At 40.1% G+C, this 121896-nt stretch overlaps 12 protein-coding genes across 22 annotated transcripts; 6 read left to right on the top strand and 6 right to left on the bottom strand.

Annotated features, from left to right (window-relative positions):
- Positions 1–3395: 3395 nt before the first annotated feature.
- On the bottom strand, positions 3396–18358 carry LOC119734452 (ubiquitin carboxyl-terminal hydrolase isozyme L5-like). The gene is made up of 11 exons (XM_038207957.1): positions 18185–18358; positions 17203–17269; positions 15598–15703; positions 12690–12815; positions 11807–11868; positions 9812–9942; positions 9563–9626; positions 8889–9003; positions 8341–8463; positions 7411–7509; positions 3396–4262 (listed from the first exon to the last, which is right to left on the bottom strand). The coding sequence occupies exons 1-11, from the start codon at positions 18261–18263 to the stop codon at positions 4191–4193; spliced, it is 1044 nt and encodes a 347-aa protein (XP_038063885.1). The 5' UTR covers positions 18264–18358; the 3' UTR covers positions 3396–4190.
- Positions 18359–20467: 2109 nt separating this feature from the next.
- Positions 20468–30578, top strand: LOC119734370 (flotillin-1-like). Its single transcript, XM_038207863.1, has 11 exons — positions 20468–20632; positions 21251–21417; positions 22434–22577; positions 23158–23277; positions 24224–24319; positions 25337–25489; positions 26221–26402; positions 26574–26619; positions 27477–27614; positions 28162–28326; positions 29704–30578. Exons 1-11 carry the CDS (start codon positions 20584–20586, stop codon positions 29725–29727), a joined length of 1284 nt encoding a protein of 427 aa, XP_038063791.1. The 5' UTR covers positions 20468–20583; the 3' UTR covers positions 29728–30578.
- A 1211-nt stretch (positions 30579–31789) lies between these two features.
- LOC119734442 (iron-sulfur protein NUBPL-like) lies at positions 31790–37981 on the top strand. Of its 2 annotated transcripts, none has more exons than XM_038207945.1 (10): positions 31790–33069; positions 33791–33923; positions 34076–34110; positions 34384–34477; positions 35011–35050; positions 35614–35704; positions 35882–35975; positions 36226–36311; positions 36495–36611; positions 37488–37981. In XM_038207945.1, exons 1-10 carry the CDS (start codon positions 32908–32910, stop codon positions 37668–37670), a joined length of 1035 nt encoding a protein of 344 aa, XP_038063873.1. In that variant the 5' UTR covers positions 31790–32907; the 3' UTR covers positions 37671–37981. The 2 variants fall into 2 exon arrangements, with proteins under 2 accessions (XP_038063873.1, XP_038063874.1); XM_038207946.1 differs by having other exon boundaries at positions 36495–36615.
- A 977-nt stretch (positions 37982–38958) lies between these two features.
- On the bottom strand, positions 38959–44234 carry LOC119734433 (60S ribosomal protein L28-like). Of its 2 annotated transcripts, none has more exons than XM_038207937.1 (6): positions 44127–44234; positions 42592–42697; positions 41693–41752; positions 41274–41340; positions 40764–40882; positions 38959–39257 (listed from the first exon to the last, which is right to left on the bottom strand). In XM_038207937.1, exons 2-6 carry the CDS (start codon positions 42679–42681, stop codon positions 39165–39167), a joined length of 429 nt encoding a protein of 142 aa, XP_038063865.1. In that variant the 5' UTR covers positions 42682–42697; positions 44127–44234; the 3' UTR covers positions 38959–39164. The 2 variants fall into 2 exon arrangements, with proteins under 2 accessions (XP_038063865.1, XP_038063864.1); XM_038207936.1 differs by lacking the exon at positions 44127–44234 and adding an exon at positions 43829–43852.
- Positions 44223–47662, top strand: LOC119734432 (polyadenylate-binding protein-like). 4 transcript variants are annotated; one of them, XM_038207933.1, is made up of 6 exons: positions 44223–44292; positions 44832–45147; positions 45679–45791; positions 45930–46047; positions 46287–46384; positions 47341–47662. In XM_038207933.1, exons 2-6 carry the CDS (start codon positions 44936–44938, stop codon positions 47457–47459), a joined length of 660 nt encoding a protein of 219 aa, XP_038063861.1. In that variant the 5' UTR covers positions 44223–44292; positions 44832–44935; the 3' UTR covers positions 47460–47662. The 4 variants fall into 4 exon arrangements, with proteins under 4 accessions (XP_038063861.1, XP_038063860.1, XP_038063862.1 ...); XM_038207932.1 differs by lacking the exon at positions 44223–44292 and adding an exon at positions 44319–44396; XM_038207934.1 differs by lacking the exon at positions 44223–44292 and adding an exon at positions 44325–44410.
- A 1469-nt stretch (positions 47663–49131) lies between these two features.
- Positions 49132–66049, bottom strand: LOC119734265 (protein odr-4 homolog). Its single transcript, XM_038207657.1, has 12 exons — positions 65861–66049; positions 65394–65525; positions 64544–64743; positions 63645–63681; positions 63122–63262; positions 62136–62237; positions 61215–61292; positions 60803–60922; positions 58477–58582; positions 57556–57738; positions 56828–56935; positions 49132–56082 (listed from the first exon to the last, which is right to left on the bottom strand). The coding sequence occupies exons 1-12, from the start codon at positions 65954–65956 to the stop codon at positions 56012–56014; spliced, it is 1374 nt and encodes a 457-aa protein (XP_038063585.1). The 5' UTR covers positions 65957–66049; the 3' UTR covers positions 49132–56011.
- Positions 66050–66217: 168 nt separating this feature from the next.
- Positions 66218–73222, top strand: LOC119734266 (palmitoyltransferase ZDHHC12-A-like). 2 transcript variants are annotated; one of them, XM_038207659.1, is made up of 6 exons: positions 66218–66434; positions 66895–67090; positions 68270–68403; positions 68731–68904; positions 69662–69828; positions 70816–73222. In XM_038207659.1, exons 2-6 carry the CDS (start codon positions 66946–66948, stop codon positions 71144–71146), a joined length of 951 nt encoding a protein of 316 aa, XP_038063587.1. In that variant the 5' UTR covers positions 66218–66434; positions 66895–66945; the 3' UTR covers positions 71147–73222. The 2 variants fall into 2 exon arrangements, with proteins under 2 accessions (XP_038063587.1, XP_038063586.1); XM_038207658.1 differs by having other exon boundaries at positions 66220–66410.
- A 1140-nt stretch (positions 73223–74362) lies between these two features.
- On the top strand, positions 74363–82619 carry LOC119734239 (probable enoyl-CoA hydratase echA8). 2 transcript variants are annotated; one of them, XM_038207614.1, is made up of 8 exons: positions 74363–74382; positions 75109–75231; positions 76538–76696; positions 77783–77987; positions 78664–78790; positions 79256–79360; positions 80915–81061; positions 82309–82619. In XM_038207614.1, the coding sequence occupies exons 3-8, from the start codon at positions 76552–76554 to the stop codon at positions 82339–82341; spliced, it is 762 nt and encodes a 253-aa protein (XP_038063542.1). In that variant the 5' UTR covers positions 74363–74382; positions 75109–75231; positions 76538–76551; the 3' UTR covers positions 82342–82619. The 2 variants fall into 2 exon arrangements, with proteins under 2 accessions (XP_038063542.1, XP_038063541.1); XM_038207613.1 differs by having other exon boundaries at positions 74369–74429; positions 75109–75271.
- A 727-nt stretch (positions 82620–83346) lies between these two features.
- Positions 83347–89126, bottom strand: LOC119734237. The gene is made up of 2 exons (XM_038207612.1): positions 89019–89126; positions 83347–87713 (listed from the first exon to the last, which is right to left on the bottom strand). Exon 2 carries the CDS (start codon positions 87411–87413, stop codon positions 84450–84452), a length of 2964 nt encoding a protein of 987 aa, XP_038063540.1. The 5' UTR covers positions 87414–87713; positions 89019–89126; the 3' UTR covers positions 83347–84449.
- Positions 89127–90755: 1629 nt separating this feature from the next.
- LOC119734236 (anaphase-promoting complex subunit CDC26-like) lies at positions 90756–91783 on the bottom strand. Its single transcript, XM_038207611.1, has one exon. It carries the CDS (start codon positions 91662–91664, stop codon positions 91350–91352), a length of 315 nt encoding a protein of 104 aa, XP_038063539.1. The 5' UTR covers positions 91665–91783; the 3' UTR covers positions 90756–91349.
- A 153-nt stretch (positions 91784–91936) lies between these two features.
- Positions 91937–106589, top strand: LOC119734235 (U4/U6 small nuclear ribonucleoprotein Prp4-like). Of its 3 annotated transcripts, none has more exons than XM_038207610.1 (16): positions 91937–92059; positions 93392–93545; positions 93867–93943; positions 94333–94405; positions 95043–95167; positions 96970–97052; positions 97329–97422; positions 98473–98567; positions 98778–98836; positions 99651–99774; positions 101118–101207; positions 102829–102951; positions 103756–103863; positions 104144–104262; positions 104736–104785; positions 106291–106589. In XM_038207610.1, exons 2-16 carry the CDS (start codon positions 93407–93409, stop codon positions 106432–106434), a joined length of 1503 nt encoding a protein of 500 aa, XP_038063538.1. In that variant the 5' UTR covers positions 91937–92059; positions 93392–93406; the 3' UTR covers positions 106435–106589. The 3 variants fall into 3 exon arrangements, with proteins under 3 accessions (XP_038063538.1, XP_038063536.1, XP_038063537.1); XM_038207608.1 differs by having other exon boundaries at positions 91937–92092; XM_038207609.1 differs by having other exon boundaries at positions 91937–92092; positions 93389–93545.
- A 1894-nt stretch (positions 106590–108483) lies between these two features.
- On the bottom strand, positions 108484–120204 carry LOC119734358. Of its 2 annotated transcripts, XM_038207845.1 has the most exons (5): positions 120057–120204; positions 112299–112482; positions 111548–111772; positions 111047–111278; positions 108484–110624 (listed from the first exon to the last, which is right to left on the bottom strand). In XM_038207845.1, the coding sequence occupies exons 2-5, from the start codon at positions 112440–112442 to the stop codon at positions 110341–110343; spliced, it is 885 nt and encodes a 294-aa protein (XP_038063773.1). In that variant the 5' UTR covers positions 112443–112482; positions 120057–120204; the 3' UTR covers positions 108484–110340. The 2 variants fall into 2 exon arrangements, with proteins under 2 accessions (XP_038063773.1, XP_038063774.1); XM_038207846.1 differs by lacking the exon at positions 120057–120204 and having other exon boundaries at positions 112299–112494.
- Positions 120205–121896: the final 1692 nt, after the last annotated feature.

Below are 121896 nucleotides of genomic sequence, written 5' to 3'. Positions count from 1 at the left end.
TCCGATTTCCGTCATAACACTACAGTATATACGGGTCGGGTCGTAAACATCCGGGAAACCGGTTCTACAGGGTGAGTAAAAAAAAACGAAACCCAAATGTTTGGACCATTGTTTTAAGGAAGTTCTGCATGTAGCATTGTCAAAATCTAGGATATGAAAGCCCAATTCATAAGCTTTCTTTTATATACAAGAATCATTCGAATCACTCAATGTACTTTTCAAGTTACGGGATTTTAAACACAACCACCGTTTTAAGGTTCTGTCCACGGATCACAAAAAAGTTCAGTGTTCTTTCAGCAAAACGAAAACAAATTTAGGATGTGTGTGAACATGGGCGTCGCCAGGATTTTTTCTAGAGGGGGGCAAAAATTTGTTTTGCCAAAAAATGCTTGTATTTCTCAACACATTCTCGATTTATCAGTTTTAGAGGGGGGCGGGGACATTTTGCCCCCCCCCCCCCAACTCATTAAATTTACACCACTTTGTCTTCGCGCCTCTTTTTCTTTTTTTTTCTTTTCTTTTTTTCTTCCTTTTTTTTTTTTTTTTTTTTTTTTGCTTTTCCAGGGGGGGGGGGCAAGTGCCCCCCCTTGCCCCCCCCTCGCGACGCCCATGTGTGTGAATTGTTTTCGTTTTGCTGAAAGAACGCACACCTATTCTGTGATCCGTGGATAGAACCTTAAAACGGTGGTTGTTTTTAAAATTCCGTAACTTGAAAAGTACATACGTGACTTGAATGATTCTTGTACTAAAAGAAAGCTTATGAATTGGGCTTTCATATCCTATATTTTCACAATGCTACATTCAAAACTTCCCTAAAACAATGGTCCCAACATTTGGGTTTCGGTTTTTTTTACTCACCCTGTAGTACAATATTTTGCGAGTGTAGAACACTCACTATACAGTTTGCTCTGAACACAGTGACACACTGAAGGGGTCACCGTGAATGTTGTCTTCAGGTCTGCTACGGCGCGTCCCAAAATGCCCGCAACATTTACATGTATTTGCAAGGCTCTAGCGTCGCCGCGTAAAGGAAACACGTACCGCCATTATTTTTATATCATTTTAAAGCTTGGAATCTTAACTTTATCCCTGGTAAGTATTGGTTTGATTTTCAAAAGGGTTATGAATTGATTCGTATTCAAATAAAGGCATGTCAAAAACAAACTCAACCGAAAATCAATCATGCGCATTGTTTTGTAATGTGGAAAAGGTTCATCATGTTCATGATGTGACGATCTCGTTGCGTTTTACTTTCTGTGCTTCCTATTCTTTTCGATCCACGTAGACTACACCTTAAATAAATTCACAATAGGCTTCGTTTCAAGTTCAATTTTTAAATTTACGTGCAAGTATGTACCTATTTAAAAAGCGCGCTCAAAGTGTGACTCTAGTTTGCATCTGATGTACCGCATCAGCGATTTTCCTTGAAGTCGGTTGAATTTGTTTTTCACATGCCTTTATTTGAACACGAATAATTTTAAAACTATTTTACATATCAAACCAATACTCGCCAGTGATAAAGTTCAGATTCCAAGCTTTAAAACGGTATAAAAATAATGGCGGTACGTGTTTCCGCACAGACGCTAGAGCCTCACGAATCAAAAGTTGCGGGTATTATCAGCGTTTGAGCGCAGCATGATTTACAGAACGCAAATCTTTGACGGCTAGACATTGTCGAAACACTGGCGCTTTATCAAATATCCGATCAACAAAGATTTGCTTTGGACATCTAAATATTTAGTTGGGAGATTTTTTTATAGGTATGGCAATTGTCCACGTCTTGTTTTGTAAATTACCAGGAACTTACCTTTAAAAAAACCCCAGGAAAACAAGGTCGCCAACGTTTGTCAATTTGAAAATTGTATGCAATCTGTTTCTTTTGAAATGTCATGGAACCAAAAAAACGCGAGGGGAAGCGCATGGTCGGTGACATCAACAAATCCATCACGGGACTTTTCAGAACGCTAAACCCGTACAGCTTGTCGACACGCCCAATTTATTCATGTGTATGATCTGCATGTCTCGACGGCGAACAGCTGGTTTGGTTCAGGCAAATAAAACACCGGACACAATTCTTTTTTTGAATACTGAAATATAATTCTTTTATTTACGCCACTAAACAAAAACAGGCATTTTAGTTCAGGCTGAAAGGCGAGTGCAAGACACGTTCTTATTGATGCCTGAGAAAAACAACTGATTTTACAACTTTTAAAATGTTTTTTGTTTTGTGCAATAGGCCTTTCAGAGCAGAAACTCTTTTATTAAAAAAAAAAAAAAGAAGAAATTCTTGACATCTCGGGAGTACAAAAAGTTTCCAATCGACAAAAATGAATGCACACGCAGAAGCACTTTATCAGTGCCAATCTGCTCACAATGAAACACATATTGTCAAGCTACATAAGGGGTCAAAGGTGGCTGACAAGTCCCTAGTGACCTTCAAGCAGTTATACAAGGGAGTAAGGGTCATAGATAATGTTCCAGGGCACCAATGTACCAGACTATCGGTGGACTAACATAACTTCATCAGCGTCAATCTGTGCACAATATTAATGGGGGGGGGGGCCTACGACCTTCCGTTATGCAAGGAACATCTGGAAAAGGGATCATAGATCATGTTCAAGTGCTTCAAATGCCGGAATACAAGTACACCAACAGGTTCTGCGTGCTTTAAAGGACCCATGCAATGTAAATTTTTTAAGCAATCCTTGAAAATGCACCTTTGTGTCCCATTTAACCTTATTTTCAAAATTTTATTTTGCCATTTTCAAGGGTATTTTCAAGGGTACATTCACGAGCAAAAGTGTGATGTCATTTCAGGCACAAACCTCAATGATACAGTTATTTCATCACCAACAGTTGCCAGAATTGTGAACATTTTGCTGTTGTGAATTTTCCCTTCTTTGGTGATTCATTGTAGCTTCAGTACATGACAGGAAGCCAATGAGCAAACTTCAAACAAGTCTGTGGAACAGTATTAGGTGTAGAACACTAGTAACCCCCCGAATCCATCCATTTCTGAAAATTACAGCAAAAGAAAATGTGACCTGTGGCTGTCCTGTCAAAATCAGACTTTTCTGGGCATAAGGTCGAAAATGATATTTTTACATATTGTTAACATATGTTCTTTTTCCTTTTAATAGGTGGTTTAATTTTTGAAACCGGTCGTTCCTGGGCAGAGTTATGCTATTTTGAAGTTCATTGTGTCGAAAAGTAGAACACGGAGAAAATGGCCACGAACGTCACAAAACAGTTATTTCTTTAACTGATATACCTTATCAAAATCATCAAAAATAGTATATGTAGAGTTCAAATTAGGGTTTCAAACTTTTATAATATATTTTAGACATGTTCAGGATTACAAATATGCAAAAATTTGAAAATCGATAAAAATCACCCCCACAGTGTTTTTTGGCCCTATCTCAATTTCAACCTCTGCCCAGAAGCGTCTGCTTTTGACAGAACAGGTCACAAATGTTGTACATGTATATTCCTTTTAATGTGGGCACACTAAGATGCAGAAGATGCTTATTTCGGTTGCCTGTTGGTAACACTAACATGGTAACTTCCAATATATACAAGCATTTGTTTCTGAAGAGGGACAAATGTACGAGAAAGTCTGTGACTGGTCTTTGCCTCATCTGGACCTGAATACACCACTGGTACCCATCATACCTTTATACCTCAACATATCATGTGATTAATGAACACTGCATATTAACGGTTACCAGCTGACATTAGCTCCACAAGAAAATCCGCTAAACAGTATATTTTTCGCGAGCAACTCCATAAAAGTGGCCCTCAAAGTCGCAATTTCTTGAAGGACTAGGTCAAGGTCAACTCGTAATCCAGTTGGTCGAGTCTCTCTTTTGAAGAAAAAAAAATCTTCATCCAAAAATTGGATTAGGATAAGGAAGTTCAGGGAGCATTTTGGGATTAGTCCGATCAGGTCAGTAGCAGGGGTCCTCCCAAGTCCATCACATCAGTGGGCGGATCTCCAGGATAATCCCTTACTTATCCCATAATCCAATATTAATCCCACCAGGAAATCCCCTGTATACGGATTAAAGCACCCCTCTCCAATAATAAACAAACTTCTGGATTATTAAAGTGTCATGTTGAGCCTAGTCTGAATGGGCACGCTCAGAGCAAAACAAAAAAAGGTAGTCGTGGAAACAGCTCGAAGGATTATCTCACTTTGCAACTTCTGCGTCCTTCTTGTCTTTCTCTTTCTCCTTGGCTTGGGCTGCAGCCTTCTCTTTTGCCTAAGGGTGATTAAGACCAAAAAACATTACTTCCACTTAAAGGTGTAGTCCATCATTTGTAATTTGTGCATTTTGTGTGTTTGAAGCAATTAAAGTGCTCAAGATCTAAAGAAGGTTGCTGAACAACTAACCTGATGAAGTTTCAGCTCAGCTTTAGCTGTATATTTCGAGAAAAACAACATTCTAGGATCTCGATTCAAATCAAAAGATGCTGAATCATGTTTCGAATTGGGTCTGAATTCAGCGCCCAAAACACGTTCTCACTGAGCTGATTGCAGCTACGCAATGTCGCGCACTGATCCGATGAATTATAGCAACCGCGCGAGCGTGTGCGTCGTGCCAACGCTTGCGCGCACTTCGCCTATTGAAAAAAATGAACTACTAACGGAAATTTCCAACGGTGCTTCTTAAGACGCACCATTGGAAAGGCCTTCTTTTGTTGATTTCTACAAAATGACAGCTTGCCAGAAAGAATAATTTCACAGGGAGTTTAGTCCCCTTACTATCTTTCAACCAAGTCTGTTTTTCAACAATAAATATGCCAGTTATTTTTGGATAGCTGCAAATGATGGACTCTGGCTTTAAACAAAACCCACACTGTTGTTTACTTAACAACAACTGATAAGTGCCCAACTACATTGGTTAAAGGTACAGTCCATCATTTGCAGCCATCCAAAAAGTAAATGTGAAATTATTGTTGAAAAGGTGATCTTTGGTTTAAAGATAGTATCCGGCACTAAACTCCCTGTGAAATCATTCTTTCTGGCATGCTGTCATTTTGAAGAAAACAATAAAAGAAGGCCATTTCCAAAGATGCGTCAAGTGACATATATTTGGAAATATCTGCTGGGAGTTGGTTTGTAATTTGGCGAATCCATGAATGGGTTGCTATCATTTATCAGTTCAGTGCGTGACATCGCGTAGCTGCAATCAGCTGAATGAGAACGTGTCACGGACGCTGATTTTGGGCCACAATTCCAAACACGACTGCAACCTTTGAATTGAAATCGCGATCCTAGAATACTATTTTCTCAGAATAACACATCATTCACTGAGCTAAAAGCTCATTAGGTTTAGTTGTTAAGCACCCATCTTTAGATTTTGAGCACTTTTGTTGCTTGAAATGGAAAACAATGTACTAACGATAAATGACAAATCTACCCTACCTTCAAACAATCAGTAACAAGGTACAGTCGAGTGTTGTAATACAAACTCGTTCGGACCAAGCCAAATTGTTTGTTATATCAGAATTTTGTTTTAAGAGGAACATCAGTCCCATTCATTGTGCACATTAATGCACAGTCGGGACCAATGCCTTATGTTTGTTATAACCAGAATTTTGTATTAACAGAGTTTGTACTAACGAGAGTTGACTGTATTATGAAGGTATCAGGTCAGATAAGGAATCCTCACCCATTATTTCATTTGATTGCTTAATTATTAGTGCTATCAAGCATTACATGAAGATATAATCAACGAGGCCTTCATTGTGCAATTGCTACACAGCAATATCCTTCTACCATGGCATTGTATTATTGAGAGTGTCAATACTAACATACTGAGATTGTACATGAAAGCTTTATCCATTGTTCTTGTCAGTTACTAGCGCTGGCAAAGATATAATCCACAAATGTATATGGGTCATTCCACCGGGTTGGGGAACAATGTGTGACATATGACCATATTGAGAAAAGCATGAATGCCTTGCTAGCAGTTGCTCTACATGATGTTTGTTGTTGGGTGTTTCACTACTGCAGAAAGTTTGAAATCATTTCAATGTATTTTGCCAAAAATATGAGCAAAACATGTCATTTTGGACGTAACATTGACACCGTGTCAGTGTTACGTCCAAATATGACATTTGTACCTTTTTTTTTAAATTTCTGCGAAACATTACCCAAATTCACTTTGCGTACTTCTTACTATACATGCAATACAATAAGAAAAGCTTTTGTTATGGTAGTCAGGTATCAAATGGAGCAGAAATGATAGCTTGGTTGTGTGGATGTAACATGTACACGGTGTAAAACCCAAATGTCACACTTCCATTGAGTGATTTTTACACCGTTACATTCACACTTGAGGTATTGTTTCTGCTATATTTGAACCCCGACTATACCAAAACAAAAGCTTTTCTTGGTGCTTAGGTGTCCAGTTGTAAATATGCAATGTCAGTTTGGGTAATATGTTACATACTTGTAAAAAATGGCCAAAAAAAATATTTGGATGTAACATTGACACGGTGTCAATGTTACATCCGACACATTGACACGGTGTCAATGTTACATCCGAATTAATACATTTTTGCTCATATTTTTTAAAAAGTAGTTTCAAATGATTTCAAACTTTCTCAAGTATTGAAAAACCCTAAGACAAATATTATGTTGAGCAATTGTTTAGAATGCATTGATACTTTTAATAATATAACCAAATATATGGATGTAACATGCACTGCTTCCCAACCCGGTGGAATGACCCATATGTGTAATGCAAACACCAGATCTTGGTGTTTTTCCCTTGAATGTCCTTGAGATGTAGTCATTCCCCAGTGTCCTTAGTAGTTTTTGTCGTCGCCTCAGTCGATAAAATTCTAACATAATCTAAAAAACACTCAACATTAAAGGGAAAATATAACATATGCAAACATCGAAAAATAAAAACTACTAAGTTGTTACGAAATACCTTACTAGGATGTTGGTAAATGACAGTCTAAAGCATCCTGTAAAATTAGGGCACCTGGTGTGAGGTCATTTTAAAAAAAAATGGTACTTTTGTATACATTTCGAATGGTGATCAACGGACCACCGTTGGAAAAACCTAACTGTTTTTCAACTACTGATCCAAATTTACCGGTTTTTTTTCCAGTCCAAATTTTGTTTGCTATTGGGGTGCAGGCCAGCTACACTGGTTCCCTTACCTTACAATTTTCCGGCATTTTTTATCCATTTCATCTTTAGTGGAGTCAGGGAACCAGACTATTTGAACATTTTTGTTTTTCTTGGTTTTCCATCATTTTCGAACACAAAACTTCAAACATGTCAGTGTAACAATATTTGATCTATTATACTAACCCCCCAAATAGTTCATTTTCTGAAAATTACAGCAAAAGTCAATGATGTACATTCCCTTTAAAGTTCACATCGCTCACCTTCTGAACGAGGGGCAGCAATTCCCCTTTACTTGCCAGTACTTTCAGTAGCTCCATGATCATTGGTAGGTAGTTGTGCTTCCGTCGGATATTTTCAACCTATTTTGACAAAAAGACCAAAAAGGCCAAAAACAGTTTTGATGTGTTGTCTTCCACCTTTCGCTTGAAATGGCCGAATAACTATACTTTTGAGATTTCTTTTCTCAACTCTTCCATTAAAACTTGTTTGATTTTGCGCTAAACTCGGCCGAGACTTTTCCAACTGGTTAACCGGTTTCCTTATAACTTGGGTCCAATCCCATGGAACTGCTCATTGTATATTAAGCGCAGTAAAGGGGTACCAGCCAAAATACAGTGTGACATATACTGTCACTGACTGCATCTCAGCTATTAAAAGGATGTGACAAAAAACACGTTGAAATGTTTGAATGAAATCAATTTACAAATTTTCCAAACTGTTTTAAACTAAACTCGAATAACCACCAAAAAGGGACATACATTCATGTGATCATCCTTAGAGTTAAATTTACATAGCAAAAATAATTAATCATGTTTTCAAACCAATTTAATTTACAAAACCTTAGAAGCACGGCAGTGCTTGATCACGTTTGGGGTTCAGATACAGTAGTTAAAAAGTTAATTTTTCATTGACTGCCCACTTTTAATCAGTTGATCATTGTCGATTTTTCACATACACTTTCTAACAATATAAAATTGGGCTCAGCAGTAGCTCAGTCTGTCGCCCTCTATTGATCCATTTGGTAACAGTTCATAAAACACTTCACTTGGCTTCTAAACTAGAAGCAACAAGAGCAACAGACAACAAAAGCATCTTTCACAGAAATGCAACACAAACGGAACTAATGAGTTTCATAGATAATTTCAAAGGAAACTAGGTTAAAAAAAAAAAAAAAAAAAAGGAAAAATCACCTTGAATTTTTTGGCTTTGTGATCCTCCTCCTCAAGAAGCATGGTCAATCTGCTGAGCTCTGATTGGATGCTCGCAGCTGTCTGTGGATCACTTGCTGATTGGTCAGTCTCCATAGCCTCACCCTTAAAACAATGAACATTGATGCAGTGGTAACTGGATACCAGGGGCGTAATTTGGGAGCACTTAAAGAAACCTCATTTTTTGTGGGGGGGGGGGATTAGTTGCATACTCAGCCTGGGGCGGGGGGTCACGGGGGAAACAATACGAAACCCTTTCCACCAACCACCAGCCCCCTGCAATATTTGGCCAGTTTTTGTTATTTTGGACACAAAAGCGCGAGCTACAAAATCATCGTCATGTAGGCAAATTCATCAGTCTGTCGGCAAATATGCCACACGAATAGCGGCACCACAAATAGCGCCACCTATAGTCCAATAGTGTCCAAAATTATCTGCTTTTGATAGTACCCCCACATGTCAGAGAGTGTCGTCCATAATAACCCTAAGTCCCAAGGTTTCTTTTCTTTTTTTTAGAACATGTCATTTACCTGTGTCTCTAACGCATCCAGCTGGGCTCTCAACTTGTCAAACTTTCGCTGGAATATCATCCGCCGATCCGAGATGATCGCCATAAGATTGAAGTGAATCTCCCCAGCACTATATCTGTAAACATGTCAGCAAAGTTGCAAGAAATTGTTTAAAAAATGGGCTCTTTCAAACAATCCCATCTACTATTAGGAATAACAAGCACGCTAAGTGTATACACACAGCCCCCTACAATGGAGAAAGCATTGTCAGCTTTTTTTCTAAAGTGATTTCATAGTCCGACTGGTCTATATGTGAAGCAGGAAAAAATCCTTACAACTACTAAACTGATGAATAATTTACTTGCAGTACCCGCTGCTACATGTACATCAGATTTGAACCGGCCAACCAATCCCGTAAGCTCGGTGGTCCAGTGGTAAGACGTCTGCACTAGAAAGCAGAAGGTCGTGGGTTCAAGTCCCACCTGAGAGATTGTTTTCAACTTTCCCTCGGGAGTAACACACACTGAGTATACAATGTTTATACGTCAGTGAAGGGCAAAACCTAATATTGATTTACTAAAATGTTGTAATAAAAAGGTGGTTGGTTCCTCGCCACCTCACCAAAATGATCGGACTGTCTGAGAGAGAAGCAATTGCAATGAAGTATCTTGCTCATGGACAAAGAAGTGACTTACTTTTTTATTCTCTGTTCAATGGCTGGTTTGACTGTCTTCAACCAATCATCAGGATCACATTTCCCTTTAAAAAGTAACCAAAAATAAAATTGAAAAATGAGGAATTTGTTGATGTAATAAAGTAACTGTCCCAGATGAAATAATTTCACACTAAACTTTTTGCTAATGATTTGGTAGCTTTTGGTACAAAATTTTAGTCTCTTCAGAAAATGTAATATCATAGGAAAACTGTGTCATTCCTAAACCTACCGAGATCAACAGGTCCTTCCTTGAGCCCGTCCAGTTCATATAACCTGCCGCTGATTGGGATGTAACCCACAAAATGGTAGGCATCCTCGTCTTTGTTGGCAAGGGAGGAATCAAACTCAAACATCTGCTGTCTGCGGAGAAGCGTCAAGAGATGATGGTCAAAGTAAGTGTGGAAGGTTTGCGGTAACACCATGTGAGTTTTATCTCTCTTGAGTTGTGTGGTTCTGAGAAGAACCAGTTGTTTTTGCTCAACGTTTTGAACAGTGTGCTCTGTTTGTCATCAGGAGACTGTCGGACTCTTGCTGGTGTAGGGTTTACCCTACATCTGGATCAATACTGCAAGCAATCTCCCGTTATGGGATGTATAGGTTGCAGGTGTGGTGGCTGGGGGCACTAATAATAAGGCCAAAAAAAAAAATACTCGGTCTCTGGTCAGCGCGCGCATCAATTTTAATCGCCCAACGCCCTCTATTGCCGCGCCTCCTCAAATTTTTGTACCAAGGAACACCAAGGAATGGGGAAATTGCACCAAGGCAAATGATGAAGGGCACCAAGGCAAATTATGGAGGACACCAATGTATAATGAGGACACAAAAAAGCAAAATAGTACCCACCTTGTCTGTACAATACAAGCTTGAAAAAAAAAAAAGCCACCAAAAAAAAAAAGATTCCGGAACTTCGGTCTGACCAGAGACCGACTATTTTTTTGTTTTGGCCTAAGCTCTGCTTTTTATACTCGACAAGTTTAGTTTCAGTAGATTGTCCTTAAATGCATCAAGTAAAGGGGCCTCTCTAACAAATGCTGGGAGGAGGATCCATTCTGTAGTAGTTCTTGGTAGGAAGGAGTACTTGTGACTGTCCTTGTTTGCGGGTTGTCTTATAAAGGATATTGATCCTGTTGTGCGAGTTTGTACACCCGTCGTGCTTGAGGTATGATAAAGATGGTCAGAATTTATTGCTGCTCTGTGATGTTTGGATTTGTATAGCAAAGACAGGCGTGCAACCATTCTGCGTTCCTCTAGAATTCTCCAACTTAGCCTTGAAATGTATTGGTTTGTCACAAATCTAGCGGCTCTGCGCTGGACTGCCTCGAGTTGAGATGAGTGGTTTTTTTTATGTTCACCCCAACTGAAACCCCCGTCCATCTGACATGCTTCAGTGAGCACACAGTTCACTCCAGCATCCTACCCGGCAACTTAGCATCCTTTTCCAGAATCTTCCGCCTTAATGGTCCACGAAACTAATCTCCCTTGTACTGATTCAAAGCCTCCACTACTTAAACCCCTACACCGGCAAGAGGCCGGCAGTCTCCTGATGATGAACACCGCATACTGATCGAAACGTTAAATTAAAACAACTGGTTCTTCTCAGAACCACACAACTCAAGAGAGAGATATACCATTAACCAATTACATTATGACTTTTGGTCATGTGACCACATTAGCCCAACTTGGTAACAAGCACTGTGAGAAATGTATGCCAATCAGGTGGGCGGGGCTTACGGCCTTATATGGTCACTGGAGTAGTCCATGGGAACATGCAGGGTACTTTAAGGCATATAGAATCATTTGCTTTTCATGCATTTTGTTCGATTCCAATACTAACACCACTCAAAAATCCACAGAATGTTCAAAGCCTAACCTTTGAAATTTCAGTCCAACGGATATTACACTTTTGGATAAAACAGTGGACAACCATGCACAACTTTTTGATCACGAAACATGAATATGTCAATAGCACTCTTTATTCCAAATATCACTAAATTGACTGATCGTTGGAAATCACCTACATTTCTTGATATCTTCTAAATGACAGCAAGCCAGACGGAATAATTTCACGGGTGTTTAGTGCCAGTACAATCTTTAATCCAAGTAAGCTTTTGATAATAATTCGGTATGGTTACTTTTGGGATAAATGCAAATGATCCTATATGCCTTTGACACGTATATGCAAGTTTGAAACGGAAATTTTTCAGATTTGGAATTGCTTTCTTACCTTGAGAATCCATTATGGACTTGTCTGATGACTTCTGAGTTACTGATGCTCAGTCCTTTCATCTGAACAAGAACGGAAACATCGGGGCTCGTGTTATGAGTAGAATAAGCCACACAGATGACAGAAGTTGGAAATTGAAGCTGCACTCTTTTTAAACAAAAGTCAAAATTTCGCGACCTAGAAAATGTCTTACTAAATTACATTTCCAACAGACATTAAAGGAGCAACTGAGAGAAAAGGTTCCATTACAAAGTCACATGTGAAACAAAGTTACTGTAAGAAACAATGTCTATCGAATGACTAAGCTACCACGGCCCAATTTGTTTTTAATAGCTGCCAATCAGAAATTGTTGCTTAACAAGTCTAAGCACAAAAGTAACATTCAGCCAAGAATGCATGGCGTGGAATTTTAGCCGGAGACCCGTTTTTGTCAAGCAAGCATTTTCTGTACTAACCCTCCTGCTATTTAAGCATAGTCAAATTCCACTTCCCCTGCTATACTTTTAACAAAGGCTAGTCACCAGAAGTCAGATCATATGTTAAGCAAGTACATTGTCTAGTCAAACTGGGTCAACAGACACAGCAGGCAAGTTGTGGTTACAACTGTTTTATCACTCACCCAGAGTCAAAGCATAGCTGTATCAAGTTACTTAATCAGTCCAAGGCAGTCGATCCTGCTTTGTGTGGGCTGGGAATTCTTACAGGTTGAAAACAGTCACTTGATTGATTCTGACTGCAAGGACAACTTGGAACAGAATTTATGTTTGCATAGGAGGGTTAATTAAAACCTTCCTACTGATAGAACTGTCGAAAAACCACAAACTGTCAAAAAAATGGGGGGGGGGGGGGGCGAGGGGAGGGGGGCGGGGTGTTATTTACTTACAGTGGGGTCAAAGCTGCTGGTGAACTCCTTGAACTCGCTGAGTTTCTTGCCAAGGTCGACATCCTCATGCTGGCAATTCAGAAGGATACTGAGAATGGCTTGGGTGGCACAAGCATTCGTTATGACCTGAACACAAATCAAAATATTGGATATCTTGAACATTCAGACACATTCCTTGAAAAATAATGAGGGGTACTCACAGGCAGTGTTGGAGCAAAGGCTTTGACCCTCAAGGCCAAGGCCAAGGCTAAGGCTTTGACCCTCAAGGCCAAGGCCAAGGCCAAGGCTTTGACCCTCAAGCCTCGAGGCCAAGGCCAAGGCTTAACCCTCAAGGCCAAGGCCCTGTTTTATGAAATGACCACTGATATAGAACTAATTATAGTCACATGAGTGACACGTCATTACGCAAGGGCGGATCCAGAACACAATTTGGGGGGGGGGGGGGGCAAAGAAATTTGGGTCCCCCCCAAAAAAAAGTGGGTCAAAAAATTACGGCTTGGGCTTAGGGGCCCGCTTAAGGGCCCCGAAAAATTTTTGTCCTCGAGATATGCTCTGTGGTGCGATTTGAGGCAATTTCTGACCATTTTTACCAATGTTTTTTTGAGGAAAAGATGGTGGTGTACTCATTGCCTGCCTTTATTACGACGTCACATTAAAAAAAAAACCGTTTCGAATTTTTTTGGGGGGGGGGGGCATGGCCCCTTTTGGCCCCCCTGGATCCGCCCATATCATCACGAATTGCTCGTTACGAAGAACATTTCTTTAATTGCAATCAACATGCTCGCATAGGCCTACACCGTTTTATGACTGCACTGTATCTATTAAAGTATAAGTTCAGGTCTTCAATATGGTTTAACTAGACAAAATAATGATTTACTTCTATATTGACACACAATTCTCCCAAGTGTATCAAAAGGGGACCCAAGAAACTGATTTGGGAAATGTTTTATTTGCTGGCCCAACATGGTCAGAAATATCAGCATTATCTAAAACAGATACATGCAAATCTTTAGCACTTATCAGGGAGACATAAACAACCAATCTGATCTATTCCATAGTTATATGCGCCTTAGACGGATTTTGGCGCTATATAAATGTTCTCTTTTATTATTATTATATGCAATTAAAGTGATCATCTCATTAGCCCCACCGTAAGTGTACGGAATATTTTTGCAGCAAATCTACTACAATGGTAACAAAATGTGATGCTACAAAAGTGGAAGTGTGCCCAACACACAAATCTATAGGGTGCTTCCCTCCTCCATGGTAATACGATTAAAATGGTAACAGCAAAATTTCGAACAGATTTATCTGGAAAATGCAAAAATCTATGGGCCTTGAAGAGCCTTGACTCAAAATTGCAAGGCCCTGAACCCTCAAGGCCAAGGCCAAGGCCAAGGCTTTTGCCCTCAAGCCTCGAGGCCAAGGCCAAGGCCCTAAAATCCAGCCTTAAGGCAGCCTTAAGGCCAAGGCCCAGCATCAAGGCACTACATCACTGCTCACAGGTGTATACAAAAATCTGCCACAAACAACAATACAAGTGTAAGGAGTTATTTCCATTTGCCTCACAACATGAAAACCAGTTTTAACTTTTTGCTTTACAGAAATTCACAGCCTGTTGTACCTTTTATTTTCCTTTATAAAAATAAAACATGGATAGTATTTTGTTTCCAAATTATTTCTAAACTAATTGCTCCATGATGTGTAGAAGTGATAACAACAAAGATGTGACCTGTGGAGAGCTGTGCCAAATATACTGAATATTCGAATGGCTTTTTGCCAGTTTGAATATTCCAAGAAAAAAATAAAACGTGCGCACATACACACTCCAGCTTACCATAATATCGACACTGCACACAAATTTTAACTGGCGCGCTTTGCGTACAGCTTTTGACCGACGCGGCATGCTGTTGCAGCTGACAAATGTAAAACTTGATCAGCGAGTTTCGAAATGTTAGAATATTCAACAAAATGCAGTTTTAAATAATGAAATACTAATTTATTTGGAAATTGACAGCCCTGGACCTGTGGTTCTTAGCTGAAGTCAAGTCCATCACAAGTCAAACCACAAGTTAGTTCACAAGGTACAGGGGAAGATTATTTTCAGCTATTTTCATTGACTGCAGAATTCTTGTTTGTGATAGACCTGTGATGGACTAGTGATTGACTTGTGATGGACTTATGATAGACTTATGATAGACTTGTGATAGACCTGTGACATGCTTATGATAGTGATAGCCTTGTGATTGACTTGTGATTGACTTGTGATTGACCTGTGACTGACTTGTGATAGACTTGTGATAGACCTATGACATGCTTATGATAGTGATAGCCTTGTGATTGACTTGTGATTGACTTGTGATTGACTTGTGATAGACTTGTGATAGACTTATGATAGCCTTGTGATGGACTTGTGATTGACCAGTGACTGACTTGTGACTGACTTGTGATAGACTTGTGATAGACCTGTGACATGATTATGATAGTGATAGCCTTGTGTTTGACTTGTGATTGACTTGTGATTGACCTGTGAATGACTTGTGATAGACTTGTGATAGACCTGTGACATGCTTATGATAGTGATAGCCTTGTGTTTGACTTGTGATTGACTTGTGATTGACTTGTGATTGACCTGTGACTGACTTGTGATAGACGTGTGATAGACTTGTGATAGACCTGTGATTGACCTGTGACTGACTTGTGATAGCCTTGTGATTGACTTGTGATTGACCAGTGACTGGCTTGTGATAGGCTTATGATGGACTTGTGATTGACCTGTGATTGACTTGTGATAGACTTGTGATAGACTTATGATAGCCTTGTGATGGACTTGTGATTGACTTGCGACTGACTTGTGAGGACCTGACTTTGACTTTAATACTGCTTCACCCAAATGTTTTTGATTTACCTGTTTGGCAAAGAATATTTTGTCCATGCGGCTATCTTGGACCACAGCTCCCGAGGGTTCCTCCCCAGCTTGCCACTTGAACAGGAAAACCAAGCCATGAACGGGTCTACAAACAGATCATCGAGAATAAAACCAAATGTCACAAAAGGACTGACCCTGAAATTGGACTGTTTTTATTACACTGTCAAACACGAAAAAAGGGAAAATATGGTCACATCATTAACCCTTACTCCACTGGTCATGTGGGTATTTCAAGCCATTTTGTGTCGAATGGCCACCAAGTCACTTTCTGAGCAGTGCAGTGAAACGTTGCTTTTACAGGGGTACATTTAATATGGACGGTGTGCATGGACAGTGGATGGTGTTTCTTGACCACTCTTGAGAGCTCCTTGGGCCGAACACACTGCATGTGAAAACACTGGTTCAGGCATGTATTCGCAAAATACAGACGATTGAATGTAATATGAATGCGCATAACTGCCCACTATCTTCCTGTGAGTGGGTAGTCTTGGGGCAAGATATTGTCCCTGTGGATAAGCAATCACCCGCTTAAAGGGACACTAGGTCCTGGAACAGCCCAATTGGGCTACAAAACGCGCTTTGAACGAGATGATGATAATCGGAAATAACTTTTAAAAGTAGAATATAAACATCAACACAACTATCCTTTCAAAACTGGGCGTTTTTGTGTTATTCCTGTATTATGCATGCGAGAACGAATATGCGACCCCATAAATTTGAGCTGTTTGGATGCTAGTTGTGATTTCATTCGTACACGTAAAGTGTTCGCCTTTTGCGGACTTTGAAGAAACCACAATTTTTTGCATTGGTGATTGGTCACTGCGCGCTGTTCCCGAGACACACAACATGTATAGCGTACATGAGAACGACACGGAAAACGTATTTGTACCCCGTCATGTCCGATGTAAACAAGCGGGGTTTTTTCGTCTTTTCTCGGGAACGGTAAGACATTAGGTTGGTTTCCTTTCAACCAGATGTTTGAAATAGGCTAAGTAACCAATGATCCAAAACATAACATTTTCGGGGATTTGAGGACCTAGTGCCCCTTTAAAGAGGGCGTTTAAATGAACCACTACCCACGAACCGCTATCACTTTAACCCTAACCGAACTCAACCCATCAAAGTTCAACAGCAGGTTTTGTTTAAATCTGTCAGTTGGGATAGGTACAGTACCCCTAAACTGATGGTCTTTTACACTGGGGTTGGCGTACCTCCAGAAACTAAGTCCAACAGTGTGTGTGTACAATTTACCATGTGGGTGTTGGAATTTGCCAGAATGGGTATGGTTCCTAGTAAATTAGGCTGGGGAGTTAGGGTTAACGTCTTGGAAATCTTGTAGCAGTTGTGTCATGCGGTCCGTATACAGTGTGCGTTCCACACCTTGCACATTAGTGCCGAACGAAAGTCCCAACTCTTTAAGCCTGTAGTGCTCATACAAGATGCTACCAGACTATTGTGCCACTTCATGGCAATACACGGCAACAGGCGTGCAGCGTCAATGTCATGAATGTGTTTGAGTCCCTCCTTTAATATTCTCTCTGATTGTATCGAGTGTGGGGATACATGTGTATATTACTTCCTTACTTGAGTCTTGAAAGGCTGGCTTCATCATCCAACGTCCATATCTCTTCAACTTGCGCACCTGCGACACCTTCAAGAAATATAGACACAGGGATGAAAATTAGAATGGAGATGAAAGTAAATATACACGTACATTGTATTTGGGGGAAACCAGTACATGGCAGAAAAATTCTGATTTTTGGGATAACATAAGCGGGGAAAACATTTAGTTGGAAGACACTTAGAATTTTTCAGACCAGTCTCGTACAGTTTGTTGTGTACAAGTATGGAATTCTTTCCTCTCAGTCCTCCATTATTCCGAAATGAGGGGCAGAAAAAAGCAATATAAATAAATAACAAATTAACAGCTTTCATTTAATTATGGAGCTATATAAAAAGTTTTTATAGCTCCATGCTTTAATTCAAATTATCGTAGTTAAACGACACTAACGAATACAGAAGCAAGCATAGATCATTTTCTTTTCTCGTTATATGAATTATTTCAGTAACCCCTAACACATTTAATTTAACATAATTATTCATATATTGCGCACAGAATCCAACCCAATCTTAAGAATGAGCGCTCATTATTAAGTTAAGGCCAAAACAAAAAAAAGCTGTGTCGCCGCACCACTTTTGGGGCAAGCTCCATACCAGAAACCGAAGACTTTTTTTTTGGCCTAAGATCGTGCTCATTCTTAAGAATGCGCGCTCGTTTTTAAGAATGCGCGCTCGTTCTTAAGAATGCGTGCTCATTCTTAAGATTGTGCAAATCGCAAGAAAGCGCACTCTATGGCGCACAGCAACAACACCGTACACGCGCGTGATAATGCGCAGACTCAGTGGGGGGGGGGGGGGGCTTTCAGAAGTTCAGGATCAGGAATGTTGATTTCATTTCAACACCATTTCAACCAATGTTCCAACGAATTTTACTCGTCTTTTACCTAATATTCAACGTTATTCAATACTTAAAATATAAGAGATCTGACATAACGTAGTTACTTACCAAATCCCCTGATCAGCTCTGTAAAAACTGCTGGATCGCTTTCGATTAAGCACCAATTTCCAGCCGAACCGCCCGCCATCGTTCAATCACGATGACCTTTGACCGCCATGTGGGTATAACCCTAGTCTCTTTTTCAGTCGCTTTATCTTATCAGGTGGCGCTCAAACTACATGAGTTTGTTGGATGGATTTGTGTTACGCCCCAACTATCGCATCGGTCCCAACTATAGCTGGGCCTGTCCCAACTGTAGTTCCACAGTTGGGCTGGCCCAACTATAGTTGGGCCTGTCCCAACTGTAAGTTCCACTGTTGGGCTGGCCCATCTATAGTTGGGCCACTCCGATCTTTTTATTTTGCGGTGTACCGGCTATAGTTTACATTGATGTACAACTGTAAAACGTTCCCTACAGCTCTGATACACGTCTGACTTTACTGGGGACCACTGAAATTAGTTATTGATGGGGCGAATCTATAGTTGGGCCACTCCAATCTTTTTATTTTGCGGTCCCAACTATAGTGTACATTGTTGTACGATTATAAAACATTCCCTACAACTCTAATACACATCTGACTTTACTTGGGACCAATGAAATTATCTATGGGTGGGGACCATCTGTAGTTGGGCCACGTACCGCAATATTTTTATTTGGCGGTCCCAACTATAGTTTACATTGATGTACGACTATAAAACATTCCCTACAGTGTTACATACTGTCCGACTTTACTTGGGACCTTTGACATTAGCTATGGGTGGGGCCAATCTATAGTCTAGTTGGCCGGCCATGGCAATCTTTGAATTTTGCAAAATGTTGCTGGACAATAAAACCCAGCAGCTGGACAACTCATCCAACCATAGAGCATGTCCTTGCTCTATGATCCAACTAGGCAGTACCACGTGACCGGCCAGCTTGCGGCATGCATGCACGACGAATACACAGTGCCAGCGCCGCGCGGAACATTTAATCCAAAAAGATCTATCAAGCATGAAGCATCCGGCGCAACTCCAGTCCTAACTATAGTTGGGCCGACCCAACTGCCGCACTAGTTGGGGCGTAACAGCTATACAGATTCCGTCTTTAACGGGTAAAAAAAGGGGAATGATGGTCTTATGTATGCACTGTGACTTTCTTGATTTATTTTATTGATTATTATATCACCATCTACACGTTGAAATTTAAAATATTATTCCACTATCTGTCATTTTTGTTTTAATTAATATAAGTTAATCTGAATCTGAATGTATTTGAACGTTTGGAAATATAGTTGTAAAAACAAAGGCTTGGGATTTCTAACGTGTAGATGGTGATATGTTTTCGACGGCTATTTGATTTTTTTTCGAACTTGCAGATGAACATTTGTTTCACTGTGTATAAACTATAAACATAGAGTACCAGGTAGGAAGCATTTTCACCCTAGGTGCAAAATAAAACATCACAATTTACAGGCACAGTGAACAACAAAAATACAATATCATCAACAAGGTAAATCTAATCATATATTGATTGACTCACATTTTTAATACCCCTCAAGATCGCACACAGAAAAAAACAATGTCGCAGATATTGGGAGTTAAGAAAACTTTTCAAAGTCTGTCAAATCATTTTATTATTCAGTCACAAGGCAGTGGCGTTCCATGTTGTATATCTGGGGCCAAATGCATTTTCTGGATGAAGTATCAATACAAAAACAGGGTGTATGTCGTTAAGCTAAAAAAAAATAAAGAAATGCATCAGTTAACTTCCCTTCAGCTGCTGCGTACGTGTGATGATCTGAGTACGTTCTAAATACAGGAAACAGTGCAGGTCTTGAAAGGAGGCTATCGTGACCTATTGTTTGGTGCCCAGTGTACAAATCTGCTTGAGTTGTGCGAAACTAATTTTGGTACCACGCTGTACGCAATCCGATAATCATTGATCTCCATATGGAGATCAATGCCGATAATCGATAATCATCGCGTCGGACCTTTGACCTTTACCATATACCATACCCTGCAACCTCGTCCCCAGGGTGTCGAGCAGTACGCGCCCACCACTACCTGCTCTTGGAAACGCGGTTGGAAATAAAGTAAGCACTGGGGACGAGGTTGCATACCCTGCGCTTTTATTTTCGTCACGAAAGTATATAATTTTTTTTTCACATTTTATTTTTCAAAATTGAAAGGATGGAAATTAAAGATATGATTTATCTCTTTTGTCAAAATTTTAAAGTTTGTATATAATGATTATTTTTCTGTTAATTGCAACACTTTAGATCAAGGTAAGTAAATATGTATTGATTTATCATGTTATTGATCAGTATCGGTTCTGCGCGCTAGGGTTGGGTTGTGGAAAATTCTGTTTACATTTCTCTCTGCGAATTTTTTTCAGCTCTGAGCTTTCTTCGCTCCAAGAAGACATCAAAATGGTATTTTTCGAAGTTTGTGGGCCCAATGAGGCAATGGTAGTATCGGGTAAGCTTACTTGCAGTCTTAGTTTAATTTTGGAATGGATACAGTGCTTTTCAGACTGAAAACATTTGCAGAAAATACCGTGGAAAAAACCTGGAAAATGAGTCATCACTGGAAAACATTGATGTTGCTAATGCTATTCACCAGTTGCGATATTAAGCATAGTATGCAGGGAAAGATTCCCATATCTGGCCATCACTTGTCAACCTGTGCAGGAACCCTATGGGACTGGTCTGAAAAAGTGTTTTCTCAGTAAAAATTACAAATTTGTCCCTGCTAATTGTGACTTTTTAGGAATTACTGACACTAAAAAATACTGTTGGCCAGATATGGGAATCTTTCCGTATGCATTGCAGTTTCACTTTCATCCTGGCGCCACTTTTGTTCACCATATAGGCCTAGCCCTAGCATGCCTAGTGCTGTTTCCTTGCTTTGCGATTGTGATCGTGTAGTGTAGGGCCGGGACCCTGTTTTGTTTGGATCAAATTAGAGTCAAAAATTTGTTTATTGCCCCAAAATCACCTTTACAATCAAACGTTACTGGGCATATGATTATGAATATATGTATAAATATGGAAAAATTCAAACAAATAAACATTCTGATCTTCATGCCTGCCCCAGGTTGCTGCCACTCCAAACCGCTTCTGGTCTCCGGAGGGCGGACTTTTGTCTGGCCATGGATTCAGCAGATCCAGAAGCTGTCACTGAACACCATGACGCTGAAGATTGACACTGATAATGTCTATACCCGCCTCGGTGTGCCCATATCCGTCACAGGAATTGCCCAGGTTTGTGATAAGACATCCCTCCCTTGCCCCCCTCCCCTTCCCCTTCCCTCTCTCCCCCCCCCCCCCCCCCCCCCCCTCAGAAAACTGAGATTTTCCCTGGATTATATTTGGTTTTGAAAAAAATACTCGTCAGGTTCATAACACCTACTGTACCAATGAACCCAGGAATGTCGGTCACTTCGGCACCTAGCCAACTTGGCACCTGCCAACTCGGCACCTTGCCAACTCGGCACCTAGCCAACTCGGCACCTAGTCAACTCGGCACCTAGTCAACTCGGCACCTAGTCGGCACCTAGCCAACTTGGCACCTGCCAACTCGGCACCCTGCCAACTCGGCACCCTGCCAACTCGGCACCTAGTCAACTCGACACCTAGTCAACTCGGCACCTAGCCAACTCGGCACCTGGCCAACTCGGCACCCTGCCAACTCGGCACCTTGCCAACTCGGCACCTAGTCAACTCGACACCTAGTCAACTCGGCACCTAGCCAACTCTGCACCTGACCAACTTGGCACCTGACCTCCCCAAACCATGGTCTGTCCCCAAATAATCAGTTATTCGTCCCTGTTTTCTTTGGAAAAATCCCTGAAATCGTCATAGGTATTACTTTCTGGTCGAGTTGGTGGGTGCTGAGTTGGCAAGGTGCCAAAGTGACCGGTTACCAAACTCAGTCCAGCTATAAAATACCTGTTCTATTTGCTGTCTATGAATTGAACTAGACCAGTGGCCTACATGTAGGTGGTTTATCACAAAACTCACAAGATATCATGTTGAAACAAATGCTGTATTTACATTCCAATTTAACCAAGTCAAATGTTCATTTGTTTAATATATTGATTGGTATTGCCATTTGTGTTCCCAGTGTACCATAAATAACAGTGTTTTTTTTCGTATTTGTGATTTCCCATTTGCATGTACATGGTTGTAAAATGAATTGTCCAACAGCATTCAAATTCCAGCCATTAGGGTGTTCCAAAAAAGTATTTGAATTCTACCCTTTGTTTTGTCTCTCGTAGGTCAAAGTTCAAGGACAGAACAAAGACATGCTCCTGCAGGCCTGCCAGCAATTCCTGGGCAAAACTGAGCACGAAGTTGAAATGGTTGCCATGGAAACACTGGAGGGTCACCAGAGGGCCATCATGGGGACGATGACAGTTGAGGTTAGTCCGCACCCTGTCTTATTATCATATTCACGTGTAGAGTCAGAGGTCAAGCAGTGCATTGTTATCCTTACGACCTGTGTTGTAGGGTCAACTTACGAAAAGAATGTTGCATCCTGACCCACTTTTTTCATGAACCTATCATCTCAATGAAGGTCAGTCATTCCAAAAATGTTGAAAAGACATGAATCCGGGACTGAGAAACATTTCCAATTTTGTTAGAAAATACTTTGAAAATGCACTCGACACTACGTAGACTTTTTACACAACCAAAGAAGTGGCGTCTGGATACTACATTCTTTCCCAACTAAATTTAAACAGCATGCTAATAGGCACTGCTTTCTAAAGCCGGCATACTGGAGAACCAATCACGTGCTTCAAGTTTCATCCCGAAAAAGGAATTTTTTTTCTAAACTGCTATTTTTTCTATCAAAACAGAAGCTATTCACTTTTGAATGAGACATCGGCCATTTTGACAAATTTTGCATAATGCTGCATTTAGCAGGGTTTTCTTGTAAAAAAAATACCCAGGAGCGTTAAGGTTAACACATGGATATATTCTGATTTCTGTCTTGTGTAGGAGATTTATAAGGACCGCAAGAAGTTTGCCAAGAATGTGTTTGAGGTGGCCTCTTCCGACTTGGTGAACATGGGCATCAGCGTGGTCAGCTACACCCTCAAGGACGTCCGAGATGAAAATGTAAGTTCCCATGTAGTAGCATCCAGAAGTCATACAAAAAAGTTATAAGCCTTAGCAGCTAACATGTTATGGGATGATTGTTGCTGGAACAGATGTCCCTGTGTGATCATTCACAAGGGCCCGATTTCATGGCTCTGTTTACAATTAGTGAAAAAACCTTGCTTACTATAACGAACAATTCCATGCTTACGGTAAGCGTATTTCACAAGTAAGCGAGGAATTTTGGCTTCTGTGCATGCATAAATCCTGTAACTTATGATTCTGTGCTGACAGGGTTAGCAAAATTATGTGGTTAGCAGAACCATGAAATTGGGGCAAGACCTCCAACATAAGGGCTACACGGCTTGAGGGCATTTTGCACATGTGGTGCAAAGAAAGTTTAACTAACTCTCATCTGAATAACCAGAATCCTGTAGTGTTTTTGCTTATAGGTACCGACAGCTTGGTGAAAATGGCGTTCAAGTGTCAGTTTTATTCCTTTCTTTATCACCATTCGGGGGGGGGGGGGGGGGGGGCCTATCCAAGGAATCTATATTGCTCATCTTATGCTCAAGGAATCAGCTAGAAAAATAGACCTGAGACATAATGATGTTGCTCTTTGTTTACATGTGTGCTTTCCTATGGGAGCTACAATCCTGGCCAAATCTCGCTGGGCCCCCAACCCCCCGGCCCCCGTTCAATGTTGTCTCTCATTGCGCGGTGTGTGCTCCATCAGCTGGAGAGAACAACATTGACCGGGGGAGCGGGGGAGTGGGTGACCGTGGCAGGCTCAGGAAGTGTCCCAACCATTTTGGCCGGGATTGTAGGTGGCTCCCCTCCCCACCTGGCTCCCAAGACCGTGACGTCATCATGTCTCGGAGCTATTGACTCGAGTGTGTTGTCATGCTAAGTGGATGCGATAAATCGGGTCAGATTAGTGTCATGTGAATATCTTTGTTATCTGCAGGGATACCTGAAAGCGTTGGGCTTGGCTCGTACTGCCGAGGTGCACCGAGATGCCAGGATAGGTGAGGCTGAAGCCAAGAGAGACTCCGGTATCAAGGTTTGTCAAATTGTTATTTTATTTTGCCGTTGAATAACCCTTGCTCTTTGAATGTATTTCATTATCACTCATTATTGTTTATTTCTGGTAATGAAACCAAGGATTCCTCAAAAGCGCCCTAGGTACTGTAGCTGTCTAGCCTGAGAAGCTGTTCAGAGAAAACGATGAGAAGATATTACAGTTTTAGAGTGGGAGGGAAACCCTCAGAAGAATATTCAGGGTAGGAATCGAACCCGGGCCATAGAGGTGGAAGGCGAGGAAAGAACCACCGCGTCAATCGGACTCTCCTTTACTTTCACACTTTCATTATCCTTCCTATGCAAACATACTTTCTGTGCCAAGTTGTCCTTTCAGTCAAAATCAATCAAGTAACTGTTTTCAACAGTTAAGAAATCCCAGCCTACATAAAGCAGGATTGACTGGTCTTGACTCTTTATGTAACTCAATACAGCTTTGCTTTGGCTGTGGGTAATTGATGAGCCAGGTGTGCCCACAACTTGCCTGCTTTGTCTGTTCATGGTCTGTTGATTGAGTTTGACTAGTCACAGTGCTTGCTTGACATTATGATCTGACTGCTGGTGACTAGCCTGTGTTAAAAGTATAACAGGGGAAAGGAATGGAAAGTTTGACTGTCTGTGACTGTTTAAATAGCAGGAGGGTTAAAGGATTCATGAAGTTTTTCTTAGGGTGTTAGTATAACGAGGTTGAGGGAAGACCATGCATCTCCAGTAGGGACTTGACACCGAGTTGGAAAAGTACACCGGGTGGGATTCGAACCTGGTTCAATAGAGGTGGAAGGCAAGAAAAGTATTATTGTGCTGTATACCAAGGCATAAGTACCACGATGTGTCCAGTAATGGACATTGCATTAACATTGAATTAAAATTAAAAAGGTACACCATGTTTATTGAGTTATTACAGCAGTTAATAGTTTGTATTGATAATTAATCGATAACTCAATACACCAGTTTATAATTCTGTATTGATATTTCATTGCTATATTTTTTTTCTTTGCAGGAAGCCCGTGCTGAGGAGGAGAGGATGGCTGCGCGCTATGCCAACGACGTCGAAATCGCTAAAGCCAAGAGGGACTTTGAGCTGAAGAAGGCTGCGTACGACATGGAGGTGCAGACCAAGAAGGCGGACTCGGAACTGGCCTATGACCTGCAGGTAGGACATGTTGATCATTCAGCGGATTAGTGGACCAGCGGATTAGTGGACCAGCAGATTAGTGGATTAACAGATTTGTGGATTGGTGTTGTGGATAAATAAATACCTGGGATTGATTAATGTGGTCATTTGTCAATAATGTGGAGACAAAAATTATGAAATAAAATCTCAGTAAGCTAAGGATTCATTATACAATATGCGCCACAGTTTTTTTGAAACAAATTTCTCACTTATATTGTGTACTGTTTCTGGGTGGCATGGGTGGCTTTTGCGTAAAGCGCTCGCCTCTCACCAAGGTGACCATGGTTCGAATCCTGGCCGCGAATCGCATGTGAGTAGAGTTGTGCGTTGGTTCTCTCCTGTGCCACAAGGGTTTTTCTCCCGGCCCTCCGGAAAAATCAAACACTTTCGATCTCAGGCTGTGCTCCGTGGTCATATATGGGTTGATGTGGCCGGCAGCCATGGGCGCCTTTACGTGCCAGCGTCCCGACCACGTTGTAGCCGCGTCCTTCGCAATTCAGCATACCAGCTGCGAGTAAGGATGATTAGCCTCCCAAATTATTATTATATTTCTACGTCAGGCATTTATGCTCACAAGAGTGTATTGCTTGCAAGATTTGAATGAAGCGAACTCATTTGCATGATCCACACAAAGAGTCCATACTGTCACAAGCTGGCCTTGGCGTAGAATGCAACATAAAAAATGTAAACACCTTTTTGTTTTTTTCTAGGCTGCCAAGACCAAGCAGCGTATCAAGGAAGAGCAGATGCAGATCCGCGTGGTGGAACGCACGCAGCAGATCCAGGTACAGGAGCAGGAGATTTCCCGCAGAGAGAAGGAACTGAAGGCCCAGGTCAAGCAGCCGGCCGAGGCAGAGAGATACAGGCTGGAAACCCTCGCTGATGCTAACATGTAAGTCTTAAGATTCTTGTTGAGGGGAAGGATGATCCAGTAGCTAACCCCCCCCCCCCCCCCCCATGAGGAAAAAAGTGGGAGTTATACATAACCCTCATCCCCCTGGGATTTACACCCCTGCTTCGGTTTGACTTATTGCACGGTTTATGTTTGTTTTCTTGATTGCAGGAAGCGTGTCGTGATGGAGGCAGAAGCAACTGCTGAGGCGATCCAGGTAAGGCCCGGGTTACGTCCTCGTTTATTCAGGGAGTATTTCAAAACTTGAAGAGCTTGTGAATATCAAGTTGGAGTCATGGCCGTTGCTAGACGAGGAATGTAATTGTTGGTGAAATTTTTGTCCTGTTGGCAAAATCGCGTGTTTGTCTGCAAATATGCTGTAACGAATAACGCCACCCATTGTCGAATAGTCTCCAAGGACATCTGCCAGATGGTGTCCGCCATTGTCTCTCTCTCCCCCTTTTTGATTTTGGGGCGGCCTGGTGACTGGAAAAAAATTCCAAGCTACCATCCAGCACGGATGGCCTATCAGCAAACTGTTGTCACCCCCCTTCAAATTGGTCTGGCAACGCCCCTGATTGGAGTAGTACCCCTCGCTTAAGGCCTCGTGGTTGGGAGGAATGAAGTGGGGGAATTCATGTGATGTGCCCTTGGTTAAGGCACTTTGTCACTCATTGCCCCTCTCCACCCAGGAGTAAACGGGTACCTGTGAGGGCAGAGAAGGTGATTGTAGTTGATTTTAGCTGCTGTGCGTCAAAATGGCAGCATCGAGCTGTATACTCCCCAGGGAGCCGAGATGGTATTTGGAATGTTTCATTGGCCCAATGAGCAGGGTAATAATGATGTAGTGCCTTGAGCACCAATACTGGTGGATACGTGCACTGTATAAATACACATACTGTTGTTATTAAACTCTAAATGTTTTCAGTCAGATGAGCAGGTGTTATTTTCCCACAATGCACTGTTGGATTTTTGGCCACCTGCAGTAACTTTCCTTTAATTTAAAACACTCCAAAATCGGCGTATATTGTAAGTGTGCTACATCGTGTACATTTTGTTTTGTGTCTTTCACAGCTGAAGGGTGAGGCTGAGGCCTTTGCCATCGAGGAGAAGGCCAAGGCAGAGGCGGAGCAAATGGCCAAGAAGGCTGATGCTTGGAAGGACTACCAGGATGCTGCCATGGTGGACATGGTGTTGGAAACATTACCAAAGGTTCGTATCGGCTAGTAACCCTGCAGAAGCTTTGTTCGACTTGTGATTGACATATGATGGACTTGTGAGTGACATGTGATCAACATGTAACTGGCTTCAGACTGACATGTGATCACCATGTGATCAACATGTAACTGGCTTCAGACTGACATGTGATCACCATGTAACTGGCTTCAGCCTGACATGTGATCACCATGTGATCAACATGTAACTGGCTTCAGACTGACATGTGATCACCATGTAACTGGCTTCAGCCTGACATGTGATCACCATGTGATCAACATGTAACTGGCTTCAGACTGACATGTGATCACCATGTGATCAACATGTAACTGGCTTCAGACTGACATGTGATCACCATGTGATCAACATGTAACTGGCTTCAGACTGACATGTGATCACCATGTGATCAACATGTAACTGGCTTCAGACTGACATGTGATCACCATGTGATCAACATGTAACTGGCTTCAGACTGACATGTGATCACCATGTGATCAACTTGTAATTCAATTCGCTACAACTCTTTACTCCCAACCCCCCTCAGATTGCTGCCGAGGTCGCCGCTCCGCTGGCCCAGGTCAACAAGATCACTATGGTGTCCAGCGGCAAGGGAGACGTGGGAGCCTCCAAGCTGACCGGCGAGGTCATGGACATCATGAACCGTGTGCCTCAGCTGGTGGAGAATATGACCGGTGTCAACATCTCCGAGGTAAGCATTGTAGATGTTAGGCCCCAAGTATGGTTCTTGGTTCTTGGTTGGTTCTTCTCCTAAATACTCCACGTGGGAGTTTATACAGGAGGCCAGAAACACCGGGGCAAACCCCTTCTCTTAGCGATAAGTGTTTACTGGGTTCTTTTACATGCATTTATACAACACACGGGACCTACGGCTTAACGTCCCATCCGAAGGACGAAGCAATAATGGTTAAGTGCCTTGCTTAAGAGCACAAGTGTCCGCCGGCGGGCTCGAACCCACGTCACTGTTGCCTCTGAAACACCAGAACATGAGTCCGGTGTTCTTAACCGCTATGGCCATGGTCACAACTATAGTTGGGACAGTCCCAACTATTGTTGGGGAATTCCTATTTATAGTTTAGATGATCCTAACTGTGGTTGGGATTGTCCCAACTGTAGTTGGGACGATGCTGTAGTTGGGATGTAACACAAATGTTAGGCCCTCAAGCTTACAGTAGTGTGCTCTCTAAACAAAAAGTTTATTTTTACCATGTGACAGTTGATTTCCATCAGAAAAAAAAAATTCTGAAAAATGTAATTTTTCTTTTCTCTTTTAGTCTTATCAGACATAAGCTATACATAATACTGTACAGGGCGGTGCAAAAAGAAGGAAACCCACTTTTGACAGCAATTTCCACCTACTTGTTGAGCATAGTTCAAAATTCAATTGAATGATATTAAAATATTGATCTTTAAACATAAGTGACGAAAAAAACGATTACAAATGCATATTTTGTCTCTGAGATATGGTAGTTTAAACGTTCATGTGCCAAACTTGTTTCTCCGGAGCTTGATTTGGAGAAGAAAAAAAATACATTAGACTTGTACACGTGTGGAGTACAGTGATTTTGGTGACTTGTATTCAAATTGACAAAACACTTTTCTTGGGGTTTAAAAAAAAATCGCCATGTATGGTTGAAGAGCTACACTTCACTACAGTATAAAAAAAGTTCAAATAGGTTTAGTAAGTATGTAGGTGAACGTTTTTGTCAAAAGTGGGTTTCCTTCTCGTTTTTGCATCACCCTGTAGAGATATTTTCTTCTTCTAATGATAAATCTGGTTTACGATGTGGACTGGGTTTTTCCTCTTTAGGATGTTGTTCTTTGTTATTGTAAACATCCCTTTTATGTTCTTTCTCCAAGTACTGTTGCTGACATTGTTCTTTGATGTAATTTACTTCTCACCACTCATCGCCAGAATTTTAAAAAGCCTTATTCTCCCATTACAAGTTGCTTTCAGGATTTTTTTGAAATTGAAGTCTTCTTTGTATTCAAAAACTTTGTTAAGTTCGTCATTTTCCCCCGTTACGGCATTGAATAATTTCTCAATTTTTTTCTTCACATCTTGCAGGCGATCACTGCCACCAGAGTCTAAGCGGTCAGTCACCGACAAGGCACCAAAGGATCAAGCATAGACTCCCCTACATGGTGAGTGGACCAACCCATCATCAATTATGCATCCCTTGGTTGAAAATGGAGGAGTCCCCTATCTTGAACGTCACAAAGATAAATGTAATATAGCTATTATATCATATTCCATATGTAACCTTGTTGTCTCGTAAACATGTATTTACTTTTTCAGAGGGAGCTGTCGGAGAATAAATGATGTATTTTTAAAAAGTGTAAAATAAAAATGGTTTTAGGGGAAATAAATGAAAAATTGAAACAAGGGAAAAGTGAAAACCCACCTTAGTTCATTGGCTGATATTTGATTGTTCTGAAACTAAAACTTTAGATGGAGATTTTAGTCCTATTCAAAATGACAATCCTGGTAAAATTTGATGCTGAATTTTAAGCTTATTTAAGTTTGCAAAAATACTTTTGCCATGGAAACAGCCTCAACATTTGGCCCTGGTTTTGAATGAATATTGGATTCATGACTTTTGCAACCCAGTTTGTCCCCATATCCCACTGTATTGGCCTTTGACATGAATAGCCTCATTTGAAACCAACAAAATGGTTCAATAAAATCAGCTCAGATTGTACATAAAATCTTGATCAAGTTGATGAAGATTTGTTTACATCAGGCTCCATAGATGATTTGCATATTAACTCTTGTTTCAAACAGCAGCATGATTATAAATTTAACAGAAACCTCGTGTATAAGTGCAGTTATTTCAAAAGGGTGCAATTGTAGTTTTTGGACTTAAAATGATACTTGAGAAATTCACATAGAGTAAACGTGAGAAGAAAAGTAGTATCCATACGCCACTTCTTTGGTTGCGTCATTTGCAAAGTCTATGGAGAGTCAAGTACATTTTCGAAATACTTTCTAACAAAATTAGAAATGTTTCTCAGTCGCAGATTCATGTCTTTTCAACATTGTTGCAATGACTGACCTTAATGGAGATTATGATGAAAAAAAGTGGCGTCAGGATGTTACATTCTTTCCTACATGTGTTTCATTTAATCTAATTCTTCCATATAATAAAAAAAAACACTACCGTTAGGCCAAAAAAAAAAGTCTCCGGTTTTTGGTATGCGCGCGCGTCGCCGTAGCCATGCGCGTCGGCAAAATGAAAAAGTTTTTTTTTCAATGAAAGATGATGTATCAAAACCGCCAAACTCACTGGTTTGACTGGAATCCTGCTGCTGCACAATTTTAACGTGTTTTTAGATTGGGTTATGGTCGAGAATAAGCTTTATGCGGCCTCTCTGGACTCCCATATATTTGCACTAAGTTTTGTCGGGCACCATTTGCAGTCATCAGCCGACATTTGAAGCAAAAAAATCAGGTAAAAAAAAAAAACAAAGCCGCTTCGCCGCACCACTTTTTGGGCAAGCTCCATACCAGAAACCGGAGACTTTTTTTTTTTGGCCTTAGTGAATTGATGTTTACATTTTAAATACAGTTATATACCTTGTATCTGTCTGTGGTACCTGTAAAAGTATTATTCTAGATGTAGTGCCACCGTCAGCTATTCATGTCATACTTTGTGTAAACATGAAAGTGAAGTGAATTCATGACATAAAGTGAACCTCCTTCTTGACGATTTTTGTGTCGATCGTAACCCTGTAATTAATTTGTTTTGCTTTCAAATTCTCACTAAGCCCGAAGTGGGCTGTAGTTTTAAGATGTTTTAATCTAAACTTGTACATACATTGTCGTGTTTATGTTATTGATGAATGTTGTTTATATCTATAAAAAAACTCAGTATATTTTGACCCTCCTAAATCAACTGGGATTAACTGGTTTCACATTAGGCTTAAAAAAATAGTTCTGCTTCCGGTTTCCCTACCAACCCTATTCTGACAGCCCCTACCCTATTCTTTTTATGGGGAACATGAGCAAATAAACCCAAAACCATCAATTTCTACCTTTTACTCTTGACTACACGCAGACGCCTCCATACGATCGTCCACACAAAAAATTGGCAAAAAAAAAAATAAATAATTCCCTACCTACCTACCCTATTTTCAAATGCCATGTAATCGGAAGCAGAACTATTTTTTTTTTTTTTTTTGGCCTTAGATGATGTTTATAAACGCAAAGGTTTTGCGGTATTTGGAACGGATTACAGATTACGAGCGAGGCAGGAAATATCTGTTTGCACCCCGCGCGCAGCGAGCGAGGCCGGAAATATCAGGGCCTGCTACGTGGCGTGAATTGGTTAAGCTATTTTACTCACAAATGTTTCACATTTGAAAATAATTGATAAAATATTTACTCATTCACTAAAAAAAATATGGCGGACTAATCGATTGCATAATTTCCAAAGGTTAGACCGACATCAAATTAACTCTACAAATGAAACCAAACCATGGTCATAATAATACTAAAGTGACAGGGTACTGCAATTAAATACAGTTAATTTGCCTTTGTTTTACAGTACAATATGATATACAATATGGTATTCTTTAAGTTTACTTTACTTTTACTTTATTTCTTACTAGAAAGGACTTTTGTTTACTACTTCTTTATTCCATGTTAGAAATTTGCCCCTAATTGATTAAAAAAAGTATTTAAGATATTGTCATTATCAAAATTATCAACTTTTTACAATCATTTATTGGTAATCGTTCTTCTCATGTAAGAAATCAAAGTCTCTTTTAGCATCCCAATTGTTATATATGCTAATTTAGTATAAGATAGCAATTATCGCTAATGTCTTTTTGTGCATTTCATGTTCGTTGTAGCTGCATTATTATATTGTGGTAGTGGCAGATTTTAAGTATTGTATTAAATGTGTGCATTTATTATGTGTAGAAGTGATTTTGAAATGATTGCTAGTAATAAATTTTGTTACGATGCAAACAAAAGCAAAGTTCTGTCAAATAATTTGAGGTTAATGATGTTTTGAAGAGTGTCGACTCGAGTACCTAAGTGTGCCAAATGTGTGTTGACTCGCAAAAGCCACAACAAACCTTCACAGCTGAGAATTTAAGTTTTCACATTTAGCAATTCAGTTTCATTATTAATCAAGTGGTACAAATGAAGTCAACTTTTCAAAGGGCACATTTTTGGGAAACTTATTTACTGAAAATTGTTCTTTGTTGTTTTTTTAGCCATATCAATTGAAGGTGCTCAGTGGGCGTGCCCTTCAAACGCAAATGCATGAATCTAAGTGTATGTATAGCGCCCTCCATAGTTCAAGATAGTGCATACACAAATATGGCTGCGCCCATGGAATCTTTTTTCAGCTGCCTTGGAAAAGGTCCAATTCAGACATCGTGTATTCAGCTGTTTAGCAGAAAATTCAGCCGAAATGTTATGAAAGTGAGTACCTTCATTTTCTTCTTCGTTTGTCTTTATCCATGGCATGGCATTAGATGATTTTTTAAAGGGAAATAAAGTCTGACTCTTTGTGTTTGGTCAAGTGCATGCAGTGGTGCCGTGTTGTGAACTGGAAAGTGTATTTATATGGAGAGTTGAGTGCATTTTCAAAGTATTTTCTAACAAAATTGGAATTGTTTCCAGTCCCAAATTCATATCTGGCCATCACTAATTTTTCCCTGCAGTAACCTATCAGCCATTAGAGAGTGATAATAATAAATAGGCCTATGGCTATGACTATGACTATGTCATAAAAAGTAAAATTTAGCAGGGAAAATGTTGAAGCATCTACTGAAAAAAACACAGGCATTTTCACCAGTCTCATACTAACGTAATAGGTTTGTGCACAGAGTGACAAGTGATGGCCAGATATGGTATCTTTCCTCATGTCTTATTCAACATGTTTGCAATTATGACTGACCTTCACTGAGATAATAAATGATGAAAAAAGTGGCGTCATGTCAGGATGCAACATTCTCTGCGCCAATGATCCTGACGTAAAATACTACTACTATACTATAGGTCAGGAAACCAGACAGTTTTGTAATGGTAGAAGTTTAAAATCGCGTATACGCATTATGGCTGCCATAATGATAGCCACTGCATATATTTAAGGCACTTTGTGGCTTGTCATTTGCATTCAGCATTGTTTAACTATTGACAGAAGCAGCGAGCTGGGACGAGCCCCGAGACAAACACAGGGAAAGGACTTCCTAAGAAATGGCCCATCCCTGGCGTCAAGCAAGTCGTCCTGGTTGCCTCCGGGAAGGGAGGAGTTGGCAAATCTACCACAGCAGGTACACAGTGTTTAGTCTTCTGTTCTGCTGAAGAAAAGATGTGCAGAAATAGCCTTTTTATTAATGAAAATGATTTCAATCAAATTTGAGCTTAGTTCTTATCCTGTAGAGTAAATTTCAATTCAAATATTCTGCTGTTTTTTTCTTTATAGTAAATCTTGCCTTGGGTATCGGAGCTGTGAAAAAGGTTAGCAGTTTTTTCTTTTCGTTCTTGTTTAAAAAAAAAAATTGTGTATTAAATTGGGCCGACCTTCATAATAATGGTATTTGGTAAACCCCTCTCCTCAAGTAAAACAAAAATCATTCAAAGAAAACCCTTAAACCCCGTCTAAAATTTGAGCAAAACCTGGTCCACTAAAATTATTATCTTCTTGCAGAATTATATAAGCACCCACTAACTTAAAAAAAAATTGTCTGTTTGTGTGAAGCTGCATATTCTTTTCTTTTCATGTACATGAAGTCAGCAGTTGTTGGTCTTCTTGATGCTGATGTTTATGGACCTTCCATTCCACGGATGATGAACCTCAGTGGCCAGGAACCAGAACTCACTAAAAGTATGTACTAAGTATTAGGAGTACAGAAGCCCCTCGAGTCAGCACCTTTGTTTGCCCTTTGGGTTACGCCCGCAGCTACAGCAATGACCCCAACTAAAGTTGGGGCATAACAGATAATCATCATCAACAGTTTTATGATTTTGGGGTTTTAACCCTAACCCCCTAGGCCCTTGTTGCTTACAACCATCCTCAATCCTCCAAAATCCTCTTGTGCTTCAATCGCCATTCATCCTCAATCCTCCAAAATCCTCATGTGCTTCAATCACCATTCATCCTCAATCCTCCAGAATCCTCATTTGATTCAATCACCATTCATCCTCAATCCTCTAGAATCCTCCAAAACCGCCAGGAGGATTTTGGAGGAGTGAGGTGGGTTAGGGTTAAAGAATAGATTTTTTTCAGGATGATTAGAAAATTGTGTTTTTAGGATGGCGGATGAAGCATATGTGCTCAATTTCATTCCAGATAATTTTTGATTCCTGTTCAATTTCATTTCCTGTTCAATTTCATTTCATTGTACAATTTTCTTGCAGATAACTTGATGAAGCCCCTCCAAAACTTTGGCATATCATGGTAAAGTATGATTGTTGTTTTCCAATGAAATGATAAATTTTGTTAATTGTCTTTTCAGCTTGTTAATTGCCAATATCGTGACTTGTGACAAGATCCCAATAAAGACAATAACAAGTGGGTAGACTGCCAATTTTGGGCGGGATACCTCAGCCAGATAGGCACCAGAAATATTTCGGAGGTTGAATTGTTGATTTTCTCTTCAGTCACTCAAAACTGACTGTGAAATCAGCATTATTTGGCGTGATCGTATCGGTCGCGCTGCGCTATCGGTCGAATGTGCCCTCATCGTTTGATTGCGCATCCATCAATTGATCACATTTTCTTTCCAATTCACAGTTCCTGGAGTATTGTTTTGAAAAAGGGTGGGAAAGTCTAAGTTTTCTCACAGGATAGACGGACAGGGCAGATCTACTGATCACGCCCAACACATATATCAGGCATATCAATGTGTCAGATGATACAATAATAATAATAATAATAATTGGCATTTCAAAACATTCTTATTAGTAAACTAAATCACAGCGCTTACGATGGTCTGTTGAAGTATTTTCTTTCCTTTGCAGCATGTCCATGGGCTTCCTTACTGACGAGAAATCCCCCATAGTGTGGAGGGGTCTGATGGTCATGTCTGCCATACAGAGACTCATACGACAGGTACTGAACTATAGAACTGTTATTTATTTGGAGGTGCTGAGTTACAAAAATTGCAAACAACCCACCAGGGGCGTTGCCAGACTATTCTCAGTGGGGGAAGGGGTGACAACAAATTTGCTGACATTTGTGCTTGGAGGCAGTGTGTTTAATTCAGATTAATTCCCCCTCCACCAACAGGTAGCTTGGGGTCCCCTAGACTACTTGATAGTGGACATGCCCCCTGGCACCGGAGATGCACAGCTATCTATGTCCCAGCTCATTCCAATATCAGGTAGGGGTGATCAAAAACCAAATCTAAAAAATGAATAAATTATTGCCACTCAGAGGTTGTCTTAGTCTCAGGATGTCTGAAATGTGGTTGTGTGTAATGATACCAAAAGCCCAAGTTCTCAAGATTGTTTCCAAATTAAAAAAAAAACATCCCATCTTTATGTAGACTTTTCCCGTCTACAATTTGTCCCTTTTAGACTTTTCAACCCCTTCGGATGATCAGATACGTTAGTTTGCCAATCTGTTTTCAGGCGCTGTGATTGTCTCCACTCCTCAAGACATAGCATTGCTGGATGCCAGAAAGGGGGCGGAGATGTTTAGAAAAGTGGGTGTACCTGTAAGTAACGGTTACATCTTGAAAACTGTGAAAGTTCGACTTGAAAATGTGTTTGTTGTTATAAAAGCAGAACGTCAAATTCATTTATTTTCCAAAGATGTAGAAGTGGATTCAGTTGGTTTCAGTTGGGAGAATGTGAAATCAAACAGGTACTAACTTAAGGTTTATATTTGTCTGTTTTAGGTTTTGGGTCTGGTGCAGAACATGAGTGTCTTCCACTGCCCCAACTGCGGACACCAGAGTCATATATTTGGCCAGGACGGGGCACAAGCTGTGGCCAAGGAAATGGGACTTGAAATATTAGGTATGCAGCTGTGAATAGCAAATCGGTTTTAGTTCAACTCAATACTTCAGTAAATAGTAGCAGTTTCGGTTCAAGCTCGGTTGTCTGCTTCCAAGATGTCTGTATTAGTCAAAAAAAATTATAGTGGGTTGGAGTTCCATGTCGATACAAGCTAGTGAGGGTTTTCAGAAAGCACTGAGAACGCAGTGCCAATAAAATATCTGTGAAGGCCGAAGCCTAACATTCAAACACAGTTGCTTTCACCTCAGTTGGTCCAGCGGCACAGATATATTATTTTGCTCATTTTTTAAGCTTTTAATTGATGGAAAATCACAGCTTTGGAAGGGGAGTATTTGTAATACGCATTTTACAAATGGAGTGTGCTGAACCTTATTAATGTCCTGTCTACCTGACAGCGGGGGAGAAAATTTGACAAGCAACTTTGCCATGTCTACATAGCCAAGCTCCGTTCATATCTCTGGACTTTCGAAATTTCTAAAGTACGCGTTCGTGTTGGGCTCCATTTTTCCCTCAAATTTCTTTGAAATCACACATCCTATGCCACTGGAAGTTCTTGGATAACCCTTTATGTAAGTACTGAACATGCAGTGCTCGTTAAATTTTGTGACTGTAAATGGAAGGTCTTCATCTGGGATATTGAACATGGCGAAAGTCCAGAGATATGAACGGAGCTTGGCTATGTAGCCACGTTCACGGGTCTACCTTTAGTGGGACTCGAACCCACAACCTCTTTTTGACTTGTGGAATGTTTTAACAATGTTTAAATCACCCAGCTTGCCAGGGTGACTGACTGCTTTGAATTTGATAATTCAGCAGGTACTACAATCATGACTGAATCCTTGTGTTGTTTCATAATTGATCTCCCACCGCAGGTGATATTCCACTACATATCGGTATCAGGGAGACGTCGGACGAGGGTCGTCCCATCGTGGTGTCTTCCCCTGGGAGTCCTCAGGCAGCAGCCTACAGACAGCTTGCACAGAGCGTCCTGGACAGGTTACCTAGATATGAAGATCCACTCGCACCCAGTTGACATCACCAAACCATCCAAATAACTTGCCTAAAGTGCCATTGGAAGCTGCTGAAGACACTTTCCGTAGACATGGGTGTGTGTGGAATTGACTCTGTGCGCTAGTAGATGGCGCTTTTTGACAACTTTCGAGAACCCAGTTGGAGGGACACACCTCGTGTGAACATGTATGGCGCCAACTACGCGTCACTAATTTCATTCTGAATGTGCACAAACCCTTACCATCTCTGTGTGAGTGTCAGGCGATGTCAGCAATGCGTTTGAATGTCCCTCCTAGTGGTCTCAGCCAACTCTCCCTTTGTGACCATTGAGGGGCAAGGGCGGATCCAGAACACAATTTTTTGGGGGGAGGGGCCAAAAAAAATTTGGTCCCCCCAAAAAGTGGGTCAAATTTTTTGGGGGGATTCTAGATGCTCTGTGGTGCGATCTGAGGCAATTTCTGACCACTTTAACCAATTTTTTTTGAGGTAAAGATGGTGGTGTACTCATTGCCTGCGATGTCACATAAAAAAAAATTTAAAAATTGGTTTTGTTTTGGGGGGGGGGCCATGGCCCTCTTTGCCCCCCCCCCCTGGATCCGCCCTTGTTGAAGGGGTACCTGTGCACCGAGTCTATACCTGGCCAAGTAGTTCAGATGTGCTCTTAGTAAATTATTTGCAGCTATAGTTTAACTTGCGATATTGGATTATTTTGAGAAATTCCCTAAATTTTGTATTTACTTGTGTATACAATTTTTGCAATGTTCAGTGAATTAACGATCAACAGAACTGGGTTCATAAATTTGCTACTTGGTATTCAATGCTGGTGTCGTGTGAAGTGTTTAGGAAATATGGATGCCTCGATTGTATTGCAATCCCATGAGAATTGTAGGCTTGCAGACGTTTCAGAAGGAGATTACATACATGTAGACCACACTCGAGTCCATGAAGTGGAGGTTATAAAAAAAGTATTCAAGTTTTGAGGTTCTGGTATCATTGAATAGAGATGGAAAAAAAACTTGTAAGAGTGTATATTTCTATTGCTTCCTTTGCTAGACCAATCAGTGGTGGGATTCGCTATTCGATTTCGATTCCATGTGGCACCACACTCGTCAGTTTTTGTTGGCATGACTGTGATGGGAACTTCGGTTTATTCAGTTTGTAAAATCTGGTTATGCTAATATTTTTCAATCTCAAATTCTCCTGTCACTAAGAACAATACTCTAATTTTGTGTAGCAGCAGTTTGCAAGTTTGAGATAATGTGTAAATCTCTCTTGCAACTTAGAAAAAACAACAACTGAAGAACAGAATAAAGACAACATTGAAAGCAATTCTTTCTGTTTACATACAGTGTGATTTTTATTGATGCCTCTCTTCCTTGCTCACTCCAGTTGATATAAAACAAAAGATGTTATGATTTTTTTTTCAATTTTTGCATATGAGATTCCAGATGTGCAGTCTTTTATGCAAATTATTAAGTGATTTAAGTCGAATCTGTTGGTTTCAGTGCTTCTTGGGTAGTACCATGATTGAGAGCATTCTAATGGCGCTTGGAGCGTGAGCCTCGCTTCTTCCTGAGTGGCATGACCGGCTTCTGACTGCGGAGGATGGCACTGGCACGTCTCAGTGCAGCCTACGTACACAAGAAAAAAGTTGAGTATTTTTTTGTGTTATAAAAATATTGACCAGACCTGCACATTTTATCCTCGGAAATGGTTGTCCCCGAGTCTGATTTATATTCCTTACTACCCTTAATCTGCCGATCTTCGATCAATTTTATAATAAGGCTTTGGGTCCTAATTGTAAGTACTGAGACTGTACTGTACACCTTTTTATTTTACTTTTTTTTGAAAAGTGTCTAGAGTTATGGTTAAATAAAAGGCAATCTGTATGTCAAATGCAAAATAGATTTGTGTACGATAGCCATATGTGACCCGCTCTGCAAAAATGAGTCTGATGTCGCATAGCTTGAATTCCAGCTTTTACCACTTTTAAATGGAAACAGTGAAAATTTGCTCAAAATTTGGATTTTTTGTTTTTGTTTTATTTTGGTTGTTTGATAGTTTTAGTTCAGATATCTTACACAGAAATTTAAATATTGTAAGAAAAAGACTAACAAATTTATGATTGTTGGTGCTTTTCTTGGTTAGTTACAGTGTATTTGTAATTTTTAAACCCTTTTTTCTTCATTGAGACATTTCTTGCTTTGCAAAAACTTGACAGAATTAAAAAAGGCACAACAGTACAACCAAATGTCCTAGAGAGGCCCATGATATACCAAATGAAAGCTTATTTCATTCCCATTTTATTAATGTAGTTAACTCAAAATGTCAGTTTTGCCACAACAGACTCATTTTTGTGGAGCGGGTCACATATGTGTGAGCAAAGGATTTGATTTTAATTGTTTTGTTGAAAACATGCACAACTGAGGTTGTGTTCAACGGTTTCCATTAATGCTGTAATGGTAGGTAGATCATTTGTCATTTGTGCATTTTTCTTCTTTTGAAGCAACAAAAGTGCTCAAAATCTAATGACATTAACCAGATGAAGTTTTAGCTCAGTCAATGCTGTATATTTGGAGAAAACAATAGTGTAGGATCTCGATTTCAATTAAAAAGTTACACAGTCATGTTTTGAATTGCTCTTGAAATCAGTATCTGGGACACGTTCTCATTCAGCCGATTGCAGCTATACGCGATGTCACGCACTGAACCAACGAATAGCAACCGCGCGCGCGTGTGCATCGTGTCAACGCTTGTGTGCACCCATTCACAGATTCGCCAAATTACAAACCAACTACTAACGAAATTTCCAAAAATATGTTACTTGACGCATCTTTGGAAATGGCCTTCTGCAATTGTTTTCTTCAAAATGACAGCATGCCAGAAGGAATAATTTTACAAGGAGTTTAGTACCATTACTATCTTTAAACCAAGTAAGAGTTTCAACAATACTTTTGACAGTTACATTTTGGAATTGCAGTAATTGTTAACATTTCTTATCAGTGTTTTAATTACAATTCCAAGACCTGTAGCTTGAAACAAAAACAGGCATAGTAAGCCTGCTTTTGGGAAAGATTTGATAGCAAGGTTGTATCTCCTGGCAAATATTTTCCTCCGATTCTAACAAGCCCACTCACGTTCTTGATGTCCCTGCGGTACTTGTTCTTCTTGAGGACATGGCGGATGGAGGTCAGGGTACGACGAGCGTCCTTCTTCAGCTCAATACGGCTGTACTGCTTGGCTGGCTTGTTGGCCACTGCACAAAGGAATATCAACACAACCAAGGTGAGATTGACAAAAGGTGATGCGATCAAGCTAAATGAGTCGTTTATCAACCCTGGTCAATTTTTTTTTTTTTTTTTAGAGATTTGAAAAGAGCACAATCTCAGCATTACTGCTGTGAAAACCGCATGCTGGTACCATCTTTAGTTCAAAAATTATGGAAGTCAGAACACCAAGAGATGTGATGAAGTGATGTGATGAAGTGGCCCTATTTTGGCCTGAATCTCCAAATGAAAGTTCCTGACAAGTAAATAATCAAAGTATGCATTGCATTGTTCTTGAAGAACAGTAAGACATCTCAAGTTGAGTAGTGATGAACAAGCGATAAAGTCCGAGAAAAAAAATGAAGAGAAATTGAGCCTCACCTCCCCTGATTTTCTTGGTGACGAGAACAACACCTTTGCCATCCTTGGCCGCCTCAATACCAACGGTCTGGAGAAAAATGATAAAGAGCCAACAAATATCACTGTAATGATACATCATTAACATCCTGTGTAATGGGTTTTTTTTCTCATTAATACAACAAGAGGAGAAACGGCCTGAAATGTTTACAAAAACAACAAGGTCTCTCTATCAACAAATGAGTCTCGGTCTTAAACCACTGAGCTTCCCTATATCATAAGCATGACATAAATGCTACAATTACTCTTCGTGTAGATTGTTCTTTATTGAGGAAAAATTGCCTTTTTTCAGGGGAAAAAGTGCTTTGCTAATTAAAGAACAAAATCTCACAGAGGAGGGAGTTCTCCGAACTAGCTTAGAATATGGCAATGCAAGTACAAACCTTCCTGTGGATCAGCCCATTGAACTTGAAGGTGTTCTTGTTCTTCAGGTTGTTGGGCTCCTGCGCATGGGACAAATAGTACAATAACCATGATAAAACAAGATTTTAGAAGTATAGAAAAGAGTTAAGATTACAATATAATTTTTTTTTTGGGGGGGGGGTTGCTTAAGTTAGTCATGAAGAAGCAAGGCTAGATTAAATTTAAACCTGACCCTCCTCAATCCTCCAAAGTCCTCCAGGCGGTTTTGGAGGATTGTGGAGGATTAAGGGCACATGGACATTCAGTATCAGTTGATTTTGGAGGATTGTCGATGAATGGTGTTTGAAGAAGAGGAGGATTTTGGAGGATTGAGGATGAATGCATTTTGAGGCAGGGGTGTTGGAGGATTTTGAAGGATTGAGGCAGTGGGTATCCTTCACTTGAACATACATGTACAGTCGACTCTCGTTAGTACAAACTCTGTTAATACAAAATTCTGGTTATAACAAACATAAAGCCTTGGTCCTGACTGTGCATTTATGTGCACAATGAATGGGACTGATGTTCCTTCTTAATACAAAATTCTGATATAACAAACAATTTGGCTAGGTCCGAACGAGTTTGTATTAACGAGACTCGACTGTAAATACAAAATGTTGGAGGAGTTTGGAGGATTGAGGATGGTTGGTAGCAAAAAGGGCCCAGGGGGTTAGGGTACAAGCACAAAATGTTCCTTCATGTACTACCATGTACTACTTCGCAAAATTGGTTGGGCCTACACTGAATAAAGAGAATGAAATGATATATTTATACATTTGTAATAAGGTGAAGATTTATACTGCCAGGTTTTAACCTAAAAGCGGAGGTCCAATTTCTGGTAAAGATTTTTTAAACTCTGAAAAAGCAAAACATTTCTCACAGAGCTGAAGGTCAAGCCATTTCCCTTCTTGAGGAAGCAAGAGTTGTTGCGGATTATCATCCACTGGAGGTCAGGGGCCGCGTTGTTCATGACTGCTGGATAGATTCTGAAAACATAAATGAATTGCCGTTTGGGATACCATGCAGATAATTGGAAATGTCTTGGATTTGGAAAGGTGGTGTCGGGCTCTCCCAACAATTGCCCAAAAGGCAAACATTTCTCACTCCCACATTTAAACATAAGCGCGATGACCCTGCATCATTCTGGGTAATATAAGAGAACGAACACTTTGACTACTCCTAGAACTATGAGGCTCCACGTAGTGGAGCCTCATAGGTTCAGAAGCCCGCAAAATTGTTGTCAGCACAAAACACTAATTAAGTACAAAAACGTCCATCCCAAGCAGGCCGCTTTCCACAGAACCGCTGCACAGTTTGCCCCTAAACTCCATACAATACCTCATGACATACTCACGTTATGTGCACCCAACAAACATCGGTGGATTCTGTCTGTTTTTCGGCAAAAATGATGAAAAATATGCCCTTTCTGCACTGAGCCAACCTAACACTTGAAACGAGCACGCGTGCAGAATGATCGCAGTTATTTTCGGTTCGATCGCTCGGAGCGCGCCGCGGGGGGTATGGTGTAGGAGCGGAACGATAGTATGCACATGCGTACAAGTGCAAGTGCGATCGAACCGAAAATAACTGCGATCATTCTGCACGCGTGCTCGTTTCAAGTGTTAGGTTGGCTCAGTGCGGAAAGGGCATATTTTTCATCATTTTTGCCGAAAAACAGACAGAATCCACCGATGTTTGTTGGGTGCACATAACGTGAGTATGTCATGAGGTATTGTATGGAGTTTAGGGGCAAACTGTGCAGCGGTTCTGTGGAAAACGGCCTGCTTGGGATGGACGTTTTTGTACTTAATTAGTGTTTTGTGCTGACAACAATTTTGCGGGCTTCTGAACCTATGAGGCTCCACTACGTGGAGCCTCATAGTTCTAGGAGTACACTTTGACGCCATCTAAACGAAGGTCATTAATTGCAAAAATGATGATAAGACATGAATCTGGGACTAAGAAACATTTCCAATTTTATTAGGAAATAGGCCTAGGCCTTCTTAAACAAATTTCTTGACTCTCCATAGACTTTGTACACAATTGCGGAAGTGGCGTCATGTTGCAACATTTATTCCCAAATTCTTCCCGGGAGGTGTTCAAAACTACATGATTACCTCATTCTGATTATAGATGGTGAAAACAATGCTACATATTAATTTCTACCAACAGGACAACACTTGTCCGGAAACTGGGCAAGAACATCCACACTGCATGCCATTTCTAATTTACATTGCACACACTGCAAGATGCGAAAAAAAATGGCACTTCTGAAACACCTTACAACATAAATCTCTCTCATAACAATTCTAGAATTTATGATTTTTGACATCAATTAATAATTTGTCATTAAAATGGACGAAAAGCGGGGATTAATAGATACTTTATTGGTCATTTTTAGGCACATGTTCCAACCTTTTCACGTCCCGCAACGAAAAGGACTAGTCTGGTATGCGGAATTGCTTATCATAAGGCCGCGATGCAAAGGTGCGCGGCGGGAGCCGCACCAATTTCATCAAGGATTTTTAAACGCCACGAGAGGGCGTGCTCTATAATTTCTGGTCTGTCTGTCCAGAGGCAGGTAGGGTTGTTGTTGTTGAGAATTAAGGGAGGGGGTTGACACATTTGGATATGAACCAGAAATTGAGTAAAGGAGCTGTTGGAGAGGGATACACTTTTTTTACAGTTAGATATTTACAGTATTGGCCATGTTCTTAGTACTTTTTCATGCATTTCAAATAAGGTCGGGTCTTTAAATATTTCAACTTGCAATCTAGCAACTGGAGTTTTTTGGACATAAAATAGAGCTTAAAAAAAAAGTAACAAAACAGAGTGTGGTCATACTTGGCAGAGTGACTGGTTCCTGAAATTCCAATCTGATCATTGTGAAAGCTGACAATGACATCCAAACTGCTCAACGGACGGACGTGAACAGCTGTTACTGGTGAAGCTACTACAAAATCTCTGGACAACACTAGAGCTGGAAACATACCCTATAAAGAACTACACTGTACACATTATCGGCTGTGTGATATTACCATGGAGGAATAAGAATTCTTATTCCTCCATGGTACCTCCATGATAATAATATTACATAACCTATTTGTAACCTATTTTCAGCATCCAGAAACTGGAAAAGCATGATGACAGTTCGGTCATAAACAAATCCACGCTGGAAGACAGGACCAAGAACCTCTTTTGCACATCGAGAAATAATTGTCACGATGTTGCCGGGAGATTACGACCATCTTCCAGATGCCAAGCAGATCCTAGGCGAGCATTTGTTCACCAAGGTGGAAGAACTGTACCCGCAACAGGCCTCACACATCACCGGTATCCTGCTGGAGGCCGGTAACCAAGAAGTGATGCGGATGCTGCAGGACGAGGGTCTTCTGAGGAGGCGGGTGGAGGGGGCCAAGAGGGTCATTGATGAGGAGTAAGGCTACAGAGCTCCTCTCATTTGCACATTATTATGCCCCAACTGTATAGCAATGGTCCCAACTGCAGTTTTGATCATCTCAACTATAGTTGGGTCGGTACCAAGTTAAAGCCATATTCATACTTTACGTGAAAGCAAGTGAGAAGCGAAATTCATGTCGTCAACAGTGGTGGATGCTTCAAACTTATTATTGTTGACGTCACACATTTTTGCTTCGCTTTCACTTTTGCGTGAAATATGAACCGGGCTATAGTTGGGACAATACTATAGGCCTACATGTAGTTGGGACATAACAGACATATCAACAATCCTAAGGCCACCATTCAGATCCATTTTCATAGTTCTGCTATTGATATAGTTCTATGCTTACGATCATTGTGAACATCAACTGTACATTGTACAGCCACTGATATATAATTAAGTTTAGTGGCTGCGCCGGCTTTCTTTAAGCAAACGCTAGTTTGCTGTAGGAATCAAAGACAACCTGTTAAGATCTCATCCAAAACTATTTGCATATTGTTTTCTTAGATGTGCCAAGACTGAGGGGAATTGTCTCGAAGCCTCAGCTAAAGACAGCTTGGGAGAACAGCTTTACTTCCAAGTACAGCAGCTCGGCTCACACCACTGTGCCAAAGTCACAGGTATAGAAAGCAAAGACTTTGGATTGGATGACCTGACTTTTTGTTGACTAACATTGACGTGACTTTAAACACGGCTGCTTTTCATGCCCTCTCCAAAAGCTGTAACAAATGTGTCTTTGATGTCTGATAACTTTTCAGGAATGCTTCTTGAGCTCAGTCCAGATACCATCAACAGCCTCTTAGCGTCGCCTCAAGAACTGCAGAGGGCAGTGCGGAAGGCAACAGCAACACTGCTGCAAGAGCAACCTGAAGATGGGTACAAATGTATTTTTTGTCTTCAATTTCAACCTGCTCCATCGTTAATAACGCAGACTTTGCAAAACCACTTGAGTTTTCTCACTTCATCACGCACACTCAGAATGATATGGATCATTGGAACTTGAGTTTCTTAGTTGAGAACACCTAAAACCAAAAGCTGATCTTTTGAGAAACAATTGACATCTGATCTGACATCCTTTCTTGTTTTTACTCCTCGATAATTGATTTCATATTAAGATATCGGATTGAGATGGATGAGGAGAAACAAGAACTCGGAGAGGAATTGTACTGCATCATTGAGGAGGCACACCCAGAGCTCGCTTCAAAACTCACCGGTAACAAACTTTGATTGGGGTCCCATTTTTATGGCTCTGCTTCTTAACCCATTTGCGCCGGACATACACGCAAACAGTTTTGCAGTATTCGGAATGGATGAAGAATAAACCCGCAGGGTGCGAGGCCGGAAATATCTGTCAGCGACCTGCTCACAGTGAGCAAGGCCGGAAATATGAGTGTGCTGCCCGAGAGTAATGGCTTCACCCCGCCTGGCTTGAGGTCGAGTGAAAAATAATCCCGCGCTAACTGGTTAAATTAATTTTTTTCTTTACCAGTTAACGTCAGCAGGAAAACCATGTTCCAATTTTAACAGAATTCTTGGTTAAGGATTTTCAGCTTGTGCAAATTCATAAGGATTCTGAGCTGCCACGCTAAGCGGAAATTATTTTATGCTTAAAGGCTGTAAGCGCAGAATTGTGATCATAAACGCTGAATTTGGTTGTAAGCAGAACCATGACATTGGGGAATTCACCCTTTAGTACTTGTATTACATTGCACTGTCACTGTATGTCCTCATTGATAAATCCATAACACCACAGCGTGCTGAGGCCGTTTGAGGCGGTATAAGGAGTAACAGGCACTTGGCGTTGGTACAAGTAATCATGGGTTAATCACAAGTCAATTTTATAATTTTATATTAATTTTCTAGAAAAAAGGCTTTTTAGTGTGTTTGGATATTACATGTACATTTATTACATGTACATGTACAAATTATCAAAATGGAGGAAAAGTTTACTACACTTTTAATCAGGCATGCAACTGGAAATTAAGAGGAAAATTCCAAACCACAGAAAACTTTGTACAGTATTTTTTTCAATTTGTAATGGCATTGATGAGAAGTTAAAAAAAAAATGAGAAGTTTAAAAAAAAAACAAGGACATCAGCAGATATGAGAAAAATTTGCATGCTTGAATTTAATAAAAGGTTTTCAACTACTACTCATTTTCAATTGCAGGTATGCTTCTCGAAATGGATGCAACCCATCTACGACAACTCCTAGATCATCCCGATAAATTGAATGAGAAAGTCCAGCTGGCTCTGGAGACATTGAAAGCGGCTTGTCTTCCGACGTGATCCGCAGAATAAAAAAAAACCGATAAACACAAGCATCTAATAAGCCATTTGCGAGCTAAATTTGAATAAAATCTGGAACGCTGACTTACTCCAATGCTTTGTGCGTTTTAAGTTTGCATTCTCCCGACCAAAATGACGTACTATATCATGTGATTCGGGGCAAGCCTTATGCTAGCAATCCCCAGCTCCAGCATGGCCTGGTGTCTTTGTTCCATTCTCACCCATTGTGAAGAATGTATTGGTGCTGAGCGTCTCTTACGTAACTATGCAAGAGCTTGCCCCGAATCATGTGATTAGCAACAGTGTCTTTGGTCTGGAGAATTCAAAGTTAAAATGTGCCAAGCATTCTGAGCAAGTCGGTGTACCAGATGTTTTTTTCAAATTTAAATAAGAAATGCAAGTGATTTTTCCAAAATAAACATTGCCAGGGACGAAATTGTGTTTTGTGATCAAAGGTTGTGCATGCATGGTTTTCTTGAAAAGTGTAATATCCACCGAGCTGAAATTTCACCAGGTTATGTTTTGAACATTCTTTGGATTTTGAGTGATGTTATTGGAATGAACAAAAAAACATGAAAAGCAAATAATCCTATATGCTTCGAAATGTTAGAAATCCAGATTTTATGTAATGTTGACTGTTGTAGGACTTGCAAGCTTCCCAAACCTTTCAGTAAATTAACAGTAAGTTAAAACGAATACAAACAAAACACTGACAAATGTAAATATGTACTTTTCATTAATATTTATTTTTGATACAACAGGATCTATGTACATATTAATGGAGTAAAATCATTAAGAAACGAAAATTGAGTAATTTTGATAACTGCAAGCAAGTTGGCAAGATAAAACAAATTGCTTTTCTTTTTATATTTTAGAAATGCTATGATCTTAATCATAACTAAATACCATGCGGTTTTCTTATTCTCCCGAATTGGTTATTAAAAAAAGTCAATTAGGACAACAGGAAGATCACAGGGATATGAGTACAGTCAAGTCTCGTTATAACGAGTTTGTCCAAATTGTTTGTTGTATCAGAATTTTGCATTAAAGGGAAAATACATTTGTAAACATCAAAAAATAAAACTACCAAATCATTTTGAAATACCTTGCTGGACTGTTAGTGAATGACAGTGTAAAGCATCCTGTAAAATCATCTGGTATACTGTCATTTTCAAGAAAAGTGGTATTTTTGTATCAATTTCCAACGCTGATCGGCCGATCAGCGTTGGAAAAAAACTGGCTTTTTTTTCAAATACTGGCCCCAATTGACCATCGCACTTGTTTGCAATCGATTACAAACCTATGAACGGGTACGAGCCAGCTAGACTGGTTCCCTGACCTTACAATTCCCCAATGTATGTAAACTGCTCTGTTTCTTCTTATATGGAGTCAGGGAACCAGACTACAGGAAAATGATTGTTTTTCTTGGTTTTTATAGCATTTTCGAACCCAAAACCTCAAAAAAGTCAGTGTAACTATATTTGCTATATATTTCCAACCCCCCAATTCCATCCATTTCTGAAAATTACAGTAAAAGCAAATGATGTATATTCCCTTTAAAAGGAACATCAGTCCCATTCATTGTGCACATAAATGCACAGTCGGGACCAAGGCTTTATGTTTGTTATAACCAGATTTTGTATTAACAGAGTTTGTACTAATGAGAGTCGACTGTAAATGGAACTTTGCGGTTTAGATGGTGAAATGTGTTGATGTACAATTTCTGGAAATATTTTTGTAATACATAAAGTTCTAAAAGATCAAAATGCTTCAGACTTATTTCAAGTACATTGTACAATGTAAAAACTTCAACAATTTGACAATCAAAGCAGTTCTTTTTATTGCAATGAAGCACGATTACTGTTCAATAAAATCAGTTAGAAAATAAACATTATTCCATCATCTTGGTAATCCTTTCAATTCAAATTTACCAACACCAAGATCAACAAAGACTGGTTCTGGTGCATTTCACCCATTTAGAAATAAACATTGTAATATAGCCATTTTATGATTACCGTACATACATGTGTGATGTTTAACCTTCTTAATATATGAACGGGTTTTGAGAAAATTAAGGTCAATAATTGTCAAAAAATTACAAAAGCCCAGACTTTGACAATACATGAACAATCTTGATTTGAAAAAAGAAAAAAAAAAATCTGTCGTCTAGAGTTCCCACTGTTTCACAAAATCAGCCAACTCAGAGAGTGCATCAACGGTTGAGCCAAGGACGATTGTTATAACTACCAAATAGATCCCTCTCAAAGATGGCCATCTCTGTAGGAGAACTGCAACTGTGTAGTTTTGTAAATGTTCCAAACATGTGCTTGTTGCTCGAAATGTGTTCAAAATACGACGCAGCCAATGCGCGTTATGCAAGGTGACGCTCAAAATGTCGATGCATGGGGCTGGTCTGTAGGAAATGACGTCATTTGAGAGAGACCTATACTGTACAAGTAGAGCCATTTAGTGCTTTTAAACATTTTGGCATTATTTTGAAATTAATACGACTACAAATGAACCACTTGGCCAAAACAAACATGCTCATGCACGCACAACATTTTCCTGTACAATAGAGGTTCAACATAATGACCTAATGCATTGTTTACATGAACGTTTCGGTATGGGAACTGAGCGCGAGGGGAGCAACTGATCTTCCTTTGAAAACCCAATAATGTGACATTTATCTGGTATACAATGTCGACCTCTTCATCGACATCTCATAGTAAAATTTCATTCAACCACTGAAATTTACTATTGATAAGATGGAATTTGCGTCGAGGTGATGTAAATCATTATTTAGGTTTTGCTCTTCACTGACGTATAAACACTGTATACTCAGTGTGTTACCTCCCTAGTGAAAGTTGAAAAAAAACTTGATTGGGTGGGACTAGAACCCACGACCTCCTGCTTTCAAGTGCAGACATCTTTAATACCACTCAACCATCAAGATTGCGGGATCAGTTGGCTGATTTGAATCAGTGTTTATACTTCGGTGAAAGGCAAAACCTAAATATTCACTGAAATTTACATGTTGCATAGTCAAGAAATTTACATTAATACTACCACCAAAAAAAGGATGAAAATAAGCGTTTAACACTAGTTTGCATAATTTCCGAAGTAGACAAGGTATGACAGTGCATTTCCTAGTTAAAAACTTGGTATGGCCAACTTAAAATTAATTTTTAGGTTTTCATCACTCAGATAGACAATAATTTCAGTTGGGAGGGGATGGATATGTTTTATATATCCCAATTTTTCACACTTGAGGGGCCGAAGTCCAATGTTATGGTAATAAACCTACAGAAGAGGTGATGCCATGTTAACAGGGTCTAATTTTGAAGATAGGCAGTACTCACTAAAAAAATATGGGGAAGATTTAAGTCTTTTACATCACAACTTGCGAATGGGAAATGCCGTGCCAACACTGTCGGTATCTAAAATATAAAGCCATAATTGTATTTAAAACCTAACACAACCCACTGCCTGAGTAACTTGGCTCCGGTCAAAACTTCCATGATTTCTCTCTTAACTCTACCCATTTTGAGACCCCATTGTCTCAAATGAAGAAATGAACTTCTCAGTGACATACCATAGAATAACTTGTGTGTAATTTGGTTTTATTGTGCATTTCCATTATTGTTTATTGTTATTTTGTTCCTATCTTTCAGAATTATATTTACTAGTTTTTTCCCCACTTTTAAATTTATATGTACATATTTTTAAAGTATTTTTTATTGTGTGTAATTTTTGTCTGCGCGTCTATTTTATCTTTCTTGTTTTTTGGGTTGGTTGTAGATTTTATCATGTTGATTTTACTTTTTCTTTTCTTATAAGTTAAATTTCAAATATCTTTTTTGTTTTACAGTTTACATGATTACTTTAAGTTTTTATCTTTAAATGATTACTTTTAAGTTTTTATAGTATTTTATATGGAAAGTGGTTCAAGACGGGCTGTAAAGTCTTGATTTTGTCAAAAATTTATAATAATAAAATAATAACTTAATGTGTTGTTCTTACAAACAATTTTTATTCACAAGCAAATTTATAAGAGGTGTCTCTGAATGGGATTGAGCATTATTTCACTTATCAAGCTAAGAATCAAGAATCTCCAGTTCTCCGATTCCAAAGTGCCCAGATTATTCCTGACACAAATTTGTCTGATTAAGACTTGTCTGAAAACAGTGTTTCTCTCCTTGATACCCTGGCCCAGAAAGTTCAAAACTTCCCCCAGTCAGATTTCAATAAGAGACTGAAGTTCAAACTCCCATCAGTCAGATTTTGATAAGAGACACAGAAAGTAAAATCAGCCCCCGGAGCAAGAGACAAGCAACCAGTCCAGAAACATCGTCTAGATAATGAGGACTACAGATTTGCCTGAAAACTAGCAGTGTTCCTCCAACACTTGTTTTGTGACGAGTCTCATGGAACAAGCAAATCACCCTATTGGAGAATGCCGTCAAGACCAAGAACCTGCCGAAACACCTACAACCAGGCTGCACTCCCCACTCCACCTAAAGGTCATCATCCAGCTCCACTTCATCCGGTATTCCCTGTGGACAACGGTCTCCTACCAGCATTCCAAGCGACGACGAATCACTCCTTCTATCCTGTGAACTAGACTCTGTGGCCCGTCCACATCAAGATCCACACCAACCACGGTCTCACACAGATTATCCGAGGAAAAATTCAAAATGGTGAAACTCCTGTCAGAAAACGTCAACACATTGACATCTGCCAAGGGTCACATCACCCGCCAAATACAGCTCCTTTCCCGGTCAATCGAGACTAACACCCCACCACCTTTATATATTAGGTTAAACTATGGCCACCACGTCCACACAGATCTCTGAAATATCAGAGCTCATTCCAGGATCGCTGGAGCAATCTCCAGAAGAGAACGTCCTTGCTCTTTACAAGAGTTACACTAGAGGAATACCAGCACCAACTACACTTCACCGAGGCCAAGCTGACCAACACCAGACGCTCAGCACAAGAACAGCTTGCTGCTTTCGAGGGTCAAGATCACATCACCGCTCAACAGTTGCTGAGTTTCTTCACAAGACCCCATCAACCAACAAGAGGCATCAAAATGAAACGACAATATTAGTCGGTCTCTTACTACTAAACCAAACGGTCCTTTTCAGGACCAACACAGCGGTATTATCATGCACTACAGGGTCGCAAGAAGGACAAGAAAATAGGACAATTTGTCTCCAAAACCAAGGTTGGACTGTCCACATCAACTGGCTGTTGCAGAATTACCTTAACAACACTACAAATGTATTGAATTTGTATGAATGAAAACTTCAGCAAGATCGAGTCAAGCAAGAGCAAGAGAAAGTGCAGGAGCAAGAGCAGCTAGCCGCCGTCTCCATGCAGTTCCACCGCATCTAGCATCTCCTGTGGGCAACGTTCTCCCACCGGCACTCTATGCGACGATGAGTCACTTCTCTTGTCTCTGGAATTAGATTCCGGCCTATCCACCAACAATCTCACACTGACTACCCGACGCAAAATTCAAACAGGTGAAGGCTCTAGCAGAAACAACCAGATACAGCTCTTGTCCCGGTCAATCGAGACTACCACACCACCATCATACATCGAAGTTAAGATACGGCCACCATGCCCACATCGGTATCTGAAATTTCAGAAATCGCTCCAGGAATGCTGGAGCAACCTCCAAAAAAGAACATTGTTGCTCTTCACAAGGGTAACGCTGGAGGAGTACCAGCATCAACTACACTTAACCGAGGCCCAGCTCACCAATGCTAGACGCTCAGCCCAAGAACAGCTTGCTCAAGACTCCAGGTTCTAGATCATCTCACCGCTCAACAACTCTTGAGCTTTTTCACAAGACCCTATCAACCAACAAAAGGCATCAAACGAAAGCGACAATACTAGCCGATCTCCAAACCATAAAACCTAACGATCCTTTTCAGGAACACCTGGAACTATTTTTATGTTTGTTTTTGTTTGTAAATTCAAATCAGAGTGCTTGTATTATCATGTTTTTCATTTGATTTAATTTTGTATTGAAGCTGAATGTTGTTTGTCAAATAAATACTTCTTACCATACCATGGACTTCTTCAGACTAGTAAACAGAATCCCGACACTTCTCATTGACAACCCTCAAGATTTGCCTGATGATCTAGTGTGGATGTACGAGAAAATGCAGGAGGACGTATTTCCGTTCCTGTATTTGGAAAAATGTCTGGCAACTTCTCAACACTTCTTGACAATGACAACCTGCAAGATTTGCCTTTTACTGGGATGATCCACGATCTTCTGTGGATGTATGATATATCTTGTTACTAGTTGTATCTATGTATTTAGTATTGTATCTTTTTAGGTGGTATTTTTATAGTATATGTCTAAGAGGTACGTGTATATAATGTTAGTGTGGTATATATTGTGGTATTTTATGTTAAGTATTGTACAGAAGCATACATTGTATGCAAGAAGAAGAGCCAAGATAACCCTATCAACACGAAGAGCTCCACCTGGGCTCAATGTGGCATGATCTTTCATGCGGAGATGACCCCCACTTTCTAGAGAAAGCAGACCAATTATATGTAGTTTGGCAAGATAAAAAAAACCCATGTCATTCTACTGATAACTTTTGGTGATTGCAGCCTTACCACAAAGAAGATTCGCTGTAGCAAGAGCGAAACAGGATTTCGGGACATTAATAAACCCAGCTCGGTCGTGACGTACAATAAGAACATGGGAGGGACTGGTCTGGCTGGTCAATGTTTTCAGTATTACACTCACACACACCGCAGCATGAAATGGTGGAAACGTGTATTCTTCAATATGCTGGACGTAATTGCTGACTGCCATGGTATTGTTCAACACTATAGCTTCAAATCAGAAAATGAGCACTCTAGAATTTCGGGTAAGTGTTGTCGAGGGGTTACTGTTAGGTTGGAATGGCAATACAACACGGCGTGGACAGCGACACTTTAAGATCAACATAGCAGCAGGAGGGATAGACCAAGCACACTATCCTGGTAAAAATCCATCCGGTAAAAAACATGACTGTGTTGTTTGGAGCAACAGACGTTTGCCAAACCGCCGTAAACAAACACGCATGATTTTTAAACAGTGTAATGAACCAATATGTGTCATTCCTTGCTTTGCCTTATGGTCTACCCACAAAAAGGCAGGTTTGAATATTGAAAAAAAAACTCTTTGAGAGTAAAAACTAAAGTTGAGAATTCCGAGCATGTGACAGAAGGAAAAAGTTAAACGATAAGGTTGTAAAAAAGGGCAATGGTAAGCATATATTTGGCTGCAACTGTTGCAGCTTTTGGGGGAAAATTAAACACTGCTTGTTTTTTCAAACTATTTTCTGGTCAGTTTGAGAGTACGTGGTGGACTCATTTTTGTTTTCTTTGAAGGGAATGCACTGTCATACCTTGTCTAAAGATAAACAAGAACAAACTCAAATTTCCAAATTTTTTGTGCAACTATCTATCAATTCGTACAGCAACTTGCATTTTCATAGAGAATGCATCATCACACAGACTAGGTGGATTTGTACTATTTGCTAGATCGCATCTTGGCCAAGTGGTACATACTATCGATGCATATTTGTTTCTTCCTATGATTTATACATTTTCTATTAAGGTGGAGTTTGCAAAAATTCCTATTTTTAAAAAGTGCTTATAATTAAGTTGCTCGCTCAAAATTATTTTCAAGTTTCACCCCGAAAAGGTAGATTTGTTTTGTTTAAATTGCTAGTTTACTAGCAATACCAAAGTAATTTACTTTCCAAATGATACATACACAATCTTCCATGTTAAATTATGGAATAATTACTTTCCAAGGTTTTTGGTATGATGTGCAGCCTGACATGAAATCAGGCATACCTTTTTATGCGTCATGGGCGCAAAAAAAATCCAAAATAAAAGCTTATTTAAAGAGATTTGAAAATGTCCACAACAGAAAAAAGAGTTTTTTTTAATTTAAAAAAAATTACAAATTGGAAAAAAAAAATGGTGAAGAGAAAAAAATGAATATGTCTAGCACAGAGAGAGCAACTTTAGTCTTCAGCAAATAAACAATACACCTTATTCACAAGGCAGCCATTTTTGATCTTATTCCCTGAATGCATTTTATAAATTGTAAACTGTTGAATGGGATGGTACCAGACTATTTATGCATTCCAAGCCTCGCTTTCAATTTTTTTAAATGTTTAATCACAAAATTATTCATCAGAGCAGACAGAAATTAATTTATTAATTAAATTTCTTTCATTGCTTTCAATTCCATTTTGCCCTGCTTTTATTTGAATATGGCCGACTCATGAATAAAGCCTATTGTGAAAGTAAATTTCACAATCTGTATGGCATGTCTGAAGTTGAACCATGACCAAAGAAATTACCGAGACAAAGAAATTGACAATTGCCAAATCAACACTAATTTCCTCATGAACAATAGATTCTTACAGATTTTGTGGACGTGGTCGGCCTTGCTCCATTGCTGGATAGAAACAGCTTCCTCCGTGCTGATTGGTGGAAACGTTACAAGCCGTGTTCTGATTGGTTCATTCTTGTTGGATGACTAGATAGGACAACCCAGCTGCCAGCAGAGCACCTGCAGCTCCTAGTGCTGCACCTATGATGAAACAAAAATCATAATTCACTTCAAATTGGAAAACTAATTGGTGAAACCTTAGTCCCTTTATTAAAAACAACCATTTCTCAGAAAAAAAGTTGGCTTCCGTTGGCTTCCATTGTAATTCCATTGTATTCAAAGTACCTTTTAGTTTTATATAATCCAAAGAAAATCAAGATAACCAACTTTTTTTTTTTTGACGAAATTTTTGAGAATGATTCCGAAAATGTTTTTAACTTTTTGGAGGGGAACTGAGACTAGATATAAGAGCATGGACGCTATTGACGACTATTTACAAATATGCAATTTTGTCGTGCAGCAAAGTCGAAGATGCACGTGTGTCCAAAAATATGCGATATGTCACATGATATTTTTTTTGCCATCATTTACAACCAATTCGTTGAGGCACAGGGTCCAGGTGAAAAACGTACATTACGTTTTGTGTTGCGCAATAATATCACTTCGAATTTAGTTTTGTGATAAGTCGCACAAATGTGACCACGCTCATTGATTTGTGCACATTTATGATGCGCATGTGTAAATAGACCTGTAACTCTTTTGTCGTACAAAAGCTATCTTGGAAATATTTTGTTACTTTACTTCATAAAAGTGACTGCACAAAAGGTCTACGTTTGCACAACCCTTCAAGATGGCTGCCATGCAAAGGGTCAATATCGGACATCACGCACAACAATAACCTACTGGTCTAGCACCCAGACTACTATTGTCAAACTGGAATGCTTACCTATATATTTGACCGGTCTTCTCTTGCGAGCCTCCTGCTGCCCCTCCTCGCTCTCCGCAGCCGACAGCGAGAACGAACTCCGGTCTGATGCTTCCATATCACTATCATCTACGGGAAAAAAATTGAGAGAAAACAAATATGCGAAGACTGATATCCAACAGCTTTTACAAAAACAGACGGTGACAGTTCGCTTTGGGACTAAACTGTGCTCTTTTATTAATTTCTTGAGTTATGATCATCCAGAATGCACATCGACTTCAACCAATCTTTCATTCATTGTAGTTACTCAAGCTTTATAACGGAATGAGATAATAAACGTTCCAGCTATCTTTTATTTCATAACCGTAAAAGTTGTGTGATTTCCCTGTTTGTCAAAAACCAACCTTTTAAAATCAGTCATTTCGCTATGTTACTTTGTGTTACTTTAATTTTCAACAACAGTATGGCATGCAAATTCTGATCAAAACCAATTTGGGCCGCTGACTGTTGAATTTGATCGGCACAGTTTGAATATTGAATTAAGTCTAAATTAGAATGAACAAATACAAAGCCCTACAGTTTTCATCCAATAATCTTCCTCAAAAAATAAACTCCGGTCCTATTTAAAAGAAAACTACTCATCAACTCTATAGACAAGTCCAATAACACAAAACATTTATCTTTAAAAAAGCAGGGTTTCAAAGATCATATTTTCTTACTAAAAATGACTGTTTTCTGACTTAACGTACCTGGTACTTTTTCAGCCTCCAGTTCCAACTGCTCCTCCATGACCTGAAGGTTAAGAAGCTCATTCAGCCTATCCAGTGAGTCCTGTGGCGTCTCATCACGGAAGGCGTAGTCGCAGACGCTGATGTGCGTACCGGGCAAGGTGGCAAAGACACGCTTGGGCGTGGCTATGGAGCAGGGTGGTTCTGCAATGGACAAATTATAAATGATGGAAAAGCATTTGGCGACGAGTAGCTCGTGATAGTGGGTGATTATCCTTTGAAATTTGCAGCCTTTCTTTACAAGTCACAACATTTGTCACTCAAAAAAATCTCTTTTTTTTTAAACAGCATAGCTTTCGTGAAATAAAATTATTCTCTGGCTTGCATGCATTTCAACTTCAAAAAAATTTCAGAAATCATAAAAGTGACAGAAAAAATTTACACTGATCTTCAACAGGATGGATATATTGATTAAAACAAGATTACATGAAACACAACAGTAACATCTAAACCTCTAACAAAATGTGAACAAATTTAGATTTTTTTTATAGTAAACAGAGCACATTCCATCAAAATGAAATCGGGTAAAGAACAGCCGATGAACACCTGTGAAATCTAGATCCATCATCTCCAAAAACAACTTCTTCTTGGTTGGTTCATCTCCTAAATACTCCGCGTGGGAGTTTATACAGGAGACCAGAAACACCGGGGCAAACCCCTTCTCTTAACGATAAGTGTCACTAGGTTCTTTACGTGCATTGGATTACACAACACCTACGACTTTACGTCCCATCCGAAGGATCTACTATCTGATTAAAATCAACATAAAGGAAACATCTACTGTGAATGATTGAATGCCTTCAAATTTGAAACCCTACTTCCAATTAAAACTTTACACAAAACACATTTTTTTCTCAAATAATCGTTCAACCCGGCTCGTACCTGTGTCCACTTCTTTGACTTCTTCCTCCGTGCTGCTCTGCCGTAATTCATCTGATAACAGCTCCAGCCTCGCTTGCAAGCTACGAATCACATCTTCCTTCACTGCCTGTTTCCAAAGTCAAAAGAAAAACATTTCTCTAATAAAGTATTGTACCAGAATAACAGCATAGTCGTGTTAAATTTTTCAACGATGGCTTAAAAAATCTGAGCAATAATTAAAAACGGTAAGACCTGCTCAACACGAGTCAACATGCATGCAATGACTGGGGCAACACCAAGAATTTGTCACCTAATTTTAGTCATTTTTGAAGTGCATCAATGAATGCATATGAAATGCCCTGCAAATCCTCTATCACAGTACAATGTACATGCAGAAGACAGAACAAGTGTAAAACATAGAGAGACCTGCAAGTATCTTACCAAATGAACAAACTTGAAAAGTTAAAGCAGTAACTTCCAAATTCTACCAATTCAGTGGGATTCTCAATTATCCTCAGTACTAACAAGCAGCATGTTATCAAATCATGTCACTCAAAATGTCACTTCCTCAGACTCGTGTTTCAGCCTTACTGCAACATTCTCCCAAAGCAAAATGAAAGCTACTTCTACCAAGACACAATTTACACCATAGCAAGAGCCACAGTGCAAAGGCAGTCAAGTAGAAAGACATTCCCCAAATGCCAACTGTGGAACAAAAGGGAAGAGTCAACATAGAAAAACAGAGACTTGTAGATTGGACATCAAAAAGCCCACTACAGAACAAAAGGGGCTGTCAATCAAGAACATCAGACACAGTTAAGGGGAGCTCAAAAAAAGCCCACTACAGAACAATGGAGGGTGTCAATCAAGAACAGCAGACAAGAGAATAAAAGAATGCTAAAAAAACCCACTACAGAGCAGGGGGGGGCGTCAATCAAGAAAAGCAGACACAGTTACATGTAAAAGAAAGCTCCAAAAAGCCACTACAGAACAATGGAGGATGTCAATCTAGAACAGCAAACGCAAGAATAAAAGAAGAACTAAAAAGCCCACTGCGGAACAAAGGCGGTGTCTATGAAGGTACACCCAGCACTATTTGTAACAGAATGGTACCCCCATGTCACTTTACCCTATACACACGGTAGACTTTTTCTACCTAGCACACCCTAGCTATTTGTGACAGAGTAATACCCCCCCCCATGTCCCTATACCCTATACACACCATAGACTATTGCTACCTAGCAACCCCCCCCCCCCCATATCTCAAAAGAATTCCTAAGACACTGGTCCCACAATTACCACAGGGGGGCCTCTGTCACATATCTTGCTACATATGTCTAAAGATGCATGGCTGCTGTTCCTTCAACTGTCCCTACACCACCCTCTCTGATCCTCCAACAAACCTTTTTTGTGTGACTTTTTCCAATCAGTTCTTTCATTAGAAATATGCCGATGTTAAAATGGGCAGCTGTATGGCTACAATGAAAATTGTCACCAAGCTTGCACAATGCACAGTGACAGCTGAATTCTTAGTTATAGATCAGTTGCATTCAGCAGCAAACTTTGAGGGGTGTTTTGTTATGTTAATTCATTACAATGGATGCACACGTGGTCCACTCATATCCCCGTTAAACAAAAACACACACCTCCAACATGGCTGCAGCGCAAACTATCTATACTTTTACTTATTGTTTATTTAACTGTAATATTTCTTTGAACTGAATATCTTCGGGTAACAGTCATTGCTTTATTTTCAGTTCCGGTTATCAATTAACCATCCTGCTATTTAAACAGCCACAGACGGTCAAAATTTCCATCCACTTCCCCTGCAATACGATAAACACAGGCTGGTCACCAGCAGTCAGATCATATGTCAAGCAAGCACTGTGACGAGTCAAACTCAATCAACAGACCATGAACAGACAAAGCAGGCAAGTTGTGGGCACAGCTGGCTTATCAATTACCCACAGCCAAAGCAAAGTTGTATTGAGTTACATAAACAGTCACGGCCAGTCAATCCTGCTTTATGTAGGCTGGGAATTCTTAACTGTTGAAAACAGTCACTTGATTGATTTTGACTGAAAGGACTACTTTCGCACAGAATGTATGTTTGCATAGGAGGGTTAATGTTAGTATTGTTCAAGATATAATTTCAATGTATTGCTCACGAATTAACGCTTCTCTGGTCTGGTGACCAAAACAAATATAAACACAGATCTGATTCTGGCAAGATGCAATCAACCCCCTCCCCCCCCCCCCTCATCCCCCTGCCCCTCCCCCTCCACACTGGACACATTTGTACCACACGAGGGCTTTGATATGCGCACAGCCAATAGTAACTACTCACCTGTATTGCCTCTTGCACTGTAGCCTTGTTGTGCACATAGGACCTGCTCTCCATCACCCCATGCACCTGTATACGTGCACTGCAGGGACTGTGCTGAACCTTGTTGTCACATTGTTTTATCTACAAAATGCAAAAACACAAGGAGGGGGGGTTACATAACCACTGAAAATATCTTTACGTTCCCACTAATATTTTCATTGATTACTATAAACTCCAGACTCAAGAAAATGTGAAATAGAAATGACCATGCCATTCAAATGATCAAGTGAGAAAGACACACCAGCCGATTTAGCTAAATTCATGATTTGTTTTGCCCCTCCCCCCAAACAACCTGAAAGTAAACTCTGTTCTGTGCTTGGCAATATATACATGTTTTGTTAAAAATTACTGTTTGCAAAAAGTAAGTACTTACATTTTGTGCTAGAAGTTCCACTGAATATTTCAAAGCACTGGCCCCTCCAGAACTGCCAGTCTTCTTGCCAGACTTACGCTGCATGTCAAAAAAAAAAATTGGTTCTCAGTTTTCAGACATTTGTACTTTATAGACTTTAGACATTTGTAATTTTGAAAATTGAAACTTAAGGTTAATACATCGATTCAATGATAAAATGGATAATCATTACAGGGACTTTTTTTTGTTGGTTCAAGATTATTTCAAAGCGTTGCACAAATTTGAAGATTTCACATAGCGAACTATAGGCTCCGTGTTCAAGTACCCCCTCAATGGTCACAAAAAGGAGAATTGGGGGAGACCACTGGGAGAGACATTCAAACGCATTGCCGACATCGCCTGACACGCACACGAAGACGCTACAGGTTTTTGCACATTCAGAATAAAGTTAGTCTTGCACACATCACACCGTATGATCTGTTACACGGTACCCTGTGGAGACATGGGTATAATAGGGAACAAAAGATTGAATACGTCTCCACAGAGCAATTTCTATAGGTGAAAACGTCTCCACAAGGTTATCACAAAATAGATATATGGGTTTTACTCAAAAAGTAGGAATTTCCAAGGTGTGTTGATCGTCGCAAATTGAAGTATTTTATGTAAGGGATATTAAGTCCGAATTTCAGCCACGGAAATTAACTCTGGTTAAAATAGGAGCATTTTGAAACTACACTTTCAAACTCGAAAGCTTTAGTACACGAGAACAAAGAAATGACTCCACAAGGATACAAATTTCAGTATGTCTGTGCATGAACCAGCCCACACACGCTGTGTGTCTCTCACTGAGACTCTCAAAAGCAGTCACAAAATGCTAGTTTTCGTGCAAGAAGTGAATACTATTTCTTATGGATGCATCCACTAATGTTCTTCTTACGATACCTTGGTTTGTGCCGATTCTAGACTGTCCTGTGGATCTCTGAGTTGACCGTTGACGATGGCTAAGCAGTCGTGGATAGTTTCTACAAAAGGCGACAATCCCGCCTGTTGAAGTGATAAAAGTAACATAATGATTAATTGATGATAATTTGAAGTTGGCTGTATTCAAGTAAAACACAAGGATCCCAAGCTTAATCATGCATAAATCTTCCTCTGTATGTGATACCTTTGAGGGGCATTGAGCCTGGGCTCCATACCTTCCTCAATCCTGCTAAAGTCTTCAAAACCTCCTAGTGAATTTTTAAGAGAGTTGGAATTAACCCTAACCCCCTAGGGTGATTGATTAGGACCTTTCTTATCCTTATGGTAACCTGTATAAATGAACAGTTGGACTGTGTTTATTTGTGGTATGCCTAACCCCATGTAACACATAATCAGTTTATTAGTAAAGTACTCATCATATAGGACTCGTTCAATGACGGCAATCTCTGTAGGAGAATTGCAACTGCGTATTATACGCAGTCAAGCCCGCATTGTGCAGTGTTGAAAATGTTTCAAACACGCGCGCTTGTTGCTCGAAATGTGTTCGATATACGACGCAGCCGATGCGCGTTATGCAAGTTGACGCTCAAAATGCCGATGCACGTGGATAGTCTGTAGGAAATAACGTCATTTGAACGAGACCTATTGAGTTTGACTGGATGGGAATAGTCGGACTATCAGTTTGATTATCGGTTTGTCTGGATGGGAATTGCTAGGGTTAATTAAAGAAAACTCTGGCAAATTATGAATTCAAATTAAGCTTTGAAGTTCAACTACTCAAAGTTGGTCATTTTCTAAAATAGAATCAAGCTAAAAATCTGTAGCACTTAAAACAACTTTTGCTTGAACGGTACTTCAATCTTGGTCAAATGGGATAGTGTCTTGGACATTTTTTTTTTAGAGAGACACTTTATTTGAGAATTATGACATTATTGGTTCTAGCTTACCGAGATCTGTTTGCTGTACTGGCCGCAATCTGTGGCCTGATGCTGCACAGGTACCGTGATGTCAACGTGTATCCTGCAATGCAGGTAGGGCCATCGGGAGAGGAAACTCTGAAACTTCCAATCGGCCGGTCTTGCTGTACTCTGATAATCAACACGCAACATAAGAACAAAAACAAAGAATAAGACAGTGATAAAAGTGAGCGCTGCTGTCTATTCCTACATGTACAACTATTCGCAATAAGTTGATGGCAAAAACTGAAAGGGTACCCCAAAAACAGCCGATTCAGATTCATCCGTTATCAAGTTTTACCTAGATGCTATTTCGCCTTCTACATAAGCTTACAGTACTGGCAGCATGAGAGAGACAGAAGTGTTTACATGAGTTAAACCTCCTCCATAAACGTGAAATAAACGGATCAACCCAGACGCAGAACAGCATTTACAAATGGCCCCTAAATTCCTTTTATCTCCGAACATCACAGACGAATATTCATGTAAATTATACACAATGTCTCCAACTTACTTGTGGATTCGAGACATCAAATGTGCGGCAGGTTAACCTAAGAGTATGGGGTTAAGGATAATAAATACAGTAAATACAGTGAACGACATAATTATGACACAAACTCAACCACCGAGTTGATTTTAAACAAAGAAAGAAAATAGAGTGAAATAGGATTTGAACCTATGACCTCCAAACTACTATCCAGAGACTCTACCAACAGTGCCACTTGGCCCTTTGTTAGTGGTCTTCTCATTTAACCCATTAACACCTGTACTACGTTGCTTTACATTGTATTTATTTCTTGATGAAGCCATGAAACCATACAGTGCCAGGTTGGTTCTGGGCGGTACAGGCTGTAACAGGCCAGGCGATTTGTGTCAGTCAGAGGTCTTGAAAATCAAAATACTGTGTGGCCAGCGATCCTGCGCAAAATGCCAGCAACATTCACAATGCTGTAAACACACTTATAGATTCCGTCCACAAGTACCCCCCTCAATAGTTACAAATCGTAGCGTCAGTGCAACAAGGTTGTATCTCCTGAAATGACATAAACGCAAAACACAAGTTTCAGATTGTCAAAAGGTCGTATCTCACTTAAAATAACCCAGATGTACACGCAACGTCAATGGACGTCGAGATACGACGTTGTTGCACGGAGCGTATTCGCGTGAGATACTACTTCATTACAGAATCGAGTTACAACCTTATTGCACTTATGCGACAAAATGGAGAGTTGGGGGAGACTGCTGGAAGGGACACTGCTGATATGGCTGACTCTTACAAGAAGACGTAACAAGTTTGTGCACATTCAGGGTAATGTTAGTTGTGCGCACTTCACGCAAGAACAAAAGTGGCCACAAAACTCCATCTATGTTACTGCATGCAGTCCACAGACGTTAAGGGTCACTCAAGGATACTTTCTCGTAGTGTCACAAATCTGCAGCATGGTCCAGTCGGTGGAGTTCTCTCCTTGCTCCAGAAGTTTGTGCTTCCGCAGCAGCTTGTGCACAGCAAACAACACCTGCCTAAGCTTAGCCTGAGCGCTCTTCATCGCATCGGGCGGGGCCAGGGCAAACACGCCCATCACGCCAAGACCTCCTGGCAGCATTCGGGTCACCTGTGGATAGGATGAAGTAAAGGAAAATGTAAGGCCTGCTTGTTAGAGTTTGGGACTAAGAGGTCACAGATCAAGGATTTACACACCAGCTGCTGATGTTGTGTCCTTGAGCAAGCCACTCCGCTCCAACAAACACCTGCTTGTTAGAGTTTGTGGTTGGTAATTACCAGATCAAGGATGTGAAACCTTATGCTGGCTGTGTGTTGTGTCCTCAGGCAATCCCATTTACGATTGGGCATCCTTAGGGCACTCGTGATGCTTTTGGTGCAATATACGTGAGTTTGTCAAGAAGCACCAAAGAAATATCATGAAACAGCACCACCAACCGACTGGTGGTACTTCTTTCTGAGGATGACTAGTGAAACTAGTCGAAACGTAAACTAAACTACGTAAGTAATTGGCTGTGTTTATAGAAAATTCATTTACAAAATACCAAAGAGAGTTTAGGGACAAACTGTGCAGCAGTTTTCTGGCAAATGGCTACATTTTGATGTACATTTTTGTACTTGTTGTGATTTCGTAGTACTAGTACTAGTAGTAGTCGTTGGTGATTCGTTGGTGATTCATCTATGGGGCTCCGCTATGCGGAGCACCATAGTTCTAGGGGTAGTAGAAAGTAGCCTCTGGTAACAACACAACGCAGCCCGGACCTGTCTTGCATGCTCAGCAATCCAGTGCTCACTGACGCCCTCTAGTGTCGTCTGTTTGTCAGTCTCCCCATCTTCGGCTTCTTCTTTGGGACTCGGAACCAGGCAAACAGCAAAGTCTTTCTGACTGGTGCACTGCAATAATAGAATTTCAAGAAAAAGAATATTCAAAATTGTGGAAATGGAAAAATATGATTTTGAAAAGATTAGAAAAGGAAAAAAAAATCGGGTTTAAAATTGTGATTCGAACCATACCGCAAGGATCCCTCATGGTACAAAATCACCATCCTATCCAACTGAGCAAACAAACTGCTCGACAAATCCTAAAAATTCATGGTTTTATATGTTAAACACGTGCGTACGTATCATACAAGTATCGTAGAGGGCGCTCAACAACCCTAATGCGGATGCTGTTGTTTGGGAAAAAATAATTTGCAACCAGGCATTAATTTTGTATGAATGCTGCTTACATGACCAACAATGAGCCCGATCATCCAACTGTGAACTCCATACTGCCCATTTACAAACTCTTGCACAGCCTCATCAGCTAAAATTGTTTTGCCCATTCTTTCTGAAGTTAAAAACCGCTTTTTGTAGCTGCACAGCTGTCAATCAATGTCACAAGTTTCACGTGCGCGTAAATTGTAAGCGTTAAACATGGTACCCGCGCAATGCGTCGGAAAGGCTGGGTTTCAATGGACACCAGCGAAAAAAGTCAACAAAAACTACTACCTCACCATCTTATTATTCCTTTTGCACGTATTTATCCAAGGGAACCCGACTATTTGGAAACTTTATTCAGGTCTGGCTTCAGTCTCCAATAAACATTTTCCCGGTGCAATCGAAGGCAATATTAGTATGGTATCGGGAAACTTCCATGTCATCGTAGTAAATTCCAACTTTGGACATCGCTTGTCTGTTTGTGTGTGCCAGATTGTGAGAAGAGACAGCATTTTGCTTGGCTTTTAAAGCGTCGAAATGGTAGAAACATAACATGTTAACTGCTGGCTGTTTGTTTAGGTTAGTAGAAGTTTTGTAGGATTGGTGAGTGTACATTTGCTATGGTTTATTATAGTGACACAGTCATGACAGTGTTACTGTTAGATTTTCTTGATGGATCTTATTCTTATTGACCGTCTCCATTTGCCTACCATAGAGGGCGCTATTTAAAACCATTGAATTTTGCGGGGTTTAAAGTTTTTCTTATATGCAGTATCTAATTAACAGATTAAAAAGCCCCTTTTTATGCATATTGTTTAAAAAGTAAACATGAACATGCTGAACTCAGGAAATTGAGAAACGTTTCCAATTTCGTAAAAAAAAAATTCAAGATAAGTTAATGCGCCTATCTATCACCAGATCACTGACAGTATCATTATCAATTGTTTCCCCCCCCCCCCCCCTCCCCAATTTAGCAATTTAGAAAATAATCTATTATTCCGGATGAAATTCGAACATAGCACGGGGAATGAAGGTATTAAAATTGTCTTTGTTTTTAAATCAGGATCTGGAAAACTTTACTTGAATTGGCTGGCACACACGAGTCACACAGTGGATGAATGTGTTTGTGAGAGGACGGCGACACCTGACCATCATGTCTCAGAAGCTGTTTTGGAAGGTGACAAGCGGCATGTTCATCCGCACATTCCATGTTGGCCTTACCGTCGCAGTCCTGTGCGTTCTCATCTTCAAAGACACAGGTCAGTCAAAGGAAGTTTCGCTACGAATGCAACTTGGTGCTCCCTTAGTCTAAGGCCGAGTAAAAAAAAAAAATAGTTTCTCGTCCGGGGTTTTTGAAAAAAGGGAGGAAGCGGGGCTTTTTATTTTTTATTTTTTATTTTTTTCAAGATGACCGCCTTTTCAAAATTTCCTGCAACCGTTGGTGTTCCACTGTTCAAAGACACTTTTAAAGATGAAAGACAAGTTGGACAAGAGAACTGAACATATTTACAGTGTCATTCAGAGTTGTATTGGTATTGGTATTTATTTTCCAATGAATTTGTAGACTTTTTCGGTGTGTTTCTACTACATTTTTAAAAAATAAAAAATAATAAAAAAATCCAGGCGGCCTCCAAAAAGGAAGCAGGCGGGGACGAGAAACTTGTTTTTTTTTTACTTCGCCTAACAGTAACACCCCAGATGCATTTTGGCTTGAAAATTGTCTAAATCTTCCAGAATTCAACTATGTACAGGAGCCCAATTTCACATTTTTCATCATGTCCATGTAAATTGCCTGAATTGCACTTTCCACAATCCCATAGAATCTTCCAAAACCCAGGAGTGAGATTATCAAGGATTTTTCCTGATTTCTGGAATTTTTGTCCGGATTTGTCCTTAACTCAGGTTTTTTGGTCAGGATTTTTTTCTTTAAATTTCAGGATTTTTAAAGAACCCTGGAATTGAAATCTGGAATTCCTGAGGTTTAACTAGAAGGGTGTTTTTTACCTACATGTACATGTATAAAAGAAATTGGTATTTTTAGGGGTGGCTTTAGGCAAGTTTATTCTTAAACACATGTATAACATAGGGGTACATTTCTCTGGGGCCTTCAGTGACCCTCAAACCCTCTGCCGAGTATTTCATTGATTTTTCATTTTCTCACAACCTCACCCCTGAAAACCCCTTGGTCAATGTTGTAAATATTTGGAGGGGAATCAACAACCGTCGAGTTTAATATTGTCATAATCTCAAAGCATACACAGCCATTTACAGTAAAGCTTTAATTTGTTCACTTATTCCTTCAAAATTTCTTCATTTAGCTTGCTGTATACTGCTGCCAACAGGTTGCTTTGACAAGTTTGACTATTACTCCTGTGTGGATCCATGTTATTCTGATGAAAAAAAAGCTAACTTTGTTCTTCTTTCCTTAAAATGAATAGCCTTGAGGGAAGCGATTCTTCAGAGAAACATCCCCTATGTCCTAGCCTTTGCTACCCTCCTGACCATATCTGGCGGGCTGTACTTCCAGGCAAGCCTAATGGACCCAGGCTTTGTGCCCGTTGATCAAACCAAGGTAGGTAAAGGGGAAAGAGAAACAATAAACAATCTATTTAAAGTTCCTTTACACACACAAAATGAAGAAAATAAAGACACCCATCATTGAGAAAGTATAGGCGGACCATAAGTCAACTATTGGTTAATTTTTGACATTACTTACACCTGCCTACTCCTAGCAACATGTGAACGCATCTAGTCAAACGATGGTCAAAACGCTATCGCAAAATTTCCTGGTCCTGACTCCCCGTCGTGAATTATCATTGATTGAACACTTGTGCCATTGAGAAGTTGTGAACTTTCAGTTCAATTCCGTGAAATGTTTAAATTGATGTTCTCGTCTTAGACCCCAAACTGGGACAACGATAGTAGTTCCGAGTCCGACGATGCAAAGGATGATGAGGAGGAGGAAGATGACAGTAGGAGGAGCTCCAAAGATGAGGAGGCAGTGAGGATGCTGTCATCGCCACGGCAACGCACCCACGTCAGACCCAGAAAATGTGACTTTTGTGAGATAAAGGTAGGTCTGAAAGAAGTCTGTGCTGAAGTCTTCAAAAGATACTTTAAAATAATGGTGGCTTGGCTCTACCTTTTTCAATCCTCAGAAAAATGATTGATTTATGTTGGGGGGTGGATAAGGGTTATTGTTGATCGTCAACAAAACCATGGAAATATGTGTTGTTTATAGGATGGATTTTTCTCACAAACCCTCAGACACCACTAAATAAACAGAGATTATTTAAATGAAAAAAAAAAGGACGAAACACAATATTGAAGTTACATCTTACAAATAGTTTGGTTGAAGTACCGGCTGCTATATCAGATTTGAACCGGCCAACCGACCCTGGTAGGCTCTGTGGTCACATGGTTAGACATCTGCACTAATAAACAGGAGGTCGTGGGTTCCAGTCTTATCTGAGTAACCTAATAGAACTTTTTTTTGCAAGCCTCGGACAACAACATGTATTATAAAGTGTTTATAAAAGAAATTTTTGAATATGTCGGTGAAGGGCAAACCCCAACGTTGAAAATGTATGTTATCCCAATTGAGGAAATTTTGAAGAAGGTGTGGGATGACAACCGGTGTGATCTAAGAGACCACAGTCCACATGGTGTACCAGATGAAATATGAACCTATCTACCATGTTTGAAGCACAACTCTGCCAGCCTGACCCCACAAATTTCAGCCAAACCCAGCTGACAACAGTGGCAGTAAGAGATTCATTCATACCTGTCAAAACCAAATAAACACGTTGCCGACCCTTGACCCCTTTCAGCAACCCATACGATCCAAGCACTGTGAAGACTGCAGTCGTTGCGTCCGTAAATTTGACCACCATTGTCCGTGGTTGGAGAATTGCGTCGGGGAGAGCAACCATCGCTTCTTCTGGCTCTTTCTGCTCACTGAAACGGCGCTGGTGGTGTGGTCGTTACAAATAACATGGTAAGAACATTGTTCCTCAAGAGGGTGTTATTACAATGGTTCTGGTTCTGGTTCTGGTTCTGGTTGTATACTGTGCAAACACCTCTTAAGTGGTTATCTCGCACAGGTCGGAGTGGTTGGCGCAGTGAACTAAATTTTAAAGTGGGCCTTATTAACTAAGCTGAGGAGATCTAGGTGCTCAATTCCCTCTTTGAAAGCTTTGACTTTGGGAGCAGAGTGAATGTTGGGTGGTAGCAGGTTCCATTCCCTTGTAGTTCTTGGGTAGAGTGAATACTGATAGCACAGTTTGTTGAAATTTGGCGGGACAATGATATGAGGACCAAGGTTCTGTCTTGTTGCATGATTGTTGTTACTCTGGCTTGACGGCAGGTTTGATGGTATGATATTGTGGACTTCCTTGTAGATGAATCAGTATCAGCCACGAACCGCTATCACAACAACGTTTTGGGAATCTTGTAAAATCCCCCCCGAAAAGTTCGGGAAACTTTTGCGTATTTGCTACTTTTGCAGGCAAATGTGGTCCATTGTTGGTTGCACTTGTACTACATACGACAAGAGAGCTGTCATGTAGTTGGACAAAAAAGTCTGAAAAGTCTGGTAGCATCTTGTGTGCTACTTGCTGAGACTTCGTAGTTTGGTTCGTACCTAATATAGTATGCAAGGTGTTGAATGCACCTTAGATGAAACAGTTGCGGGCGCATGCCACGACGACTGCTATAAGATTCTCAAGACGTTGTTGTCGTAACAATTTGTGGGTGAATTATGAAAATGGAAGAGGACCTTGTATGATAAGTTACACTGATTCTCATTGGCTGTTAAGTACTTCTTTCCAGGGGTGCCTTCCAATGGAAGAGCACCTTGTATGATAAGTTACACTGATTCTCATTGACTGTTGTGTACTTCTTTTGAGGGGTGCCTTCCAATGGAAGAGCACCTTGTATGATAAGTTACACTGATTCTCATTGGCTGTTGTGTACTTCTTTTTAGGGGTGCCTTCCAATGGAAGAGCACCTTGTATGAGTGGCTCAAGGCCAACGCCTTCTTCTTCGTCTGCATCGTCATCATCGCCTTGGCGGCCATGGCCCTGACGGGCCTCCTGTGTTGCCATAGCTACATGATGATAACCAATCAGACCACGTGGGAGTTCATGTCGCACAACCGCATCACCTACCTGCGAGACTTTGAAGAGTCCGTCAACCCTTTTGACGAGGGTTACCTGCGCAACTGCATCAAATTCTTCTTCTACTGCCCTTACAGGAGGTGGGAACGACTGGTGGAGAAGAAATGCGAGTGCGTTCACCCTTCCAATTCCGTTTGAAATCAAATGTGTAAAACACTGCGCGTCGTTATTTTTTTCTGGGAAAGGAAACATGAGTGGCATAGACAGTGGGCTGAAGATGGGCATATATGGCCTCAAGGTAGCCCCCTAAAAAAAAACCTAAATCCTTCCACTGTGAATCAAGATTCAGCATAAGATATATTAGACCTCAAAAGCCTTTAGAGTTTCTCAAGTGAAGTATGGAAGAGTGTTAATGAATTGCGCTGTGTGGAAGGTTGTTCATACCAATGTCACAGTGAAATGTTACAGGCTACCCAACTGCTTGTCAGAGCAAAAGAATGTGAGGGATTTTGAAGGGCTCAGCATACTGGACTTGGGATTAAACTGTCAAGCATTTTGAAGTGTATGGGCTAACTCTCTGGGCTTAAGTTGAGGCGTAATTTGAACTGAGATGCCATCTCATCATCATGTCTCCTGCCTGAAAGGCATGGAGGTCACACGTGCAATGTGGTTGCGCCAGACATCTTCGTTCTGGGCGGCAATTATCGCTGTTTCATAGTCAAGTCCTAGCTGGATGAGATCTGTTGTGACGGTATCTAACCAGTGGTCCGAGGCTTGCTGACAATGCGTTTCCAACACGCTGACTGCGGGTCAAAGACTTAGATGATGCTTGTTGGATGATTCGGTGGGAGTCGGTATAGGTGTCCAAACCAACGAAGTCTGCGCTGTGCAAGAGTGTTCAGTATGTGAGGCTGCTGGGTTATTTGTTGCTGTTCCTCATTTGTTGTATGGCTGTCCCGTCTGATGTTTTTCGTGGTTCTAAGGGATTAGCATCTCCGTGAACAAAAACATCATAAAGTCTGTTTTCAATTCAACTGTCTGATCGTTAGTTTCAAAATTGGTAGAATTGAACTTTACTACACACTTTTAATAGTAACATTTCATGAGCGAGTAACCTCACTGTCCGATTGGAACGTTGAACTTCATTCGGGTGCACCTATAATGTTCGTGGTCACTAAATATAAAGTTGAGTCATCATCAATGACATTTCCTGGATTCAGTGGGGAAACGACTGTTCATTCATTGATAACTGTATTGGTCATGGTAGATGCCCTTGTTTTCCTTTTAATGATTTTGGGCAAAGAATATCATTGTGAACATGGTGAACAAAGAACATGTCTTACATTTAACACCAAACTTTATATTCGGAAAGGCAGTCTTTACTCTTCATAATTTAAAAGTTTTCAGATAAACCGTGAATTGTTTCGATTTAAAGAAAGGTATAATGTATTATAAGCTTGAAGCTGTTGACTATAAAGTTGAAACAGACGCGTCTGTAAATAGCTGTCAAAGACCAACAAATTATTTAAAATGTGTAAATTTACTTCTTCCAATTGCTGGTCTGCTTTATTAAGTATTTACTCCTGGAATATCGGTAAATCAAGGGCAAATAAGCAATCATGAATATTTTTTGTGCACAAAAACAGACAAATAAGAGATATTGTATTTACAATATTAACAAGAAACATTTACCCCTAAAAAGTCTTTCTTAGGAATGGATGGCTGTTTGATGCATGAAATCTGGGTCAAGGACCCCTAAACGTTTCAAACCTAGTACATCTTTTGAAAACCTTAAACATTGGTAAGAGCATGGTATATGTACACACGAGGGTCATGGGCGTTCGTAAAAAGTGAGTGAAATATGTAATCAGACGACACCCATGAACATTACAGTCTGTTTTTATCCTCTAATTTATGCAAAGAATTCCTACATTTACAAAATTGTTGAGGATATGGAAGACTAAGAAAACTTTTTTTGCAAAACAGCCAGATCTTGGAGGAGCTTGACCATTGCTGTGATGTGAAGAGTTTATTTCCCAAACGTGATATATCCATTTCAAAAAGTGAAACAAATTGCACTTTTATAAAACAAAAAAGCTCTTTTCTTAACTTCATCTTTCACTTGATATTATTCTTAAATTGTATTTACCTATTTCACTGTCATTGAAACTGATTTTGGGCAACCAGGAGTGGGTGGGTTTCTAAAAAGTAACACAATGGCATTTATCACATTGGAAATAAACTCTTCATTTACTCATTAGTTTTACCCTTCACGAAAAGCAACAATCCGTTTTATGTATCTTACCGAACTCAACCCATCAAAGTTCAACAGCAGGTTTTGTTTAAATCTGTTGGGATAGGTACAGTACCCCTAAACTGATGGTCTTTTACACTGGGGTTGGCATACCTCCAGAAACTAAGTCCAACCGTGTGTGTGTGTACGATTTACCATGTGGGTGTTGGAATTTGCCTGAATGGGTACGGTTCCTAGTAAATTTTATGCTGGGGAGTTTAATAGGGTAAACTTGTGCACACCAGTGTTCTTTCTGGGCAACCTATATTATAAATCAAATTTCATGCAAAAAAAAGTTGTAGATATACTGCTAGTTCAAATGATATTAAGCACAAAAGATATAAGAATTATATAAAGAAAAAATTGTTAGTGTCCCAGATTCTGTTGGGTACATTTTGTTCCTCATTTTTGCTCTTGCACATTAGTCTTGTGATTGTAAATATATTTATACCAAATGCTTCCAGTTTGATACAAATTATAATGTCCTCAACAAAAATTGTGATAAAAAACAAGTGAATAAATTACTATATATATATATGAATAATAAAAAATAAAAAAGTGAAAAGAGCTTGTTTGGTGGGGTCTTTTTTCGAGGGGGGGTCCTTTTTGGGGTGTTTATTTAGTTTTCAAAAATAGCACTATGTCGCATGTTCACTGAACAGTGAAGGGTGCCCAATTTTCTAAATAGCAATTAGATTAGTGTTCGCACTCACGATGCTCTGACCCAATGGTGTGGTCTGAATAATAGGAAGGCTCATCAGGAAAGGCTGATTTTTATAACACAAAAGAGACTGAGGGAAGTCTTATTTGTAACAAGACTGCATGCAACAGTGTGTTGCAACTTGGTCATTTTTCAAACCACGTATTCTTAAACCTTCGGCTTCATCAGTGGCCACAGAATATTTGGTAGGCCATTAATGTCGGAGATAATCGAAAAATACTCCAAACACAGCTTTTGTATCTTATGAGTTTGATATTGCCGTAGCAGATGAGATTCCTATGTTGAGCCAGGAACTCAAAAATCAAGAAATTATACTCCGAAACTAAGCTGATAAAGCCGAGGTTTGTGAAATGGCCAAACCAAACGTGTCTGGTCAAAGTACAGGGCGCCCCCTTTTTTTGCACCGGTCGTCTAAACAGGGTAAGTTGTGATAGTGGTATGCAGACGACGCGATGGCAATGTCAAAAGTAAGTCCTATTTTTATTGGAAAAATATAATTTATGCATACTTGTAAGCTGTTGGTATATTTATGCAGTACACACCCAATAGATTCTGAGGTAATGGGGCTAACACACACGTGGACGACATGAAAACAGGGTGCCAAGAGAAAAGAACTTGACAAGACAAGAGCTCCATGCGGCATGCCTGTGTCATGCCTAGCCTGTGGAGCTGGGAAGCAGGCCAGGTGGGGGCGGGGCCGAGCTGAGGCTGTGCCGAGGGGTGCATATAAACTCTAATCAGCCGGAAAGGTTGTATGTGCTCAAGCATAAAAAATGGGCACAACAAATGGCGTGAAATGGGCACAACAAATGAGTCACAATTTCCCTAATCAATCAGCCTTTTTGCGATTTCAACGCAAGTTGAGTGCGAACATTGTCATGATGCACGATTTTAGTTCGAGAGATAAAGTAGGGGCTAAATCATGCAGAATATTGATATTATTTTTTACGGCACCATGTGGTCTAAGATGTTTTGTATGCACTCCAACTTTTGTGCTTGCATGAACAAAAAAAGGTTCCAGTTTCTTTTTGATGCTAAAATAATAGATGAAAATTGCAAATGAGATAAAAAATGATGTTTTTACATTTTTCTACCTTTTACAGTAATTCATTCAAAAGCAGTTGCTATTTTGTATGTGTATTTCAGATTTGTAGACTTTCCAAAGGGTTCCTGTGTCACTCATCACTCAACAGCATCCAGAGGTCATTGACCTCATCCAGCAGGATGGCTCGGGAGTTCCAGAGCATCAAGTATTCAACTCGTGACAAGGTAGCCTACATCACACTCAACAGACCACAGGCTCTGAACGGTACATAACACCGGAAAGATGGTAGTTAAAGGGAAAATACAACATTTGCAAACATCGAAAAATAAAATGACCAAGTTTTTACGAAATACTGTACAGGATGTTGGTAAATGACATCCTGTAAAATTATGGCACCTGGTGTGAAGTCATTTTCAAAAAAATTGTATTTTTGTTTACATTTCCAACGGTGGTCGGCCGACCACCGTAGGAAAAACCTAACTTGTTTTCACTACTGCTCCAAATTTACCATTTTTTTCAGTCCAATTTTGTTTGCTAATTGGTTTTATGTTCATGAATGGGTGCAGGTCAGCTAGACTGGTTCCCTTAGCGTACAATTTTCCGGCATCTGTAAATTGATCCATTTCATCTTCAGTGAAGTCAGGGAACCAGACTACTTGAACATTTTTGTTTTTCTTGGTTTTTCCAGCATTTTCGAAAACAAAACTGCAAACATGTCAGTGTAACAATAATTTGATTTATTATACTAACCCCTCAAATAGTTCATTTCTGAAAATTAAAGCATACAGTTGTAAGCCAATGATGTGCATTCCCTTTAACCTGACATCACTTTGGTGCTTTTGTATTTACTTACACAATGAGCATGATTTTTTTTTAGATTTGCGTCCAAAAGATTTTGGAGAACATGTACAATAAACTAAATGAATGTTCTTTGCATTCTTATGGGCTCCGTTGTATGATGTCAGAAAAACATAATTACTTCTTTGACACACTGTGAATTTCTGAGTGCGTACAAAAGTAATATCAGACCGGTACTAGAGTTTATCATTTGTCTATGGTGCTGTATTTTCATATAACTAAATGTTTTATCTCCAATTTAAAAATCTTATTATCCAATGTAAATGTAATTTCCTATTTTTTTTTAATACATTTTTTTTTTTAATAATTGTTTTTTAGCTGTCCTTTTATTTAATACTGTAAATGTCATGTATTCAGCATTTTGCCGCAAAATGATTTTTATGAAATAAACCAATTTCCTCCCAGTCACTTCATAATCAACAGTAACTTTTCTGGTGTCACATGTACTAATTTTAACCCAGATACGGAGGAACAATTGTAGTAAAGTATCTTGCTCAAGAACATCAGTACTGCAGTAGGTACCATATCTTTGTCATTATTACACTGGTCATTTCCAGAATTTGGGATTACAAAAGTTATCATTGTTGCTTAAAACTACTTCGTAAATTTCCTGGTCTGAAAACCATCTTTTTTTTCTTTCCTTTTGTGTGTGTCTGATCTTGCACTCCATAGCTATTGATGAACACATGCCCTGTGAGCTGGAGAAGGCAGTCCAGCTAGCCAATGACGATGACGACACGAGGGTGATTGTTCTGTCGGGAAGTGGGAGGTCTTTTTGCTCTGGCTATGACCTGAAGAAGTTTGCAGAGGAAGGACGCGGAACTATGATTGGTGAGTCTGAGTTGAACTAATCAGCTATGAAGTTAAAGTAAGTGCTCGCACTCATCGCGAAACACTTTGACCCAGAATAATTTTTGACTCAGAATAATTCTGGTCGATGAGTTAAAATGGCTGAGCTAGGGGCTTCATGTGAGAACAAGAGAGGGTTTTATTTTTTACCACTTTCGAGAACATCGTGGAAGGTACACACGGCATGCCAATATGATCTGATACACCGTGCCCTCTGGAGACGTGCACACAATAGGGAACAAAACATTGTTTACGTCTCCACAGGGCAATTTCTATAGATGAATACGTCTCCACAAGGTTGTCATGAAATAGATATATGGATTTTACTCAAAAAATAGGAATTTCCAAGGTGGGTTGATCCTTCGCAAATGGAAGAGTTTTAGAAAATAGATATTAAGTCCGAATTTCAGCCAAGGAAATTAATTCTGGTTAAAATAAGAGCATTTTGAAACTTCACTTTCAAACTCGAAAACTTTGCTACACGAGAACAAAGAAATGTCTCCACAAGGATACAAATTTCAGTATGTGTTGGTTCATAAATGTGTAGTGCAAAGTACCAACAACTAAATCTTATTCCGAGTGTGCACAAATTAATAAAAGCCATAGCGTCTTCGCGTGAGTGTCAAACGTCGGTAATCCGGTCGAATGTCTCTCCCAGTGGTCTCCCCCAACTCTCCCTGTCTTTCTGTTGAGGGGGCACTTTTGCACAGAGCCATAAACTGAGTGAGATCAGCTGCTGCAGTGATCAACTTGAATAGTGTTATGTTGGGGGACTGGGCACCTAGCTGAATAGATTAATAATTCGTTGACACCCTTGCTTACACATACTTTCTTGATTTTTTTTTTTTCAAAGAGATTCGTCCCTGTATCTCACAAAATTGCCCAAAACTGCCCGTGTACTCTAGCGATAAGAAAAAAAATTGTCTTGCCACAGGACACGTCCCCCCCCCCCTTCCCCGAGGCTGATTTCATTACCTTCATCCTGCAGAATCTCCCACAGATATTGAGTTTTATGCTCCAAACCTACATTACTTCCGAAATTCAAAATTATTATTCTCTTTCCTCTAGGCAGCCAAAAGATGCCGTGGGACCCGTACACAGACTACCGCATGATGCATGCTGCCACAGAGAAGTACATGTCGTTGTGGCGTAGCTTAAAACCGACCGTTTGTAAGGTCCATGGATTTGCTATTGCCGGCGGTAGCGACATCGCACTGTGCTGCGATCTGGTGGTCATGGCCGAAGACGCATTCATTGGCTATCCACCGTCACGGTGAGTTGTGCAGTAAAAAACGTCTGTGTAGTGGATGACTACCAAACATAAAGCCCGGTTCATACTTCACGCGAAAGCGAAGCGAAATTCGTGACGTCAACAATACGTTCAAAGTGCGTCCACCATTGTTGACGACATGAATTTCGCGTCGCACTTGCTTTCGCGTGAGAGTATGAACCGGGCTTAACTCCCTTGTGAAACAGCATTGAGAAAAACCAATGATCCAACCCACACCTGAGCGCTCTCACTGCTAAATTTTCCCGACCTTAGTTTAAATTGAAACTCGAGTATAAAGCAATTTTAACTTTGTTGAATGCTCTGCAAGATACCTAGAATCTTGAATTAAGAAGAAATATCAAAGGATTGAGATTGATCATTTGGCACATGTCTTTTCATCATATATGCTTTAATTTGCCTGGGATAATAATGATTTTAAATCACAAACTTTGTATGTGTTTGATTCATACGGTAAGGGTGTGAAAAAGTATGCTTAAAACAAAAATTGCAACCTCACATCAGTTTGCACATAGATAATGAGCACAGTATGAAAAAGTTTTTAAAAAGTGTCTGGTGCAAACTGTCATTTATCCAACCTCAACATTTTGTAACTTAATCGTTTGTGAAGTAGACTGGTTTTCTTCATTTCGATGAGAGGAATTGTTTATTTGTCTTGTAGGGTTTGGGGTTGCCCGACCACAGCGATGTGGGCGTACCGTGTAGGAGCCGAGAGGGCTAAACGACTGCTGCTGACAGGTGACGTGATCAGTGGAACAGAGGCCGCAAGGATTGGCCTGGTCGGACAGGTGGGCAAACAAAAAGATATTTAAATAATGAATAATGAAAGGTTTGCGGAAACACCATGTGCGAATAATTTCTCAACTAAGAGAATGGTTCTGAAAAGATATTTTGTGAACCTCAAGTTTTACTTCTAGAGAAAAAGTTGTCGTTTAACTTGGGACGTTTGCTGAACCAGAACTCTGAGGTTGAACAGGGTACTGATGATTATTGAAGAAATCAGGTACATTATAGGAGAAATGTTACAAAGCCTACGCTTTGTAATGGGAATTGTAACAGTGAAGAAAATTGACTGACAGCTATTACAATTTAAATGTTTTGTGTTCAGGTATCAAAAATAAATTTCAATTTTTCTAATCGTAAGTTTTTTTTGGAGGAACAATGAATCCTTCCATGTTTGGCAAATTTTTGAGCCAACAAGAGGCTGAAAACAGACCCTGATGCACTTTGAATGATTGTGTCCAACCCTCTAGGCCGTACCCTCAGACAAACTGGATGAGGAAGTGGATAGACTGGTGCAACGCATGGTCACGGTGCCCACCAACCAACTATTCTTCCAGAAACAAGTCATTAATCAGGTAAGAACCTAAAGCCATGTCCAAATTACGTGGCTGCGGCTGAAAATTACACATGGGTCTATGGGAGCAGCTTCCTATAGATCCGTGTTATTCCTAGCCGTAGCCACGTAATTCGGACGCAACATAACCCTAGTTGATTTAACGCTACAGGGTTTTTGGTGCGTCACAATTAGAGTGCAAACAAATGCGCACCGCGTTGTACCACACGTTTACTAAACAGCTGTGACCTTGGCACTATAAAAAGTAAAGGGGACGAACCTGTGTTCACAGGAACGGAGTGCCCATCTCTCTTTCATTAGCGATTGGGCCAGACTCGTATGTTGCTGTGGGGGGATCGCCACACCTCCTCCACAGTGAGTCTGTTACCTTCCCAGTATTGAATAATGCCAGTACCCATTTAACACCTTGGTTGAGAGGAGTAATTGAGGTAAAGCGCCTTACTTTGTTTGTTTGTTTGTTTGTCTGTTTTTCCCCAGTCTTGTATAATCTGCAGTTGTTAGGTTTTTATGCCAGCTATTCTTGCCTTGAGAACACTGTTGTAACTGTAATCTTTTAAATCTATTTATCTTTTTAAGTATTATTTTTAAGGCGGTCTTATTTTTCATTGAATTTTATACCTAATTTTTAATATATTTTGTATGTTACATGTACCATTCAAGTTAGGATTGACAGGCTTTCGAGTCACAGTGTTTTATTATACTTTTGTCAATCCTGGCCAGCTTGGATTGGATTGTTTTTGTTTAGTTTTGTTTACTTTTGTGAATTGCTTGTTGTACCTTGTAATTTGGCCGAATAAATAATAATAATAATAATAATAATACTCAAGGGCACAACACGCATGGCTACGGCGGGGCTCGAACCCACAACCTCACGATCATGAATCCTGTGCTCTACCGCTAGACCAACGTGCCCAGGTGTATTACTACTGTATTATTTCCCAAGTTGTAGCAGAATCATGTGTTATTTTGTGATGTGGCTAAAAATATGGCAGATATGACGGCTAGTGGCAAAGCATTCTGACACCTTTGACCACAGCTGTTGTACCATGGAGGAATAGAAAAACATGCATGTTTTATTCCTCCATAGTTGTACATTGTGATATTTGAGAGTGTAATTGTAAATATATTTCAATTGTAAATAAATTGGCTCTGCTAACCTCAGTATTCTGTGCTTATGCCCACTATTCTTTGATTCTGCGCTAATCACGTAGCACACAATCCTTAGTTATAGGTTGTGCGCTTAGCCGAAATTCCTCACTAACCCGTGAAATATGTAACTATAATCACAGAATTTTGTGCTAAGTAAGCAATGAGTTTTCTCCAACAGTAAGCAGAGGCTTGAAATTGGGCCTTAAAGAGTTTTTTTTTTTTGGGGGGGGGGCTTTCATCACACTGTTGCCTCAAGTAGTGGCAATGCAAACAGGAATGCATAAATACTGACGATGCAACATGTTGAAATTTTTACAAGGTCAAAAAAGATTGGCAATGTGAGACGTTGTGTTTTGACTTCAGTGGGATTTGTTGAATTCTTTTTGTCTGTTGGGGTTCATCACAGGTTGTGGAGCAGATGGGCTTGTCAGCCACACAGCGACTGGCCACACTGTTTGACGGAATGTCCAGACACACCCCAGAGGGCGTGGCCTTCCAAAATCGATCAGCGGAAGTGGGCTTCAAGCAAGCTGTCAAGGAGAGAGATGAAGGGGTAAAGCTGGGAGTTGTTGTTTTTGTTTTTATCTCCCTGGCTTTTAAGCCAGACTCTGGGATATTACGATCGCGTAGTCCTTCTGTGTGTCCGTGTGTGTGTGTGTGTTCCATTTCACTGTAAAGATCAGTCATCAATCTCAACCAAACTTGAAAGGTGGTCTGTGGAGAGAAGGCCGACGTCAAAATATCCTTTCCAATATGGATATTTACGAGGTCTCTGGAGAGCTCAGCTCAGTATCACTAATGACGCTAACATATGTCAGTCCGGTGTCTCACCGAAACTCTCCATCCAACCCAAACTCCCCATTCAACTGAGAACTGGTACCTGCCGGGTGGACAATAAAGGCTGTGAATGAAAATTGTCCTTACTAACTGTACATGTACATGCATACAAACTGCCAGGATGCCAGGGGGATCACGCAAGTTGTACTTGCAGTATTTTTACTTTTTCATTGTGATTTGCATGCATGAGATTTTTCAGACTTTTGTCTGAAATCAGACTTTTCGATCTGAGAGGACATTGTTAGTATAGAAAGTAATTATGATACCAAAATATCCCGATTTGGTCAAGTAGTTTTTGCTGCAGAGCCTATTTTGTGAAGCACACTTCTTTCATGTGGGTATTATTACATAACAATCCCTCTATCAATTACAATGCAAGTCAAATTCCCGGGCACGGTTTAGTAATTCATCGGGACAAAAATGGCCCCCTATGTACCTTGCGTCTTAAAATAAGCTCTAGAACAAACACTACTGGACCAAATCGGGCGATCTTGGTTTCATTTTTCTTCTAAAAAGATTCTCCATGCATTGGTATATGGTTAGAGTCGCAGGGTAGTGGAAGTATGCCGTTCCGGTTTGTTTTGGGACCACCCTGTGTTTCACAACAAGCCTGGGGCCAATTTCATGGGGCTGCTAAGCACAAAAGTTTGCTTAGCACAATAAAAGTCGGGCTTATAAAAGCAGGTTACCAGCCAAAACTCAATGTGAAGTATATTGCTCGTGATTAGTAGCTGGTGTTTGCTTAGCATGAAAATCACATGGAGTTTTGGCTGGTAACCTGCTTTTATAAGCCAGACTTTTTTTGTGCTAAGCAAATTTTTGTGCTTAGCAGCGCCATGAAATTGGGCCCTGGTTAATATGCAGTTGAATGTTGAAGTGCCATAAGGACTTGTGGTCAGTGTGATCACGCACAGATGACCTTCTTGTTTGTACCTTAAGTCTTCCCTTTTCTCTCTCCGACAGACAACTGATTGGTCGCCTGAATCCAAACTCTGATGGTAACCATGGCAACTCTTTGATAACAAAGCATCAACTTGGAAACCATCGGCATCTCTTGCACATCTAATCAGAAACGTCCTGATGAGGCTGCTAGCATAGTTGTTCCCTTGTTCTTAAAATTCTAAGTGCAGTTAGATTTATCATGTGCACTTTCAGTTTTACGACGGATAACATTTTTTTCATTTTGCCAAAAACATGTTTCTTGGAAACCCGATGATGCATTTATTGCCCGACCTTTGTGGACACAAGGCAGGGCTGGATTAATTTTAAAATCTGGACAAAATATCTGGTAGTGGAAGTTTTCCGTACTTAAAAACCTGTTTTGTTGATCATAATGCTCGTGAAAATTTAGTTGGTAGTTGTCGAGGCCACCGCAAGTCCTTCACTGGTCAATAGACCTTTATAATGTGCCACCATTTCAGTCATGTTCCCTATATCCAAAAGCAGTAGTAAATGATGTTTTTTTCGTGCAAAATGGAACCAGACTTTTTTTCCTCTAACCTCGCTTTGGTTACGTTGATTTGAATGGGAAAAATCAATATAGCCGGAATATGATAATGGTCTAGAAAGATAATACCGTTGTTATAGCTCATTTAAATAGATTGTGACATTAGGGCAAGTGATTGTCTCAGGACTAGATTTAACTCCGATAAGCACTTTCAGTAGGGGCGATGAGGAGAAGGGGGGGGGGCGATACGACAACTCCAGAGGTGTTGGCTAAGTACTCAAAAACTGAGGCAGTCCAAAAAGCCAACACTGAAATATATGTGAACTTACATAAACCCTTTCATTTACCATTATAACTCTATCAAATCATTGTAAATATCTAAATCAGATTATACGAGACCTGTTCGCATAAAGCAGCCAAAATCTTAAACAAATGCTGCGTTATTCAAATCATGAATATTCATGTTGATTCATGTTGATATAAAGATAAGCTGGCGTGCACTTCTGGTTAAAACTCACCAACACTTAGTAAGTTAAGGAACCATGTTGACCGGGTTTTATTACAAGAAAATATTTTGTTTATTCTCTTCATATAATGTAAATTCAAAAAGAAATTATGAATATTACATTATTAAAATCCTTCATTAAAATAACATCAAAACTTTAGTAAAATAGCATAAAATCTAATGACTGAAATAAATAAATTATTTTATTATTAATTACATCTTTTGTTCAGTTCCACTTGTTTAATCTTTCCGTTTGTTTGTTTGTTCTTTGTTCCAATTTGAAAATGCATAAATTAATTGTTTCCCCACAAGATCGGGCTACAAAGCAGCAGCCCCAAAATGACCATATTGATCACTTTTTTGCATAAAAAGCAAGCACGTTACTAAAATGAAGCATGTTTAAGATGAAGCTTATTGAGAAGGTTAGAGATATAAGAAAACCCAAACTTAATAGAATGTGCACGAAAATAAGATTATGCAAATAACCCTCAACCAAACAGACTGCTAAATTAACTGATTAGTTAAACCGATTGACATAACATCAATTTTAGAATGTGTTAAAACATGAAAATGTGGGGTCAGACAACGAATTTGAACGTCTGAAAAGAAGAAACTCATATGAACTACAGGAACGACAGCAAGGAGCTAATTCGCTTCAAATTGGTAACTATCAAGATAAATTTTTTTTTTTGCGAAATTGGCCGGGAAAACCTGTATTACTAAAATCATCTTGGCATTAAATGCATTCGATTTCTATTTTTCTTACAAAATGATTTGTGGCCCATGCTTGCTCATCGCGATTCAACAAAAAAACAATTAAAATTGGACATAAAGACTCGACATTCGCAACTCTGACTAATACGTTTCCAAGACTCGTAATAAACTTTGGGAAATTGCACATTCCAGTTTACATGTTAAATTGCCAAAAATCTGCACATTTGTTAACTGTGCACGTCAGGATTGAGAGCGGAATACATGATAATTCTGTGTGGTTGATGGTTTTCCGTTTTGTAGGGGGGGGGGGGCTCAACCCTCGCTTGCATTTATCTTGGGATGATAGACGAAGGCACTAGGGGTACATTTTGCCTAACGTGGGGCAGCAAGTTTGAATATGTTCCAACAGCAGCATTGTGTGAGGCATAAGCACAGGTGCTATGGGTCTTGGCCCTGTACTCCTTGGGCATTTTTTCTGATGGACACAGGCAGCAGTCTGTGTTGTTGCCTTTTGGGTGGTAATAGTTTGGCGGGCACGAGTTGGAGTGAAATTGGCTGGGAGATTACCGACTGGGGAAGTACAGTTCTAGCAGAAGTCTGTAAAGATGACGGGGCAATAGCCCTTGGGTTGATTGCTTGATATGAAATAGGTCCCGCGGAACTTGACTGGAAAGAAATGCGGAGAGGCTGCGAGAGGGTAGGAATTGGGTTAACAGGTTGATAGGAAACGGGTTGGAGGGAAATAGATTGCGGAACGACGGGCCAGGCAGCAACAGCTTGCTTGGAAATATGTGTAGGCTGGGGAGCTATTGACCGGGGAGCTATTGACCGGGAAGCTATGGACTGTAGAGCTTTAGACCAGGGTGCTATGGACTGGGGACTAGCAAGTCGACAGTGAATAGGCCGACTGGGAATTGACTGGGAGACGTGCGTTTGTGCAGCAATAGGACTGGCATGACTGGTGGAAATGTGTGACGACTGACGGGTAGTAGTCCTTGGGTTGATAATTTGACAGGGAATAGTTCTGGTTGAAACAAGTGTAGACTGGGGAACTACTGACCGGGAGGCAGTAGATTGACTTATCGACTGGGAGACATAGAGTTGTGTAGAACTAAGACTTGTTGGAATATGTGAAGATCGAGGGGCATTAGGCCCAAGGCCGAAAGTTTGACTGGGAGAAGCTTGGGTGGAAATATTGGCAGGTTGTGGAGCAGGATAAGAGCGAGTTGGAGGACAGGGTAGAGGGCGGAGAGAAATGGACTGCGTCACAAACGGTTGGGAAGAAATATGGACAGGTCGTTGGGTGGAAGGTTGAGAGCCTGGAGCTTGATGGGAAATGGGTTGGTTGGAAATGGACTGCGAATCAATGGACAAGCCAGCAATGGTCTGAATGGAAATACCTTGAGGCAGTGGGTCACCGTCAGGCTTGGGCAAAATAGGCAGGGGTGCATTAGGTTTGGGAGCTGTTGATTTCGGGGCTATAGATCTGGGACTTGCATGCTTGATGCCTTTTGAGCTAGAAGCGTTAACAGTTTCTGCAATTTTCTGCGCAGTGCAACCCTTTCTAGCCTTAGAACTGCGGTGACACCTTGAACGCCGATGTTTCGAAACTTTTGTGGCCTCCTTTTTGGTGGAAATGTGCTTTTTTCCTTTTGCATATTTGCCTTTACTTTTGAGTTTTGAAGTTCTCTTCTTGACGCTGCCTCCTACTTTCTTGGCATTAGCGTTCTGACATAATAGAGCATGCTGATTGAATGATTCTAAATCAGGAAATTCCTGCTTGCAGAGTTTACAGCGGAAACCCTTCCACACAAAACCGCATGGAGTAGTACTCTCTGGGACAGGACCATTGGTATTGTTTGTACCACCAACAGCCCCTACAAGTCTTGGTTTTGGTTTTATTTTCCGGTGACCATCCTGCTCAGGAGCAGAAAGATTGTCTAATGATTCATGCAACGGGGCAAAACTGTCATTGCCTTTCAAGGGGCTCTTAAGATGCTCTAGTTTGTGACTTAGCAAATCCCTTTTGAGGTAGAACACATCCTTGCAGAAGGAGCAGGGCCACAACTTGGGCGATGGGCGCCTGTGGCGGAGCAAGTTGTGGGCACACCGATGTCTCATGAGGTAATAGACTCTGGTGAACTGCCGTCCACAGGGGTTGCACACAAATAGCTTCCTGACATTGGTTGTGCAGACAACTGTGTGTTCTGGAACAGTCCGAGGCTGACAATCGACTTCTGAGTTTCCATTCTTAGTTGTTCCATTATGGAACAAGTCAGCTTCTGTGGAAGTGTTTCCTCGGCCATGGTGTTGATTTGTTTCACTCTGGGACTTCAGCCTGCAGTCTAAACTGCGATGTCTATCCAACGCCGAAGATGCCTTAAACTGTTCCCCACAACTACAAACAAGTAGCCCTCTGATGCATAAGTTATCATCATCATGCGTCGGTTGAACCAAGCTGGAACTTGCAGCATCTTCAATCATGTCAACACCAACAGTCTCCTTGTCTTGCTGCATCAAGTTTGAGGAACTTTCTACATCTTCTGTGTTCTCATCGTCACACATCACTTCCTGTTTAATTTTGCTACACTGTAGTGGGCTAAATGAAATTGGGATTCTCACTGGATCCATTTCTTCTTGTTCCACTTCTTGCTTCACTATTGTAGACCGCAACAATGTGTCTTCATCAACAACAGTCTTGTCGTTTCCATCATCATGCTGTGCCTGGTCTGATGGACTATTAGTATTAGTCCGAACTGAATCCTGCTGAGCTGCTGGTGTAACTGAGTCTCCCTCCACTTGTTCGTTTCCATTATCAGTAGGGTGCTGAGCAACACTTGGCAGCCTATCTGCTACAGCAGAGGCCTCTTCCTGTGGCAAACAGGTATCTTCTCTTCGCTCCTTGTCATTCACACGTGTACCTTTGGAGAGAGCTCTGCTGCAGCCGCTGCAAACATCTTTCTTGATGGGTTTGCCAAGTGCACGTATCTCATATTTTGACAACAGGCCGACTTTGAAAAACAGATCACCACACCGAGAGCAAGTACTAAATCTGGCACCGATGTGCACAAGAAAGTGTCCTGTGGACTCTCTCCGACTCTTGAAGGCTTTGCTGCACAGCTGACACACAAACGGTTTCTTGGAGTTCATTTTCAGGAATTTTCCAAGATTCAAGTTATGTTGTTCCATCACTGTATCAGGTGTGCACTCCGAATTTGATACCGGGACGGGACAAGGATGTTCCTTCAGATTTTGAACAGTTTCAAAATGCTTGCCACGTGAAACACAGCCAAATGGCGTAGTTTCTGTGTTCTGCAGTGTGGGCTGTTGTTCACGTTGTTTGTTAATGTTTTCGGCAGACAGTACCCTGGTAAGTTCTAATCCATCATCAGTGCTTTCCATGTCCGTGTTTACAAACTACCATTGCTTTTGATACGTGAATTGGTTGTGATTGTGAGGTTCATCAACATGAAACAGTCTGCAGGATTATCTGTCTCGGTGTTGTTTGTGGCCACACGCATGCTCCGTAGGACACACTTGCTGGGGCAGTTACCATACCGAGTCGGAGGACAGACTTCACTTGATCACTGAAAATTGTTGCTGACTACTTCTCCAAGTCACTCTTTTCAACACTTTGTAGACAACCATTCGCCGTAAAAAAAACTGGTCACTGGAGCAGAGAAGTATGTTTCCTGCACCAGGCTGTGAAGAGAATACAATTTGTGATATAATTATTTATAGGGGGAAGGGGGATACCTTTTTAATAACATAACTGGTGATTGAGCCGTTATAAATATGTGGTTTAACACCAGCTGGGACCTGGTCACTGATAAATGGCCCGAGCACAATGGGAATAGGTAAACTTACTGGTAACAGAGTTTGTGTGGTTTAGGACACCTTTTTCTGTTAAGTTTTTATACATGTAGTGTTTTTAATAGTTCCACTCAAAATGACTTTTGCAACCTCAAACAATCTTTTTTAAGCTCTGATAAGCCTAGTTTTTCATAATGTTCAACAGTACTACTACAAGTCAAACAAATGAGAATATTTTATCTGATGTTCTTGTCATGCTTGTCCTAACCTAGCCCCATAAATGTGGCCTATTTACTGGACTGCCTCCGTAAACATAGGCCACACATCCACATGTACAAAAACGTGTCGCACTTTGCCAAATTTTGATTTCACATTTAGGCTTAGTTTGCAGGGTTTTTTTGCTTTAGAAGCATACTCACCCTCATTTATAGGCTAATCAGAAAGTGCTGCCTTTTTCAGATGTCTAATTTTTGTGAAAGTTCATGTTGAAATTTTGATACGCAAACGTGTGCAAATAAATCTGAAAATTTCACGAAAAATAGACATCTGAAAAAGGCAGCACTTTCTGATTAGCCTATAAAGAGGGTGAGTATGCTTCTAAAGCAAAAAAAACCTACAAACTAAGCCTAAATGTGAAAATCAAAATTTGGCAAAGTCGACACGATTTTTGTACATGTGGATGTGTGGCCTATGTTTACGGAGGCAGTCCAGTAAATAGGCCACATTTATGGGGCTATGGAGAGCCAAGACAATTTCTAAGTATTTTTTTACAAAATTGGAAAAGTTTCTGTGTCCCAGATTCATGTCTTATCATCATTTTGCAATGACTAGGGCCAGGGGCCTAACCTTCAACTTTTCAAGGCTTCATCATTGAGATGATATGAAAAAAAGTGGCGCCAGGTTGCAACATTTATTCCCGAGGTATTAAATGTCCCCCCCCCCCATTTCAAAATTGACAATCGCCACGCATTGGGTGAGGCATCCCAGGGCAGCCTAGCCCCCCCCCCCCCCCCCCCGGGGGGGGGATGATTGATAGGCGCATTACGTACGTCCGGAAATTGGGCATGTTGGGCGTCTCAGTTTGCTTCAAGTTCCATTGTTGTTACGCATGCCCTTTGTCAGTTTAGTTTCGTCAAAATTAAATGCTAATTTCCTCTTATGAAAATTGTTTACCCTTCATTTCTGAAATCCTACCTTTTCAAATAGATTGCCACTAAAATAAAAAAGTCGTCTTCTTTTTCAACACAAAAATGAACATGATCGACATCACAGCCCGATCTTATTTTGTGCGCGAAGTCGAAAATATGAAAGTTAGACTGGTCTCCAGTCCTGCGTTTGTGACACACTAGACTTCGAATGTAGGGCCGGGTGGGGAGGCAGGGGCGGAGGTTAATAGGGGATTGGGGGGGGGGGGAGGGGGTGATGTATCATGTATGTATGGCGCCATGCCCACTCACCAAGGAACACCCCAATAAACATTTTCATAAAACTTCGTCCCCAACCCCCTCCCCCGGCAGTGACCGGGGCAAGATTTTGCTTTGGAAAGCCCTTCCCAGAAGACCATGTAGTTGATGTAGAACGTGTACTTGATGTTTTAAGGCCCCCCCCCCCCCCTGCTGTGACCTCTCTTGTTGCCCTTTACTTGGTGTTTTTTATTTACAACACGTAGTTCATGTTATTGATGAGAACAGGTAGTTCTTCATTTATTTTTTTTTTTTAAATATTAGGAAGTTGGTAGTGTTTTAATTTTCAAAACTGCAAGTAATAATAATAATACAGGACACACAATTAAAATATAAGTTTATTTAAATACTGCAGACATTGTTTTTTAGCAGAAAATGTTAATAATATTCTTCATAAGGCAATCAAGAAAGTAACCAATCCTTTTTTGCAATATTTCAACATGTACGTCTTAATTGTACGTGAGTATGCTCAACCAAAACGTACAAATCATGAAAAGATTTATCTTCTGTTAACTGCCTCTAAAATTGTATTCTCTACTGGTGAAGTAGCAAAAACTAAGCAGGTAGATGCTCACAATTTGCATGTACTTCAGGACAAATCCACAGAATGATAAATCAATGCAAAAAAATTATTAGCTGATGGCCTGTATTTTATTTAAAAATAGATTATTTCTAAAATAATGTTCAACACTTAAACTGTCACCTGCAACTGAAATATTAATTAATGGGTACACAAGAAAATATCAATTTGTCGGAGTATGCACTACACCATGGTGTTTCGAGCTGATTTCTACAACATGAGGTTAAATAATTTCTCTTTTTTTCTAAAATCTTTGTAGCTACTTTTCTGCGAAAAAAATAAGCCAATTTGTGATTATTTATGACCATAATCAAGCACAGTGTACGTCTGAAACTGGAACTTCCCATCATCTAACATTTTTAGTTTGTGATCCGTTTGCATGTATTAAATGTTAGGAAAGATTCCCATATCTGGCCATCACTTGTCACCCTGTGCACAAACCGTATGAGACCGGTCTGAAAATTGCTAAGTGTTTTTTCAGTAAATACTTCAATACTTTCCCTGCTAAATTTGACTTTTTCGGACATACATGTATTATCACTTTCTGATGGCTGATGTGTCACTTATGGGAAAAATTAGCGATGGCCAAATATGGGAATCTTTCCCAATGGGAAGCCGATCCAAACTTTGCTCTTAACAGATGAATCAAGAGGAATTGACCTATCGCTGTTTGCGAGTTAGCCACGCCCCTCAGACAACCCTATGGAGTAATAGTTAAATTTGTGCACTAAGTTTGTTTGTCTCAGAATTTGCGCGTTCCGCGTCCATTTGTATGTCATGTAATTGGAAATTATTTCACAAGCTGCGTTGACGCGATTCTACCGCGATAGGTCAATTGTTAAGTGGGTTGTTTATGACTTTACTTTATCGTTACCCAATAGTAATACAGACATCCATTCATGATTCATGGATGTGGATAAATAGCTAAATGGCTGGTAGCCGTGATATAGCAGGTGGTCCCACTCCCACAACTCAGTCAGTGCAGTGGTAAGTTCTCCTGGTTGTGGAGCCCCTCGCTGTATTAAAGTGGGGTTGGGAGTGTCCAGAAGCGAGGGGGCAGGCTTAACTCCTACTGACGACATGACTCTGGGTACCAGGGTTGCTGCTGTGTTCGTAGTATGGGCTTCATGCGCGCACAAGCGAGGGCGCTTTTGACCAGTTTGATAGCCCAGTGGACGGGACACACCATGTGCACATACTCGTTCGTGTGCATCTGGCACAAGGTGCATGTAACGTAAAGAAGCAGAAATGTAGTTTAAGTTTTTACCGCTCCTTCACATACATTTTGTACACACGTCTTCGTGTGAGCATCAGGCGTCATCGGCAATGCATTTGAATGTCTCTCCCAGTGGTTTACTCCCACTCTTCAATTCTTGCCGCTGACAGAGTACTTTTATGCACAGAGCCAAACAATGGATCTGCGTCCGCTAACAGTTTGAAAGGTTTGGCTCAATCATCCGTTATCTGCTGCTCTTTTAAGTTTCATTCTCCGCCTCGGAGTTCCCCAATACGACTGGAAGTTGACGGTGCAGGTCGAGGGTCAAAGCCAATCCTCTGCTGTATCCTTTCTTGACGCGCTTTAGGATCCATGTCCTTGGCACTGTCAGGAACAACAGCCTGGGGTTCCCATGGGGCTCCGGGAGTGACGTCATCTTGACCTTCGACCCCTTGCATCTCAGTTGTACCGTCCAGTTGCTGTTTCTCCCTCCTCTGCTGTTCAAGTTCCTTCTTGAAAGCGTCAAACTCTGAAATGTCGTCGATTTTGAGGGCAATCCTTGTTGGGCCCCTCCTGATCATTTTGAAAAGGAATTGGAAATTGAATTCTCTATCAATCACCAATATAAATTTCAAGCTGAAAAAGCACACTGCACAGTGCAGCTGATGGACTCAAATCTGGCGCCCTCTATGATTTTGAAAACTTTTGATTTCTTAAAAAGTTTTAATAATTATTTTACTTTATTTTTAAACTATAAAAAAATTAAAAATTAAAGGTTGCTGTAAGTATATTAAATATAAATAATCGCCCTTCATATTGAAAATACAGCTTACCGCTGCGTCATTTTAAAAGATCTTGTTTGAACAAGGCAAATAAAAAAACATGGCGCGCTCCACAAAGACTAAATTCTAATAAAACGTTACTAGGTCAGCTAAGGTTTTCACACGTTTTGCTTGAATTTTCCTCGAAGTGCAAGGTATGTTGTTTGAGAACTGACGTAAACTAAAAGGTGGGTGTATAATTGGGAAGGTGCATTCCTTAACTTTAAAGTTACCTACGATTTTGGACGCTATATCGTAACGTTAACGTGGGACCTTAAAATGCGGCCGCTAGATAGAGGGCGCTAGACTGGTATCAAACTATCATACAAATTATGCAAAGAAATGTAGCCCTGTAAGGCTGTATGTACTGTGACTGACTGTAGGCTGTACATAATTACTAGACGGCCTATGTATGACCTATTGGGGAAACTGTTCTGTATCCGGCCACCACTTTGCAATAATTTATTTTAGGGGGGGGGGGGGGGATAGGGGGGACAGGGGAGGTTAGTCAACTTAGTGTGAAAGTAGTCTGAGTAACTTGCAATTGACAGTATAGCTTAGGCCTATCACCTTTCTTAACAATGCAACATGGTCTGGCGATAGTAGGGTCCAAGCTGCATGGCCGGCATCACGCAACACAATCAAATATTTTTCGAAACAAACCCAATAAAAAACACCAGATTTCACCTGCAAAATGGTCACAAAACTATGCCACCGGAGGTACAACTGAAGGTTTAGGTTTAAGGTGGTGGTAAATATGTTAACTTATGTCATGAATGATCTGTATGAAAAGTGAAATTTACCGTTTATTGACGAGGGCTGTCGCGAATACTGCTAGGATGCCATTTTTATTGTAGTTGATGACTGAGAACATAGCAGAGGCCTACATGACTTGAAACAAGTGTGTTGTGTTGGGAGAATATTTAAGGGGCTGCTGGAAGCAGAACAGATCATTTTGACAACATGAGTGAGCAAGCAAATAACTGGAGTTTGATTTGATTGGCCAGAGAAGCGTTGGCAAACCCAACTGCCACTGTCGAATTCTGCAAATAAAGTGCAAGCAGCAGGGACTGATTGCTGCTGCCTCTATTTGTAGGGCATGCCGGAAACCGCTGACTTGGTCTGAGCTCAGCCTGCCAAGTACACTGACTGATCTAGTGTAAGCTTTGGCTTTACTTGGCAAAGCTCGACACCTTTGAGCAAATCGTCCGAGACATCGTGCAGCTTTAGAAGCTACCAGTGAGGATATAAATGACGGCTATTTACAGCTCCAAGAGCATATACCAACTTGATCATTGGCTTAATGCTTCGGCAGAAAAGTCATACAATAATACAAAGGCAGCAAATGGTTCCCTTATCCCCATGATTTTACAGAAAATGAAAATTGTGAGGTGAAAATTGTTGTGCTTGGGGCCAATAAGTGGTTGCTGGATACAGACCTCTTATCCTCTGGTCATACATATTTTCTTTACCCCTATTGTCAGTAGGTCATCGCATCAAATATGTCTGACGACGAAGATGTGCCCGTGGCCAAGAGGTCCAAAATTCATTATGGAACTCTTGAGGCGAGGCTAAGAGAGGAGGAGAGCAAGGGGGCCATTCAGGCTGGAATTGAGTCTGGCAACATCAGCATTGCATCAGGTAAAGCTCGAACTATCGTAAAAATCTAGCAGTACAAATTTGCTAAAACATATAGCCTCATTCTCCTGACATTGAGAACAATGCTCATATGAAATATTAAGAATTTGTGGCTTGCTGTAGTGTCCATTGTGTTCCTTTACAGATCATTACATGGTGAAGGTGGGAATTTGTGTCTATATTTCAGTTTGCAAAGCCCAAAACTACTAGTACAAAAGTTTTGATGACAGAACCAAATGGCCGGCCATCGTCATATTTTTCTTCATCTGACGTTTTTTGCATTACTTTTTTTCTTAAATAGCTATGTTTGATTTTTTTTGTTAGGGGAGACGTTTGACCTCGAAGAGCATGTAAGCGAACAGCGACTTGAGCTTCTCGCTGAATTCGAAAGGAGAAAAAAGGTAAGCTAAATCAGACTACAGGATTTTGATATTTAATGTTTTCCCCTCTGAAGCGATAGAATAATTCCGCATCGTTTTCACTTTTACCCAACAGGCATGCAACTTTTCCTTGGATCCGCTGATTTCCTCGTTTTTTACTTCTCATGAATGCCATTCAAAATTGAAAAACACTGTACAAAGTCTTGGAGTTTCCTTGTTTTTTGTTTCTTCCAAGTTGCATGCCTGTGTACCATAACGAAACATACAACTAGTGAGCCCATGATTGTTTGTGGTTAATGAGATATTTGTAAACGGTTGGTTTAAGTTTATCACTTCAAAGTGATACGCCTGTTTGATTTTATAAGATGGAATTTGTTTGATTTTGTTGGTTTTGCTCTCTTGATTTCCAGCTTCGACAAATCACTGTATCCACCGATGACGCCCAAGTCAAGGCTCAGCTCAGGCAGAGAGGAGAGCCAATATGTGAGTTGAAAGATAAAAAGTACATGTTTATATCCCCTGTCCCATGTGATGAAAGATGAAATCTTCAATTGGATGGAGATGTAAAGCACACTAACTTGCTTAGCGTCAAGAAAGTTTTGCTTCAAAAACAAGTACCAGCTAAATATAACTATTGATTAGTTCACAGCTTGCTATCTTGCTAAGCAGCACCACAAATACCGGTACTACAAATTGACAAAGTCATAGGCCTTTTTTTAACGAAAAACCCCTTTGTAGTTCTGAATGCTGAGGAAATATTTGCGATACAGTGTGAGGGTGACTGCTCTATGTTCCGACACCCCTATGGTCCGACAACTCGCACATAAGATTGTGTTACTCCTGTTTAGGGTGAGGGTAAGGGAGCAGTCAAAACACAGGTGTGTCGGAACATGGCTGTGTAACCCAGTATTAAGGTAAAGGACAAATTGTTTAGTGGAATCTTCATGATAATGTTTGCTTTATGTTCTAAGAAGCAAAGCCATATTTATATACTTACTACTTCTACTTCTGTATTTGGTGGTGGGGGGGGGGGTGACAGTAAGCTTAATCTCAAGGAAGTTCGATTACCGTTTATCATACTAATTGATTTACTGAAAATCTTAATTTTTTTTGACATCAGGTATATTTGGGGAGGATAAGGCAGACAGGAGGGAGCGTTTACGTCAGTTGCTGGCAATGATAGGGGACGACGAGTTAATTCGACAGCAGGACGAAGAACTAGAACGAGAGAAGAAGAAAAAAGAGGTGAGAGAACCAGACTTTAAAATGAAATAATTATTATAATAACGGGTACTTATATTGGGCTGTTAACTGAGATCAAAGCGCTTTGCAATGTTATTATTCCTAAACATTGGGCAATGAAACATTCCAAAGACAATCTCAGCTCCCTAGGGAGTATACAGCTCGATGCTGCCAGTTCGGCGCAAAGCAGCCAAAATCAATCATGATAACCAATCACTGCCCTCACAGGTACCCATTCTCTCCTCGGTGGGAGAAGCAATGAGTGACAAAGTGCCTTACCCAAGAGCACACGCACCATAACCCCAGGCTGGACTCAAACCCACAACCTGCAGAATTACCCGCAGACTACAAAATCAATGCTCCAGACCACAAAGCCACGGCACTCCAATGACATTTACAGTGCATAGAATGAAAATGAGTAACCAGAGCAGTGCTCTGCAAACTGAATTATTTGAACTGCCACTCCACAAGGTTTCAGGGCTGATAAAATCAACTCATTGATTCGGCAGAAGCTAAAGCACTCTATATTAACCCTACCCACCCCAACCCTTCAAAATCCAACTGTGTGTTTTGTTGGAATCTGTTGGAGTGAGTACTGCTCTAGTAAACTAATTATGCTTTACATGGGGTCAGGCATACCACCATAATCAGTTTGGGTGTTGAGTTTACCATATGGTGTTGGATTTTGCAAGATTGGAGAAGGTTCCTAATAAATCACTCAAGGAGGTGAGGGTTAGTAATGAGGAAGCAATATTGGGCAACCTCATATGGATGCCTACATATGTGTCTGAATGTTGTTCCATGAATATGTTAAAAAATTACCCGAAAAAAATGCAACTAGTGCTTGGTTTGGTGGCATTTCACATAAGAGATGCGATTAAGCTAAATGAGTCATTTGTCGGGAACTTTCATTTAGAGATTAAGGCCAAAGTAGGGCCACTTCATCACATCACTTCATCACATCTCTTGGTGTTCCGACTACCATAATGTTTGAACTAAAGATGGTACATGCATGCGGTTTTCACAGCAGTGATGCTGAGATTGTGCTCTTTTCAAATCTGTAAAAAAAAAATTAACCAGGGTCAACAAATGACTCATTTAGCTTGATTGCATCACATATTTGCCACGAGTATGTAAAACAAAGTATCGAATCGGATGCCAATTCTTGGCCTTTCTCCACTTTATTGGTGATATTTAAATTGTAGAGAAAACTCCACTTTCCTGTATTTGTTAAAGGGAATATACAACATTTGCAAACATCGAAAAACAAAACTACCAATTTTTTTACGAAATACCTACTAGGATGTTGGTAAATGACAGTCTAAAGCATCCTGTAAACTTATGACACCTGGTGTAAAGTCATTTTCAAGAAAAGTGGTATTTTTGTATACATTTCCAACAGTGGTCAGCCGACCACCGTTGGAAAAACCGAACTATTTTTCAAATACTGCTCCAAATTTACCATTTTTTTTCAGTCCAAGTTTTGTTTGCTGTTGGTTACATGTTCAGGAACGGGTGCAGGCCAGCTAGACTGGTTCCCTTACCTTACAATTTTCAGGCATCTATAAATTGATCCATTTCATCTTTAGTGGAGTCAGGGAACCAGACTACTTGAACATTTTTGTATTTCTTGGTGTTTCCAGCTTTTTTCGAACACAAAACTTCAAACATGTCAGTGTAACAATATTTGCTCTATTATGCTAACCCCTCAAATAGTTCATTTCTGAAAATTACAGCAAAAACCAATGATGTACATGTACATTCCCTTTAATATGTACAGTACAACATTCTCTGTTTTCTTACAGGAAGAGCAGACCACATGGTACCACGAGGGACCGGACAGCCTCAAGAGGGCCAGACTATGGATTGCGGAATACTCCTTACCAAGGTTCATGATAATTTTAATATTGCACATTTTTTACTCTTGCTTATGGGTTAAGTACAATTTTTATTGACAAATTTTAGTAAAATTTATTTCATACACAATGAATTAACAAAAAGTAACTAGCACATAGCAACTAAATTCTTTAAATTCATGAAATATTTTCAAACTTTTAATTTCTAAAAGCAACTGTGTGTTGCTTTTAATTGTGCTTTCTCCTTTTTTTTGAGTCTGACATTTAAGCAACATATTTCAAACCCTGAATTTTGTCGAATGATTTAGGGCAGAGAAGAGAATACAAGAAGCCAAGCTGGCGAAGAACGTCCCAGAATCCAAGAGGAATGCTAAGACCCAGGAACTACACCGGCATATTAGGGTAAGAGGAATATCTTAACTTTAACTATATCGGATCCTGGGAGAGTTAAAATCCATCTGGAGGTTGGGATGTATTTGTAGGACTTGGCATCAAGTAGCAGATTTCTTGGAATAGCACTAAGACTTTTATTTAAATTTCCAAAGTTCAAGTTTGGAACGGTCTGTTACAGTCTCAGCTATTCATTTGGGGGAAAATGTGCATAAAGCTTTCAAATACTAATCAACTATGGTAAAACTGGGGTGGTGACCATGTTAGGCCAAAAAAAAAGACTCCGGTTTCTGGTATGCGCGCGCGTTGCCATAGCCATGTGCGTTGGCAAAATGAAATAGTTTTTTTTTTAATGAAAGATGATGTCTCAAAACCGCCAAACTCACTGGTTTGACTGGAATCCTGCTGCTCCACAACTTTAGCATCTTTTTAGATGGGGTTACGATCAAGTATAAGCTTTATGTGGCCTCTCTGGACTCCCATATATTTGCACTAAGTTAAGTCAGGCACCATTTGCAGGCATCAGCCGACATATGAAGAAAAAAAAACGGTAAAAAATACCAAAAAGCCGCGTCGCCGCACCACTTTTGGGGCAAGCTCCATACCAGAAACCGGAGACTTTTTGGGGGGCCTTATATCGTTATACCTGTTTTATTTTAAAGCATCATGCCCAAATAGCATTCCAATGCTCAGAACCCTCTTAAACAACCAAAGGGGTCAAAGCAAACATTATTTTGGTTACTCTGAGCAAACCTCTTGTACTTGATCTACAAGTCAGAAAACATTCCCCAGCTTCATGGTAAAACCCATGTATGAAATACTGGTTACTAATAGGTACATGAAGTAGATAGTAGTGTGCATGCACATTCAACACTCGTTCGTAACTTTCTTACCTAACAGGAATGATACAGACACACAACAGAACTATAAGCAACAAATTTAAAAGAAGCTGCTCAAATTTGAAGATAGTCATCGTATTCGTTTCCCTTGAACAAGCCTTATAAACAATAATATTTGTTATTCGCTTCTTACTGATATTTTGTGTTCCAATTTGTGTTACAGTCGCTTACAGCAATAGCAAGCCAGATTGGGGATACGCGTCCTATTTCTTACTGTCAGTTCAGTCCCAACTCTAAACTCCTAGCCACTTCATCGTGGTGAGTATGCAAAGCTTACCTTGACTTGATCATCAACCAAACAAAAAAACAATTTTGCGTAATGTTGCATGTATTGAATTTTGAACACAGAAACAGAAGTCTGGTTAATCCAGCAGGCAATACCAAAATGTATTTGTGTCCTTTAACAGCATAACAGTTTTGCAAATTTACCTTAACTGTTTCATCAAAAGTTTGCCTTTTTTACTGCAGGAGTGGACTCATCAAGTTGTGGTCTGTCCCAGAGCTGAAAGAAATCAGAACTCTCAGAGGTGAGTGGTCACCGACAAGCAATAAAGCACTTTATGTCTGCAGCTGATCTTATGAAACAGTGCGCAACTTACGCATGCTTAGTGCTTGCGCCATAAAAATCTTAAACAGATGTCGAGACAAACTCCACGGAATCAGACAGGGACGAATACCCAATCCACGTGTCAGCCTGTGCAGGGCTTGAGCCCATCTGGCTTGGGTTGAAGGCAGCAGAAGCACTAGCACACCAACCAGACTCGCCCCTTAAACCCCTTACCCCATCATTTGCAGCTAACTGAAAAGTAACTGGCGTAATTATTGTAGAAAAACATTCTTGGTTGAAAGATAGTAAGGGGACTAAACTCCCTTTCAAATAGTTCTTTCTGGCAAGCTGTCGTTTTGAAGAAATCAACAAAAGAAAGCCTTTCCAACGGTGCTTCTTAAGAAGCACCGTAGGAAACTCAAATTAGTATTTCGTTTCATTATTCGGCGAACACCCAAGCATTGGCACGACGCACACGCATGCGCGGTTGCTATAATTCGTCGGATCAGTGCGCGACATCGCGTAGCTGCAATTGGCTCGGTGAGAACGTGTATCAGACGCTGAATTCAGGCCCAATTCAAAACATGATTCAAAAACTTTTGATTTGAAATCGAGATCCTAGAATGTTGTTTTTCTCGGAATATACAGCTGAAGCTAAGCTGAAACTTCGTCAGGTTAGTTGTTCAGTACCCTTCTTTAGATTTCGAGCACTTTTGTTGCTTCAAACGAACAAAATGCACAAATTACAAATGATGGACTATACCTTTAATACTTTATTTGGTTTCATATTACAGGGCACAACCACAATGTCGGTGCCGTAGTGTTCCATCCGCAAGCCACGTTATCCTTAGATGACGCTGCTTGCTGTATGGCATCCTGTGCTGCTGATGGCAGTGTCAAGCTCTGGAATCTACAGAGGTATTGCACAAAGGACAGATGGGATGTTCCATTCCACTCCGCTTCTCCTCACAGAATGGAACATTCCATCTGATGGAATGTTCCATTCCACTCGGCTTCTCCTCACAGAATGGAACATTCCATCTGTCACCGAATGAAATTACTCCTTCCATTGCACGAAAGTGAAACATTCATTATTTGTATAAATACAGTGCCAGAATATATCCTTGTCATCTGAGTGGTAATAGTGTGACTGGCAGTGGAACTTCTATTTACCATGGAATTGAACTTCTATATTTGCCGCGTGGCTGGGCCATGTGTTGGGACGAATAATTCAATGACATGTGATCAACAACCCACCAATAAGATGACCGGGATTTATTCAGGCGTTGTATAATCTTTATTATATAACCGACATTCAGATCCTTGTCATTTGATTGGTAGAACTCACATCACGTGACATTCATTATTGCTCCCATTCACGCCGCGGCTCAAAAAGTACTATCCGCCCATGGGGAATGGGAAATACTATTGAACAGTTAGGATCATGAGTTGATGCAGTATTTGTGTGCAAATGCATGCTGGTGTGCGTGTTCAGCATTGCGCGTAGCGCGTATTGTTCCAAAGAGCCAGCGCTACAGCGTTGGGTTCAAACATTTTCGTGAAGGGGTGGTTTGGAAGAGAGAAATACATTTTCCTCCAGTTTTGTATTGAAATAAAAGTTCAAATATATCAAATGACAAGGATCTATATGTCAGTTATATAAAACAAATATTGAGTGGCTTTAAATTGTGAAATGGGAGAAATATTATCGCTTGGTAAAATTGGACATTTCCAGTTCACTCGGCTTCGCCTCGTGAAATGGAAAAGTCCAGATTTTACCTTGTGATAATATTCCTCCCATTCCACGCTGAGCCACTCAATATTTGTATACTATTTCACACTTTTTCATACTGGCATTCCAAGGCGGCACTAAACCAAATCATTCCATAGATTTGAATCAATTACATGAAAAGTTCAGTGTTTGAAATGGTTTATTACAGGATTGACTGCAATCCATGGAAAATCAATTCAAAACGTTTGCCTGAAATAGTTGGGTACGACTCTGTTGGCAGATTGAAAGAACAACGTCAGAACCTAGTCAATGGAAAATTAGTTCATAAAGTTCTCCTGGCTTGGGCAAACTTTATTTGGGCCGACCTGAGTTGGTCGTTACCAGTTTGGTCCCACGCAACTCTGGAACGCTTGTTTAAAACAGGTTTCACATAAATAAATATAACAGGCTTATCTCTGTTAACAAAAAGAATGCCATTTTTCAACGTGCACCCATTTTGTTATGTATTTTGGGGGTCTTTTCTTGATAGTGATGAGCCAGTTGCAAACATTGAGGGTCACGCTTCAAGAGTAGCACGTCTGGCTTATCATCCGTCAGGGAGGTTTCTGGGAACAACCTGGTAAGTATCGTTTCGGTTTGCGGTAACACCATGTGGTAATAACTACTGCTTAGAAGATATTTAGTTCTGAAAAGAACTTGTCCTGCTTATTATCAACTTTCGCTAAGTAGTTTTTGTTCTGATAAGAACAGTCCTGCTGTAAGTTCTAAAAGAACTTGTCTTTGGTCTCAACGTTTTGACTAGCCTGCTCTAGTCATCTAGCCTGCTCCAGGACTGTTATCAGAACAAAAACTACTTAGCGAAAGTTGATAATAAGCAGGACAAGTTCTTTTCAGAACTAAGTATCTTCTAAGCAGTAGTTATTACCACATGGTGTTACCGCAAACCGAAACGATATTGATACTCCACCATGCAAAGCCTCAAATCTTAAACCTGGTAAGTGTTGAGAGATCTGCTACGGTTTGTTTGGTTTAATACCGAATCAAATTGATTCTGTAGCGGATGAATAAACGCACATCAGTAAGAACGTCCATTGAGGAAATTGTGCATCTGTGTAAGTAAAATCCCAACCAAACCTACATTTATCTCTGACTGTAAAGTGCGCCTATTGCTGATTCACTTTTTTTTTGTAGTTGGCGCTTTGAAGTGGTTGTGACATTACATATGATGTAAATGGACTCAAGGCCTTTAATTAACCTATCGCGGGCAGAATTCTGTCAACGCAGCTAGTTGTCCAATTACACGATATACAAATGGACGCGGAACGCGCAAAATCTGAGACAAACAAATCTTCACGTACAAAATTCCATAGGGTTGTCTTAGGGGTGTGGCTAACTCGCAAACGGCGATAGGTCAATCGTAAACCCCAACAGTGAAATATTGGGATTAAGATTACTTGTGTTCCATTGCTGCCTACACTCGGCGCTTTCTTGCGCACAGATGCCTTTGGTTTTTGATGAAAATGGGTTGTTTGTTCTCTGTCAAACACACGCAATGGGCTCGTATGCACTGTTCCCTTCAAATACTGGCTCTCGTCACCCAGAGCCATTAAAGCCAGAGTCCATCATTTGCAGCTATCCAAAAAGTAATTGGTGTAATTATTGTTGAAAAACATATGTGGTTGAAAGATAGTAAGGGGACTAAACTCCCTGTGAAATGATTCTTTCTGGCAAGCTGTCATTTTGAAGAAATCAACGAAAGAAAGCCTTTCCAACGGTGCGTCTTAAGAAGCACCGTTGGAAATTTCCGTTAGTAGTTCATTTTTTTTTATTTGGCGAAGTGCGCGCAAGCGTTGACACGAAGCACATGCGTGCGTGGTTGCTATAATTCATCGGATCGGTGCGCGACATCGCGTAGCTGCAATCGGCTAGTGAGAATGTGTCTCAGACGCTGAATTCAGGCCCAATTCAAAACATGATTCAGCAACTTTTGACTTTAAATCGGGATCCTAGAATGTTGTTTTTCTCGAAATGTACAGCTAAAGCTGAGCTGAAACTTCATCAGGTTAGTTGTTCAGCACCCTTCTTTAGATTTTGAGCACTTTTGTTCAAACGAACAAAATGCACAAATTACAAATGATGGACTATACCTTTAACTGGTCCTATACAGTGTCTGTGTTACACCTTGAAACTCTTGCATTGTGTTGATAAATATGCCTTGCCTGTCTTATTTTTTCTTAAAGTTTTGACATGTCTTGGCGTCTTTGGGATCTGGAAGCACAAGAGGAGATTCTCCACCAAGAAGGGCACAGCAGGGCGGTGTACTCCATTGCCTTCCAGGGTGATGGCTCACTGTGTGCCACGGGGTATGTCACTATGTCTGGCTCTATGTCTGGCCAAGTTTGGGCAAGGACCATTAGTCGACTAGTGGTTGATTTGTGACGTACCTTACGCCTGCGCACTAATAGCAACGTGCGAACGTCTCTCGTCAAACGCTGGTCAAAATGTCATCGCAAAACTTCTGGATCCTGGCTCTCTGCTAGCGTTATGAATTCGCGTGGTTATTGGTTACCAGCGAAGCAACCAACCCCAGTAGGCTGGTTCCAAATAGTCGACTAGCGTAGTCAACCATTGTCGACTAGACAGAGTTTGGGCAAACGTTAGTTAACCATTGGTCAACTATAGTCCTTGCGCGAACTTGGCCTCTGTAAGACTCTCATGCAGTGTTTTTGTGTGAGATCTTGAAATGATGGAGAAAAAGTCTCCCCTAACATCTTTTCAGAATGCATAAAACTTGAAGGAACACAAGGGGTTTTTTTTGGGGGGGGGGGTTTGGTAATTGTTTTTCTAGAGGTAAATTTTTTAACATCTGCACTGCACTCATTTCTTATCCAACCTAATTTTCTTTTTTACATTGGTGTGTTTTTCGGGGTGGCTGTATTAGAATTATTTTCTTGACAGAAATTTAAAAATTAATCTGACAATTGTATCTTTTGTCTATCACTAGAGGATACCATTCTGAGGAGATATATCTATTTTTTAAATCATTTTGTCTCCAACTGGCTGATTTTCTATGTTTTATTTCAGCTTATCCAGTTTTTTGTCCCTGTTAAAAACATAAATGAAGTTAATATTTCTATGAATGTGATTGTTTGGATTTTGTTACACAGTGGTATGGATGCGTTTGGGCGGGTCTGGGACCTGAGAACTGGCCGATGCATCATGTTTCTGGAGGGCCACCTCAAGTCTGTCCTGGATGTCAACTTCTCCCCAAACGGGTAAGATTACCACCTACCATACTACTAAAAACAATCCTGATCCCATTCTCAGCATGCAGTGTGCCCTTCCCACCTGTCAAGCAGTGCTGATTGGCCAATTAGATTACGACTTTTGTCTAAAATTAAGAATGTGTACGACATCAGTATAAGCGTGGTACCACCTCAATGATATTGACCATTCAATTTTACCTCATTTAGAAGAATACCCAACGGGTATTTTATTTTATATTGGCATTTTGTCTTTTGGCTGTACATTTTGAATTTTTTGGTATTACCATAGTTACCACCTAGCAACGGCAAGCGAAGACCACTCAGTCAAGATGTGGGATTTGAGGCAGCGCAAGTGTGTCTACACAATACCAGCCCACAACAACATAGTCTCGGGAGTCAAATTTCAGGGTATGCCATCAACTTTTTGGTGTTCTCTTCTTTATCCAAAAGTTCTTACTCTATTTCCTTGACCCTTAACCCTCCAAATCCTTCAAAATCCACTCATACAGGATTTTGTATTATGGAGAAAGGCAGGAATTTCCCTTTTCCAACATTTTGTATTATATTTTGTTTACCCCTCCCAAATCCTTCAAAATCCACTTGTAGGTTTTGGAGGATGTTGTTGGATTGAGGAAGATAGAAATCTCCCTATTTTCCCAAACATTTCTTTTTTTTTTATTTCCTTAACCCTCCCAGATCTAAAAAATCCTTTTGTAGGGTTTTGTAGGTTTTTGCAGGATTGAGGAAGGTAGAACCAAGACACCATTACCTCATGTAGGATTTGATGTTCAGTGAAAGTCAGAATGTACAGAAAGTGAACAGAGATAGATTTTGAAGGATTATGGAAGGTTTCTAATAATTTTCTTCCTGTTCCCACACAGGATCTTCAGGGGACTACCTAATCAGCTGCTCATATGACAACACAGCAAAGGTAAATGAAACTGCAACTCTCCTTGTTTTTGTTTCATAGTCTTCCTACTTTGCGAAACTTACAACCCATTTGTTATTCTACTGAGATTTAGTAATACCCAACAAGTGACCCTTAATCAGTAGACCATGCCGCATTTGTTTACAAAATTGGATGTTATGGTCACGTGATGCCAACTTTCATCAAACTGTTCTCTCCTGCACTGCACGTGCATCTCTTGAAATTGGAGTGGTTTAAAGATATAGTCCATCATTTGTAATTTGTGCATTTTGTTCGTTTGAAGCAACAAAAGTGTTCAAAATCTAATGAAGGATACTGAACAACTAACCTGATGAAGTTTCAGCTCAGCTTCAGCTGTATATTCCGAGAAAAACAGCATTCTATGATCTCAATTTCAAATGAAAAGTTGCTGAACCATGTTTTGAATTCAGCGTCCGAGACGCGTTCTCACTGAGCCGATTGCAGCTATACGCGATGTCGCGCACTGATCCGACGAATTATAGCAACCGCGTGTGCGTCGTGCCAATGCTTGTGCGCGCTTCGCCGAATAACAAAACAAACTACTAATTTAAATTTTCCTACGGTGCGTCTTAAAGCCTTCTTTCGTTGATTACTTCAAAATGACAGCTTGCCAGAAAGAATAATTTCACAGGGAGTTTAGTCCCCTTACTATCTTTCAACCAAGTATGTTTTTCAACAATAATTACGCCACTTACTTTTTGGATGGCCGCAAATGATGGACTATAGCTTTAAAAGTATTGACATAAACTGTTTAATGTGGGCAAAACAACATGCAAAAGATGCTGAAATGTTTTAGTTGCCTGTCGGTTGCCTGACTGAGTGACATGGTCTATACTTGGCAGTTTTTGCCAGCTGCTTGTCCTCTGAAATGAGTCACTGACTAAGTCACTGACTGACCGACCGACTGACTGAGTCATGACTGAGTCACTAAAATGAGTCACTGACTAAGTCTTGACTTAGTCCCTAAAATGAGTCACTAACTGAGTCATGACTGAGTTCCTAAAATGAGTCACTAACTGAGTCATGACTGAGTCCCTAAAATGAGTCACTGACTGAGTCATGACTGAGTCCCTAAAATGAGTCACTAACTGAGTCATGACTGAGTCACTAAAATGAGTCACTGACTGAGTCATGACTGAGTCACTAAAATGAGTCACTGACTGAGTCATGACTGAGTCCCTAAAATGAGTCACTAACTGAGTCATGATTGACTGACTCCCAGAGTCAGAATGACCGACTCCCCATGTCACTGACTGACTCACTGACTCCCCGACTCCTGCACTCCCCGACTGACTGACTGGCTCCCTCCCCCGACTGAGTCACTCCCCGACTGACTCCCCAAGTCACTGACTGACTGACTCCCCGACAAATTAACTCATCGGGAACATTGTACGAGTAATTGTCATTCTTTCTACAAGGTAAGGGTCAAACTTCTACCACTGGAAGTTTCTTTTCTGAGTAATTTTTGTCTCTGGTCCCCCTAACAGGTCTGGGCCCACCCCGGCTGGTCCCCCCTGATCACATTAGCAGGCCATGACAGTAAGATCATGGCCGTGGATATCTCCAACAATCAGCAGTACATTGCCACGGCATCCTTTGACCGAACCTTCAAGCTGTGGGCATCTGAGTAGGGTAAACCATTGTGAGCCGTGTTCGGCTGCTTCTCAGTAACAAAGTGTTAGTTAAGATTTGGGACTGCCTTGTTTTTCCAGGATTTTGAGTAAGATCTGTCTGAAAGTATGCCAGACGATATAACCAGAAACCTACAGAGCATGATCAGGCCAACTAGTAATTCTTCAGATTTCCATAGGGCCAAAAAAATGAGGTTTTTAGAATATCACCAACAAAGTTTAAGGTCTACTTTGAATTTTGTTTTTCTCAACATTTTTCGGCACCTGAAAGACAATGTAATTTCATTTTTAAGCATCAGATTAAATTGGTACGTTAAAAGACAAACATTTTTCATGAACCAGACAGAAGTTAATTTCTTATTATACAAATCGATATTAGGTTTTGCCCTTCACTGACGTATAAACACTGTATACTCAGTGTGTTACCTCCCGAGTGAAAGTTAGAAAAAATCACTGGGATGAGAACCCACGACCTCCTGCTTTCTAGTGCAGATGTCTTACCACTCGACCACCAAGCTTGCGGGATAGGTTTGCTGGTTCGAATCTGATGTACATGTAAGCAGGAGGTCGTGGGTTCGAGTCCCACCCGAGTGATTTTGCCCAACTTTCACTCGGGAGGTAACACACCGAGTATATAGTGTTTATACGTCGGTGAAGGGCAAAAACCTAATTATTTACATCATCCCGATGCAAATTCATCTTATTAATAGTTCTTATGATAGGTTGTTGGGGTGGGGGTTTTTGGGGGGGGGGGGAGATACTGACCTTAAAATCTATAATGGTTCCCCAATTTCCTTTGTTATATAGAAAATTTCAGTGGATTTTAAATAGAATATTTGGATCACTTTTGGTTTTCATCTAGTAAATGATTTTTAAACGACTGTACCTTGGAATACACCCTGACTGTACAAACACCTGTTTTAAATTCATGGAAGTATAACACCATTTTGTTTGGTATGTTTTCTTAATAAAAAAAAGTCTGCAAAAGCATCCCTCACGTGATAGCACTTTTGTTTAAATTATGTCGAGAGTCTGAACAAATTTAGAGGCAAACAATCACTGCACACACACATATTCGACTCTATACAGAAACATAAGTATTTATTCAACATTTGTGTACATTTTTTACATTGTTATTCAAACGTGTAGTTTATTATTTTTATATTACAAATACTGTCTACATCACATACGACCACCAGCTTGGCGGTATTTCAAAATTAGTTCACAGATACATGTTAACACATAAATAATCTCATTACATATCTGGGATACGTCGCAGTCAAGATTAAATCCTATTGGATTTGGTGTTCAGGATTCTGAACATCTTTCCTGATAATTGATAACTTCGCTGGAAAGATTCTAGTGTTGTAGTACTTGTACTTGAGTACAACTCGAGTACTTTTGAGAATACTCACACTCGCACTTCAAAATACTCAAGCTCGAATTCACGGTACAATGTACTCGAGAAGCAAAGTGCTGGACTCGACTTTTCAATATTGTACTACGTCATCAAAGTACTTGTACTTGAATATAGGGACTTGGGGGGGGGGGGAATCGAGTACTTTAGTTTTGAATGAAAAAAAATCTCATTTGTTCTTTACAGTGTAGCAGAATTTGCTTTCAAGAAGTCTGGCTCAAAAGTCGTCCATAACATCCATGTTGCTGAATGGATGGTTTCAGTTTCCACTCATTACTTGAGATTTTAATCGTTTGCACTTGAGTAATCCACGAAGTACTCGTACTCGGAGGTCCATGTACTTGCACTAAAGGTACCTGTACTCGTTCTCAAGGGTCACAGTACTCGGATGTGAGTGGTACACGATAGCTCGGTACTCAATAGCTCGGTACTCGGCAGTACTGTGTACTCGGATAAAAGTACTCGACTACAACACTGGAAGATTCCTGCATCTAACACCCAATGTAAGGGCCATATTGTGGGTAAACTTGTCCTGATACTCATCCAAGATATTTAATGAGATAACTTCTCAGGCTGTTTCTACTGAAACAAAGCATTCTAATGGCCAGTAGTAGTATTTTTTCAAACTGCCATCTGACCATTTTGTTACAATTTGTGACTTGACTTTTGTTTTCATGATACGTCTGAAAGTTCTTCTCTTGTGCCTTAACATCATGTTGGACACTCGCACATTATAAACACATTTCTTTGTGGACGAAATTGTTTGGCTTAAGATCTGTTCATAGTTCATGCGATGCGAATTTGATGTCACGAAGCATTCGCTGCAAAATTCGCCAGAGTTCAAAAATGTGTTCAACTTTTGTGAATTTGCAGCGCAAAAGCTTGCCCCGACGTCACAAAATCGCGTTTATGTTCGCTTTCGCGCCGAGTATGAACTGGCCTTTAATGAGGATGACATTCTCTGTCCCCACAAAACTGAATAAAAAAAATCACACACACAATTAGAAATTCCTCAAATCAGCGTCCGCGCAACTTGAAAGGACACTATATTAAGTAGTACATCACCCTATTATGTAACTTGTACGTCAAATGTCTTTATCCCTGATTCCCTTTTGTATTTGATCACATTTAGGCTCCTCGTCGCAGAAAGCAAAGCTTGAAAAATATCCTGAATCATACTTGTTATAGTTGCATTAAGGTATTAGGTGCGGCAAATCTAATGGCACGTGCAAATGAAAGTAGCAAAATACATGAAAAACCTGCCCCTGACCACTGCTAAACTTCTGTGATGTTTGCAGTCCAATTCACATATTGTCTACTGCCACCCAAAATATTTGTAAAGCAGCTTAGAATGTGGCCCCTCCCTCCTTTTGGGGGAGGGAGGGGGCGGGAATGTAATAACTTTTGAGGTATTGCTGTAAAAAACTAGCAGTGGAGGTATTTTGCCCAATTTTGAACATAAAATCATCAAAATGTGTGCTGAGCACCATACCCCTCTACTCTCAAGTGTTCAGCATTTTGGAGAAAAATCCAAATTTACATTATCTTCTTTTCCGTGTACCAAATATTTCTTAAAACTGCTTGCTTTGTTACCTCGAAAAAAAGTTGTTTTATTGGACATTCAATGCAGAAGGATTCAATGACAAACTGTAACAGCAACAACCTGTGCATGTCAACCTTTTGAATCACAACACCTCACAGATTTAACAAATATTCTAAGAATTATGAAAATAAATCCATCTAAGTGAAAGCACTTACCATGTTTATAACTAGAAATTGTTCACATTTCAGCGTGTACTCTATACATTGTTCGCTATTGCTTCGAGAAAAAAAGTAAAAGTTCTAAGCAGGCAAGGTAAACACATTGGAAGATTATTTCAGCGTTTCTATGTTAAAGGCTGATTGTAATTTCTACTTTTTCGCAATATTGAGTTCTATAGTTTTTGAAATTTACAAGCAGATAAAGTTTGCCAAAGAATAGATTATCTGGTGTTGACAATTTGAAAGTTTGTAAATTTAAGAAAAGTCGAACATATTTAATTTTGAACTCACTGGCACATTTGGATTAAGAAAAAGACAAAATATTAAGTATCTTGACTTATTCCCACAATCAAATAAATAGTTTTTATCAGAACTGCATTTTACAAACACTTACTTAAGACTGTAAGTCTTTGGTTGTTGGCTTTTAAGATCAAACTGTTTAAAAATAAATTATTTTGAGGGTAAATTTTGAACTCTTAACTGGCACATCTTGATACAGTGAACAATGTCAGAAGTAGTCATATTCTTTTCCTAACGGGAGAAAAACATTTTCAAGACAGCCACGGTTTTTTTTGGAGGGCGGGGGATATACAAGACTTTAATTAGTCTTTCGTATTATATCTTTTAATCAAATAGTTGCCATAGGATTAGCACACTGACTTGATACAGGTTGAAATTAGTTCATAATTTCTGCCATTTGGTAACACACCCAGTATGTATCCTCTTCATCAGTACAACTTGCCTTCCAGATTGACAAAATGCCGGTGCTCCTTGTGGTTAATTTTGTCGTAGGATGCGCCCCGCCAGGGCCCGCGGTCCAGCGTGATCTCGCCGTTCGGGTACAGCTTGTCCGACCGGCCGTTCAGGGTGCGGCGGTAGAAGAGCATGGGCTCGTCCGTGCTCTTTGGCATCTTGCCAAAGGAGAGGCGGAGCATGCGCTTGGACAGGTCCTTGGTGTCCACGCTTTTGTCGCGGGGGCCCATTGCCGTCTTTGCGCGCACTGGAACCTCACCTGAAATAAGGCAAAGTATTTTTTTTATTTATCTGTTTTATATTATGACAACTTCAAGTTTTGGCTTCTGCAGAAATTGTAGATGACATTGCAACACATATGATTTCCCATTTGACCAAGTCCTATGTTCATGAAATTATGTTAATCTCTGTTGCAATATTTGGTTTCTCATTTACATTACCATTCAAAGTAACAAATGCCTTACAAGAGATCTTGTATGTAACTTGACTGCAACCTATTCAAGTGAACACTTATAATTTGTACAAACTGCAAATGTACGCTTTCCTGATTTCCTTCTGTTTAAGTAACATTTTGAGATTCTAGCCCCTTACTCTAGTTGACTTTTACCAGAAATTGCAAGCCTGATAATCAGTGGACATTAGGTCCTCGATATTCTCAAGTATTTGAGAAAAGAATCTTACTGTCGGTATATGATCGGTGGTGCTTAGCGCTCTGCACAGCTCGCCTGGGCGGGTGTGTGTCTTTCAATATTCCCCTGTCCACTTTGGTCTCCCCTGCCTCCGTCGGCCTTGACTCCTTAGCCCGTTTAGACATCTCACTCATTACCCGGTGGGCTTGGTCAAATATTAACGGTACCAGGCTGACCACACCTCCGAATAGCACCCGGGCCTCTGCACAGCTTAGGTGGTTCACCTGAAACAAAACAAATTTAAGGTAAAACCCAAAGGAGTAAGATTACGGGAGCACTGTGATCCAATGGTTAAGGTGTTAGACTCATGTGACAATATGGGTTCGAACCCCGACAGCTAGTGCTTGTGTTCTTGGGCAAGACACTTTACTATAACCTCAAAGATAGCTGAAATGCATAAATCTGCATAAGCATTATTTCACATTCCAATTATCAATTTTTTTTTTAAATATCAAATCACTGTTTGACATTGACCTTTGACCTGAATACTGACCTCTTGGTGTGGGTACTTGGCTCTGAGGTCAGACAGGTCGTGGTTGGGACTGAGGAGGACCTTCCATCTATCCAGCGCCCTCCCTATGGAGCCTTCCTTCGCACCGGAGCCGGCTACGTTCTCTGTGCTCCGTAGGATGTTACCGAGGTCATTGAGGAGATCGAGCCACTGGCGCAGGGCACGCCGGTCCGTGGCGTTCTTACTCCGCTCGTACATTTGCTTGATCTGTTTGCGAGGAAAGAATCATTTCAAGGCATTGGTACTCTGTTATCTTCGCAACAGTTGTAAAATTTGATTCAAGATTTTTAAAATTTTGACGCATCATTTTAAACGCGTTATCAGCCATTCAGGCAAGACCCCCCTACACATGGATCCTCTTGAAGTGATTTAAGTTTAAATTTGTAGGTGTTAACTACTTTGGTGATTTTGGTGTCCACAAAACCTAGGGTGGGGACGGCACCAAGTTTTTATTTGTTTCCCCTATTTTTTGGAAGAAAAATTTTTAGGTTCTGCATATTTTTTTTCTTGGCCTTTATATGTTTCAGGTCAATCCAGTGAAGAAGCAGTTTGCAGCAGTGTTATTCATTTTTCATTTACCAAATATTACTGTTTAAATACAAGTACATGTAACAAGATAAAAATCTCCTTTTTTTGTCTAAGGAATTGCATTATGTAAGCTCGAGGCTATTAGAAATTTAATTGTCACTTGGGAATGAATCTGAGTGTCAAACAACTCGTAACAAGCCAGTACCTGAGTAATTGTTCGGACGGGTTTGGTTTTCTCAAAGGCGTCGCTGCGGGAGTGTTCCAGGGCCGCGACAAACGTGAACTGCTGCTGCTGCAGCGTCTTGTATCGCTCTCGCAGCCGGGAGATGTCGTACTTGACGCCGTCCATACTGGTTGGAATTATACAGACGACACTTCAAATGCCGGACCTCAAATGAAACATATACCCCGCAAGATTTGAGACCAAAAAATTTGGCACTATGTGCGTGTAGATACACTACACCCTACACCAATAAAGCGACATCACAAGGCAGCAGGGATGAAGCTAGATTGATCACGGACAACCTGCTTACGACGTGACAAAACTTTAATATGGAAGCATGCGCGATGTGCATATAGATGAACTAAAAATCGGTCATGTAATTCCAGAACACACAGTTGGCATATCCAATCGTGTACCCTCTCTTACGGTCACATGCACACAATGAATACCCCACACAAAATTAAAAAGTCTACACATCCACCCTACACAATAAAATGAATGTTTTTAAATAATTGTTTATGTGCAGACATAACTCAAAATACAACTAGTGCATCTACACAGTGGTTAAGAGGTCTACACTATCTACACAGTGCTAAATAGATCTACAGCATCTACACAGTGGTTAAGAGATCTACAGCATCTACACAGTGATAAATTGATCTACAGCATCTACACAGTGCTAAAGAGGTCTACAGCATCTACACAGTGGTTAAGAGGTCCTCAGCATCTACACAGTGGTTAAGAGGTCTACAGCATCTACACAGTGGTTAAGGGGTCTACAGCATCTACACAGTGATAAAGAGGTCTACAGCATCTACACAGTGGTTAAGAGGTCTACAGCATCTACACAGTGCTAAAAAAAAGTCTACGCATATCTACACAGTGCTATCTACAACATCTACACAGTGGTTAAGAGATCTACAGCATCTACACACATATGATGCAACATTTGAGACCAGGTTCACAGACCGTACGTCATGTAGATACACTACACGCTACACACTTTTCACAGACCGCACGTCGTGTAGATACACTACACGCTACACACTACTGAGCACCCGAAACATCCCTCAATATAATATTAATTGGAACTAGTTTCCGCCACAGTGCCAAAGCTTTGATGTCTACAGCATCGACACAGTGCTAAAGAGGTCTACAGCATCTACACAGTGCTAAAGAGGTCTACACTATCTACACAGTGGTTAAGAGGTATACAGCATCTACACAGTGGTTAAGAGGTCTACAGCATCTACACAGTGCTAAAGATGTCTACAGCATCTACACAGTGCTAAGGAGGTCTACAGCATCTACACAGTGCTAAAGAGGTCTAAACTATCTACACAGTGGTTAAGAGGTCTACAGCATCTACACAATGCTAAAGAGGTCTACAGCATGTATCCGGTCAACTCGGACCCAAATCAACTAAACTCATGCCAATTCGGACCCACGCTAACTCGGGCCCACGCAAACTGGGACCCACTACCAATTCAGACCACTACCAATTCGGACCCACGACCAACTTGGAACCACTACCAACTCGGAACCACTACCAACTCGGAACCACTACCATCTCGGACCCAAGCATGACCACACTTTTCACAGACCGCACGTCGTGTAGATACACTACACGCTACACACTACTGAGCACCCGAAACATCCCTCAATATAATATTAATTGGAACTAGTTTCCGCCACAGTGCCAAAGCTTTGATGTCTACAGCATCGACACAGTGATAAGGAGGTCTACATCATCTACACAGTGGTTAAGGGGTCTACAGCATCTACACAGTGGTTAAGAGATCTACAGCATCTACACAGTGGTTAAGGGGTCTACAGCATCTACACAGTGGTTAAGAGATCTACAGCATCTACACAGTGGTTAAGGGGTGTACAGCATCTACACAGTGGTTAAGAGGTCTACAGCATCTACACAGTGGTTAAGAGGTCTACAGCATCTACACAGTGGTTAAGAGGTCTACAGCATCTACACAGTGCTAAAAGAGGTCTACACTATCTACACAATGCTAAAGAGGTCTACAACATCTTCTTAGCACTGTGTACGTATCGGACCCAAGCCAACTCGGACCCATGCCAATTCGGACTCATTAAGCACGTTTTCAAACATTTCCCATTCAGTTTAAGTTACATGTGTTACAGTGATGCTGTTTAGTATAACTTTTCATTGTAATTGTAATACGATAACTCATAGTAAAACTTTTACTAAAAGTGTATTTTATTATTATTTTTTTTTAAATTAACACATGTTAAGTGATATCGTTCATGCCATTTTTCTCATGTTATTTCATTTTTTATCCAAACTTTATACGTAACGAAATTAACACATCCAGCACAGATCTTCATAGAAAAATAAAATTGGAAAGCATGAACATTGAAATATAAACACTTTCAAACAAAACTTTATTCATTTGTATATGATAAAACTAAAGTCAATAAATAAAATATAAGATATAAACCATTCACGGATCTAAACGATAACCAACTTCAAAACACCCACAAAAAGTCAGCATATTTTGAATATGAAATTAACAGCCTAGATGGGTAAAAAATAATATAAATAACTATAAAACTACCACACAGTTTGTATAAACGAAACGTGCCATTTCCAAGTGCCAAAAAAATATGAAAAAAATAAAAACGTTTGATTTATAAGATACATCAGCACCATTGCATACACTTTATAAGAAAAACGAAAGTTCCATATGAATCTATATAAAAAATTAAATCAAAAAAGTATAAAAAGTTAAACAAATCCGTTAAAAGAACAAAAATCAAAGTAAGCATGTGAATAAAAAAAATAATCAATTACTTTTTTGCCTATAGTTATTTCAAATGAAAAACATCCTGTGACCTCACTGAAACATGTTCACTGCCTCGTAGTAGGCTACATAAAAAATACCGTTCGGTTATCATTGTTTTACATCCTAAAATAACAACAAATGTGTATGTTACCGTTCGTCATAGTGATCGTATATCAAAGATATATGTAGGTCTACATTGTGCACAGTTGTAATTGGATGCGAGCAGGTTACCGTTCATCACAGATCAAAAATATAAACAATTTGGTAAGGCCTCTTTCAAATGTGCTTATGCCGTGTCGAATAAAATTGATTTAGTGTTACGTTAGCATGGCATAAGCGCGGCAGTGTCTTCAAACATCGAACTTAATTACAAACGCCTAGTCAAAATTAAATACCCCAACATGGCGGACCAACAGTCACAACGAAAACTATGATTTTGTGCTCTTAATCGATTACAGTTACATAATGTTTTGCTTCAACAGGCCTAAGGTTACCATTTTGTAAGGAACCAGGCTTTAAAGGGATTTAAAGTTGGTGTATACATGTTAGTTGGGTGTAGCACCTTGAACAAACATTTTCAAATTAAGTTGATAATTTTTAGTAATGAGCTTTACAATGAATCATCACACAACAAAAACAGCCCATGACAAGTAATCAACTAATTAATTTCAACTTTGGCGGGACGCTCCTTAAAACATATACAAACCTGTACAAAATGATATATGGTAGGCCTAATCTTTGGGCCTAACCTGCTTTACATGAACATGTACACAGCTCTTGGTTTAGCTTCATATACAGATATTCCCGCCATGGTTGAGTCACGGTTTCGTAAAGCTAAGCACGTTGAGTTTCATGACGCTCAAAACGATAAGCGTTTAGCAACAACTTCCGTACACATCATAAAGTACCGCTCAGCGACAGCAAAAGAAAACAATAAAAGCCGAATATATTACAGAATACATCCAACACTGTGAGATGACCTATAATCCCTGAAACTAATGATTGAATCATTGTTGGGTCAGAGTTGGTCATGCTTGGGTCCGAGATGGTAGTGGTTCCGAGTTGGTAGTGGTTCCGAGTTGGTAGTGGTTCCAAGTTGGTCGTGGGTCCGAATTGGTAGTGGTCTGAATTGGTAGTGGGTCCCAGTTTGCGTGGGCCCGAGTTAGCGTGGGTCCGAATTGGCATGAGTTTAGTTGATTTGGGTCCGAGTTGACCGGATACATGCTGTAGACCTCTTTAGCATTGTGTAGATGCTGTAGACCTCTTAACCACTGTGTAGATAGTTTAGACCTCTTTAGCACTGTGTAGATGCTGTAGACCTCCTTAGCACTGTGTAGATGCTGTAGACATCTTTAGCACTGTGTAGATGCTGTAGACCTCTTAACCACTGTGTAGATGCTGTATACCTCTTAACCACTGTGTAGATAGTGTAGACCTCTTTAGCACTGTGTAGATGCTGTAGACCTCTTTAGCACTGTGTCGATGCTGTAGACATCAAAGCTTTGGCACTGTGGCGGAAACTAGTTCCAATTAATATTATATTGAGGGATGTTTCGGGTGCTCAGTAGTGTGTAGCGTGTAGTGTATCTACACGACGTGCGGTCTGTGAAAAGTGTGTAGCGTGTAGTGTATCTACATGACGTACGGTCTGTGAACCTGGTCTCAAATGTTGCATCATATGATGAAACAGAGTGTCTGATTTGTGAATAGGGTCATTCTGTGAAATAAACGACAACATTTCTGAAAAGTTGTTGGATGAATTAATCAGATCTGGATGAACTGTCTGTAAACTGAAGTCATTGTGCATCTAATAAGAACCAGACTTTTAGCTGCCTACCCTGGAAAAAAAAACTCCTTTTTTTTTGAAAATCAGGCCCTGAAAAACTGCAGGGATCATATCTGGCGTCTTGGATTTGAAACTTTTGTTGCCATTATGGATCCCAGAAGTTTCATCCAAATCAGAGATCATCGGCTGACAACGTCTCTTGGTCATTTTGTACGGAACGACCCAAACTATAATTTTTATGACGGAGTTGATATTGATTTTTGTTTCAAGAAAGTGAACACAGGTTGTTTTGTTTAGTCATTACAAGGAGTAAGACAATTGACAAGAAGATACATGTGAGAGAAATGATGTACACTTTCATCTCAAAATTAGCAAATAATTTATCAGAGAACTAAATATCAAAAAATGTATTTGTGGAAAACTGCAATTTGCATAACTTCTTCTTGTATGTTCATGGGTGAAAAAAATCCAGTTTAAAATATCAGAAGTACATTGCATTTGCCTAGAAAGTTACCAGAATTCTCAATATATCTAGAAACTTCTGAAACTTCACAAATTTTAAAAACATACTATCATAAAACCTGTACCATTGTCAATTAGGAAAAAATATGTCAAATACAGCTATTGCTCTGCATTGAAAATATCTGTACAATTATACATACCAGTGTGTTAAATATAAAGTCCTGCAGAAATTTCCCACAATTAACTGTGCACAAAATATACATTTGTACAGTCTTTAACAGAGTGCATACCCATAATTTAGGTTTTTGCGGATATCAAAGTTCAATCCTATCATAAATTAAATTGCAGTTTTTGCCTGAGCATCCACAGTTAACCTTTGACCTTTGTGAATACCCGATGGCATGCCTACAGTTACCGTGGTGATCTGTGGAGCGGTCTGCCCCAAAATCACTCCATCTGTGTTTGTATTTCTGATAACAGTACTTGTAACGGCTGTGCGGTGTTAGCTCTGTAGCGACTATTTTTAGGACTGAGAAATCAAACATTTCCATCCAACAATAGGATTTTTTTGCTAAAAGTCAAATGTTTTTTTTATATTTGAACAGTACTAGTTTATCCCAGTTAAATTATTGGCTAAAAAAAACACCTAATTATGGAGGTTTTTCTAGCCCTGTGTATTTTTAGAAATTGTGTTGTATTCAATTATTGGATTTGATCGAATATTCAAACAATTATTTAACCATTAAAGAAAACCATATCGATATATTTTTCTAGATAGCTGACTAGCTAGTTTCGACAGATTTTAAAGACACAAATTTGAGAGCATGTCTCAAATCATGCGTGTACAGTGGCTGTCTACACAATTGTGGCATTTCACAAACAAAACCTCTCAACTTAGCGGAATAAAATTTCATCACAATATTTCGAGAGGCCTCTCGAGATGGCCCACATGTTTCAAATGCTCCATTTGGTAAACTGCAATTTATATATCGGCGGATGATCAAATGTGGTATATTCTGCACAGTCCTCTAGGCTTTTCTGAATATATTGAAATGGCCTTTGAGGATTTTTTTTTCCATAAAGCATCAAAACGTTGACGAATTTCAGCAATATTGGTAATTAAGGTAGATTTATGATCTTTAAAATCTTGCTCTCAGTATGAAAGAGAAACTGATTTTTAAATATTAGCTATAATTCCTAACTCCATTGATTAGGCCAAAAAAATAGTTCTGCTTCCGATTACATGGCATTTGAAAATAGGGTAGGATATTTTTTGGCAATTTTTTTGTGTACGATCATATGGAGGTGTCTGCATGTAGTCAAGGGTAAAGGTAGTAATTGATGGTTTTCGTTTTTTTTTCCCTCATATTTCCCAAAACAAAATTAGGGTAGGGGCTGTCAAAATAGATAAGTTAGGGTAACCAGAAGCAGAACTATTTTTTTTTGCCCTATGCCTATAGCTGAATGATTCAAAATGAGTTAAAATCTTGCTCAGACAATTTCACTTTGCCTTTTTTTTTCAAATTACAACTGAGATGATGTTTCATAATTTTTGTGTGGTTATATTTAGAAATAACACAGCAAAAATGTAGCTGTAGCGACTACACAACTTGTCTTCAAATCTATGTGAACATTGTACCCAAAAAAGGTAAAACTATCCAAGTGACTGCAGGTGTTGGCCTTTATATAAAAAAGCTTGGATTCCCTGTAAGATTATCCCCAAATGTAAGCCGAGGTTCGGCTGAAAATAAACAAGAGTGAGACTGGATAACAAAAAGAAACAACCTCAGGCAAAAGGTGTTACGCTAGTATCATTATTAGTTTGCAATCCAACCTTTAGGTATCTGGAAAATATTTTTCTTTGGAAATATGAATTCAAAAATAATAAATATAGTTCTCGTAATACAAGTAAGGAAAGAGTAGAATGCCTTCTTTGATTGAAAATAAAGTAATTCATAAACAATCAAAATTATTGAAACCAAAAAAAACGTGGGAAATGAAGTTTTGTATTTAAAGAATTTAAAGGATTATGTATGTAAAGAAATTTTAAGGCTTTATCCCGACTGTAAAATAACTTTAATCTTTCTTAAGTATGAGCGCATTTTTAAGTTAGAACTAGAAAAATGGAATCTTAATGACTCAGCTTTAAAAATATAAAACTATATAAGGCTACATCAAAATAATATCGTACATTTTTGTCAGAAAAAACAGAGAATCATTTTCAAAGATCAGTTTGTGAACACATGACATGCGGAGCATGCAGTCGACACAAGCCAGCTGGTCCCATTATGCGCACACTGAATAGACATGGGCCGCACTTGCACTGTACAACCAATGCAACTTGCAAGGTAAACAAATGGTTGCCAAGTCTCGACCCAAATTCACCGATCTAAGATTTGTCCAGCCCATTAAGTGAAATTTGCAAAACGGTTAGCCATGGAAAGTCAGCAAACATCTAAGCATTAACTGGCAATTCTGAAAATACTACAGAATGAGTTTACCGACGATCGATTTCGGTGGAAATGGGCAATAAAAGTCGTTGCTAGGATAGCGACCAACGCACCGTCCCGTAAACGAGTGCCGCAAAACTTTCCCGGCAAATTGGTCTGCTTCTTGTGGGTCGTTTATTACACAATTGTTCACTTTCTAGAGATAACTAGGAGACTAACATACCTTTTAGTTTTATTGTCTCTCACAGGCAATTTATCAGCAGCAATTTATTGGTGTTAAAACAGTCGATTAATTTATGACGTCCCGACACGCCGCACCTCCTGTCCTGATCCTGCTAGAGCTAGTGTTGTTGTTTGTCAACTTATTATACAACGACCGTTGTATGTCCGTGATTCGCCTTGTATAAACCAATTCGTGGTTACCCAAGTGTGAACGATCGATACTTTGTACAGCGATACGCATTGTTGCTCCAATAGTTCGTCCTTTGCTATTGACAGAAGTAAGTGAACCGTATTGCATATTGAGAAAGAATTTAAGACGAGTTAATCCGATTACCTAATCAAAGTCGGGTTTTATAGTTTCTCGGTATGGGGGAGGGGGTACTTGGTGTCAGCCGACTCTGGCTAGCAGGGCTAGTGCGGCAGGCCGGCAGCCCAAGAGCAGTTAAAGTTGTGGAGCCGTTTTCCTCAATTTGAGAAGAACAAAATATCAAACAGACTGTAAACCAAATAAAAACGACTTTTGTCGACACAACTAACCTGCAAGAAGAAAAAAGTTTAAAGGCGCTATTGTCAATGTAAGTCATGCTTTGTTTCAAACGTGAAATTTAAGGGGCCACTATGAAGTGTCAAAAAATCGCATGGATATGCGATAAGCCCTAATTAACTGAACTTGCGGTTGCGGTGTGCTGGGACAAAAAGTCAGTTTTCTTCATGTTTTGAGGCTAATTTATTTTTGAGAGAAAAAAACCCTATAAGGAAGTAGTTTTTCTTTAGTGGTTCTCAGTCACCTTAATATTATTAATAAAGTTGAAGACTGTCCCGGGTGACCTGCAGGGGCACGCGCAGTTACCCCGGGGCCCCACCCCCGCTATGGGCTATCAAGTTGCTCAAATGTCGTGCATAATTCAGTTTTCCTTTGAATCGTTGCAAGGCACTTAATAGGTTCTCGTTCTCTTTTTTCCCCTTAGAATAAATTTTTCTCAATGATAAATTCAGAGAAGAAAAGTAGTCGATCAAAATGAGCAGCGACGACGTGGATCCGAACCAGGGATCTTTGTATCGATAACGCTATCCGCTATAGGCTTCTTGGTAGCTCGACGACGTCCGTTAGTTTAATAATTCAAGTTAAAATGCTTTAAAGGTAACTGGTTGACTCTGATAACAACAATGCTCTTGATATCATTGTTCTGTTCATGAATAAACATACTGGCCCGATCGAGACTATTGAATTATTCATGACTTTGGAGCAACCCGCATGGAAAATAAAGAAATTCGCCGGCCGCGCCGCGCCGTCGATGCGTCATGCATGGCTGCGCACTGCACTAACCTTCTACGATGAATTCAGATATTCAGATAATAAAACAGCCGTTGAACACGTCTCGACGAATTTCAGTTCAAAGACAGGATCGAAAGCGTCAATAAGTGGGAATCGATAAAAATGATGCTGCAAGAATAATAAAATTGTGAAACTTTATTTCTTGAATTTTACTGGATTTTTATTACTGTTTAATTATCACTTTCATCTAAAAAAATATTAATAAATAGATTACCCGGAGTGCAATATTAAGTTGTGGAAGAGAAAATTGGCGTGGAGTCGAGGACTAGCCAGTTGATGTTTTTTGAGATCTTTTCGAACAAATTAATTCAGTGTTTCCTGTTTTAAAGGTGTCAGCTGTTTCTATGTTAATTTTGCACTTCAAGCACAGGCACACTTTCTGGAAAAATGGTGTCGCTCAAAGTCTATCAGGCAGTGTGCATCCTGCCAGCTAATGTAAACCAGACATCACTCAATATTTTAAGTTGGCGTCGAATGTTTCGTGAAAAAAGAAAGCCCGAAACCT

This window comes from Patiria miniata, unplaced genomic scaffold (genome assembly GCF_015706575.1).
Source record: "Patiria miniata isolate m_02_andy unplaced genomic scaffold, ASM1570657v1 HiC_scaffold_27, whole genome shotgun sequence".
Taxonomy (NCBI): domain Eukaryota; kingdom Metazoa; phylum Echinodermata; class Asteroidea; order Valvatida; family Asterinidae; genus Patiria; species Patiria miniata.
The sequence above is the reverse complement of the archived record's forward strand: the minus strand, read 5'-3'. Positions and strand labels throughout refer to the sequence as shown.

What these genes read in the sequence shown, in the direction of transcription:
- LOC119734452 (XM_038207957.1), bottom strand. Translation starts at nt 18,263, where the DNA reads ATGGCGGGCGGTTCGGCTGGAAATTGGTGCTTAATCGAAAGCGATCCA. An exon ending in AGAGCTGATCAGGGGATTTG is followed by an intron (nt 17,270 to 18,184) that starts GTAAGTAACTAC and finishes TATTTCTTGAAG; the next exon opens with GTGTCGCAGGTGCGCAAGTT. An exon ending in ACAAAGCCAAAAAATTCAAG is followed by an intron (nt 7,510 to 8,340) that starts GTGATTTTTCCT and finishes TTGTCAAAATAG; the next exon opens with GTTGAAAATATCCGACGGAA.
- LOC119734370 (XM_038207863.1), top strand. Translation starts at nt 20,584, where the DNA reads ATGGTATTTTTCGAAGTTTGTGGGCCCAATGAGGCAATGGTAGTATCG. An exon ending in AGGACGTCCGAGATGAAAAT is followed by an intron (nt 23,278 to 24,223) that starts GTAAGTTCCCAT and finishes TGTTATCTGCAG; the next exon opens with GGATACCTGAAAGCGTTGGG. An exon ending in TGTTGGAAACATTACCAAAG is followed by an intron (nt 27,615 to 28,161) that starts GTTCGTATCGGC and finishes AACCCCCCTCAG; the next exon opens with ATTGCTGCCGAGGTCGCCGC.
- LOC119734442 (XM_038207945.1), top strand. Translation starts at nt 32,908, where the DNA reads ATGAATCTAAGTGTATGTATAGCGCCCTCCATAGTTCAAGATAGTGCA. An exon ending in TCAGCCGAAATGTTATGAAA is followed by an intron (nt 33,070 to 33,790) that starts GTGAGTACCTTC and finishes AACTATTGACAG; the next exon opens with AAGCAGCGAGCTGGGACGAG. An exon ending in TACAGAGACTCATACGACAG is followed by an intron (nt 35,705 to 35,881) that starts GTACTGAACTAT and finishes CTCCACCAACAG; the next exon opens with GTAGCTTGGGGTCCCCTAGA.
- LOC119734433 (XM_038207936.1), bottom strand. An exon ending in CACCAAGAAAATCAGGGGAG is followed by an intron (nt 40,883 to 41,273) that starts GTGAGGCTCAAT and finishes TCCTTTGTGCAG; the next exon opens with TGGCCAACAAGCCAGCCAAG. An exon ending in ACCGCAGGGACATCAAGAAC is followed by an intron (nt 39,258 to 40,763) that starts GTGAGTGGGCTT and finishes TTGTGTACGTAG; the next exon opens with GCTGCACTGAGACGTGCCAG.
- LOC119734432 (XM_038207933.1), top strand. Translation starts at nt 44,936, where the DNA reads ATGTTGCCGGGAGATTACGACCATCTTCCAGATGCCAAGCAGATCCTA. An exon ending in AAGAGGGTCATTGATGAGGA is followed by an intron (nt 45,148 to 45,678) that starts GTAAGGCTACAG and finishes TTGTTTTCTTAG; the next exon opens with ATGTGCCAAGACTGAGGGGA. An exon ending in GCTCGCTTCAAAACTCACCG is followed by an intron (nt 46,385 to 47,340) that starts GTAACAAACTTT and finishes TTTCAATTGCAG; the next exon opens with GTATGCTTCTCGAAATGGAT.
- LOC119734265 (XM_038207657.1), bottom strand. Translation starts at nt 65,956, where the DNA reads ATGGGCAAAACAATTTTAGCTGATGAGGCTGTGCAAGAGTTTGTAAAT. An exon ending in TAGAATCGGCACAAACCAAG is followed by an intron (nt 61,293 to 62,135) that starts GTATCGTAAGAA and finishes TTTGACATGCAG; the next exon opens with CGTAAGTCTGGCAAGAAGAC. An exon ending in AAGACCGGTCAAATATATAG is followed by an intron (nt 56,083 to 56,827) that starts GTAAGCATTCCA and finishes GTTTCATCATAG; the next exon opens with GTGCAGCACTAGGAGCTGCA.
- LOC119734266 (XM_038207659.1), top strand. Translation starts at nt 66,946, where the DNA reads ATGAATGTGTTTGTGAGAGGACGGCGACACCTGACCATCATGTCTCAG. An exon ending in TGCCCGTTGATCAAACCAAG is followed by an intron (nt 68,404 to 68,730) that starts GTAGGTAAAGGG and finishes TTCTCGTCTTAG; the next exon opens with ACCCCAAACTGGGACAACGA. An exon ending in GTGACTTTTGTGAGATAAAG is followed by an intron (nt 68,905 to 69,661) that starts GTAGGTCTGAAA and finishes GACCCCTTTCAG; the next exon opens with CAACCCATACGATCCAAGCA.
- LOC119734239 (XM_038207613.1), top strand. An exon ending in CAGACCACAGGCTCTGAACG is followed by an intron (nt 75,272 to 76,537) that starts GTACATAACACC and finishes TGCACTCCATAG; the next exon opens with CTATTGATGAACACATGCCC. An exon ending in ATTGGCTATCCACCGTCACG is followed by an intron (nt 77,988 to 78,663) that starts GTGAGTTGTGCA and finishes TTTGTCTTGTAG; the next exon opens with GGTTTGGGGTTGCCCGACCA.
- LOC119734237 (XM_038207612.1), bottom strand. Translation starts at nt 87,413, where the DNA reads ATGGAAAGCACTGATGATGGATTAGAACTTACCAGGGTACTGTCTGCC.
- LOC119734236 (XM_038207611.1), bottom strand. Translation starts at nt 91,664, where the DNA reads ATGATCAGGAGGGGCCCAACAAGGATTGCCCTCAAAATCGACGACATT.
- LOC119734235 (XM_038207610.1), top strand. Translation starts at nt 93,407, where the DNA reads ATGTCTGACGACGAAGATGTGCCCGTGGCCAAGAGGTCCAAAATTCAT. An exon ending in CAACATCAGCATTGCATCAG is followed by an intron (nt 93,546 to 93,866) that starts GTAAAGCTCGAA and finishes TTTTTTTGTTAG; the next exon opens with GGGAGACGTTTGACCTCGAA. An exon ending in GTCAACTTCTCCCCAAACGG is followed by an intron (nt 103,864 to 104,143) that starts GTAAGATTACCA and finishes GTATTACCATAG; the next exon opens with TTACCACCTAGCAACGGCAA.
- LOC119734358 (XM_038207845.1), bottom strand. Translation starts at nt 112,442, where the DNA reads ATGGACGGCGTCAAGTACGACATCTCCCGGCTGCGAGAGCGATACAAG. An exon ending in CCAAGTACCCACACCAAGAG is followed by an intron (nt 111,279 to 111,547) that starts GTCAGTATTCAG and finishes GTTTTGTTTCAG; the next exon opens with GTGAACCACCTAAGCTGTGC. An exon ending in CCACCGATCATATACCGACA is followed by an intron (nt 110,625 to 111,046) that starts GTAAGATTCTTT and finishes GCCTTATTTCAG; the next exon opens with GTGAGGTTCCAGTGCGCGCA.